The sequence below is a fragment of the Bolinopsis microptera genome, chromosome 5 (genome assembly GCF_026151205.1).
Source record: "Bolinopsis microptera isolate Bmic1 chromosome 5, MBARI_Bmic_1.0, whole genome shotgun sequence".
Lineage (NCBI taxonomy): Eukaryota > Metazoa > Ctenophora > Tentaculata > Lobata > Bolinopsidae > Bolinopsis > Bolinopsis microptera.
The window spans coordinates 7925501-8063339 of record NC_087076.1 but is presented as its reverse complement, the minus strand read 5'-3'; the positions used below and the strand labels follow the sequence as shown (position 1 = coordinate 8063339).

The 137839-nt window shown below is 38.3% G+C and overlaps 13 protein-coding genes and 1 long non-coding RNA gene across 15 annotated transcripts; 7 read left to right on the top strand and 7 right to left on the bottom strand.

The window, feature by feature from the left end:
• Positions 1-18986: 18986 nt before the first annotated feature.
• LOC134815412 (rRNA N6-adenosine-methyltransferase METTL5-like) lies at positions 18987-19954 on the bottom strand. Its single transcript, XM_063823947.1, has 3 exons — positions 19756-19954; positions 19436-19577; positions 18987-19008 (listed from the first exon to the last, which is right to left on the bottom strand). The coding sequence occupies exons 1-3, from the start codon at positions 19946-19948 to the stop codon at positions 18987-18989; spliced, it is 357 nt and encodes a 118-aa protein (XP_063680017.1). The 5' UTR covers positions 19949-19954.
• A 296-nt stretch (positions 19955-20250) lies between these two features.
• On the bottom strand, positions 20251-23271 carry LOC134815411 (nucleolar protein 6-like). The gene has a single exon (XM_063823946.1). It carries the CDS (start codon positions 23269-23271, stop codon positions 20251-20253), a length of 3021 nt encoding a protein of 1006 aa, XP_063680016.1.
• Positions 23272-25441: 2170 nt separating this feature from the next.
• LOC134815187 (probable E3 ubiquitin-protein ligase bre1) lies at positions 25442-61020 on the bottom strand. The gene is made up of 9 exons (XM_063823699.1): positions 61001-61020; positions 28726-28779; positions 28353-28608; positions 27941-28056; positions 27651-27822; positions 27007-27145; positions 26571-26685; positions 26073-26276; positions 25442-25958 (listed from the first exon to the last, which is right to left on the bottom strand). Exons 2-9 carry the CDS (start codon positions 28762-28764, stop codon positions 25800-25802), a joined length of 1200 nt encoding a protein of 399 aa, XP_063679769.1. The 5' UTR covers positions 28765-28779; positions 61001-61020; the 3' UTR covers positions 25442-25799.
• Positions 29124-30187, bottom strand: LOC134815699 (WD repeat domain-containing protein 83-like). The gene has a single exon (XM_063824278.1). It carries the CDS (start codon positions 30181-30183, stop codon positions 29230-29232), a length of 954 nt encoding a protein of 317 aa, XP_063680348.1. The 5' UTR covers positions 30184-30187; the 3' UTR covers positions 29124-29229.
• LOC134815999 (uncharacterized) lies at positions 46748-47869 on the bottom strand. 2 transcript variants are annotated; one of them, XR_010160336.1, is made up of 4 exons: positions 47706-47869; positions 47374-47541; positions 47165-47249; positions 46748-46989 (listed from the first exon to the last, which is right to left on the bottom strand). It is a non-coding gene; the product is annotated as an uncharacterized LOC134815999 (long non-coding RNA). The 2 variants fall into 2 exon arrangements; XR_010160337.1 differs by having other exon boundaries at positions 47809-47862.
• On the top strand, positions 53895-55092 carry LOC134815647 (WD repeat domain-containing protein 83-like). Its single transcript, XM_063824201.1, has one exon. It carries the CDS (start codon positions 53897-53899, stop codon positions 54848-54850), a length of 954 nt encoding a protein of 317 aa, XP_063680271.1. The 5' UTR covers positions 53895-53896; the 3' UTR covers positions 54851-55092.
• LOC134815188 (probable E3 ubiquitin-protein ligase bre1) lies at positions 55212-60332 on the top strand. Its single transcript, XM_063823700.1, has 8 exons — positions 55212-55259; positions 55370-55625; positions 55857-55972; positions 56091-56262; positions 58612-58750; positions 59072-59186; positions 59495-59698; positions 59874-60332. Exons 1-8 carry the CDS (start codon positions 55221-55223, stop codon positions 60030-60032), a joined length of 1200 nt encoding a protein of 399 aa, XP_063679770.1. The 5' UTR covers positions 55212-55220; the 3' UTR covers positions 60033-60332.
• LOC134815189 (transmembrane protein 170A-like) lies at positions 60372-62391 on the top strand. The gene is made up of 3 exons (XM_063823702.1): positions 60372-60444; positions 61689-61859; positions 61990-62391. Exons 1-3 carry the CDS (start codon positions 60375-60377, stop codon positions 62118-62120), a joined length of 372 nt encoding a protein of 123 aa, XP_063679772.1. The 5' UTR covers positions 60372-60374; the 3' UTR covers positions 62121-62391.
• Positions 62392-62812: 421 nt separating this feature from the next.
• On the top strand, positions 62813-65946 carry LOC134814678 (nucleolar protein 6-like). Its single transcript, XM_063822845.1, has one exon. The coding sequence runs from the start codon at positions 62813-62815 to the stop codon at positions 65831-65833; it is 3021 nt and encodes a 1006-aa protein (XP_063678915.1). The 3' UTR covers positions 65834-65946.
• A 186-nt stretch (positions 65947-66132) lies between these two features.
• LOC134815186 (rRNA N6-adenosine-methyltransferase METTL5-like) lies at positions 66133-74400 on the top strand. The gene is given in 4 exon segments (XM_063823698.1): positions 66133-66326; positions 66506-66647; positions 73894-74000; positions 74003-74400. Coding segments are annotated over 4 exon segments (645 nt in total). The 5' UTR covers position 66133; the 3' UTR covers positions 74206-74400.
• Positions 74401-78928: 4528 nt separating this feature from the next.
• LOC134815372 (NF-X1-type zinc finger protein NFXL1-like) lies at positions 78929-105979 on the top strand. Its single transcript, XM_063823903.1, has 18 exons — positions 78929-79080; positions 79895-80000; positions 80143-80225; positions 80552-80662; positions 80776-80969; positions 82351-82510; positions 82670-82805; positions 83017-83234; positions 83469-83636; positions 83829-83984; positions 87115-87333; positions 87463-87594; positions 88363-88508; positions 94857-95017; positions 95276-95403; positions 95662-95766; positions 95980-96049; positions 104489-105979. The coding sequence occupies exons 1-18, from the start codon at positions 79012-79014 to the stop codon at positions 104632-104634; spliced, it is 2508 nt and encodes an 835-aa protein (XP_063679973.1). The 5' UTR covers positions 78929-79011; the 3' UTR covers positions 104635-105979.
• LOC134815373 (putative transporter svop-1) lies at positions 84712-86256 on the bottom strand. Its single transcript, XM_063823904.1, has one exon. It carries the CDS (start codon positions 86254-86256, stop codon positions 84820-84822), a length of 1437 nt encoding a protein of 478 aa, XP_063679974.1. The 3' UTR covers positions 84712-84819.
• Positions 105980-114239: 8260 nt separating the features above from the next.
• LOC134815020 (uncharacterized) lies at positions 114240-119623 on the top strand. The gene is made up of 8 exons (XM_063823457.1): positions 114240-114415; positions 115483-115697; positions 115917-116001; positions 116118-116210; positions 116859-116903; positions 117231-117452; positions 117774-118460; positions 118779-119623. Exons 1-8 carry the CDS (start codon positions 114388-114390, stop codon positions 119051-119053), a joined length of 1650 nt encoding a protein of 549 aa, XP_063679527.1. The 5' UTR covers positions 114240-114387; the 3' UTR covers positions 119054-119623.
• Positions 119624-129023: 9400 nt separating this feature from the next.
• Positions 129024-136354, bottom strand: LOC134816004 (23 kDa integral membrane protein-like). The gene is made up of 6 exons (XM_063824660.1): positions 136258-136354; positions 135950-136138; positions 135647-135721; positions 131122-131214; positions 130743-130913; positions 129024-129909 (listed from the first exon to the last, which is right to left on the bottom strand). The coding sequence occupies exons 1-6, from the start codon at positions 136315-136317 to the stop codon at positions 129757-129759; spliced, it is 741 nt and encodes a 246-aa protein (XP_063680730.1). The 5' UTR covers positions 136318-136354; the 3' UTR covers positions 129024-129756.
• Positions 136355-137839: the final 1485 nt, after the last annotated feature.

Sequence of the window (137839 nt, the reverse complement as noted above, 5' to 3'; positions counted from 1 at the left end):
TTGATTGGAACCAAACCTGCAATTTAAACTTAAAGTTCAAGTGAAATGGATTAAGATTTTAATTTTCTGATCAAATATGGCTAAACTGTACTTAAACGCATTTTAGATTTATTACTATTAGGCAGTCTATGAGTATGTGGGCTTTATTAAAACTTTAATCAGACCATTCATAGATGGGAAGAAGATTATCTTAAAATTTATTCCGCTTTTATTTTTATTCCCAATCTCGATTCCTTGCTAGCAGTCCGGTTAATTTAGTACCTTTAGTGGGTCTCATTTAATCTTTAGTTCTAATTAAAGAACCTCTCACCCTCTCAGAAAACTCTGTTTGGAGATATTCCTTATTACGCTCTAAGTTATTAATTTTCCTTGTGTTTGAATCTTGTCACTTTTTAACTGTTTTTAGTCTTTGTTATTTTCGGCCGATTTCTGCACTTTTACACTGGGTCATCATTCATAATTTCTGGGATTGAGACGACTTATATCAGCATTTAAGGAAGAGTTTTCTTCATTAGACACTTCTGGTCAAGAACTGAACAAGAACCACATTAAAAAACTGGAACATCTGAATGACTCCGCAACCCAGGAATCAACTACTCAGTTATTATCGCTCAATAATCGGTTTGGTATCGACGTTACATACTTTATTATTTTTTTTTTAAAAGCTGATTTTAGAAACCAGGGAATTAAACCCTCCTAACATTAAATCGCTGATTTTATTTATATATATAATTTTTGTTGTTCTTTCTTTTCCTTCAAAACATTCCAGTACATTGTGCAGAAAGTTGGAGATGAAGCCGTAGTACGTACACGTAGCATTGCACTGGATCGAACTTGCAGAGTGTGGTTTCCTCCAGTCTGCGCCGCGCGCTTATATAAACATACGCGGCGCAGATCGACTGGAGGAGATTGCACTGTGTAGGCTCCGGTGTAATATGATATGTATGTACTACGGCTTTACAAATTTTGGAAGCATGTAGGGATATAAATCTGATACCAATCGTATATACTAAAAATACTCTAGCACAATTGTAACTGCAGTTTTACAGAACTCTAAATGCTTAATGAACACTCTTGCAGGTACCACCCGTATTCACACTCGGACCTGAGTTTAGTCATTTTCCGATACGAGATTGGGGACGGGTTCTATAAACAAACAAACAAACAACAGATGGGAAGAAACAGATTCTAAATTTCTGCCGATAAAGATAAGTATGAACGAATAACCATCTAATAGTAATATTTACTCACCACTTTGAGTTTGCAATGTCGGCACCAATGTCAAAAATACAATAAGAAACATTTTCTTGTTAGCTGTAGAACTAGAAGGATAGATTAAATATAATGGTTTTATATATTAGTCTTATTGTTCAAAATATTGTAACATATTTTGGAACCCGAACATGTGGATCGTCCTTTTGAACGATCTCTGTTACTTTTAGAGCTAGTTATAGATAATGGATAAGCAGGCAAAGACTTTTATCTTACAATCGGGTTTTTTTGGCTGATCACCAAGATTTAAAAAAAAATTGCTAACGATATCAAACGAGTAAAGTGGTATGACACTTGACAGGACAAACACATCTTGACCTCTTTACCGTTTAATTAATTTTTGTATATTTTTATGTAATATTGCATTTTATGTAATATTGCATTCATATTAAAGACAATTCACCACTTCATATTAAAGACAATTCACCACTCTCAAACGTTGCAAATAAGTGTATGTCACCGAAATTGTAATTCCTGAGCTACGGTCAAGCCGTCAAACATCACAATTCATTTAATACTGATAACCCTGATAGTACTATCTAGTGTCTATTCGCCGAATATTTGAATATTTGAATATTCAGTTATTCAGAATAACTCTCTGTAGATCTCCATATCAATTATCAATCCGTAGAGATCGAAAACAAATATTCATGTCGTGGATCCAAACTGGCTCTTTTGTATGGCGGTTCCTCATTATAGTCGGAGGAAGCTCACAGCAGAAATCTTAACAAAACGAAAAGTTGTATTTTCAAAACTCTGTCCCATTTTCAGATATGAAAATTTCTGAACGCACATTTGACAGATTGGATGAAATTTTTGCCCACAAACCAATTAGTCAGTTAATTGATGATGGTATGAAACCAAATTGGGGTACTGAAAATCAAAATCTCGAAAAAAATTGGAAAATCATACTGTCCCATACTCTGTCCCATTTTCAGTTTTTGGAGCTGAAATTTCCAGGGCCGAAATTTTACAGTTCCGGCCGAATTTCTGACCTGCAACCAATTAGTCAGTCAACTATAGATGCCAAATGACACGATTGAGGTGCTGGAAGTTTGATTAGGGTCAGACGAAGCTAACAGCAGAAATCTTAACAAAACGAAAAGTTGTATTTTCAAAACTCTGTCCCATTTCAGATATGAAAATTTCTGAACGCACATTTGATAGATTGGATGAAATTTTTGCCCACAAACCAATTAGTCAGTTAATTGATGATGGTATGAAACCAAATTGGGGTACTGAAAATCAAAATCTCGAAAAAAATTGGAAAATCATACTGTCCCATACTCTGTCCCATTTTCAGTTTTTCGAGCTGAAATTTCCAGGGCCGAAATTTTACAGTTCCGGCCGAATTTCTGACCTGCAACCAATTAGTCAGTCAACTATATATAACAAATGACACGATTGAGGTGCTGGAAGTTTGATTCGGGTCGGAGGAAGCTCACAGCAGAAATCTTAACGAAACGAAAAGTTGTATTTTCAAAACTCTGTCCCATTTTCAGATATGAAAATTTCTGAACGCACATTTGACAGATTGGATGAAATTTTTGCCCACAAACCAATTAGTCAGTTAATTGATGATGGTATGAAACCAAATTGGGGTACTGGAAATCAAAATCTCGAAAAAAATTGGAAAATCATACTGTCCCATACTCTGTCCCATTTTCAGTTTTTGGGCTGAAATTTGCAGGGCCGAAATTTTACAGTTTCGGCCGAATTTCTGACCTGCAACCAATTAGTCAGTCAACTATGATGCCAAATGACACGATTGAGGTGCTGGAAGTTTGATTCGGGTCGGAGGAAGCTAACAGCAGAAATCTTAACAAAACGAAAAGTTGTATTTTCAAAACTCTGTCCTATTTTCAGATATGAAAATTTCTGAACGCACATTTGACAGATTGGATGAAATTTTTGCCCACAAACCAATTAGTCAGTTAATTGATGATGGTATGAAACCAAATTGGGGTACTGAAATCAAAATCTCGAAAAAAATTGGAAAATCATACTGTCCCATACTCTGTCCCATTTTCAGTTTTTGGAGCTGAAATTTCCAGGGCCGAAATTTTACAGTTCGGCCGAATTTCTGACCTGCAACCAATTAGTCAGTCAACTATAGATGCCAAATGACACGATTGAGGTGCTGGAAGTTTGATTAGGGTCAGACGAAGCTAACAGCAGAAATCTTAACAAAACGAAAAGTTGTATTTTCAAAACTCTGTCCCATTTCAGATATGAAAATTTCTGAACGCACATTTGATAGATTGGATGAAATTTTTGCCCACAAACCAATTAGTCAGTTAATTGATGATGGTATGAAACCAAATTGGGGTACTGAAAATCAAAATCTCGAAAAAAATTGGAAAATCATACTGTCCCATACTCTGTCCCATTTTCAGTTTTTCGAGCTGAAATTTCCAGGGCCGAAATTTTACAGTTCCGGCCGAATTTCTGACCTGCAACCAATTAGTCAGTCAACTATAGATAACAAATGACACGATTGAGGTGCTGGAAGTTTGATTCGGGTCGGAGGAAGCTCACAGCAGAAATCTTAACAAAACGAAAAGTTGTATTTTCAAAACTCTGTCCCATTTTCAGATTTGAAAATTTCTGAACGCACATTTGACAGATTGGATGAAATTTTTGCCCACAAACCAATTAGTCAGTTAATTGATGATGGTATGAAACCAAATTGGGGTACTGGAAATCAAAATCTCGAAAAAAATTGGAAAATCATACTGTCCCATACTCTGTCCCATTTTCAGTTTTTGGAGCTGAAATTTCCAGGGCCGAAATTTTACAGTTTCGGCCAAATTTCTGACCTGCAACCAATTAGTCAGTCAACTATGATGCCAAATGACACGATTGAGGTGCTGGAAGTTTGATTCGGGTCGGAGGAAGCTAACAGCAGAAATCTTAACGAAACGAAAAGTTGTATTTTCAAAACTCTGTCCCATTTTCAGATATGAAAATTTCTGAACGCACATTTGATAGATTGGATGAAATTTTTGCCCACAAACCAATTAGTCAGTTAATTGATGATGGTATGAAACCAAATTGGGGTACTGAAATCAAAATCTCGAAAAAAATTGGAAAATCATACTGTCCCATACTCTGTCCCATTTTCAGTTTTTCGAGCTGAAATTTCCAGGGCCGAAATTTTACAGTTCCGGCCGAATTTCTGACCTGCAACCAATTAGTCAGTCAACTATAGATAACAAATGACACGATTGAGGTGCTGGAAGTTTGATTCGGGTCGGAGGAAGCTCACAGCAGAAATCTTAACAAAACGAAAAGTTGTATTTTCAAAACTCTGTCCCATTTTCAGATTTGAAAATTTCTGAACGCACATTTGACATATTGGATGAAATTTTTGCCCACAAACCAATTAGTCAGTTAATTGATGATGGTATGAAACCAAATTGGGGTACTGGAAGTCAAAATCTCGAAAAAAATTGGAAAATCATACTGTCCCATACTCTGTCCCATTTTCAGTTTTTGGAGCTGAAATTTCCAGGGCCGAAATTTTACAGTTTCGGCCAAATTTCTGACCTGCAACCAATTAGTCAGTCAACTATAGATGCCAAATGACACGATTGAGGTGCTGGAAGTTTGATTCGGGTCGGAGGAAGCTAACAGCAGAAATCTTAACGAAACGAAAAGTTGTATTTTCAAAACTCTGTCCCATTTTCAGATATGAAAATTTCTGAACGCACATTTGACAGCTTGGATGAAATTTTTGCCCACAAACCAATTAGTCAGTTAATTGATGATGGTATGAAACCAAATTGGGGTACTGAAAATCAAAATCTCGAAAAAAATTGGAAAATCATACTGTCCCATACTCTGTCCAATTTTCAGTTTTTCGAGCTGAAATTTCCAGGGCCGAAATTTTACAGTTCGGCCGAATTTCTGACCTGCAACCAAGTAGTCAGTCAACTATAGATAACAAATGACACGATTGAGGTGTTGGAAGTTTGATTCGGGTCGGAGGAAGCTCACAGCAGAAATCTTAACAAAACGAAAAGTTGTATTTTCAAAACTCTGTCCCATTTTCAGATATGAAAATTTCTGAACGCACATTTGACAGATTGGATGAAATTTTTGCCCACAAACCAATTAGTCAGTTAATTGATGATGGTATGAAACCAAATTGGGGTACTGGAAATCAAAATCTCGAAAAAAATTGGAAAATCATACTGTCCCATACTCTGTCCCATTTTCAGTTTTTGGAGCTGAAATTTCCAGGGCCGAAATTTTACAGTTTCGGCCAAATTTCTGACCTGCAACCAATTAGTCAGTCAACTATGATGCCAAATGACACGATTGAGGTGCTGGAAGTTTGATTCGGGTCGGAGGAAGCTAACAGCAGAAATCTTAACGAAACGAAAAGTTGTATTTTCAAAACTCTGTCCCATTTTCAGATATGAAAATTTCTGAACGCACATTTGACAGCTTGGATGAAATTTTTGCCCACAAACCAATTAGTCAGTTAATTGATGATGGTATGAAACCAAATTGGGGTACTGAAATCAAAATCTCGAAAAAAATTGGAAAATCATACTGTCCCATACTCTGTCCAATTTTCAGTTTTTCGAGCTGAAATTTCCAGGGCCGAAATTTTACAGTTCCGGCCGAATTTCTGACCTGCAACCAATTAGTCAGTCAACTATAGATAACAAATGACACGATTGAGGTGTTGGAAGTTTGATTCGGGTCGGAGGAAGCTCACAGCAGAAATCTTAACAAAACGAAAAGTTGTATTTTCAAAACTCTGTCCCATTTTCAGATATGAAAATTTCTGAACGCACATTTGACAGATTGGATGAAATTTTTGCCCACAAACCAATTAGTCAGTTAATTGATGATGGTATGAAACCAAATTGGGGTACTGGAAATCAAAATCTCGAAAAAAATTGGAAAATCATACTGTCCCATACTCTGTCCCATTTTCAGTTTTTGGGCTGAAATTTGCAGGGCCGAAATTTTACAGTTTCGGCCGAATTTCTGACCTGCAACCAATTAGTCAGTCAACTATAGATGCCAAATGACACGATTGAGGTGCTGGAAGTTTGATTCGGGTCGGAGGAAGCTAACAGCAGAAATCTTAACAAAACGAAAAGTTGTATTTTCAAAACTCTGTCCCATTTTCAGATTTGAAAATTTCTGAACGCACATTTGATAGATTGGATGAAATTTTTGCCCACAAACCAATTAGTCAGTTAATTGATGATGGTATGAAACCAAATTGGGGTACTGGAAATCAAAATCTCGAAAAAAATTGGAAAATCATACTGTCCCATACTCTGTCCCATTTTCAGTTTTTGGAGCTGAAATTTCCAGGGCCGAAATTTTACAGTTTCGGCCAAATTTCTGACCTGCAACCAATTAGTCAGTCAACTATGATGCCAAATGACACGATTGAGGTGCTGGAAGTTTGATTCGGGTCGGAGGAAGCTAACAGCAGAAATCTTAACGAAACGAAAAGTTGTATTTTCAAAACTCTGTCCCATTTTCAGATATGAAAATTTCTGAACGCACATTTGACAGCTTGGATGAAATTTTTGCCCACAAACCAATTAGTCAGTTAATTGATGATGGTATGAAACCAAATTGGGGTACTGAAAATCAAAATCTCGAAAAAAATTGGAAAATCATACTGTCCCATACTCTGTCCAATTTTCAGTTTTTCGAGCTGAAATTTCCAGGGCCGAAATTTTACAGTTCGGCCGAATTTCTGACCTGCAACCAATTAGTCAGTCAACTATAGATAACAAATGACACGATTGAGGTGCTGGAAGTTTGATTCGGGTCGGAGGAAGCTCACAGCAGAAATCTTAACAAAACGAAAAGTTGTATTTTCAAAACTCTGTCCCATTTTCAGATATGAAAATTTCTGAACGCACATTTGACAGATTGGATGAAATTTTTGCCCACAAACCAATTAGTCAGTTAATTGATGATGGTATGAAACCAAATTGGGGTACTGGAAATCAAAATCTCGAAAAAAATTGGAAAATCATACTGTCCCATACTCTGTCCCATTTTCAGTTTTTGGAGCTGAAATTTGCAGGGCCGAAATTTTACAGTTTCGGCCGAATTTCTGACCTGCAACCAATTAGTCAGTCAACTATAGATGCCAAATGACACGATTGAGGTGCTGGAAGTTTGATTCGGGTCGGAGGAAGCTCACAGCAGAAATCTTAACAAAACGAAAAGTTGTATTTTCAAAACTCTGTCCCATTTTCAGATATGAAAATTTCTGAACGCACATTTGATAGATTGGATGAAATTTTTGCCCACAAACCAATTAGTCAGTTAATTGATGATGGTATGAAACCAAATTGGGGTACTGAAATCAAAATCTCGAAAAAAATTGGAAAATCATACTGTCCCATACTCTGTCCCATTTTCAGTTTTTGGGCTGAAATTTGCAGGGCCGAAATTTTACAGTTTCGGCCGAATTTCTGACCTGCAACCAATTAGTCAGTCAACTATAGATGCCAAATGACACGATTGAGGTGCTGGAAGTTTGATTCGGGTCGGAGGAAGCTCACAGCAGAAATCTTAACAAAACGAAAAGTTGTATTTTCAAAACTCTGTCCCATTTTCAGATATGAAAATTTCTGAACGCACATTTGACTGATAGATTGGATGAAATTTTTGCCCACAAACCAATTAGTCAGTTAATTGATGATGGTATGAAACCAAATTGGGGTACTGAAAGTCAAAATCTCGAAAAAAATTGGAAAATCATACTGTCCCATACTCTGTCCCATTTTCAGTTTTTCGAGCTGAAATTTCCAGGGCCGAAATTTTACAGTTCGGCCGAATTTCTGACCTGCAACCAATTAGTCAGTCAACTATAGATACCAAATGACACGATTGAGGTGTTGGAAGTTTGATTCGGGTCGGAGGAAGCTCACAGCAGAAATCTTAACAAAACGAAAAGTTGTATTTTCAAAACTCTGTCCCATTTTCAGATTTGAAAATTTCTGAACGCACATTTGACAGATTGGATGAAATTTTTGCCCACAAACCAATTAGTCAGTTAATTGATGATGGTATGAAACCAAATTGGGGTACTGGAAATCAAAATCTCGAAAAAAATTGGAAAATCATACTGTCCCATACTCTGTCCCATTTTCAGTTTTTGGAGCTGAAATTTCCAGGGCCGAAATTTTACAGTTTCGGCCGAATTTCTGACCTGCAACCAATTAGTCAGTCAACTATAGATGCCAAATGACACGATTGAGGTACTGGAAGTTTGATTAGGGTCAGACGAAGCTAACAGCAGAAATCTTAACAAAACGAAAAGTTGTATTTTCAAAACTCTGTCCCATTTTCAGATATGAAAATTTCTGAACGCACATTTGATAGATTGGATGAAATTTTTGCCCACAAACCAATTAGTCAGTTAATTGATGATGGTATGAAACCAAATTGGGGTACTGAAATCAAAATCTCGAAAAAAATTGGAAAAACATACTGTCCCATACTCTGTCCCATTTTCAGTTTTTGGAGCTGAAATTTCCAGGGCCGAAATTTTACAGTTCCGGCCGAATTTCTGACCTGCAACCAATTAGTCAGTCAACTATAGATGCCAAATGACACGATTGAGGTGCTGGAAGTTTGATTAGGGTCAGACGAAGCTAACAGCAGAAATCTTAACAAAACGAAAAGTTGTATTTTCAAAACTCTGTCCCATTTCAGATATGAAAATTTCTGAACGCACATTTGATAGATTGGATGAAATTTTTGCCCACAAACCAATTAGTCAGTTAATTGAGGATGGTATAAAACCAAATTGGGGTACTGGAAATCAAAATCTCGAAAAAAATTGGAAAATCATACTGTCCCATACTCTGTCCCATTTTCAGTTTTTGGAGCTGAAATTTCCAGGGCCGAAATTTTACAGTTTCGGCCGAATTTCTGACCTGCAACCAATTAGTCAGTCAACTATGATGCCAAATGACACGATTGAGGTGCTGGAAGTTTGATTCGGGTCGGAGGAAGCTCACAGCAGAAATCTTAACAAAACGAAAAGTTGTATTTTCAAAACTCTGTCCCATTTTCAGATATGAAAATTTCTGAACGCACATTTGACAGATTGGATGAAATTTTTGCCCACAAACCAATTAGTCAGTTAATTGATGATGGTATGAAACCAAATTGCGGGGTACTGGAAATCAAAATCTCGAAAAAAATTGGAAAAATCATACTGTCCCATACTCTGTCCCATTTTCAGTTTTTGGAGCTGAAATTTCCAGACCGAAATTTTACAGTTTCGGCCGGATTTCTGACATGCAACCAATTAGTCAGTCAACTATAGATGCCAAATGACACGATTGAGGTGCTGGAAGTTTGATTCGGGTCGGAGGAAGCTAACAGCAGAAATCTTAACAAAACGAAAAGTTGTATTTTCAAAACTCTGTCCCATTTTCAGATATGAAAATTTCTGAACGCACATTTGATACTGATAGATTGGATGAAATTTTTGCCCACAAACCAATTAGTCAGTTAATTGATGATGGTATGAAACCAAATTGGGGTACTGAAATCAAAATCTCGAAAAAAATTGGAAAATCATACTGTCCCATACTCTGTCCCATTTTCAGTTTTTCGAGCTGAAATTTCCAGGGCCGAAATTTTACAGTTCCGGCCGAATTTCTGACCTGCAACCAATTAGTCAGTCAACTATAGATAACAAATGACACGATTGAGGTGTTGGAAGTTTGATTCGGGTCGGAGGAAGCTCACAGCAGAAATCTTAACAAAACGAAAAGTTGTATTTTCAAAACTCTGTCCCATTTTCAGATTTGAAAATTTCTGAACGCACATTTGACAGATTGGATGAAATTTTTGCCCACAAACCAATTAGTCAGTTAATTGATGATGGTATGAAACCAAATTGGGGTACTGGAAATCAAAATCTCGAAAAAAATTGGAAAATCATACTGTCCCATACTCTGTCCCATTTTCAGTTTTTGGAGCTGAAATTTCCAGGGCCGAAATTTTACAGTTTCGGCCGAATTTCTGACCTGCAACCAATTAGTCAGTCAACTATAGATGCCAAATGACACGATTGAGGTGCTGGAAGTTTGATTAGGGTCAGACGAAGCTAACAGCAGAAATCTTAACAAAACGAAAAGTTGTATTTTCAAAACTCTGTCCCATTTTCAGATATGAAAATTTCTGAACGCACATTTGATAGATTGGATGAAATTTTTGCCCACAAACCAATTAGTCAGTTAATTGATGATGGTATGAAACCAAATTGGGGTACTGAAAATCAAAATCTCGAAAAAAATTGGAAAAACATACTGTCCCATACTCTGTCCCATTTTCAGTTTTTGGAGCTGAAATTTCCAGGGCCGAAATTTTACAGTTCCGGCCGAATTTCTGACCTGCAACCAATTAGTCAGTCAACTATAGATGCCAAATGACACGATTGAGGTGCTGGAAGTTTGATTAGGGTCAGACGAAGCTAACAGCAGAAATCTTAACAAAACGAAAAGTTGTATTTTCAAAACTCTGTCCCATTTCAGATATGAAAATTTCTGAACGCACATTTGATAGATTGGATGAAATTTTTGCCCACAAACCAATTAGTCAGTTAATTGAGGATGGTATAAAACCAAATTGGGGTACTGGAAATCAAAATCTCGAAAAAAATTGGAAAATCATACTGTCCCATACTCTGTCCCATTTTCAGTTTTTGGAGCTGAAATTTCCAGGGCCGAAATTTTACAGTTTCGGCCGAATTTCTGACCTGCAACCAATTAGTCAGTCAACTATGATGCCAAATGACACGATTGAGGTGCTGGAAGTTTGATTCGGGTCGGAGGAAGCTCACAGCAGAAATCTTAACAAAACGAAAAGTTGTATTTTCAAAACTCTGTCCCATTTTCAGATATGAAAATTTCTGAACGCACATTTGACAGATTGGATGAAATTTTTGCCCACAAACCAATTAGTCAGTTAATTGATGATGGTATGAAACCAAATTGGGGTACTGGAAATCAAAATCTCGAAAAAAATTGGAAAAATCATACTGTCCCATACTCTGTCCCATTTTCAGTTTTTGGAGCTGAAATTTCCAGAACCGAAATTTTACAGTTTCGGCCGGATTTCTGACCTGCAACCAATTAGTCAGTCAACTATAGATGCCAAATGACACGATTGAGGTGCTGGAAGTTTGATTCGGGTCGGAGGAACCTAACAGCAGAAATCTTAACAAAACGAAAAGTTGTATTTTCAAAACTCTGTCCCATTTTCAGATATGAAAATTTCTGAACGCACATTTGACAGATTGGATGAAATTTTTGCCCACAAACCAATTAGTCAGTTAATTGATGATGGTATGAAACCAAATTGGGGTACTGGAAATCAAAATCTCGAAAAAAATTGGAAAATCATACTGTCCCATACTCTGTCCCATTTTCAGTTTTTGGAGCTGAAATTTCCAGGGCCGAAATTTTACAGTTTCGGCCGAATTTCTGACCTGCAACCAATTAGTCAGTCAACTATAGATGCCAAATGACACGATTGAGGTGCTGGAAGTTTGATTAGGGTCAGACGAAGCTAACAGCAGAAATCTTAACAAAACGAAAAGTTGTATTTTCAAAACTCTGTCCCATTTTCAGATATGAAAATTTCTGAACGCACATTTGATAGATTGGATGAAATTTTTGCCCACAAACCAATTAGTCAGTTAATTGATGATGGTATGAAACCAAATTGGGGTACTGAAAATCAAAATCTCGAAAAAAATTGGAAAAACATACTGTCCCATACTCTGTCCCATTTTCAGTTTTTGGAGCTGAAATTTCCAGGGCCGAAATTTTACAGTTCCGGCCGAATTTCTGACCTGCAACCAATTAGTCAGTCAACTATAGATGCCAAATGACACGATTGAGGTGCTGGAAGTTTGATTAGGGTCAGACGAAGCTAACAGCAGAAATCTTAACAAAACGAAAAGTTGTATTTTCAAAACTCTGTCCCATTTCAGATATGAAAATTTCTGAACGCACATTTGATAGATTGGATGAAATTTTTGCCCACAAACCAATTAGTCAGTTAATTGAGGATGGTATAAAACCAAATTGGGGTACTGGAAATCAAAATCTCGAAAAAAATTGGAAAATCATACTGTCCCATACTCTGTCCCATTTTCAGTTTTTGGAGCTGAAATTTCCAGGGCCGAAATTTTACAGTTTCGGCCGAATTTCTGACCTGCAACCAATTAGTCAGTCAACTGATTTTTTTGATTTGAAACTTTACAAAATAGCAAATATACAAATGTACAGCAAGTCGAACAAACATAAAAAATGGGCCGAGATGTATAAATGCTATAAAGCGTGGGTCAGTGAAACAAGTACAGAGGACAACTTTCAAAACAGGAGTTTTATGGCCGCCCAAAGTCTCAATAACATCACCTCCACCTAGTAATAAAATTATGAGATATGAAAAGTGTGAAACAATCAAATAATAAAATATTCAAAATATATAGTTGTCTCTTAAATACAGATAACGTCTGAAAATTCTTAAAATAATCATCACTCCTTCATATATACTGATCAGTGTCCGAGAGTGTAACTCATGATGACTTCTTATCACGGCTACATACCTTCCCGTACCGGATGTAGTGGTCGAGATGAGTCTGTTCCGCCCTCTTCTTCTTCAGGTCAGTGACCAGATGCTTCCTTGTTGCTCGTTCTTCGCTGGATCTGTCTGGACATATCCATACATCTTTGTGCTTCTCCCTCAGTCTCCCTGTTTTCATCAGAATCTGATGAACCGCTGTTGAGCTTGGGACGGTGATCTTGACTGGTCGGATAGCCGTACTACCTGGCCTCTTCCAACCGACTCTAGTCGCTTCGAAGTGAGGTTTCTCCCCGATCTCCTCCAAAACTGCGGTAACTAGCGCTGGAAGCTGTTCTTCCTCCTCTTCTTTCAGCCCAAACACGATCAGGTTCTTGCTCCTGTCCTCCTCTGCAGCCACACTCTTCATCACCTTCTTCAGGATTTTACTGTTGCAGACCGTACTATACCACTTGCACTGTTCTGTTGAACAGCTGCACTATAGTTCTGAATCCCTGACTCCACCGTTGTTTGGACTGTCTCCTCAACAGACGTCTTAAGCAACTGTAGTTGTTCGTCCTTCTGCATCAGCAGCTGGCCCTGCAGTCTGATCACCTTTTCTTTGTCTGCTAGTGCTTCCGTCTTGAAGCACCGTATCTCCCTTTAAGGATACATCGATTTTCTGCCGACGAACAAGGCCACTGACCCAATCCACCAGAAGCATCATAGCTGTATGAAAGAGTTCACTGAATTGCAGATTAATCCCTCTTGTAAAGGCCCGGTAAGAACGGGAAAACCTGGTGTAATGACAATTGGAAATCGGGGAGATATTTTTTTTTTTTTTTTTTACGCAGAATCATGGAAAAAAGTCAGTTATCTAATGTCTTTCTCAAACTGTAACACTATGCTGCTGGCCCACTGCAGACCTGTGCAGGGGCTCAACTCCGGAATAGGGCTTCAGTCTAGCCAATGAGACTGATCTGGGAAGACTGTGACACTGAAGCAATTACTACAGGTGACGCTTGATAATGCGTTTCAATCGTCTTAATAGAGAAGCAGCCCTTCACAAATGTTTCATGAGGAATCTGTCCTCCGCTATATCCAGTACTCTCTAAAGAACCACTACCAAAAGCCAGCAGACAGATCATTAATACTAGGGACCAACCAACATTTAGTCTGAGGAGGTTCAACTCAGGGGATGTAGCAGCAATGGCATTCTATGCGTTAGGATAAAGCCTCTAGTAGATGCCTAGCCACAGCCTCCAACCCCGTGTTTGCAACAGTCAAGTATGCAGACGACTGTTAGTGCTGGTGGCAAGATTGAAGCGCTATTAGATATGGGGGATACGCTGTTGGAGCAAGGACCAAAGTATGGATTACCCCCCAAAGCCAGTAAGACCGTCTGATGTGAAGAATACGCGTAGGACCTAGATCTTGCGCAGAAAGTATTTCAGGCAAAGGTATTAAAATTGAAGTCTGAAGGAGACCGCCTTTGGGATGCAGCCAATTGGCAGCGAAGCTTTTACGAAACTAATCATGGTCTCAGATTAAAGTCCATAAATGGTTTGTCAGGGACATCAAGCTGTGTCATCAATTGTGTTGAGGAAGCCCAAAGTGCCATCTTGAACTGCATATTACTAAGGGAATTTCGTCACCGGTGGACGTTCATTCCAGAGGGACCATCCCGGGTATAAGTCACTTGTTTCAACCATTGGAGGATTGCATCAGAACAGATTTTATTACAGCAATCTTGGGTAAGAACGTATCAGAACTTGGACGCTCCGATTTAGCATTGCAGGTCAGGACTTGGTGGGCCCAGGTATCTCCAACCCAGTTGAAAAACTGCAATAGGAATTCACAGCCTCAGTCACCATCACAAAAAAGACCTCACAGGACCCTGATTATCAACCAGCAAAACACCCTTGAAACATTACAACATGTCAATTCAAAATGCATTTATAATAAAGTCTCAAGGGCAATCAAGGAGAAAACACTTATTACGGTTAGCAAATCCAATAGAGGACAGTGTAAAGAGATCCCATCCTAAAGAGATCCTCTCCAGTTCATCAAAGAGAATGGTTCAGGATGTGCTTACTGCACTCTCCATGAAGAGATTTGGCTACTCCCAGAACAACGATTGAGTCCGTGATGCTCCTGTACTTGCGTTATGGTTGGGAGATCCCTTAACACCCCTTTCACTGTGCTTGTGGAGGAGAAAAATAATGTGAATCACTCACTTATATGCAAGAACGGTGGCTATGTTCTATGAGACACAAACAACATCGCGTTTCTAAATGCAGGCTGGCGCGTGAAGTATGCAGAGATGTAGTGACTGAAGCCAGCATTGATACCCCTTGATAATGAGTAATTGTTGGTCCCCAAAAAAATAAAATAAATTTTTTTTTTTTTGCCTTGGGGATAGGGGGGGGGTAGGGGGGGGGGGGCTTTTTTTTTTTGCACCTGATGTATCCTCCGAGGTCTCTGGAGCACATTTGTAACAAAAATTCTTTGTTGTCTGTGTTACCCCACCCCAATTCACACATTTCGTAAAAAAAAGATATGGATCAGTCTATAAAGCTCAGAAATGAGGAAAATGAAAAGTACAACAAACAGAATCATCAGGTGGAACAAGGCACCTTTTACCCATTATATACTCAAAACAAATGCGGATGGGGTCCACAAAGCCACCACAAGTACCCACAAGAAGAGACTGCTGAAAAACTATCACAGAGAGAGGAGAAGACTACTGCGGCTATAATGTGTTACATGCGCACAAGGTTTAGATTCTCAATCCTCAGGACGCACCCTGATAGCGGTCTGGGGTGAGATGAGGAGTGACAGGGCAATCGTTATACATTGCCATCAGTGTAAACTTCGTTTAAATTGATACCTGCCACCATGGACTATGATTGTTTCTAGACACTATCCTTTTGAGATTGAGATATTGGTATCTCAGATCACGTGTACATCGTTCCTGTTTTTATGACATTCAGTAATTTATTGGACACTCTACAGCTATAATTGTAATCATTTGAATTCAGTATTTTTATCTACTTATCTTATTACATATTTGTGCTTGCTTTTTGCAGCACTTGACTATTAAAGTTAGGCCATGACCTTATAGTCAGCCAATTGGGCCATTCGCTATATTATGTGTACTATTTTTGAAATATTCTTTTCACCTGATCGTTTCACTGAGTAAAGCGATGTACTTGTTGACCAATATAATTTTGGCAGAGGTTTACAAAAAAACCTACTACTGACGGAGGGATGGTCTGAAAATTCAAGAGTCTTCTGCAACCCCCTTCCTATCACCTTTGGAGTGTGCCGCGCAGTGGAAGTATTGGTTATGAGTCTCATGTACAAGGAACATCTACTGAAACTCGCTTTCTCTTAGTTTGGTCGATCTAGCAGCTGTTCAGGGGCTCCATATACTGAAATGTTTCAAGTGACGAATTGTTTAGTGTAGAAAAATGTGTAGAAATTGTAGAAAAGGGGAGGGGCTAAATTCTTCAAGCGAAAAGATTAAAATTTTCTTTCGAATAAAGATATAGGATTTATTATAGCATTTAATTTTTGCTCATCATGCTACTATATTGTAAAAACTTGTAGGATGTCCACACAGTTTGATCAATTATGGAGTTATTCAACAATTGAGAGCGTCATAGACAGATGATATTTTTTCCGCGACAGATGTTAACATAGTTTTTGTAATTGCCTTTACTAAATTTGATTTAACTACAAGATTCCATTATATTTTTACCTTTTAGGCCTCTTATAATTAAGGCCGATGTGTAGAATGCTCATATTTCACAATGCACACATGCTCTACCATGTTTTATAATTTTAATTTTTCTAAATGTACCAATTATTAAAGAATTGGTAAAGGAGTAGACAGATAAATATGTTAGCTTTTGTCTCATTTAATCCGCGATCAAACATGAAAACTAAGTGAATATGTCTTTTTACTGCTTTGCTCAACGATTTTTCACTGTTCTCACAAGATACCCATTTATTGCAGTATCCATAGATTTAAGGGCGACCTTGCCTTACCAAGTTTCCTTTTTGCAATTATTTTGAAGATTTATTTTGATATTGAATCTAAAAAGTTTTAAATTGTGAGTTGAATGGCATTGTCAGTTGTAATGCGCGTAATAAATTTTTTGGATGATGTGTGGCATGGTTTTGGATCTTTGATAGATGGTTTACTAGGAGCTATTTTTGCCCTTGTTACATTTCCAAGTAGTTGCACATCAATGAAAAATTACTTTATTTCAGGTGATGGGCATTATCAAAACAAGGAGTGGATCAAATCCTACACATTCATCAGTGGTGAGACGTCCCTCTGTAGCAACCTTGATGCCATCGCTCTCTCATTTCACAAGGACTTCAACAGATCTGAACATTTCAAAGGGTAGGAGGGCTGTAATTACACTTTTAACAGAACAAAGATTTGCTTGAGCGTCCTAGCTGAGAGAATTGATGCATTGTATTTCTCTTGAAATGTTATCTGATCTGTATCTTTTAGCGTTAATCCATTTGCGCCTTTGTTTCACAGTTGAGTCCAAGCGGCCAATAATAAACTCCACTACAAAAGTTTCTACTGAAGTATATTTTTCATCAGTCTTATTACTTCGCCCTCTGCCAGGGTATTTTTATAAGGAATCCAAATCGATTATCTTAGCTGCTCCAAGATGTACAAAACCCAAACCAGATTTTAGGCACTTCCGATTCACTCTCACTGAACAGGAAAATGTAACGCTAGATTAACATTCAGGAAAATCAGCCATTTATTATGGGATAGTGAGAGTGAGATAAGCGTGCCACTGAGCCTAAAAGATGTTGTTTCAAGTTTAGTATCAGGTTCGCATGCACCATCCTTGTCCCACCTTTGAACCTGCATTTGTTCGCCCACCACCTCATTACATGAGGACTCTAATGAAACATGCTGTGGTTGAATCACTAACGGCTGTGAGTATACATGCGGAATGGGAAACCTCTTTTGTCCCAGCAACAACACTACTGAGTTGGAGATAGAAAAGTTGATCGGGAAAGCTCTAAAAGTTCACATTCCACAGCTGCAACAGAATTTCATCAGAGAAGAGATTAACAAGAATCCTAAGATGAAATGATCCCACATAGGTCTATCTCCCTCTAAACTGCCCTTGTAGTTGAGAATAACTGTAATATTGCGTGGAGGTTCTCCTTCACCTGTCCCAGAGCATTTCAACTGACGGAATATTTACAGTTGTTTAGTTAATATGGAGCTATCGGTACACTCAATGGAGGTGATGAACGAACTTCTTGGAAGAGTGGTTCCTACCCCCAGGAAGAAGACATCCACCATTTACATCACCAAGTGTATTACACATTGTGCAAAAACTGCAAGGACAGGTCATCAACATAGGTTTGTAAGGCTTGTTTTGTGTTTTTCCTCAGCTCCCTCATAAGGAACAATATCATTGATTTCAGGACCTTTTCATATGAATGTTCAGGCGTTTTGCTTGATTTTAGCAGAATCCGATGAAGAGAAGCAGCCGGACTGTTCGCGTACTCAAACCGATGGACAATGGTCGGAACTGAATTTAGCATCTTGATTATGCTAGTGCTACCTGTAAGCTTAATGTGCACTGTGCGCCATGAAAAGCCACTTGTTTTGGAGCTAATTTTTAAAGCCTAATGTCTTGATGTTGTAATGCAGATGGTATTTTAATATCTCGCTCATTTTTAAAAAAGCAGATGATTGAAGTATGATAGTCTAACTTCCTATTCTTTCGGAACTTCACGAGACTATCTGAATGCACTTCATTTTCTCCAGAGAGTAATATATGGGAAACTATCACTCTCGGAACAAAAATAAATTGAGACACCACTCAAAGCCATTTTCATTTAAAACCGTTAAACTGCTGCAGTTTTACCCGTTTTAAACTGCATGACAAAAATATCATGACAGTGTTTTTATGTCACACAAGCAGATGGATTATCGTCACCAATTTTTAACAATTACAAGTGTAGTAAAATCCAATTTCACTTGAATCAATATAGCAGTTACAGTAGCTAACGCAATGGGAATTTTAAGAATACTAAATACCAATTAAGATAGAATAATAAGGTTGATGAATTAATTCCTCGACTTAAATTTCTGTTGAATGTTTCCTGCATGGATTCAGGTTTAGGTTTGTTAGGTCAATAAATTCTATTATCTCCGAAAAATTGAGTGGACTTTAACCGGAACATAAATGTTCAAAAAAAATGTTTGATCAGGGAACAAACCGTGTCATAAACTCGATAATTCCAATATATTCTAGATAGTATCTAATTTCGTCAGTTCAACGATGTACTCTATTGTCGCTTCTTTGCACTTATTATAACCTTGTTTTTACCGAGGACTATTTTTAGGGGTATTGGTTTTTTTTGTTTCTTTACTTTAATTAGTTTCTTGGTTGATTTTTTGTCATTATCTCTGCTTTTTCGTCTTTTATCTTTTAATGGGGTTGTGTCCTATTACAATAACAACTCTCCAACTTTTTAAAAAGAGACTGCGTTTGTCCGAGTCAAATGATTACCAACAAAAAAGACAAACCTGACAAGGTCGGTGGTAACATCACACTGGATAATATCAATGTTATCTATCTCAAACTCAGTGATATTATCCTGTAAATCCTGGATAGCATCGGAGTCCAGCTCTAATGACGTCACACTTCCTGCTCCCAACATTACACTTCCTGGAAAGAGAGGGTATCATATTCCGTGTAGTTCCCGGGTCGGAAAACTACTAATCAGCCACATTTATACTGATCAGTCATATTACTGATGATCATCACAGATTTATAATGATAACGTGAAGATGAAAACAAGCTGTTTTCAGGCAAGGAATTCAGGAACACTAAATAACTCACCCACCAATACTGAGAATACCGCACCCAGCCCCCATATCTAACACAGCCTTGTCCTCGATATCCCCGAAGCTGGTCTGAGCAGTGTACAGGACACTTGCAGCTAGATGTGGGTCTGTGGGGTACTGTTCCAACTCCAACTTGGGGTGGGAGAACTGGGCAACATCCTGCAGGTAACTCTCTAGTTGCTTCCTTTTCATTGCACCTGTTATATGGTAGAAGGTGTTACAGGTAGTGTTAGGTGTTACAAGCAGTGTTTAGGGGAGTCACGTGATCAGGCAATGTGTCACGTGATCAAGTAACTCTTGTAACTCTCTTGTAAGTAGAGTTTGTCATTTCACATGTACTACTAATTTGTAAATAGAAGCGAGTTAGACGACGTATATAAAACTGATAAAATAATAAGTTAGAAGTTAAAAGAAATTACAGCACTGTCACGATAACAAACACTCTGCTCTTTTAGGGTGTAATTAAATATCCCGCAAAACATATCTACTCATTCTCAAATTTCAAGATCAAGTACTTCAATGTTCTGAACCAAACCCTTCCCCATCAGATCAAAGTCTGACAACATAGCATCCAGATTATTCTTCACCATACCTCCCTCAGTTCTTACTTTTGCCATAGAGCCATTAACAGTGAACTTCACCTCACCGTTCCCAGCTCGCTTCATCACAACACCCACCACACTGGGGGCGTATCTGTTGTACAGGAAGAGACACAGCTGGCCGTATGCGCGGCTCAGCTCCTCCACGTACAGCCGCGCTGGTTCGTACTCCACCACTGGGAAGTGAGAGCTCTTCGCGTGGTGTTGTGAAGGGTTGTCTGTTGGGAACCTCCCTGTTTGGCTGCGTTTCAAGTGGATGATGACGTTGTAGGATGTGGTGTTCGGTTTGAAAACAGAATCTAGGGAGTTGGTATTGGAGAGGGATTTCTCTGCCAGCCGTTTAAGGATGTTGAGAGAGGATTTTGTTGGAGAATCTCGGGTCAGATCAGACAGTTCGTTTTGAGGGCACGCTATACAGGCGTCAGGGTAAGAACTTCGTGTGTTCATGAAGTTCGTGTACAACTCTAAAGTTTCAGATATGAGCTCATGGTTGAAGTTGATGAGAAGCGGGTACAGGTTCCAGTCGAATGAAGAGAGGAAGGAGAGAACTCTAAGGAACCCAGCTGTAGCGGTTTGGGGGGTGGAGTGAGCTGTAGCACTGAGGAATATGTGGGCCACTATTAGTTCACAGAATATGTCAGGAATGTAGTTTGAGAGGCAGTGAATTGAGACCCAGTGTTTTAGGAATCTAACTGTTAGAGGGTAGGCAGAGTGCTGGAGACTCAAACTACTGAGGTGAGATGACACATAAGGTAGGATGACTGTTTGCACTTTCAGCTCTGCACCAGAACAAGGCACCCAGAAGGAAATGTTGCCCGCTCTTAGTTTCTCTTCTTTCGGGACATGAAATCTCAACCTGAACACAAACCCGTTCCGGGCAATGTCGAGGAAGTTAATGTTTACTTTAGCAGTTATATGCATGCTTTCTAGCTCCTCTTTGAGGGCCAGGTAAAAGGCAGCCTTCAATCGGAGGATTCCCTGGACATCCTCTGGCCACTTGCCACTCAACTCAAAGTGGCACACCATCTCGTGAGCTTGTACGAAAGGGGGAACTGCTTCACTTGTATTGAGAGCAGCTTGCTTCTTTGAGCGGCTTACTTGATACTCGGCTTGAGGGAACAGATCAGTGTTTCTGAGCACTGGAGATACGGCTAACACTGAGTTTATAGTAAGTGGTATCTTGGAGCACTTTCTCAAGATCTTACTCAGCTCGGAGAAAGTTTTGATGATTTTCTGTGCCTGCTCCTCACCATCTCCCTCGTAGTAGGTTCTGCCCACTATTTCCTGGCTCTCCAACTTGAGCTCTTGTACCTTGTCCGGTGCGATCCCGGCGTGACGTCCCAACACATGCTCTGTGATTTGGGTGAGAATACTGCGACGTGCCTGCGCAGTTTTACCGTCCCACACTACTGCTTGAACAATGGAACCATCCTGGAACCTCCTTATAGCACTCTTTTCCCCCCAAAACTCTTTGAACGTTTTAGATTGGACGGTATCTGCTGAGGGGCCTCTGTCGACGAGTCTTGTCCAGTTATCTTTGTCGATGGTGAGAGCAATCATTACGGAGCTAGGGAGACCTGGAGGAGATTTCCTTGACCAGGGTTCACTTAAAATGTACTCTATCTTGATTTCCTTCACTCTGTCTCCATAAGATTTCAGGAGGATGAACCTGACATGGTCTATAAAACCTCGGAATTGCACCCCACAATATTGTAAAGAACTTTCTGGTAGAGGTGCTTCTGGGATCTCGACTTTGTAAACAACATCGTAGATATCATAAAGAGAGGAAACTCTCTCAGTCATGACAGATACGAGAGTATTGTACTCCCTCGACTCCAACATTTCCAACATCACCCCGCTGTGTCGAGATAACTCCTTCAAGGCTACCAGGTCTGTGTTGTAGCACACGTTAGCAAGAGTATCTATATATAAGCCTGGGTAACCCATGGTCTTTGTGCTGTCTCCAACAATGATCCCTGTAGAGAATGCGGGAACGAGGATGGTTGATAAAAAGGACCAAACTTGTCTGCAGATTGTTAGGACGTCCATTTCTGTAGCAATAGATCCTGACTCGTATAGATGTAGGAACAATGTTGTTAATATATGTCCGGACATTTTGACACCTTTTCTTGCACGCCAGAACTTGAGAATGGTCAATGCCTGTTTGAAGTTTTCTGAATCTTCAATGACTGACATAAAACTTACGTATTGAGGGGAATGAATGTCAGTGAGAATGGAGTTGTTGTAATACGGAGTGCTGATCTCTGAACATTCCTCTTCACCATCGTACACTTTATCAGGTCTGACGGCATTTCTGTCAAAATTAAGTAAAGATAACTTGAAGGTGCAGCCAGAAGGTATGAGATTGAACGAATCACCTGTTTTACATTGAACGTGAAGGACTGGTTTGAGCACGTCCCTTTCAAAATATTTGAACCTTATATTTGACACAAAATCGCAACTCCGGAGTTTTGGGATCAAGTGCATCAGGAACAAAGTTCTTTTGACGATATATCTTCCGTTCAAATAATCTTTTGGTTCGCAAAATTTTTCTGAGAGCAGAAGCAGTAAGTCGGATGATTTTGATGCTTTCAAATGAGTCGATGTCCTAACTCCACCAACATCAACTACTTCTTTTGCTGGGAAGAATTTAAATGTACCATTTGGAATAGTGAGATCTGATGGTAGGGGCCAGACAGATTTCTTATTTTTCAAGGCGATGACGGCTTCTTCGATTGTCTTCTTCTTGGTTGGTTTTAAGTTCAACAACAAGTCTTTGATCTGGTTAGAGACTGGGTTTGTGGACTGCTTCAATCCAGAATACAGTTCTTCAAGTTGACTCCTGATGAAATTGTCAGTGGTGTAGCCGAGAAGAACATTCTCGTCAACCTTCTGTTTTTTCTTCTTTGGTTGCATCCTGCTGAGGTATTATTATAATAACTTTTAAGATTTATTTTGTTTCATTCAAACAAGTTATATAATAAATGTAAAATCAAATGAGTATAGTAGATCAACTGCAGACACGAGTCAGATGATAGCGCGGTGTGCGCGCGGTTAAGACGCGCATTAGAAGTGTGAGTTACTACATACTACTAAGCATATTGGTGTTCGGCAACAGCGCCCGCCGTAACCGATAATCGAATGTAGCGTCTTTCAAGTCGTGTATTGAGGCTTGACTGGCAAGTCCAGGACACACGGACTTAGTGCAGCTCTATTTAAAACACGCCCCTTTTATTAAGTTGCCGGGAATTTGCTACTATCCCTGAACCCTGCAAGTAACGATGGCAGGTCCACAACGCCAAAAGGAGTCAAATTATAGCTGATAGCAGTAACATACAATAAGATAATATAAAGAAAATCATTTACACAAATAAAAAATCAAACAAATTATCTGTCATTGACTAACTAAGGCAAATTTTGGTTCCCAATTTCAACATACTGTCAGGCAAGACGGACTATTAACAACTTTCTCGACAAAAATATTTAACGAAATATATCAATTAATTAAGAAAAGATCTAATACTTCTCAAGATTCAAAATTGAATACATCAGAACCATGCAAGCCGATTAACAAACTTCGTCATGATATGAAAAAAAACTGAACTTCAAAGAGTAACATAAATTCTAGAAACAGCTACTAGTGTATACACGATTGTCTGTCCCACACCCCACAGAAAAGCGTCTAAAGATGACATTGTAAATTGCGCTGATTTATAAACAAATACTATAACTGCACCTGAAACGAAGTGGGGTTATAATCGGTGGTAGCAGGAAATCTTTAAATTGTAAAGCAAATTACTCATTGGCTAAAGATAGAAGGGCGTAAAAACATTAAAAAACAGGATTAAAAAACAGGATTATAAAACAAAGTAAGCCTTACTTGTAATAGTTCCCGCAAAGAGAGGGGTAAAGAATCCAGCTATGATGAAGGAAGGAAGAGCGTAGACAGCGATGGGATGACCTCCCAAACTGTACCAAGCAAGTAGTCCCGACACGAAGTGAATAACTAGACTCGACACCAAACACCACACAAATATCTCTCTCCACATATCTGCGGGATATAGTTTCACTTTCATTTTCATATTCAAAAAGTATTTTCATTTGAAGTCATCTGAATATAAATGCCTCAGGCTGATTATTTACTGCTTGATAATGATAAGAATAACGCTGCTTCACTTTAACACAATATAGAAATTGATAAATAAATTGTATCAAACGCAAAGAAAGTTCAGCAATATCATGAGGCAATGCAGACTAAAAGTTGACAGTAATTGATTGTAAACCGTAAGATTAATTACAGTAATTGATTGTAAACCGTAAGACTAATTACAGTAATTGATTGTAAACCGTAAGTAGTGTCGAATGTTTCCCCGCCGCCAGTTAACCGAATGTTGATGTCTGTCCAACCCATTCTCACAGTTTCTTAAACTTTATAAGATTTCGATCGAACTTTATCAGTGTTGTAAATGAAGAAAGAGATAAGGTTGTATTACATCACTGTGCCTACTAGAATTAAAAGTAATCAGAAATAATGATGGGGTTATTTTCATTGTTGTGATAATATCTTATTACACTACTTAATAATTGCTAGGTTAACACTGTAATCCAGCTGCAGACCTCTTACATTTCATAACCAATCCCTCCTAATAGCATTTTACACTATTCGTCGTTGTAGCCATCCACGGTCCACCACCTTAAGGCTATATCAATCACTAAATTCACTGTTTAGGTTGCAAGTTATGTCAATCCTAGGTATTGTGACAAAGGCTTCACTCCAGAAAATCTAAAATGCGCAATGATGTGTATCAAGAAGAGATAAGAAACACAAGATCACACCAAAGTTGCACGTGCACAACACGTGGTAACACGTGGTAACACGTGCACAACACGTGATAACACACTAACTCATCACCATACCGCGTGCCATTAACACAGTAGTTGTCAAACTGAAGGCAAAAGAGCAACAACACTCACCCTTCTCATAACTATTAGAACAATTCAATGTTCCGTTCATTTTGCAGTCCGACGGAGGTACGGTATTCATGACAGTGCTACATTGCAGGGATCAATGATTTCAGCTGATATTGAATGAAACAAATAAGAAGGTTAATTATATATGTTATTACATAGAAAACATATTTTAATGATTTCATTTTAAAATACACTATCAATTGATAGGGTAAAAATAATAAAAATTATGATAAGAATTATACATTTATTTTAACAAATAACTTGATTAATAATGTATAAAACTCAGCATTCTCTTCTTGCTTATCAAATTAAACATATTTTCAACCGATTAATATACGGCAATGTCCACAAAATGAGTGAGTATTACAAATTGCTTGTTCCAGTTCTCAGTATTAGTCCAGTGTTGGTCCAGTATTGGTCCAGTTCTCAGTACTGGTCCAGTATTGGTCCAGTTCTCAGTATTGGTCCAGTTCTCAGTACTGGTCTAGTTGTCTGATGATTTGCTCTGTGGACCAGCGGAGTTGTTTGAGGTGCTGGTTGTACTGACGCGGTGTAATCTGACTTCTAGTTGAATCTATGTGTTCTATAAGTTTGGTAAGTTCTCTGAACACTGTCTCACTGTTACTCGCAATCTGGAGAGTTAAAGGTTTGTTAGAATACTCCAGTAATTGTGAGTCATATTAATGTCTAATTAATACTAATTGAGATAAGCGGTAGTGTGAGCGGCCCTCCCCTATACTACTCACAACTTGGTCAGCCAGGTCCAGCGCCAGGACAGTCTCCACCAGATAACTACTCTTAATCTCCAGGTCTTGTTGTAAGTTGTAGGGGAGCTGGTTAAGTAATGCTAGTAAGATGGGTTGTTCTGGGAGTACATCACCGAACACATCGTCTACAGACATCTTATTACAGGTAGACATTAACAACTCCAGATCCATCGCTACTAACGCCTGAAATGGTAGACATTAACAACTCCAGATCCATCGCTACTAACGCCTGAAATGGTAGACATTAACAACTCCAGATCCATAGCTACTAGCGCCTGAAATGGAGACGTAAATTATGTCAGGCTACATCAATACTCTGTACTCATTACTGACCATTACTGATCATGTAAAATCTGCCTTTGATGAATATGAGATTGTTCTTTATATGATATTGTTCTATTTATAGACATGATATTGTTCTATGTATAGAACTGTACAAGCAGACTACTTAACACTAGGGACACTAGCTGTACTCACATTGTTGAGGGCTTGTTGAAAGTCTTGTCTGCCCAGACATTCCGCGACTATCTGTTCGTGTGAAGGAGCCACTTCTCTAACTTCCACTGTCAGTTGTCCTATATCCTGCGTTATCCTGACCAATACACATAACTTTTACATGTCTACTGTACAAGTGTAGCTACAACTAAAATAGGAGTGTGAAATATCAATTGTACCTCACAGTTACTGAGATACCCTGACCTGGGAATATAAGCTCTCAGCCGACTAATTCGAAATTAATCAGTTTACCAAAAACTTGAGTTTCAATTGTTATTAAAATTGTACTGTATCAACTTCTGACAAAAAGTTTCAAATTAAATCCTACTTGATCAGATATCTACTTAGTTTCGAATAAGGTGGTAAAATTAGGTGGTAAAATAAGGTAAAAAGTTGTGAACAATACAAGCAGACAGACCTCTGGAGAGTTTGATCAATCTTTCTTTCCACTGTAGAACCGTTCTGAGCGTTCTGTGTCAGCTGATCCAATCTTCGCTGAATATTGTTCATTCTCTCACTTATTGCGGGGGACACCTTGTGTGTGTCTTTTAGCGCCCCTACGGAAATAATTGTTAATCATTTTACGGTTCCGAATTAGTTCTTAAATTTAATTTTGATTTTGAGGATATTGCACACAATCAAGTTATCAAAGTTGGAGTTACTTCCCCGTCATGGAGATCATAATTAACATTCAAGATTCCTTATCTCAGAGGTCCCTTGCAGTCATGTTAAACTTATTGCATTCACAAATATGATCTCTATAATTCCAATTTCAATACCAGCCACGTGTTATACATTGTCCAACTAATCTGGTGTATTTACCTGTGTTGTACTGACTGACCCAGTATTTACCTGTGTTGTACTGACTGACCCAGTATTTACCTGTGTTGTACTGACTGACCCAGTATTTACCTGTGTTGTACTGACTGACCCAGTATTTACCTGTGTTGTACTGACTGACCCAGTATTTACCTGTGTTGTACTGACTGACCCAGTATTTACCTGTGTTGTACTGACTGACCCAGTATTTACCTGTGTTGTACTGACTGACCCAGTATTTACCTGTGTTGTACTGACTGACCCACTCTTTCATAGCACCCTCCATTTTGTGACAGTGTGTTTTGTACATCTTCTCCATTTCCGGGAGGAGCTGTCTCTTGAGACACTCTCTGTAAGTCTTTACTAGCTCTTCACACGCGTACTGCTCCACCGGCAGGGAATTGTTCAGAGATGTCTGAATAGTAACTTTTAAAGCGGATAATATTCATCATAGTCAGAATTATGAATAGTGATAAGAGGTAATGTTGTTATAATGGAAAGTAGAATATAATGGGTAGAGTAAGGAATCCAACCTTGTTCTGGAAACTTTTCAGAAGTTCACTCTCGTAACACTCTTTCAACACAGACGCACCCGCCTCAAAATTCTTCTTTAGAGCTTTCTTTGAATCATTCTGTCTCTTCTGTATATCTGATAATAAAAAATTATATTATTAAGGATTCCGGATCGTCCACATATTACTTAAGTGCCTCAGGGGAAAGGGTTTGGAAAAGCTTTCAATCGCTTAAATAAGGGGGGATCAAATTTTATCTTCTTCCAGCAAGTAACTTCTTCATTATTCGATTCCAACAATTACACTACAAAATATTTAAAACAATAGTACTAGAAGTACTCCAATTTGATAATGTTAGATTAAATATCTAAATTATGTTACGTAATATAATACATTGTAACAATTTGTTAAAAAAACTTTCATCAACCGTTACCTTTCATATTTTTCTTTAACGTCTTAGTACAGTCGCTCTTGACATCCTCTATTTTCGATTTTAAACGGGAATTTTTACAAGCACTGTCAAATTTAGCAATCAGATCTTCTTTTTCTCTTATAGCGTAACCCCGTGAACTGCTGCTGATGATATCATTGATTGCATTCTCCCGATCTCGGTTATTGTTGAAACTTGATATAGTTTTCACTAAATTTTGAAGGCTTTGTAAATCAGTCTTTTTAGTGAGAACATAACCCTGAAATAGACGAAATAATAGAACAGCATTTAAATAAGGTCATAACTCATATCCAAGAAACCTGCCACAGTCCCACAAGGCACGACCAATTGCAGATTATTAATAATTAGAAATTACCTCAGGGACAGAAACAGAAACTCTACCACTTCCTGACATTGACACTACTCTCCTGCATTGCAATAGATTAGTAACAATTCAATACTCTAAAAATAGGAAAGCTTGTATCATAAATATCTGGGTCGTTGCCTTCCTAAAACCAACATCAAATAAACCTATTATCAATGGTAACCTTCCTGACATGTGAATTGTACAAGATTCATGTTATGGAAAACCTATGAAAGTATAAAAATCATAAATTTCAAGTTATGCCTATTTTTCAAGGCTTATAATAAAATCATTTTTTAAAGTGCTAATTTGCTCAAAAAACGATTGACCATGTGCATTTGAAATCCAAATGTGAAAATAGAATATTAAATATTTTAATAGTTATATCAATGATAACTTCAAACCAAATATCATAAATTGGATTGTTCAACCAAAAATTAAAAATTCAAGTATAGTAGTATTCATTTTAAAGAACACTGCACTGTCATTCAGCCTGACAGCAGATCAAAATAATATTCACCGAGGAGGCAATGCCCACATTGACATACTTTTTTCTCCCTCATGTTTCTCTGGGTTTTTCTCCCCCTTAGTTATCCACAAATTAATTTGTCCAGATATATCACCAGTAAGAAGTTGGTACCTAGAAGGATGCACTGACAGAGTTTGAGATAGTGCAGGAAGCTCTAATGTCTGCTTCACTTCTCCTCCGATTAAGTCCCAGATAAAAACTTTAGATTTTTCACAGACACTGAGTATAGCACTGTCATCATACCATGAAACAGCTTGGAGTTGCAGTTTGGTGTGAACATGTCCAGTGTAATCATTCAACAGTTGACCACTTGTTTTATCAATTAATCTGACAGTATTGTCAGTTGAATTTACTATGACTGATTGGTTATCATTGGAAAAACAAACATTTGTTATTGATTCACCTACAAAATCCTCATGAAGTTTTCCCATTCGAATATCATATATTCTTATACGGCCATCAACTGAGCCAACTGTTATTTCGTCATCTGTGATATCAATACTTGTGATAGAATCTTTTGCATCATCTAATATTTGAACAGCTTCATAAGATCTTGATTTAAGGTCCATGATCCTAACTGTGGAATCATTTCCACCAGATAACAGCATGTTTGATGATTTGTTAAACTTGACACAATTCACAACTGAGTCATGCCCTCGGAACCTTCTTAGTATAGTACCACTGGCCACATCCCAATAGAAAGCGCACCTATCTGCGCTGGCTGAACCAAGATTACAGTTATCATGGGAAGAAACGACATCACGAACACTTTGTCCATGGCCATTGTACACCTTCAACTTGACCCCATCTAGGGGATTCCATAAAATGATAGTCTTGTCATCTCCAGCAGACGAGCAATATTCACCATTTGAATTGTAGTTAACCTGATTTACTGGACCTTGGTGGCCTTTTAATGTCGCTGCAGGCTTGTTCTTTAACATCCCTAAAAAACAATGATTAATTAATCAACGGCTAGAGCTCGAATTATTCGAAACCAAAGATAAAGGTATTTAATCAAATATTTTCTTGTCCCAGGGAGCCACCACACATTTAATACACAATTTACATCATGAATTACATCATGAACTCTGAAAGTTGGGGGGGGGGGGGGTGTAACCCAAAAAAACCAAAAAAAACCCAATCCCAGTATTACCTTTTTCAGGGTAGGAGTTGGGTTTTTTTGGTTTTTTTACAAATTTTTCATTTGAAGGAAATAAAATCATGTAAGCACCTAGTAAAACAATTATCAGTACAACATCACTGTTTTGGTTCATCACTACAACATCACAATAGATATAATCGCTTAAATATCACCCAAAAGCAGTATTTTATTCACTGATGTGCTCAGAAGAAGTTGGCCATCCAGATATGATATCAGCCATATGTAATGCTCACTTCGATGGCCATGGCAAATTGAGTTAGTAGGGACGCAACTCACTGATGACCCCAACCCTGACCGCAACCGGTACGAGAGGAATAAAGCCTTTCTTCTCACCTTCACGATCTCTGTTTCCGTTTTCATGATCATCCGCTTAACGAGAAACCATGCTCTATTTCCAACTGAAAGAATCTTGCAGTTACCATCAGCTGCATGATCACATGTGATATTAAGTGATATCTTCGATTGTTTATGGCCCTGGAGTTGCTCAAATCTTGACTGGGATGGCATTCGACCTCGCCCTCCATTGAGGCAAACCTCAACAGCCGTATCATGATGCAGAGCATCACCATGTACACAGTTACTATTTTCGCCCATTCCTCTGATGAGTCAGTATCCTCCACTTCCTCTTCTTCATCATCTGTTTCCGCTTCATCACCCCTATCAAGATTCTAAAAAAAGTGCGATGAGATTGGATTTTGACACTAGAAGTGCGATTTTCACGAAATGTACTCCCAACCCCCCCCCCCCCCCCCCCCCCTCCAGCCTGCAAGATTTCTTGCCCCACAAATTATTTTCTATTTAAAAAGATTTCGCGAGTCCCTTTGTAAGCGAAAAGTATGTCACTGTTATTGGATCCATAAATAACGAAAAATTTACGTGCGTATTTTCATGAATTATATAATGTTACATATTGTAATTTTGGTAAGCCTCACGTAGCACGATGGTTGAGGGCGCGCTCGTCAAGCAGTTGACTCGGGTTCGAGTCTCGTCAGCGGTCATTCTTTTGGCAATTATTAATTATTTTACTAAAATTATCATCAGAGCACCTTGTAATATACGTTATCCGATAGATTATACTGTTCGTACTTCATCTAGAGAACTAAGAGACTGAGAAGACCGGCATTTAAGGATTTGTCCGGGGAAGGCCTCGTTCACACTGGAACATGTCAAATTATTGTAAACGGAGTTATCTGGTAATGTTTGTTTTGTTTATGGCTAGAATTTAGAATGGAATCAATGTGATGAGGATCCAGAGTTAATTACCTGCTAGGATTAATAAGTCAGTTCTCCAGTTGAAGAGACCCTTTCTCAAACTTTTAATGAAGAAATATTCACTATGCCTATGGCAGTATCAAGTATATTCTGAGAAAGAATATAGCCAGGAATAGTACCTCCTTTAATGGTAACCATGGTAACTATAGTAACCACTGTGAATCTTGATCTTATAACAACTAGTATCCTTTAAGACTTAGACAGTACAGTGAATAAACACGCTGAAAAGCGATGAAAATGCAAGCGCGCGACCGAATATGTAGTGCTGAAAGAGGGTGCCGAAATCTCGCGGAGAATCTCACGATATTGTGAGCCTAGCTATGAGATTTAAACGAAACTCGCAAAAATCTGGCAAAAATCTCGCGCGCGTTACGTCGAAGTTTTCACGCTATAAACAAGTGATAAAATACACGTTAAGAGTATAAAATACATGTTAAGTTCCTAATTCCCTCAACTTTTAAGTTAAACTTTTTCTGTTTCCTCATTTATTTACAAATTTTGTGCGATGAGTCCGGCTCGCAATCTCGCATAAATCTTGAGCTGGGCTTCATCACTCTCTGCTCCGTCTAAATCTATCTTCTCCTACATTTTTTGAGCAATCACCCTGAAAACAATCACCCTACATGTCACGATATATTATTACTGGGCCGCGCTCAGCCTGTCATTCCGCCAAATCTTTATTCGTTAATGAACATAATAGCCTGGGGTCCTCAGGTAAGATATATTATTAATTATCAGAGAATTTTCGAAGCAAAATAATTATTGCATATTCAATATTGTATAAAAAGTCGAAAGTTGATGATAGACTTTTCTCAAGCCATGCACCGGTTGTAATGAACTCTTGATCTTCTGCTGATGTTGAGATGCATTACTGATACCAACTGTTTCAAGCGAATTCCTGTCCTTTGATCGGCTGAATTGTGTCACATGCAGCTTGGACAATTGTAGCGCGATGTGTTACTGGACCGCGCCGCGCATCCAATAACAAATAATGCTTTGTAGGTTTACAATCTACCAGGACGCGCGCCGAGTATGGAACAGATATTTAACGAGTATCACCCGTTCATAATTTCATTGTTGCTCTAACCAGAGCCCTCTCGCTTGCAGTAGCGCGCGACCGCCGGAGGCGGCAAAATATCCTACTTGTGAAACAAGCGCGGCAAAGTATCCTACTTGTGAAACAAGCGCGTCACGCAGTACGCGTAGGCACATGGCTATGTGAAATTTCATTGGTCACCTTCATAACGCGCATGTTTAATTGTCACAACACAGGTGTTTAAACACAATTTGTCTACCGCGCGCGTGCAATAAACTCAATTTAAGCTCTGATTTGTGACCGAAATGGGCAATAATATGTTTCATGCAACGTGCATGTTAATTAGCTAATTGAATTTCCGGCACACCATACCAGGTTGCATATTATTTATAGTTATATCATATATACTCGACTACTCGAGTGTCACATATTTTATGTCAATTAATTATATTAATTATGTCACAAAAATGTTATCTGGTCCGGTTCTTGTACCATGCATACTTGATTGACGCGATGTCAATCCTTCGCATCTCGCCGATCGACGCGATCTGCTTAAGATCTGTGGTTGCGAGAAGCATTATTGGATGAGCGCGCGACCCAGTAGTGCATCGCGCTACAAGTACCATACCAGCATGTTTGAAAAATTAAAACACAATTTTATGACAATGAGCTGTTTTATAAATAAAATTAACAAAATGTAAAGATATTTTTGATTGCATATGCCCCACAGTTGTTAACGGGTGATACTCGTTAAATATCTGTTCCATATATTGGACAGGACCGTCGACGAGTCCAACTCAGCGCGCGTCCTGGTAGGTTGTAAACCTACAATACAGTTGATGAAATAAATACAAAATAAAGGCCAAACAAAGCCATTAACAAAATATCGCTGATCGCCTTAAAAGTGATGAAATGACTGCAGTTTTTAAATAAAACTCAAAAAGTCTTTAAATACAATTAACAATATTGGAAGCAATTAACTGACCAATACCATTAATCATTATATTTTGATACCTCAGATCCTGTAATTATACGATTTTTCTCAAACCTATCACAATGCTAGCAAGCATGACCGTTGCTCTTATATTCACAATATTATTTACCCCCTATACTATTATACCCCCTTTATTATTTTTCAGGCATTAAGACTCATCGAAAGTAGTTTAGCAGGTATATTTAAGTTCAAAATATTCTAATTCAATGTTAAAGATGACAGGAATAAAAAATAGTTATGTGGAGGTTTTTAAGAAATTTGTGCAAAATACGCGCCAGTATGTTAATGTTATACGAAATTCGGTAAAAAACCCGAAATCACCATATAATATTCAGGTGCTTTAAAAACCGTGTTAAAATTGAGTTAGAGATCTGAAACTTTGACCAAATTGTAGCCTTATTTTTCTCTATTGATGTATAGTCAAGACGTGAGTGTTAGGGCTCTCATTGACAAATTTATGTTTAATCCTGTTTAATCCTGTTTAATCATTATATCAAAAAATAATTTAACGTCATCATCACCACTTGATCAAATTGAGTGTTTTTAAAACTTGATTTTTTACAAAATAAAAACTTTTCAAATCGATTTTATACCATTAAGGGGCAATTTTAATCAAAATCTGACGACATTTTTAGATTAGATAATTGTTCAAGCATTCTAAAAAAAGTAAGTGCTTTTTTTAAGAATAATTTTATAAAAACACAAAAGTTGTGAATTAGTATTCTTTAGTGTTGGGCCATCCCTTGAGTTGTGGAGCTCAATTTTGCTTCCTAAAGGTCTAAATTGTGTTATACTTATAGGCTAGTTTTAAAGTTGAAAATCGAAAAGTTGCACACGTGGGGACACGCCCAAATTGATTTAAAATTGCTAAAATCACTGAAAATTGTTATTTTCACGATTTTTATCAACTTTGGAGTCCCGTTGTGATCCAAGTTCTTTTTGAAATCCTCTGAAACTTTGCATGCTTATCAAACTATACATAAAATACCACTATGCAAAAATTTCGGTGATTCAATATTTTATGCGCACGCAACCAGCAACGTCCGCTCAAAGTTTGCACGTGCGAAAGGTGAGAATTTTGTTCATTCGTGATTTCGAATAAATTCTGCTTTCCCACGATATTTAAATGGCATTATATATGAATTTAATGCCAACTTGAATGAGTAAAAAGTGCCATATTCAGTCAGTTATCGACAGATATGCCTACCTAAACACAAGGAAATGTTTTCAAAGGTAAAATTTCGAAATCGTTGAAATTACCTCCTTATTAATATTAATATTAATGAAGTTACGAGTTTACATTTCGACTTTGTAAATTATCCTGACATTATAATCAAAAAGAGATGATATTTGACCAAAACCCATAATCATGGGTAGAGTGGACCGCTGCCAGTGTCTCTCTTTTCCAAACAAAAGGAAATGGTATTAATTTGAATAACCGTCCGCAAATGCAAATTGATACCGAGAATGAAATCGGTCGCTCGCTTTTCCCATTCAATAAGCTTTATTACAATTTGTAAGCCGTGAATGAAAAAAAAATGGAGTGCGAATGTGTTTTAGTTGGCTTCGGAGTTGTGGCTAACCTAGGACGAGAACTCTAGAGGTGGCCCAGGAAAGTCCTCCGTCATTTGTAGCCACGCAGATGTACTGACCACTGTAACCAGCTGTAACCTGACGGGAATTATGTAAAAATGTTAACGTTCTTTCCCGGTTTTCAGAAAATATCAAATAAATTTGTAACTTCCATTAAGTTGGGTGTTAGCATGAAGTGGAAATACTCACATCTCGGGCGTAAAGATGGCCCTTGCCCCTTCTCCGTGACCAGGAAGTTGCCGCCGGCGTAGTTCCGTATTTCCTCTTTGGTTAAATCGTCAGAAATCACTTCTAAATTCATGAGCTGACCTCTCCCTGGAGATAGTCGTCAAAAGATTTTAACTGTTGTAAGTGCAATTTACTGTTTGGTCACAAAGTTTATATTTCTGTGCAAACAACATCGTATGAGTTCACTTACACCTCGTATCCAATATCAAGACTTTAAAAATAAAATGTTCCCACAAAAAACGAGTAACTAATATAACGTATAGAGGTAGATACACAGTATAGCTGTGTTGAATAATATAAAGTCGTATAACGGTTAACATACCAATAAACCACGCGATAGTAGGTTTCGGATCGCCCTGTGCTTCACAAGGTAAGTGTATCAGAGCTCCTGCGTGCACTGTAACGTCACTTGGGGAGATTGTGATCGTCGGGCGGGCACTGACTATGTCTTGGGGCAGGGCCCCAGCCAGCAGCAGGCTGAAGAGAAGGAGCACGACCATGCACTAATCTGCTTAAAATATAGGGTGGAAATTTGCTAGATTTGTGTAATAATGTAAAAATAACGAATTTGAATGGTGGGCTACTTGCTAGGAGTAGGATTGTTAACATGTTAGAGGTATTAGAGGTGTTGCAACTTTGCAAGATGGCATATAAGCCAGCTATAAATATATGTTCAGCTTTCTGTAGTGTGCAAATGTACTGGCTGCAAGGAGCTCCCACGTATGTACGTGATACATAGTTCTATCTAACAGGTCTAAACATAGAAACACAGCAACCTTATCAAAAACTTTCGAGCATGGAAAATCCAGACTGTATTTGCTGTCTTGATGTCAGCAATAACTTAATATCAATGCATGAAATGTTTAAACTGGAACGAGAAAGGGGTCATCTACTTAGGACGTCCGGCAAATAGGGGGGGGTGGTTTTGCAATTTCGGACAAATCCGGACAGGGGGAGGGGGGGTTTCTGAAAATCCGGACGTCCGGAAATTTTGGCAGAATTATCGAAAAAGCCCCATTTATTTCAACTCTTTGACAATGAATTTGAGTTGGTTTTATTTGTACTCTTAAAAAAGTAGTTGGAAATCCGGACGTCCGGAAGAGGGGGTGGTTTTGAAAATTCGGACAAACCCGGACAGGGGGAGGGGGGTGGTCTGAAAATCTACGATTTTGGCGGACGTCATAAGTAGATGGCCCCAAAGCAGGGGTGTAGGAATGATTTTCTTCATGAGGGGGCCAAAATCTTAGAGTTTTTCTAATTTAGCACGCGCTTTGGGCTTGGCCACAGCCTGAATTTCAAAAACAGCAAAACGTGTAAAAGGCCTAGCTGAGCAATTTGGCAATAGAGATCATTTTCAAACACAGTTTCAAGAACGATTAAAATAATACGATTTTAAATGCATATTAGGGCCTGCAAGCAGCTCTTGCGAAATAAGTGTAGTTCGAAAAAGGGATGCATATTGCATTCTCTCGAAAAGAATTTCAGGAAATTTGCTTCCAGAATTGAAATCTAGCAATGTGAAATGATAAATCCAGAAAGATTTTGTTGTGCCAATTTAATTAAGGGTCAAAGGAAAAATCCTGCAAATTTTGAAAAATATTCGTACAGTAATAGGTCTCACTCTAAAAGACGGTACAACATGCAAGGAGGGAGAAACTGGAACAATTCTTGGAAAATTTGTTTTAAGGAATGAATTCTAGCAATGAGGTAATGAAAATTTGGACTACAAGGGGCAAACTGTGTCCTGCTAATTTACTCCCACGGCATAAAAGAGTAATCCATAATGTTATCTGAATTTTATAATTGCTAGGCTTCTGAACTTCTTATGAATCCTGACATGTAATATTTTTTGTTTTAAAGACATTTAATTCACACACCAAAACTTTAAATTTTATCAAATTACAAATGTCCTAATATTATTATTATATACGTCTCTTATTAAGTTAAAAAGTCAGGGGTGCAGCCGTTGTACTTCAATTAAAATAATTGATCACGCCGGATCACGATGTTATTTTATTTTTTATCAAAATCAGCTACCCGTTTAATATCAGAATGTGTAATATAAATTAACAGATTTCTGGTTCATTGATAGATTCTGGTATTGAAAATACTGAACACGGCATAGAAGAGTAACCAGCAATGTTATCTGAATTTTATGATCGCTACGTTCCTGAACTTCTGATGAATCCTGACATGTAATATCGGAATATGTAATATAAATTATCAGATTTCTGGTTCATGCCAGCTCACAGCTGGAATATTGTATCCTGCTAATTTACTTGAGAAAGTTGGCCCCTTTTCGCCCCTTTTCCAGATTTTATGGGGGGGCGGTCCCATAAAATCTGGAAGATCTCTTTTCGAAAAGACGAAAGAAATTGTTGCGAATATTTGCTTAAGTTGATCATGAGTACGGATATAAACAAATATTGAAAAGGACTACATAAGGTTGTATCTGGACTTCTAAAAGCGGTATTTTAAGTCTTCATATCGCTGCAACATCGTCAATTTCTCTGACTGAGTCGTCAGTATCACGGTTTCTTACATGGCATGAACCAGAAATCTGATAATTTATATTACATATTTTACCAAAACCCATAATCATGGGTAGAGTGGACCGCTGCCAGTGTCTCTCTTTCCCAAACAAAAGGAAATGATATTAATTTGATTGACCGTTCTCAAATGCAAAATGATACCGAGAATGAAATCGGTCGCTCGCTTTTCCCATTCATTCACGGCTTACGAATTGTATAAATAAGTTTCGATTGATTACATCAATCAGATGCTGTAAAAATATCTTGGGGTTGCGTTCGGGTAGATACCTAGTATTTCGGGGTAAGGGACAAGGGTGGTAGTTATTACTTATTGAACAAGCTGAAGTTTATTGAATCTTTATTGCCGAGTACAGCTGCCTTTGGGTAGTTCTTCTTAATCTATTACAATTGTAAATGAATGGGAAAAGCGAGCGACCGATTTCATTCTCGGTATCATTTTGCATTTGAGAACGGTCAATCAAATTAATATCATTTCCTTTTGTTTGGGAAAGAGAGACACTGGCAGCGGTCCACTCTACCCATGATTATGGGTTTTGGTCAAATATCATCTCTTTTTTATTATAATGTCAGGGTACTTTATAAAGTCGAAATATAAACTGATATCTTCATTAATAAGGAGGAAGTTTCAACGATTTCGAAATTTTTCCTTTAAAAACATTTCCTTGTGTTTAGGGAAGCATATCGGTCGATCACTGACTGAATATGCCACTTAATACTCATTCAAGTTGGCATTAAATTCATATATAATGACATTAAACTGTCGTGGCAAAGCAGAATTTGTTGGAAATCACGAATGAGCAAAATTCTCACCTTTCGCACGTGCAAACTTTGAGCGGACGTTGCGTGCGCATCCAATATTGAATCGCCGTAAATTTTTGCATGTAATTGTTTTATATATAGCTTGATAAGCATGCAAAGTTTCAAAGTATTTCAAGAAGAACTGTAATCACAACGGCACTCTAAAGTTGACAGAAAATGACGAAAACAGCAATTTTCAGTGATTTTAGCAATTTTCTATCAATTTGGGCGTGTCCCCACGTGTGCAACTTTTCGATTTTCAACTTTAAAACTAGCCTAATGCACAATTTATACCTATAGGAAGCAGAACTGAGCTCCACAACCCAAGGCATGGCCCAACACCAGAGAATACTAAATCGCAAAATTGACGTTTTTATAAAATAATTCTTCAAAAAAGCACAAACTTCAATGACGAATATCTTTATGAAGGAGCAAGCTAGAAAAACTTTCCGGTAGATTTTCAGAATGCTTGAACAATTATCTAAGGTGAAAATTTCCTCAGATTTTGAATAAAATTACTCCTTAATGGTTTAAAATTAATTTTAAAAGTTATTACTTTGTCAAAAATCAAGTTTTAAAAACGGCTAACTTGATGACGTCATCAAGGGGTTTTTATGACGTCAAATAATTTTTTTATACAATGTAAACTAAAGTGTAAACAATTATTTGCAAGACCTGTGGTCGGAAATGGCTGTATCTTTTATACTTTTGAATCTATGGACACTTAAATACAGGCTACAATTGACTTGCAAAGCGTCTATCCCTGAATATATATGTATATCTGTATTTTACCAAAACCCATAATCATGGGTAGAGTGGACCGCTGTCAGTGTCTCTCTTTCCCAAACAAAAGGAAATGATATTAATTTGATTGACCGTTCTCAAATGCAAAATGATACCGAGAATGAAATCGGTCGCTCGCTTTTCCCATTCATTCACGGCTTACGAATTGTATAATTAAGTTTCGATTGATTACATCAATCAGATGCTGTAAAAATCTCTTTGGGTTGCGTTCGGGTCGATACCTAGTATTTCGGGGTAAGGGACAAGGGTGGTAGTTATTACTTATTGAACAAGCTGAAGTTTATTGAATCTTCATTGCCGAGTACAGCTGCCTTTGGATAGTTCTTCTTAATCTATTACAATTGTAAATGAATGGGAAAAGCGAGCGACCGATTTCATTCTCGGTATCATTTTGCATTTGAGAACGGTCAATCAAATTAATATCATTTCCTTTTGTTTGGGAAAGAGAGACACTGACAGCGGTCCACTCTACCCATGATTATGGGTTTTGGTAAAATATCATCTCTTTTTGATTATAATGTCAGGGTACTTTATAAAGTCGAAATATAAACTGATATCTTCATTAATAAGGAGGAAGTTTCAACGATTTCGAAATTTTTCCTTTAAAAACATTTCCTTGTGTTTAGGGAAGCATATCGGTCGATCACTGACTGAATATGCCACTTAATACTCATTCAAGTTGGCATTAAATTCATATATAATGACATTAAACTGTCGTGGCAAAGCAGAATTTGTTGGAAATCACGAATGAGCAAAATTCTCACCTTTCGCACGTGCAAACTTTGAGCGGACGTTGCGTGCGCATCCAATATTGAATCGCCGTAAATTTTTGCATGTAATTGTTTTATATATAGCTTGATAAGCACGCAAAGTTTCAAAGTATTTCAAGAAGAACTGTAATCACAACGGCACTCTAAAGTTGACAGAAAATGACGAAAACAGCAATTTTCAGTGATTTTAGCGATTTTCTATCAATTTGGGCGTGTCCCCACGTGTGCAACTTTTCGATTTTCAACTTTAAAACTAGCCTAATACACAATTAATACCTATAGGAAGCAGAACTGAGCTCCACAACCCAAGGCATGGGCCAACACCAGAGAATACTAAATCGCAAAATTGACGTTTTTATAAAATAATTTTTCAAAAAAGCACAAACTTCAATGACGAATATCTTTATGAAGGAGCAAGCTCAGAATGCTTGAACAATTATCTAAGATGAAAATTTCCTCAGATTTTGAATAAAATTACTCCTTAATGGTTTAAAATTAATTTTAAAAGTTAATACTTTGTCAAAAATCAAGTTTTAAAAACGGTTAACTTGATGACGTCATCAAGGGGTGTTTATGACGTCAAATAATTTTTTTACACAATGTAAACTAAAGTATAAACAATTATTTGCTAGACATGTGGTCGGAAATGGCTGTATCTTTTATACTTTTGAATCTATGGACACTTAAATACAGGCTACAATTGACTGGCAAAGCGTCTATCCCTGAATATATATATATATATATGTATGTATATATCACGACAATCTATCGTAAAACAGGGGTTCTAGAAAACCCATTTCCCGATGCTCCTGAAACCTGAAACTTTTTTTGCAGTCGATTTGGTCAACGTCTAGACGCCCTGAAAAATTTCAGATCTCTAACTCAATTTTAACATGGTTTTTAAGGCACCTGAATATGGCGATTTTGGGTTTTTTACCGAATTTCGTATAACAGTGCTGGCGAGTATTTTATGCAAATTTCTTAAAAATCTCAACATAACTATTTTTTATTCCTGTCATCTTTGACATCAAATTAGAATGTTTTGAACTAAAAATAAATCTGCTGAACGACTTCCGATGAGTCTTAATGCCTGAAAAATTCCTGCCGGAGGCGGCGGCCTTCGGCCGCCGCCTCCGGCCGGAGTGCACGCTTCGCGTGCACGAAAGAGGCTTCCGACGAGTACCAAAGGGGTTATAATAGTAAAGGGGGTATAATAGTAAAGGGGGTACAATAGTAAAGGGGGTACATAGTATACCCCCAATAAAGACACCGCTCGTGCTTGCCAGCACTGTGATGTATGTCCCGACAATCTGTCGTAAAACAGGGGTTCTAGAAAACCCATTTCCCGATGCTCCTGAAACCTGAAATTTTTTTTGCAGTCGATTTGGTCAACGTCTAGACGCCCTGAAAAATTTCACATCTCTAACTCAATTTTAACATGGTTTTTAAGGCACCTGAATATGGCGATTTTGGGTTTTTTACCGAATTTCGTATAACAGTGCTGGCGAGTATTTTATGCAAATTTCTTAAAAATCTCAACATAACTATTTTTTATTCCTGTCATCTTTGACATCAAATTAGAATGTTTTGAACTAAAAACACTACCAAAGGGGGTATAATAGTAAAGGGGGTATAATAGTAAAGGGGGTATAATAGTAAAGGGGGTATAATAGTAAATGGGGAACATAGTATACCCACAATAAATGCAACGGTCGTGCTTAATTTTAATTGAAGTACAACGGCTGCACCCCTGACTTTTTAACTTAATAAGAGACGTATATAATAATAATATTAGGACATTTGTAATTTGATAAAATTTAAAGTTTTGGTGTGTGAATTAAAGGTCTTTAAAACAAAACATATTACATGTCAGGATTCATCAGAAGTTCAGAAGCCTAGCAATTATAAAATTCAGATAACATCACTGATTACTCTTTTATGCCGTGGGAGTAAATTAGAAGGACAAAGTTTGCCCCTTGCAGTCCAAATTTACATTACCTCATTGCTAGAATTCATTCCTTAAAACAAACTTTCCAAGAATTGTTCCAGTTTCTCCCTCCTTGCATGTTGTACCCTTTTTGAGAGTGAGACCTATTACTGTAAGAATATTTTTCAAAATTTGAAGGACTTTTCCTTTGACCCTTAATTAAATTGGCACAACAAAATCTTTCTGGATTTATCATTTCACATTGCTAGATTTCAATTCTGGAAGCAAATTTCCTGAAATTCTTTTCGAGAGAATGAAATATGCATCCCTTTTTCGAACTACACTTATTTCGCAAGAGCTGCTTTCAGGCCCTAATATGCATTTAAAATCGTATTATTTTAATCGTTCTTGAAACTGTGTTTGAAAATGATCTCTATTGCCAAATTGCTCAGCTAGGCCTTTTACACGTTTTGCTGTTTTTGAAATTCAGGCTGTGGCCAAGCCCAAAGCGCGTGCTAAATTAGAAAAACTCTAAGATTTTGGCCCCCTCATAAAGAAAATCATTCCTACACCCCTTCTTTGGGGCCATCTACTTATGACGTCCGCCAAAATCGTAGATTTTCAGACCACCCCCCTCCCCCTGTCCGGGTTTGTCCGAATTTTCAAAACCACCCCCTCCCCCGGACGTCCGGATTTCCAACTACTTTTTTAAGAGTACAAATAAAACCAACTCAAATTCATTGTCAAAGAGTTGAAATAAATGAGACTTTTTCGTTAATTCTGCCAAAATTTCCGGACGTCCGGATTTTCAGAAACCCCCCCCCCCCTCCCCCTGTCCGGATTTGTCCGAAATTCCAAAACCAACCCCCTATTTGCTGGACGTCCTAAGTAGATGGCCCCTTTCTCGTTCCAGTTTCAACATTTCATGCATTGATATTAAGTTATTGCTGACATCAAGACAGCAAATACAATCTGGATTTTCAATGCTCGAAAGTTTTTGATAAGGTTGCTGTGTTTCTATGTTTAGACCTGTTAGTTAGAACTATGTATCACGTACATACGTGGGAGCTCCTTGCAGCCAGTACATTTGCACACTACAGAAAGCTGAACATATATTTATAGCTGGCTTATATGCCATCTTGCAAAGTTGCAACACCTCTAATACCTCTAACATGTTAACAATCCTAGCAAGTAGCCCACCATTCAAATTCGTTATTTTTACATTATTACACAAATCTAGCAAATTTCCACCCTATATTTTAAGCAGATTAGTGCATGGTCGTGCTCCTTCTCTTCAGCCTGCTGCTGGCTGGGGCCCTGCCCCAAGACATAGTCAGTGCCCGCCCGACGATCACAATCTCCCCAAGTGACGTTACAGTGCACGCAGGAGCTCTGATACACTTACCTTGTGAAGCACAGGGCGATCCGAAACCTACTATCGCGTGGTTTATTGGTATGTTAACCGTTATACGACTTTATATTATTCAACACAGCTATACTGTGTATCTACCTCTATACGTTATATTAGTTACTCGTTTTTTGTGGGAACATTTTATTTTTAAAGTCTTGATATTGGATACGAGGTGTGAGTGAACTCATACGATGTTGTTTGCACAGAAATATAAACTTTGTGACCAAACAGTAAATTGCACTTACAACAGTTAAAATATTTTGACGACTATCTCCAGGGAGAGGTCAGCTCATGAATGTAGAAGTGATTTCTGACGATTTAACCTAAGAGGAAATACGGAACTACGCCGGCGGCAACTTCCTGGTCACGGAGAAGGGCCATCTTTACGCCCGAGATGTGAGTATTTCCACTTCATGCTAACACCCAACTTAATGGAAGTTACAAATTTATTTGATATTTTCTGAAAACCGGGAAAGAATGTTAACATTTTTACATAATTCCCGTCAGGTTACAGCTGGTTACAGTGGTCAGTACATCTGCGTGGCTACAAATGACGGAGGACTTTCCTGGGCCACCTCTAGAGTTCTCGTCCTAAGTTAGCCACAACTCTGAAGTTCTGCCAACTAAAACACATTCGCACTCCACTTTTTTTTCATTCACGGCTTACAAATTGTAATAAAGCTTATCGAATGGGAAAAGCGAGCGACCGATTTCATTCTCGGTATCAATTTGCATTTGCGGACGGTTATTCAAATTAATATCATTTCCTTTTGTTTGGAAAAGAGAGACACTGGCAGCGGTCCACTCTACCCATGATTATGGGTTTTAGTCAAATATCATCTCTTTTTGATTATAATGTCAGGATAATTTACAAAGTCGAAATGTAAACTCGTAACTTCATTAATATTAATATTAATAAGGAGGTAATTTCAACGATTTCGAAATTTTACCTTTGAAAACATTTCCTTGTGTTTAGGTAGGCATATCTGTCGATAACTGACTGAATATGGCACTTTTTACTCATTCAAGTTGGCATTAAATTCATATATAATGCCATTTAAATATCGTGGGAAAGCAGAATTTATTCGAAATCACGAATGAACAAAATTCTCACATTTCGCACGTGCAAACTTTGAGCGGACGTTGCGTGCGCATAAAATATTGAATCACCGACAATTTTTGCATAGTGGTATTTTATGTATAGTTTGATAAGCATGCAAAGTTTCAGAGGATTTCAAAAAGAACTTGGATCACAACGGGACTCCAAAGTTGATAAAAATCGTGAAAATAACAATTTTCAGTGATTTTAGCAATTTTAAATCAATTTGGGCGTGTCCCCACGTGTGCAACTTTTCGATTTTCAACTTTAAAACTAGCCTATAACACAATTTAGACCTTTAGGAAGCAAAATTGAGCTCCACAACTCAAGGGATGGCCCAACACTAAAGAATACTAATTCACAATTTTTGTGTTTTTATAAAATTATTCTTAAAAAAAGCACTTACTTTTTTTAGAATGCTTGAACAATTATCTAACCTAAAAATGTCGTCAGATTTTGATTAAAATTGCCCCTTAATGGTATAAAATCGATTTGAAAAGTTTTTATTTTGTAAAAAATCAAGTTTTAAAAACACTCAATTTGATCAAGTGGTGATGATGACGTTAAATTATTTTTTGATATAATGATTAAACAGGATTAAACAGGATTAAACATAAATTTGTCAATGAGAGCCCTAACACTCACGTCTTGACTATACATCAATAGAGAAAAATAAGGCTACAATTTGGTCAAAGTTTCAGATCTCTAAGTCTAACTCAATTTTAACACGGTTTTTAAAGCACCTGAATATGGTGATTTCGGGTTTTTTACCGAATTTCGTATAACATTAACATGCTGACGCGTATTTTGCGCAAATTTCTTAAAAACCTCCACATAACTATTTTTTATTCCTGTCATCTTTAACATTGAATTAGAATGTTTTGAACTTAAATATACCTGCTAAACTACTTTCGATGAGTCTTAATGCCTGAAAAATAATAAAGGGGGTATAATAGTATAGGGGGTAAATAATATTGTGAATATAAGAGCAACGGTCATGCTTGCTAGCATTGTGATAGGTTTGAGAAAAATCGAATAATTACAGGATCTGAGGTATCAAAATATAATGATTAATGGTATTGGTCAGTTAATTGCTTCCGATATTTTTTATATATAATTGTATTTAAAGACTTTTTGAGTTTTATTTAAAAACTGCAGTTATTTCATCACTTTTAAGGCGATCAGCGATATTTTGTTAATGGTTTTGTTTGGTCTTTATTTTGTATTTATTTCATCAACTGTAGGGCATATATTAAAAATGACCGACTTAACTCATTTATTGTTATTTTGCAATCAAAAATATCTTTACATTTTGTTAATTTTATTATAACAGCTCATTGTCATAAAATTGTGTTTTAATTCTTCAAACATGCTGGTATGGTACAAGAACCGGTCTGAACCGGACCAGATAACATTTTTGTGACATAATTAATATAATTAATTGACATAAAATATGTGACTGTTATTAACCACGGTACCAATTTAGTCAGATGTTAGTTGAAAGTACCGGGTAATAATCACCTCTCCCATGTCCATGATATGTAGTACTTTATTTCCTCCAAGAAATTATTTATTTAGAGCTCCTTTTGACTTGGCTAGAACTATACATGGGAGGCCCCGGTTATATCAAGAGAGTCCGTCTCGGAAGGTTCTGAACCCACGATTGAGCGTCTTAAAACTTTTTTTTAATGGAAATTATAGTTTTGCTAGAATTCAGAGTTTCATGTTACTTCTTATTTAATTTAGTGCGGTTAGTGATTATAATTCAGACTTTCAATTTTGGTGGATTGACACAAATTGAAACGACAATATAGAACAAAATTTAGAACGACTAATGGTAATATAATTAATGAGCGAAAACCTTCCTAAATTGAAAGATGTTTATATAACAATGGAAGTAACCTTTTTGTGCTATACTAATTAATTGACACGGTAGAACCTCTTCTCATAACCTATTTAAAGGAACTATCTTGGTCTCTAAGTCTATGTGGGTGCAATCACCTTTTGATAAGTCTCTCTCTAAGAAATAGTGTAGGAGGGCTGGAATATCACGCGTCTTTGACTGAGTCTCACCGTCAACAGTTTGACTGTCACGAATGGTCTGAAAGCAATATCTTTTAACTATGGCAATAGAAACAATTTATTACGTAACCAACAGGAAATCTACTTTTAAACCTGCACACGTCTTACTCGATAAACAATAATATAATACTTAATAAATTTACTATTTAAGACAACTACTTATTTTATGCGGACGTTATAACTGAACTAATTACCTCGGTTGACGACGGAGAATCAATTAATCTAGCAGGTATCGGCAAAGGCAGCACGTTCTGAGTAGGAAGATTCGGGTCTATTGACCTGGGAACGGAAACGGAAGTTTGTACAATGTATATAATTTTGAGAGCACGAAACTACAATTACCAACTATATTCTTAAACCTACTTAATAATAATATGTAAAAACTAATGGAAAAGGATTTTACCTCAAGAACAACTTCAATCCATATATAATGGTCCTTCAAGTGAGAGGGAGATCGGGAATCTTATCGTCGCGTTAGCTTACTTCTACCCGGAAACTTAGTCACGGTTCTTTAGATTATGGAATGGAAGACTTGCCCGGTAAACTACACGATGTGTCGGTTCAGAGCAACCTGAATAGAATTAATCTTCAGTGTGTCGTATAGAATTTAAATGGATATTGGAAACGGGAATAGACACTATAAACAATATAGATATAAAAATCACGTCAAACTCTTTTATACGAAACAAAATACTAATATGAAAGGCTCACATTAAATCAAGGCAAGGAACTTACTGGAATACTTATGACTGGAAAGATTAAAGCATCCGGATGGAACCGGCATTCTGGACTCTGTTATAAGCACTGCTCTGAAACAAACTTATAAGACTGCACTGACCCGAGAAAGACATCGGTCCTTCGATCGTTCTCCGTTATATCTCCCTGAATTTCCCAGAGTCTGCCGTTCCAGCCTTTTTTAAGGAACGCCAGTATTGTTCATCAAGATCGAGATTGCTCATCATGATCGGTATTGCTCCTCATTGTTTAAACTCCGCTGCTAATCATTCCTCGTCACGCGAGGATTAACCCCTCCATTAGTCCGTGGTAACTCATCAGCCGTGTCGAATGATTTGATAGTTTTATCACAGAAAGTATCCTTTTGTTAATTAAACGTCACAGTATATTCCATTTCTGGTATACTTCTATTGTTAACAAATTTACTATCTATCTTCTATGGAAATGGTTATTAACTATAAGCCTAAGTCATTTAACTCTTTTAAAGGAAGATTGAAATTAATATAGAATTTCGAGGTTCCTTACAGTGACACTCGAGTAGTCGAGTATATAAATCAAGAGGCTTGCATATTATGAACATATTGACACGGGTGCAGAGTTGAGTCTGTACGGAACCTAGTAGTTTCAGATCCTTGTTTAACTTGCCGTACAGCAAGGTCATCCACTACTTTAGCCCGGCGAGGCACATAACTCCCTCTACAACTCCATGCCATATCAAATGTTTCATATATACTAGCCAAGTTCACAAAATATATCCTTGTGTTTGAGAAGATTGGGAAGATTTATATAACTATAAATAATATGCAACCTGGTGCCGAAAATTCAATTAGCTAATTAACATGCGTTGCGTAAAACATATCATTGCCCATTTCGGTCACAAATCAAAGCTTAAATTGAGTTTATTGCACGCGCGCGGTAGACAAATTGTGTTTAAACAACTGTGTTGTGACAATTAAACATGCGCGTTATGAAGGTGACCAATGAAATTACGGCATTAAAGTCATGTCACGTATAATAGCGCGCTGGCGAGTGCGAATTAATAAAATCTCTTTTCAAGCTTCACGCATTGTATTGAGAGAATTAAATAGAATTAAATAGAATTAAATAGAATTAAATAGATTAGCAAGCTAATTCATAATTAACTTTTTTTTAAAATATGGCCGGCCGGAGGCCAAATGCTGAAACGAAAAATAGCGCGCGCGCCGGGTTTTATCGGACTTTGCTCATTAGTAGAGGCTCTTACGGGCAAAAAGACGTGTTTTCTGCTACAAGTTTAGAGACCTAACCGCTAATTGGACACAATAGTATGATGCTTAAGGATCAATAATGTGTTAAGAAGTATAAATTTGGCCTTATTAGTCACGTGCTATACCAATGCGCGTTTTAAACTTTGACAGTCTATTACTCTAAGGCAAATAAAGTAATTATATTCATATTTTGTCAGGAATAAGATCACATTATTTTCTATTTGGTGTGAAAATATGAGCTAGAACGGACATAATCTCGCTGAGTTAAAGCTGTTTGAAATTTATGATGAACGCGCAGGTGCCAATTGATAACAACTAAATGCTTTTGCGCGTAGTGCGCGTCGAAAATTTGGCAAAACGCTTGCGGAGTGACAATATTCAAACTTCGATAAAGTATATGAAGTGGGTACTTCTCGGAAAGGAAAAATTTAGGCAAACACGATGTGACTATTTTTGGGTTGATTTAATACAACTGCAAAAAATTATTTAAACTTCAAGCAAAAAAGTCAAAATTTTCACCACTTTTTTGGATTTTTACCCCCAAAAAAAAGAGGGATTTTTCAAATTTTTATATCATCTTGTGCGGCTGTGTTTTAGCTATCTCCATGCAAGTTTTGCCGACATGCCAACAAAATTGACTTGTTCAAAATATCAAAAAACATGGTTTTTTGGCCTATTTTTTGCCCAAAGATCGGTTTTTTGCAATTTTACCCCCAAAAAGTCAGTCCAATCATCTTTAAACTACTTTTAATCGATTCTACGGTCAAAAATACGTCTAGTAAGGTGTATCTGGGGTCCCTAGCGTATCGAGCAGACAATGCCCGTAAGAGCCTCTATACTACTACATTGCCGCTTCAAATTAAATGCACCGATTAGATGTGCCGCGCGATCGAAATATCAATAATAATTCTACCTTTGTAGTTTGCAAAACATTGTTCTGCCTTTTCAAAGGATCAAAATCGTCAATCAAGCCGGGTCAGCCCATTAGTAATACACATTGTATACTTCTTTGCTCTTCATTTGACTTTTTCGTGCGTGAAGCACCCAGAAAACCTTACCGGCTGGCAGGCTTATTACTTTATTATTTATTATAGCTCGCTATAAAGGCTTTTTAACAGCCTGTTTGAGCTCGCGCGCGACATTATATTAAGTACACTGGTTGTACGCGCCTGACGCATTCCATTGGCCGGATGTCCAAGTTAATTGACAATGTGAATTATTCGCATCTCGCCGATCTAACGAAGGTTGCGAGAAGCATTATTTGTTATTGGATGCGCGGCGCGGCCCAGTAACGCATCGCGCTACAATTGTCCAAGCTGCATGTGACACAATTCAGCCGATCAAAGGACAGGAATTCGTTTGAAACAGTTGGTATCAGTAATGCATCTCAACATCAGCAGAAGATCGAAAGTTCATTGCAACCGGTGCATGGCTTGAGAAAAGTATATCATCAACTTTCCACTTTTTATTCTTTGCGGTATCTTGAGCATGAAATGGTCATCCTGTCTCTTCGACCTGGTCACGGTGTTTTAAAGTTCTGTATCCACTACATCCACATCCAGTAATGCTTTGAGGTAACCAGGTGCAGTACCGTGAACTGATTTGTGTAGTAAAATCACTGTTGTTCTTAGGATTTCGAAACGAAGGCGCTTCCTTATGTATCCTAAGAACAGCAGTGATTTCTCTACGGGGGGACAGAGGTGCGAGAAAGAACTTTATTGATATAAATAGTTTAGATTTGAATTTGGAGCCACAAGGCCAAGGTTAATATTCAAATGTTTCTCCCAATACCTTAATTCCCAAAAATTTGGGCGACAAAAAATTTGAGCGGGCCTCTCGCCCAAATTTTTTGCAGACCAAATTAATTGCATAAATCTTTTCCGTCCGCTAAATTTTTGCTAACCAAACTTTTGGCATTTGGCCTGTGGCCCTGAAATCTATAGAAAGATGGCTTTTTCTTCATATCCAAGTGAAATAATATTTGAAATTTTAGTTTTCTAATTCTGCTTAAAATTGAAAGCAAAATGACTGGAACAATAAGGAATAATAATGAACTAAGGCAAATATCTAACTGAAATTTTAGTGGAAAATCGTTAATTTTTCGAAGAATTTGTGCCCAAATTTTCGGTCGCCCAAATGAGTTCAAATTTTCTGCCCAAATTTTTCGGGCTCAAATAAATTGTGCTCAATATAATGGCACACAAATTTTTGGGAACTAAGGTATTTGAGATAGGGAATATATTGATTTTTTGAAGGGTTGTTTTTATATAGGGTCATTGTGACAATTATAATTATGTGTATATTGTTTGAATAATTTTATATTTTACACTTTTACTACTACTACTGATTTGTGTAGTATGTAAGCCTTCTCATAGAAGGGAACCAAGTCCGTGGTTCTGTCTTTTATGTTATAGATGAAACAAACTGTCCCATTAAGGATGGATCTAAGTTCGTTTAATCTGGTCTTGGGTAGATTCATGTACAGAGAATTACAGTAATCTAACTTAAATATAACCAGTTGTTTCACCGACATCACTTTAATGCCTTCGTCCAGGTAACGACCAATAGTTCTTGGTCACCCACATATGACAAAAAAGATATGGAACAGATCTATAAAGCTCATGAAATGAGGAAAATGAAAAAGTACAACAACAGAATCATCCAGGTGGAAAAAGGCACCTTTACTCCACTTATATACTCAACAAATGGCGGATGGGGTCCACAAGCCACAAGATACCACAAGAGACTCGCTGAAAAACTATCCCAGAAGAGAGGAGAAGACTATGCGGCTATTATGTGTTACATGCGCACCAGGATTAGATTCTCAATCCTCAGGAGCACCCTGATAGCGGTCAGGGGTGAGAGAGGGAGACGGCAATCGTATACATTGCCAGTCAGTGTAACTTCGTTTAACTTGATACCTGCCACCATGGACTATGAATGTTTCTAGACACTATCCTTTTGATATTGAGATATTGGTATCTCAGATCACGTGTGCATCGTTCCTTTTTTTACGACACAGTAATTTATTGACACTCACAGCTATAATTTTAATCATTGAATCAGTATTTTTATCTGTGCTCTGCGAATGCATCACATGAATCAGTTTTTTAATCTATTAACTTATTACACATTTGTGCTCTGCTTTAGCATCACTTGACTATTTAAAAAAAATTGTTTGTTCAGGCCATGACCTTATAGTCAGCCAATTGGCCATTGCTATATTATGTGTATATTGTTTGAATATTCTTTTCCATAATAAAAAAAAAAAAAATAGTTCTTAGGTTCATCATTGTCCAGCTACATTTCCTTTTCACATTATTGATCTGTATTTCCATATTTAAAGTTTCATCAAATTTAACACTTAGACTCTTCCAGCTGTCTCCTTTGCACTCCGTAGGTAGAATTTCGGTGCTTTCAAATTGCAGTCTGACACTGAGTTCACACTTCCTTCTAACATGGCTCTTTCCTAACACCATTAGTTCTGTCTTTGTTTCGTTCAGTTTCATGAAATTGTTCACTATCCATGCTTTTATCTCTGCAAGACATTTGTTGGTTCTGTCTCGGACATCAGTGAACTGTACCACATGGTTTTGTTGAAATGAGATGTACAGTTGGGATTTATCTGCATAGAGCTGTATATCAAGACCATATTTAGCCGCAATTTTCTGGAGAGCTTTGATATAGAGGATGAAAAGAATAGGCCCTAAGGCCCTGGGGAACTCCAAACAAAAGCTCCAAGAAAGAAGAAAGATTATCATCAATCTTCACACAAAAGTGTCTTTTCTCAAGGTAGGACTTTATCCATTGCCTTACCTTAGTGCACTTCCAGTAATTCCATAGTCTTTCATTAGCTTTTCCAGTAAGACTGCATGGTCAATGGGTTTAATAACTATTAAAAACCGTAATCCCAACCCCTAACTGAAGCTTATTAGGCGGTGCTCAGCCTGTTATTAGCTTCAATTATAAACACTATTGGCCTGGGATCACAAAGTAAACTGATCAAACATATGCTATTATACTTGTAGCGCAATGCACCACTGGGCCACGCCGAGCTGCAAAGGACTGACATCGTCGGTCAACATATGCTTAAAACCCTAATTCTAACGAGAAATTATACCAACTTCCTTATATTATGGTCATATCACGTGATCGAGACAATTATTCGCCGATATCTTTCCAGGGGAGTATTTTAATCCTATGTAATGTGGGGTGATTCGGAATCAGTGATAAGCATTCAATAATACATCGATTCAAGTTGGTTTTATTTTAGAAAAATTGCTGAAATTATCTGTATATTATTCTTACAATAAATACATTGGGAGTGTTTGTTGGGAAATGTATTCCTTGTTTGGCGCATTTAATGAGTATTTTTGAGAGTCCTGACGAAAATGGCTAAATTCTCATTCTCAAAAATTATTTTTGAATATTTTTGAGAAAAATTTCCAGGAGAGGCGAAAAAATCATTCTCAAAAATTGATTCTTAACTCAATTGGATCACATTGCCTTGATATGAAGAATGATTTGGTTTATCACTATTTTTGAGTGGACAATTTTTGAGAAAATGAAAAATCCGTGCTGAATTTCTATTTTTGAGAATTTTTGAATCTGAGAAGTCTCAAAAATACTCATGATTCCCCTGTTAATTAGCATTTCCACACTATCAATATGAAACTTCAAATAATTGAATCCATAGTAAACATCTAACTTAAATGTTTGGGTGTGTGACTAAAAATCCCTTGTTCTCAGATTTATGCTTTGATATCATATCAGGTATGCTGGATCATTAACTTTCAGAGTTCATGATGTAATTCATGATGTAAATTGTGTATTAAAGGTGTGGTGGCTCCCTGGGACAAGAAAATATTTGATTAAATACCTTTATCTTTGGTTTCGAATAATTCGAGCTCTAGCTGTTGATTAATTAATCATTGTTTTTTAGGGATGTTAAAGAACAAGCCTGCAGCGACAATAAAAGGTCACCAAGGTCCAGTAAATCAGGTTAACTACAATTCAAATGGTGAATATTGCTCGTCTGCTGGAGATGACAAGACTATCATTTTATGGAATCCCCTAGATGGGGTCAAGTTGAAGGTGTACAATGGCCATGGACAAAGTGTTCGTGATGTCGTTTCTTCCCATGATAACTGTAATCTTGGTTCAGCCAGCGCAGATAGGTGCGCTTTCTATTGGGATGTGGCCAGTGGTACTATACTAAGAAGGTTCCGAGGGCATGACTCAGTTGTGAATTGTGTCAAGTTTAACAAATCATCAAACATGCTGTTATCTGGTGGAAATGATTCCACAGTTAGGATCATGGACCTTAAATCAAGATCTTATGAAGCTGTTCAAATATTAGATGATGCAAAAGATTCTATCACAAGTATTGATATCACAGATGACGAAATAACAGTTGGCTCAGTTGATGGCCGTATAAGAATATATGATATTCGAATGGGAAAACTTCATGAGGATTTTGTAGGTGAATCAATAACAAATGTTTGTTTTTCCAATGATAACCAATCAGTCATAGTAAATTCAACTGACAATACTGTCAGATTAATTGATAAAACAAGTGGTCAACTGTTGAATGATTACACTGGACATGTTCACACCAAACTGCAACTCCAAGCTGTTTCATGGTATGATGACAGTGCTATACTCAGTGTCTGTGAAAAATCTAAAGTTTTTATCTGGGACTTAATCGGAGGAGAAGTGAAACAGACATTAGAGCTTCCTGCACTATCTCAAACTCTGTCAGTGCATCCTTCTAGGTACCAACTTCTTACTGGTGATATATCTGGACAAATTAATTTGTGGATAACTAAGGGGGAGAAAAACCCAGAGAAACATGAGGGAGAAAAAAGTATGTCAATGTGGGCATTGCCTCCTCGGTGAATATTATTTTGATCTGCTGTCAGGCTGAATGACAGTGCAGTGTTCTTTTAAATGAATACTACTTGAATTTTTAATTTTTGGTTGAACAATACAATTTATGATATTTGATTTGAAGTTATCATGATATAACTATTAAAATATTTAATATTCTATTTTCACATTTGGATTGCAAATCCACATGGTCAATCGTTTTTTGAGCAAATTAGCACTTTAAAAAATGATTTTATTATAAGCCTTGAAAAATAGGCACTAATTTTTATAATATGTTGGTTTTAGGAAGGCAACGATCCAGATATTTATAATACAAGCTTTCCTATTTTTAGAGTATTGAATTGTTACTAATCTATTGCAATGCAGGAGAATAGTGTCAATGTCAGGAAGTGGTAGAGTTTCTGTTTCTGTCCCTGAGGTAATTTCTAATTATTAATAATCTGCAATTGGTCGTGCTTTGTGGGACTGTGGCAGGTTTTTTGAATATGACCTAATTTGAATGCTGTTCTATTATTTCGTCTATTTCAGGGTTATGTTCTCACCAAAAAGACTGATTTACAAAGCCTTCAAAATTTAGTGAAAACTATATCAAGTTTCAACAATAACCGAGATCGGGAGAATGCAATCAATGATATCATCAGCAGCAGTTCACGGGGTTACGCTATAAGAGAAAAAGAAGATCTGATTGCTAAATTTGACAGTGCTTGTAAAAATTCCCGTTTAAAATCGAAAATAGAGGATGTCAAGAGCGACTGTACTAAGACGTTAAAGAAAAATATGAAAGGTAACGGTTGATGAAAGTTTTTTTAACAAATTGTTACAACGTATATTACGTAACATGATTTAGATATTTAATCTAACATTATCAAATTGGAGTACTTCTAGTACTATTGTTTTAAATATTTTGTAGTGTAATTTCAAGCAATTGAAAGCTTTTCCAAACCCTTTCCCCTGAGGCACTTACGTAATATGTGGACAATCCGGAATCCTTAATAATATAATTTTTTATTATCAGATATTCAGAAGAGACAGAATGATTCAAAGAAAGCTCTAAAGAAGAATTTTGAGGCGGGTGCGTCTGTGTTGAAAGAGTGTTACGAGAGTGAACTTCTGAAAAGTTTCCAGAACAAGGTTGGATTCCTTACTCTACCCATTATATTCTACTTTCCATTATAACAACATTACCTCTTATCGCTGTTCATAATTCTGACTATGATGAATATTACCCGCTTTAAAAGTTACTATTCAGACATCTCTGAACAATTCCCTGCCGGTGGAGCAATACGCGTGTGAAGAGCTAGTAAAGACTTACAGAGAGTGTCTCAAGAGACAGCTCCTCCCGGAAATGGAGAAGATGTACAAAACACACTGTCACAAGATGGAGGGTGCTATGAAGGAGTGGGTCAGTCAGTACAACACAGGTAAATACTGGGTCAGTCAGTACAACACAGGTAAATACTGGGTCAGTCAGTACAACACAGGTAAATACTGGGTCAGTCAGTACAACACAGGTAAATACTGGGTCAGTCAGTACAACACAGGTAAATACTGGGTCAGTCAGTACAACACAGGTAAATACTGGGTCAGTCAGTACAACACAGGTAAATACTGGGTCAGTCAGTACAACACAGGTAAATACTGGGTCAGTCAGTACAACACAGGTAAATACTGGGTCAGTCAGTACAACACAGGTAAATACTGGGTCAGTCAGTACAACACAGGTAAATACTGGGTCAGTCAGTACAACACAGGTAAATACTGGGTCAGTCAGTACAACACAGGTAAATACTGGGTCAGTCAGTACAACACAGGTAAATACTGGGTCAGTCAGTACAACACAGGTAAATACTGGGTCAGTCAGTACAACACAGGTAAATACTGGGTCAGTCAGTACAACACAGGTAAATACTGGGTCAGTCAGTACAACACAGGTAAATACTGGGTCAGTCAGTACAACACAGGTAAATACTGGGTCAGTCAGTACAACACAGGTAAATACTGGGTCAGTCAGTACAACTCAGGTAAATACTGGGTCAGTCAGTACAACACAGGTAAATACTGGGTCAGTCAGTACAACACAGGTAAATACTGGGTCAGTCAGTACAACACAGGTAAATACTGGGTCAGTCAGTACAACACAGGTAAATACTGGGTCAGTCAGTACAACACAGGTAAATACTAAATACTGGGTCAGTCAGTGCAACACAGGTAAATACTGGGTCAGTCAGTACAACACAGGTAAATACTGGGTCAGTCAGTACAACACAGGTAAATACTGGGTCAGTCAGTACAACACAGGTAAATACTGGGTCAGTCAGTACAACTCAGGTAAATACTGGGTCAGTCAGTACAACACAGGTAAATACTGGGTCAGTCAGTACAACACAGGTAAATACTAAATACTGGGTCAGTCAGTGCAACACAGGTAAATACTGGGTCAGTCAGTACAACACAGGTAAATACTGGGTCAGTCAGTACAACACAGGTAAATACTGGGTCAGTCAGTACAACACAGGTAAATACTGGGTCAGTCAGTACAACACAGGTAAATACTGGGTCAGTCAGTACAACACAGGTAAATACTGGGTCAGTCAGTACAACACAGGTAAATACTGGGTCAGTCAGTACAACACAGGTAAATACTGGGTCAGTCAGTACAACACAGGTAAATACTGGGTCAGTCAGTACAACACAGGTAAATACTAAATACTGGGTCAGTCAGTGCAACACAGGTAAATACTGGGTCAGTCAGTACAACACAGGTAAATACTGGGTCAGTCAGTACAACACAGGTAAATACTGGGTCAGTCAGTACAATACAGGTAAATACTGGGTTAGTCAGTACAACACAGGTAAATACTGGGTCAGTCAGTACAACACAGGTAAATACTGGGTCAGTCAGTACAACACAGGTAAATACTGGGTCAGTCAGTACAACACAGGTAAATACTAAATACTGGGTCAGTCAGTGCAACACAGGTAAATACTGGGTCAGTCAGTACAACACAGGTAAATACTGGGTCAGTCAGTACAATACAGGTAAATACTGGGTCAGTCAGTACAACACAGGTAAATACTGAGTCAGTCAGTACAACACAGGTAAATACTGGGTCAGTCAGTACAACACAGGTAAATACTGGGTCAGTCAGTACAACACAGGTAAATACTGGGTCAGTCAGTACAACACAGGTAAATACTAGGTCAGTCAGTACAACACAGGTAAATACTGGGTCAGTCAGTACAACACAGGTAAATACTGGGTCAGTCAGTACAACACAGGTAAATACTGGGTCAGTCAGTACAACACAGGTAAATACTGGGTCAGTCAGTACAACACAGGTAAATACTGGGTCAGTCAGTACAACACAGGTAAATACTGGGTCAGTCAGTACAACACAGGTAAATACTGGGTCAGTCAGTACAACACAGGTGAATACTGGGTCAGTCAGTACAACACAGGTAAATACTGGGTCAGTCAGTACAACACAGGTAAATACACCAGATTAGTTGGACAATGTATTACACATGGCTGGTATTGAAATTGGAACTAGAATTATAGAGATCATTATATTTGTGAATGCAATAAGTTTAACATGACTGCAAGGGACCTCTGAGATAACGAATCTTGAATGTTAATTATGATCTCCATCATCCATGACGGAGAAGTAACTCTAACCTTGATAACTTGATTGTGTGCAATATCCACAAAATCAAAATTAAATTTAAGAATTAATTCGGAACCGTAAAATGATTAACAATTATTTCCGTAGTGGCGCTGAAAGACACACACAAGGTGTCCCCCGCAATAAGTGAGAGAATGAACAATATTCAGCGAAGATTGGATCAGCTGACGCAGAACGCTCAGAACGGTTCTACAGTGGAAAGGAAGATTGATCAAACTCTCCAGAGGTCTGTCTGCTTGTATTGTTCACAACTTTTTACCTTATTTTACCACCTAAGTTTACCACCTTATTCGAAACTAAGTAGATATCTGATCAAGTAGGATTTTATTTGAAACTTTCTGTCAGAAGTTGATACAGTACAATTTTAATAACAATTGAGACTCAAGTTTTTGGTAAACTGATTAATTTCGAATTAGTTGGCTGAGAGGTCAGCTTATATTCCCAGGCCAGGGTATCTCAGTAACTGTGAGGTACAATTAATATTTCACACTCCTATTTTAGTTGTAGCTACACTTGTACACATGTTAAAGTAATGTGTATTGGTCAGGATAACACAGGATATAGGACAACTGACAGTAGAAGTTAGAGAAGTGGCTCCTTCACACGAACAGATAGTCGCGGAATGTCTGGGCAGACAAGACTTTCAACAAGCCCTCAACAATGTGAGTACAGCTAGTGTTAAGTAGTCTGCTTGTACAGTTCTATACATAGAACAATGTCATGTCTATAAATAGAACAATATCATATAAAGAACAATCTCATATTCATCAATGGCAGATTTTACATGATCAGTAATGGTATTGATGTAGCCTGACATAACTCTCTATTCCAGGCGCTTGTAGCATTGGATCTGGAGTTGTTAATGTCTACCATTTCAGGCACTAGTAGCAATGGATCTGGAGTTGTTAATGTCTACCATTTCAGGCACTAGTAGCAATGGATCTGGAGTTGTTAATGTCTACCATTTCAGGCGCTAGTAGCTATGGATCTGGAGTTGTTAATGTCTACCTGTAATAAGATGTCAGTAGATGATGTGTTCGGTGACGTACTCCCAGAACAACCCATCTTACTAGCATTACTTAACCAGCTCCCTTACAACCTCCAACAAGACCTGGAGATTAAGAGTAGTTATCTGGTGGAGACTGTCCTGGCGCTGGACCTGGCCGACCAAGTTGTGAGTAGAGGAGGGCTAGGGGGGCCGGGCCAGGGGGGGGGGGGCCGGGGGCCGGGGGGCTACCACTCACACTACCGCTTATCTCAACAATCTATCGATGAAACTCAATTATACAATTGAATACTCGTATTACTCACAATTACTTAGGTATTCTAACAAAGCTCTAATTCTACAGATTGCCAGTAACAGTGAGACAGTGTTTAGAGAACTTACCAAACTTATAGAACACATAGATTCAACTAGAAGTCAGATCACACCGCGTCAGTACAACCAGCACCTCAAACAACTCCGCTGGTCCACAGAGCAAATCATCAGACAACTAGACCAGTACTGAGAACTGGACCAATACTGGACCAATACTGAGAACTGGAACAAGCAATTTGTAATACTCACTCATTTTGTGGACATTTCCGTATATTAATCGGTTGAAAATATGTTTAATTTAATAAGCAAGAAGAGAATGCTGAGTTTTATACATTATTAATCAAGTTATTTGTTAAAATAAATGTATAATTCTTATCATAATTTTTATTATTTTTACCCTATCAATTGATAGTGTATTTTAAAATGAAATCATTAAAATATGTTTTCTATGTAATAACATATATAATTAACCTTCTTATTTGTTTCATTCAATATCAGCTGAAATTATTGATCCCTGCAATGTAGCACAGTCATGAATACCTTACCTCCGTCGGACTGCAAAATGAACGGAACATTGAATTGTTCTAACAGTTATGAGAAGGGTGAGTGGTGTTGCTCTTTTGCTACTCAGTGCTGTGTTAATGGCACATGGTGATGAGTTAGTGTGTTATCACGTGTTGTGCACGTGTTGTGCACGTGCAACTTTGGTGTGATCTTGTGTTTCTTATCTCTTCTTGATCCACATCATTGCCCATTTTAGATTTTCTGGAGTGAAGCCTTTGTCACAATACCTAGGATTGACATAACTTGCAACCTAAACAGTGAATTTAGTGATTGATAAAGCCCTAAGGTGGTGGACCGTGGATGGCTGCAACGACGACTAGTGTAAAATGCAATTAAGAGGGATTAATTATGAAATGTAAGAGATCTGCAGCTGGATGTGTCAACCTAGAGATTATTGTAATTAGATATTATCACAACAATGAAAATAATTAGTTCAAGGGGGCTATATTTATGAGTCGCATTTGAACTTGATTTCTCTTGGAGAATTTCTCTTTAGACTCTTAACTTGCGAACAAATTGAAGCAGCAAACTTTAGGCTAGAAACTTTATTGAATTGAAATAATCATTCCACGTAACAACGTCTTCTTCAGTTCTCAAATTATTTGTTATATAGTAGTGTTGTTTTAATACTTTCAACACTACTATATAACAAATAATTTGAGAACTGAAGAAGACGTTGTTACGTGGAATGATTATTTCAATTCAATAAAGTTTCTAGCCTAAAGTTTGCTGCTTCAATTTGTTCGCAAGTTAAGAGTCTAAAGAGAAATTCTCCAAGAGAAATCAATGAAAATAATCCCATCATTATTTCTGATTACTTTTAATCCTAGGCATAGTGATGTAATAAAACCTTATCTCTTTCTTCATTTACAACAAGAAACTGTGAGAATGGGTTGGACAGACATCAACATTCGGTTAACTGGCGGCGGGGAAACATTCGACACTACTTACGGTTTACAATAAATAACTGTAATTAATCTTACGGTTTACAGTCAATTACTGTAATTAATCTTACGGTTTACAATCAATTACTGTCAACTTTTAGTCTGCATTGCCTCATGATATTGCTGAACTTTCTTTGCGTTTGATACAATTTATTTATCAATTTCTATATTGTGCTAAAGTGAAGCAGCGTTATTCTAGTATATATACTGCTTGATAATGACTATATATATAGTCATTATCAAGCAGTAAATAATCAACCTGAGGCATCTGAATTCAGATGACTTCAAATGAAAATACTTTTTGAATATGAAAGTGAAAGTGAAACTATATCCCGCAGATATGTGGAGAGAGATATTTGTGTGGTGTTTGGTGTCGAGTCTAGTAATTCACTTCGTGTCGGGACTACTTGCTTGGTACAGTTTGGGAGGTCATCCCATCGCTGTGTACGCTCTTCCTTCTTTCATCATAGCTGGATTCTTTACCCCTCTCTTTGCGGGAACTATTACAAGTTAGGCTTACTTTGTTTTTTATCCTGTTTTTTAATGTTTTTACGCCCTTCTATCTTTAGCCAATGAAAAATTTGCTTTACAATTTAAAGATTTCCTGCTACCACCAATTATAACCCCACTTCATTTCAGGTGCAGTTATAGTATTTGTTTATAAATCAGCGCAATTTACAATGTCATCTTTAGACGCTTTTCTGTGGGGTGTGGGACAGACAATCGTGTATACACTAGTTGCTGTTTCTAGAATTTATGTCACTCTTTGAAGTTCAGTTTTTGTTCATATCATGACGAAGTTTGTTAATCAGCTTGCATGGTTCTGATGTACTCAATTTTGAATCTTGAGAAGTATTAGATCTTTTCTTAATTAATTGATATATTTCGTTAAATATTTTTGTCGAGAAAGTTGTTTATAGTCCGTCTTGCTTGACAGTATGTTGAAATTGGGAACCAAAACTTGCCTTAGTTAGTGAATGACAGATAATTTGTTTGATTTTTTATTTGTGTAAATGATTTTCTTTATATTATCTTATTGTATGTTACTGCTATCAGCTATAATTTGACTCCTTTTGGCGTTGTGGACCTGCCATCGTTACTTGCAGGGTTCAGGGATAGTAGCAAATTCCCGGCAACTTGATAAAAGGGGCGTGTTTTAAATAGAGCTGCACCTAGTCCGTGTGTCCTGGACTTGCCAGTTAAGCCTCAATACACGACTTGAAAGACGACGCTACATTCGATTATCGGTTACGGCGGGCGCTGTTGCCGAACACCAATATGCTTAGTAGTATGTAGCAACTCACACTTCTAATGCGCGTCTTAACCGCGCGCACACCGCGCTATCATCTGACTCGTGTCTGCAGTTGATCTACTATACTCATTTGATTTTACATTTATTATATAACTTGTTTGAATGAAACAAAATAAATCTTAAAAGTTATTATAATAATACCTCAGCAGGATGCAACCAAAGAAGAAAAAACAGAAGGTTGACGAGAATGTTCTTCTCGGCTACACCACAGACAATTTCATCAGAAGTCAACTTGAAGAACTGTATTCTGGATTGAAGCAGTCCACAAACCCAGTCTCTGACCAGATAAAAGAGTTGTTGTTGAACTTAAGACCAACCAAGAAGAAGACAATCGAAGAAGCCGTCATCGCCTTGAAAAATAAGAAATCTGTCTGGCCCCTACCGTCTGATCTCACAATTCCAAATGGTACATTTAAATTCTTCCCACCAAAAGAAGTAGTTGATGTTGGTGGTGTTAGGACATCGACTCATTTGAAAGCATCAAAATCATCCGACTTACTGCTTCTGCTCTCAGAAAAATTTTGCGAACCAAAAGATTATTTGAACGGAAGATATATCGTCAAAAGAACTTTGTTCCTGATGCACTTGATCCCAAAACTCCGGAGTTGCGATTTTGTGTCAAATATAAGGTTCAAATATTTTGAAAGGGACGTGCTCAAACCAGTCCTTCACGTTCAATGTAAAACAGGTGGTTCTTTCAATCTCATACCTTCTGGCTGCACCTTCAAACTATCTTTACTTAATTTTGACAGAAATGCCGTCAGACCTGATAAAGTGTACGATGGTGAAGAGGAATGTTCAGAGATCAGCACTCCGTATTACAACAACTCCATTCTCACTGACATTCATTCCCCTCAATACGTAAGTTTTATGTCAGTCATTGAAGATTCAGAAAACTTCAAACAGGCATTGACCATTCTCAAGTTCTGGCGTGCAAGAAAAGGTGTACAAATTTCCGGACATATATTGACAACATTGTTCCTACATCTATACGAGTCAGGATCTATTGCTACAGAAATGGACGTCCTAACAATCTGCAGACAAGTTTGGTCCTTTTTATCAACCAGCCTCGTTCCCGCATTCTCTACAGGGATCATTGTTGGAGACACCACAAAGACCATGGGTTACCCAGGCTTATATATAGATACTCTTGCTAACGTGTGCTACAACACTGACCTAGTAGCCTTGAAGGAGTTATCTCGACACAGCGGGGTTATGTTGGAAATGTTGGAGTCGAGGGAGTACAATACTCTCGTATCTGTCATGACTGAGAGAGTTTCCTCTCTTTATGATATCTACGATGTTGTTTACAAAGTCGAGATCCCAGAAGCACCTCTACGAGAGAGTTCTTTACAATATTGTGGGGTGCAATTCCGAGGTTTTATAGACCATGTCAGGTCCATCCTCCTGAAATCTTATGGAGACAGGGTGATGGAAATCAAGATGGAGTACATTTTAAGTGAACCCTGGTCAAGGAAATCTCCTCCAGGTCTCCCTAGCTCCGTAATGATTGCTCTCACCATCGACAAAGATAACTGGACAAGACTTGTCGACAGAGGCCCCTCAGCAGATACCGTCCAATCTAAAACGTTCAAAGAGTTTTGGGGGGAAAAGAGTGCTATAAGGAGGTTCCAGGATGGTTCCATTGTTCAAGCAGTAGTGTGGGACGGTAAAACTGCGCAGGCACGTCGCAGTATTCTCACCCAAATCACAGAGCATGTGTTGGGACGTCACGCCGGGATCGCACCGGACAAGGTACAAGAGCTCAAGTTGGAGAGCCAGGAAATAGTGGGCAGAACCTACTACGAGGGAGATGGTGAGGAGCAGGCACAGAAAATCATCAAAACTTTCTCCGAGCTGAGTAAGATCTTGAGAAAGTGCTCCAAGATACCACTTACTATAAACTCAGTGTTAGCCGTATCTCCAGTGCTCAGAAACACTGATCTGTTCCCACAAGCCGAGTATCAAGTAAGCCGCTCAAAGAAGCAAGCTGCTCTCAATACAAGTGAAGCAGTTCCCCCTTTCGTACAAGCTCACGAGATGGTGTGTCACTTTGAGTTGAGTGGCAAGTGGCCAGAGGATGTCCAGGGAATCCTCCGATTGAAGGCTGCCTTTTACCTGGCCCTCAAAGAGGAGCTAGAAAGCATGCATATAACTGCTAAAGTAAACATTAAATTCCTCGACATTGCCCGGAACGGGTTTGTGTTCAGGTTGAGATTTCATGTCCCGAAAGAAGAGAAACTAAGAGCGGGCAACATTTCCTTCTGGGTGCCTTGTTCTGGTGCAGAGCTGAAAGTGCAAACAGTCATCCTACCTTATGTGTCATCTCACCTCAGTAGTTTGAGTCTCCAGCACTCTGCCTACCCTCTAACAGTTAGATTCCTAAAACACTGGGTCTCAATTCACTGCCTCTCAAACTACATTCCTGACATATTCTGTGAACTGGTAGTGGCCCACATATTCCTCAGTGCTACAGCTCACTCCACCCCCCAAACCGCTACAGCTGGGTTCCTTAGAGTTCTCTCCTTCCTCTCTTCATTCGACTGGAACCTGTACCCGCTTCTCATCAACTTCAACCATGAGCTCATATCTGAAACTTTAGAGTTGTACACGAACTTCATGAACACACGAAGTTCTTACCCTGACGCCTGTATAGCGTGCCCTCAAAACGAACTGTCTGATCTGACCCGAGATTCTCCAACAAAATCCTCTCTCAACATCCTTAAACGGCTGGCAGAGAAATCCCTCTCCAATACCAACTCCCTAGATTCTGTCTTCAAACCGAACACCACATCCTACAACGTGATCATCCACTTGAAACGCAGCCAAACAGGGAGGTTCCCAACAGACAACCCTTCACAACACCACGCGAAGAGCTCTCACTTCCCAGTGGTGGAGTACGAACCAGCGCGGCTGTACGTGGAGGAGCTGAGCCGCGCATACGGCCAGCTGTGTCTCTTCCTGTACAACAGATACGCCCCCAGTGTGGTGGGTGTTGTGATGAAGCGAGCTGGGAACGGTGAGGTGAAGTTCACTGTTAATGGCTCTATGGCAAAAGTAAGAACTGAGGGAGGTATGGTGAAGAATAATCTGGATGCTATGTTGTCAGACTTTGATCTGATGGGGAAGGGTTTGGTTCAGAACATTGAAGTACTTGATCTTGAAATTTGAGAATGAGTAGATATGTTTTGCGGGATATTTAATTACACCCTAAAAGAGCAGAGTGTTTGTTATCGTGACAGTGCTGTAATTTCTTTTAACTTCTAACTTATTATTTTATCAGTTTTATATACGTCGTCTAACTCGCTTCTATTTACAAATTAGTAGTACATGTGAAATGACAAACTCTACTTTTAAGAGTTACAAGAGTTACTTGATCACGTGACACATTGCCTGATCACGTGACTCCCCTAAACACTGCTTGTAACACCTAACACTACCTGTAACACCCTCCATGATATAACAGGTGCAATGAAAAGGAAGCAACTAGAGAGTTACCTGCAGGATGTATCCCAGTTCTCCCACCCCAAGTTGGAGCTGGAACAGTACCCCACAGACCCACATCTAGCTGCAAGTGTCCTGTACACTGCTCAGAGCAGCTTCGGGGATATCGAGGACAAGGCTGTGCTGGATATGGGGGCTGGGTGCGGTATTCTCAGTATTGGTAGGTGAGTTATTTAGTGTTCCTGAATTCCTTGCCTGAAAACAGCTTGTTTTCATCTTCACGTTATCATTATAAATCTGTGACGGATCACTAATATGGCTGATCACTAATATGACTGTGGCTGATCAGTAGTGTTCCGACCCGGGAACTACACGGAATATGATACCCTCTCTTTCCAGGAAGTGTAATGTTGGGAGCAGGAAGTGTGACGTCATTAGAGCTGGACTCCGATGCTATCCAGGATTTACAGGATAATATCACTGAGTTTGAGATAGATAACATTGATATTATCCAGTGTTATGTTACCACCGACCTTGTCAGGTTTGTCTTTTTTGTTGGTAATCATTTGACTAGGACAAACGCTATGTCTCTTCTCATTTAAGGGGGTGGGGGGGGGGGGGCCAATGGGTATTTTTTTGTGAAACTTGATTTCGAGATAGCAGTTGACCAACAAACTAGGACCAGTGACCGAACTTTTGAGGGGGTCCCGGACCCCAACCGCCAAACGGTGTGCGCAGGGCAGCCACGCCCATATTTGGTCCAAATTAGGCCCAATTTAGCCAAATACCCTGAACATGCCCAAAACCCAGGTTAATGATGCTCTACTTGTAGCTAGTGGTCTCCTGAACTTATGAATGGAATTTCATCAAGATTGGACAAAAAATGACTGAGTTATGAGCCAAAAACCATATGCCCATATTTAGTCATATGCACCAAATTTGTTATATTTTGTCCCATAAATTGGTCAAATATCAATATTTTTGAATGGGGGGGGGGGGGGGGGGGGGGGTCAACCTCATTTTACCTCATGAGGCCAGCCAAAAAAGGCAAAATTGGGATGAGGTAAAATGAGGTAAAATGAGGTAAATAAATCTAGTTTTCTAAGCCTTTTTTTAGAGACAAAAAAGGTTTATTCGAAGTCATTATACTATAATTCGAGGCTGTGCATGGTCTCCCATGATATTTAATGGTTTATTAGGAGTGATGTGGTCCCTGGGAAGGGGCATTCCCAGTTTAACCTACTTACTCTCCAAACTTGGGGTAAATAAAACTTCGCATTATAATTATTATTTATGAAAAGAAAATTGAACATTTCAATTTCCATGATCCATTAGGAAATTGTTAATAGCACTTGCTAAGTTTTGTAAAGGAATTAGCAATAACTTTAGTGTCACCTTGGCAGTTGCCAATTTATGGGGATATTTCCGCATTGCATGACATGGACCATTTAAATAATATCTTAGTTTGATATTGCGATTATCGAGTCACTCTGAAACAAATTGTGTCTAACTAGACCAAATGTAAACAACAGTTGTGCATGGTACTGGATTGGATATCTACATGAATTTAGTCGAAATTGCATAGTGAAAGGTCATTTCATAATAAATTACTCATATAAACTCATACTTCATACAATTCTAAGTTCTTATGTACATGTTCAATGTTCATGATTCGCTGTAGAATAAAGGGCGGTTCACAAAACCACTTTTCGTTCAAATAATTAGATATCACCTCTAATTAGTTGCTCTATAGGATCAGGAACAACCAAACAATTTTTTGTGTCTACGGTTTCGTATAATCCAATGAAACAAGAAATTTCCAATGAAACAAGAAATTTAATTTTAGCACATTTTACAGAATAAAAAGATGTAAAACAATTCATAAAATATAATGCCCATTTGGTGTATGACTTTTTGTCCTTGAATGCGAGTTTGGTTTTGGAAGGACAGGTAACTAACGGGGCAAGGAATGCGCGTGCCTGATCAAAGCTTTGCACTCACCGAAACGCTAGTTCAGTTAGGTTTTTAGAGACAAGGCTCATATTAGGACTAGAGGACATTTTTTAGTAGACATTAGGGGTTCTGTTTATAGTTGTTACTATAGGTTGCAGCCTTGTTGTGACAAAAAGTCTACACTAAAACATGCTTTAGTTTATATTGTGTAGTTCAAGGATATAAAATGTAGCTTCAAGGACCAAGGTGGATATTAAAGAGCTGGCGAAAGATTATGGCCTTTGTATCAATGGTTATAATAAGCTAAAAATATCTTAAACTATACAGTGCTAATTAAAACTTTCTTTATACTTCATTCTCAGATTAGATTTAGAAAATTCAAAAAATATACATTTATTTTATTAATACTTTCTCACACATTCTTTACTCACAGGACAAGACTTGGAAAACAGTAGCCTAGGGGAATTTAATTGAGATGTGTGTGACCAGCCAGTTATAATGTTTGGAAAATAATATTTGTACAGTCAAAATCTTTTACGGTCCAATCAAGCAGGGCGTGGTTATGCTGATTGGCTAATAGAGCACGTTTAAGTTTTCCTCGCAAGCACATTACACTAGTAGTAAAGTCAGTCATTCTGAACTTTGGGGTTAAAATGTTAAAAATTTTGGTTGATCTAGTGTTGTGGTTGTCAGGTGGGTGATCTACCTGACAGATTAGAAGGCAGGGTTTCCTCGACGAACATGTGTAACCCTCATATAGTGATATTGGAGCACAGAATTTCATATATTTCATATATAATACTGACTTGGGCCACGCCCATATTTTTCACCAATTTTTAACAGGTAAAATTATCTAAATCGTCAATTTAGTCACGAAGGAGTTCTAAATGCAATGTGTGCTCCTCTAATATAAACAGTAGGAAATGGTTAACTTTAGTCGAGGTTTCAGGTCTCTACAATGTCGGAAAGTTCCTGCAGGAATTTGCGCATTGCCATGCGCTGAAGCGCAAGATTCACTGCGCCAAAAGCGAAGGTCGTAGAGACATGAGACCTTGACTAAAGTTAACCGTTTCATACCATTGCTATCAGAGTATGCCACTTTCAGAGTCCTGAACACACTCCTACAGCTCTTAATCGTCAATTATATGAATTTTACCTGTTAAAATATATCATCTTTAACTGATATCAATTTAGTTTAAAACACTGTTAGTTTTAAAAAAGAACATTCATCACACCAAACTAACGCACAATATGATAATATAAAAAAGGAAGGTTTTCCTTGGATTCCGAATTCAACTTTGATTATATCCTGGCACTGATTATCATTTCTCGATTGTTCTCCATTTTCCAATGCAGTCAGCAAGTTCCAATTTAGGTAGACTAGGTTTTCGAATCTTCATATTATGTTCAGAAGCAGGCCAGAAGGGGTTGTTACCAGAGGAATATCTTCTTGGAACAAGGAATTAATGAGGTCTTCATTTATTTCTTCATAACTCGTCACTGACAGTCCGGACAGGATGAGCATTGACGAGATCCACTGATTACTTCATAGCTCGTCATTGATAGGATCAGTATTAATTATTAAATGAGGTCGAATGATTACTTCATAGCTCGTCACTAACTGGATCAGCATAACATGACTAACAACTAACGAGGTCCAGTGATCTCTTGCTGATACGTCAAAACAAGATCAGTAAATAGCTATAAATATCGAAAAAAATTAGCTTAGAAATTACAGAGTACAAATGCCTTCTTCACAACTAACTCTTTGGCCTCATCTTTTTAAATCACTCATTCCCTCTGAAACAAGATAATGCTTAGGACTAGGAGGAACTTAGTTAACTTCTTGTATAATTCGGTAAGAGGAAAATTCCTTAGTAAGCTAACATTCTTTTGTAGGATGTTATCACTTATCATATTATATTGTATATTATATATATCTGTTATCCAGCATAATCCCACAACTAGACCCTCTTATTCTGGAGTCTTGACAATGACAGCAGCACTGTACACTATTTTGATGGTCCAGGTCTCCAAGAAAACCTTCCTCTTTATATTATCATATTGTGTGTTAGTTTGGTGTGAAGTATTATTTTCTTTTTTAAAACTAACAGTGTTAAACTAAATTGATATCAGTAAAAGATGATATATTTTAACAGGTAAAATTCATATAATTGACGATTAAGAGATATGGGAGTGTGTTCAGGACTCTGAAAGTGGCATACTCTTACAGCAATGATATGAAATGGTTAACTTTAGTCAAGGTCTCATGTATCTACGACCTTCGCTTTTGGCGCAGTGAATCTTGCGCTTCAAGCGCAATGCGCAAATTCCTGCAGGAACTTCCCGACATTGTAGAGACCTGAGACCTCGACTTAAGTTAACCATTTCCTACTGTTTATATTAGAGGAGCACACATTTAGAATTCCTTCCATACTCCTTCGTGACTAAATTGACGATTTAGAGAAGTTTACCTGTTAAAAATTTTTGCCGAAATTTACCTCATTTTACCTCATGAGGCCAGCCAAAAAAGGCAAAATTGGGATGAGGTAAAATGAGGTAAAATGAGGTTGACCCCCCCCCCCCCCTGAATGAGACTTACTTTTGATGAAAGGTAAGCCTAAACTACATATTCTCTGTAAGTTATAGCTTTATATCTGTTTAAATGTGGATACTAAGGCGAAAAAAAAACCACAACATTTTTTTTTTTTTTTGGAAAACAAATAGAATAATATATAACAATATAATTTACAACAATGTATATCGACCAGATTTGAACCAACAATTAATTGAGTCCATAGGACTCATAATTAGCTAAGCTTTGATACAAAGCATGCGAACTCAAAGTCGCTTTCACAACTTTTGTCAACTGAATTGACAGAAGATCTGGTTCCTCTTATACACAGGAGAACCAGCTTCCTGATAATAAATGATAATTTGCATCTTAAAAAATTGACAACATCTGAATAATTTTGTTGAGTCTTATAAGATATTTTCTCATACAATGATCTAAAAAATGTTCTCGCTTCTGGCCCGCTGCCACCCGTGACAGAGTACACCAGTGGACAGAAACTCCCATGTTCGACGTTCAATATTCTCTCGTTGTATAACCTCCGCTTCTGAGTCTCAGCTCTCTCGTATATTTTTTCTGTTGATGATGAGAGATAAGACTCAGAATTGGGATTGAGAACTTTATGTCGAAATAGGAGTTCTGTCCCGGACGATAGAATCCCCTGGCACGGACGTCAGGGTGGGTACTGTCTCCTGTTAGTGTGGTACTTGTTGAGAAAGTCTCCCCGTCTAAAGTCTGTAGGTGGGGCTCACATTGTACGTCTTTGCAAACAGTTGATAGTTGTTTGGCTATGAAATCCCTAACTGAGTTGTGGCGGATGATGATGTAGCCCCCTCTTGGACAGTTTAGAGCATGGTTGATGTCCATTTTGGCCCCACAAACACAGGATTGAGGTAATCGTGGAAGGTCTTTGTTATATCGAAGAAGTAGACTATCCCTGAATTCCCCTTTGTTCAATGTGAACCCATAAGACTTAAGAGGTAGGACAGTCAACCAACTTGAGCTTCCTTTTTCTCTTGCCTGATTAATTGCACGTGTAGATCTATCACTGCTTTCATTGCAGATTAACGTGTATTCTAATTCATGCTTTTCTGCCCTCACTTTTAGAATCTCTTTCAGCGACTCGGAATCATGATCTATATCCGTTTCAATTCCGGCCATGGCCTTTACTAAGGACTTAGTCACTTCCATGGATGTTTTATACTCCTCTGATGCCAACTTTGATAAAACTGGTATGCCTAGTCCCCCACATCGTATGGGTACCGCAACCGTTCTTCTCTCTAATGGTGTAATAGGGCATCCAAATAAAGCCGGTAAAGCCTTCTCATGAAGTATGTCATTTTGTGCCTAACCCCATGAGTGAATGCTGCATATGCTGCTTGTGGCTGGGATTGACCAAAATCTGATAATTTGTTGATCATTTTGGTCCATTCTTCAACTAAATTATTGATGTAAAGTCGTTTAGATTCCTGTGACTTAATAACCGCTCCAAGATGTCTCTGTCCAGTTATTTTTATCTCGATCCCGCTTTCTCCAAATATTTCCATAGCCCTCTCCATGCTCGAATTTTGTGAGAAAATTTTGGAATTTGACCGCCAAATTTTTTTGGAGGCCTAAATCAAAAATCCGTTCTCAAAATAAGGTCGAAATGCGATTTCGAGTCGATTCTGAAAATTTGATGCAAAAATTCTGAAAACTGATTGAGCTGTTACAATTTTAATGAGATCAATTCCGCGAATATCGCGAACCAAGATATAGGCAATTTAGTTCATTTTTTGTGGTTTTTTTCGCCTTAGTATCCACATTTAAACAGATATAAAGCTATAACTTACAGAGAATATGTAGTTTAGGCTTACCTTTCATAAAAAGTAAGTCTCATTCAAAAATATTGAGATTTGACCAATTAATGGGACGAAATCTACCAAATTTGGTGCGTATGCCCAAATATGGGCATATTGTTTTTGGCTCATAACTCAGTCATTTTTGTCCAATCTTGATGAAATTGTATATACAAGTTCAGGAGACCACTAGCTACAAGTAGAGCACCATAAACTTGGGTTTTGGGCATGTTCAGGGTATTTGGCTAAATTGGGCCTAATTTGGACCAAATATAGGCGTGGCTGGGACCCCCTCAAAAGTTCGGTCACTAGTCCTAGTTTGTTGGTCAACTGCTATCTCGAAATCAAGTTTCACAAAAAAATACCCATTGGCTTGACATTTTGTGGAACGACTTTTGCTCAAATATATAATTAAATTTTAAATTTTAAACAGCACTGTCTCAATTTATAATTTACTTCTATTAAATATGGTTTGATTATTTTGCAGATGCCCACATGCACAGTATGTTCCTCTATATTTACATAAATATCAAAACTGTCAGTATCAAACTAAAAACTAAATCGAAAGGGAGCCTGCTAACCAAAATGTCGGGTGTAGCACGCCTTGGGAAAAGTTTAGTGTGCAGACAGCTACAGCATACAATTTTGTGCAGATAGAATTCATATCAGTTTGTTCACAAAAATTGTAGACATGCAGTTAGAATTTCTCTTGTAGTTGAGCAATACACCAATATTGATACATAAGAGCAACGACCAGTCATTTTACCATAACTTAGTTCTTTTGTTCTCTAATCTCTCAGCTTACAATTGTTCCCTATTGTGCGTTTTGTTTCAAAATGAATTGTTTTAACTGTAACGTGAGACCCCCCTGTAAAGATGCCACTGATGAATATAATAAAACCTGCGCAGGGCAGGGACAAAAGGATTTCGCGATTATTTTGGCCAAATTTCGCGGTACCGCGAAATTTAACAGGTTATACATTAAACTACACATAAAATTTGTCGCGGAGAATGGGAAATTCCGCGATTTCGTACATGCCGCGAAATCCTTTTGTCCCTGGCGCAGGGGAAGACAAAGTAGCCTCACTACCTGCAAATTTAACAATGAACAAATCTAACTAATGTAATTGAGTAATGATCAAAGTGATAAAACCTACATCTTATTTCCTGTGTCTCAGGTAGTGATTGTTTTGTTCGGCAGGCCACACCTTTACTATGGCCACACCTTTTCTATGGCATATTCATATGAATTATGAACTGTAAGAAAGATGTAGTCAGTTTCTTACCGTATCTTACTGTATCTATTAGATATCTTTTATGATCTAAGTGTAGTGTACCACTGTACCCCCCCCCCCCCCCCCCCCCGATATCTTTTCTCTATCCACTAAATCTGTGACCCATTCTCTCCACTCCCACTCTCCCAGGCCAGACTTCAAGTTCGACACAGTAGTGATGAACCCTCCCTTTGGCACAAAGAACAACTCTGGTATTGACATGACTTTCCTAGAAGTAGCACTGTCAGCCATCACTCCTTCGGAGCTGTGTACTCTTTTCATAAGACCTCCACCAGAGACTATATCCTCAACAAATTTGAGAGTAAAGGGCTCAATATAGAGGTGCTAGCTGAGATGAAGTTTAAAATACCTCACATGTATAAGCAACATCGGAAGAAGGAGGTACTGGTTGATGTTGATTTTATTAGGATATGCGGCAAGTCAGCAGCTAAAGGAAGCTGAGAAAGTAACCAATGTTACTACCGTATTTTAATTAAGTCAATCTTTCGTTTACCTGACGGTATAATTGTTATTTAATTTGTACTGCAGTTAGTGCAGTAGTGTATCGCAATTTAGATGTCTTTGAACACAAATACAAAATATAGAAATTCAGACAACACTCAACAGTTGCGACTTTGAAATGAGAAGATTATTCTCTTTTGTTCTTTATCTTTCTCGAGTTTCTTCTCAATTTTTCGGGAGGAGGTGGTCGTGACTGACCGTTGGTGATTTAAGTACTGTCTTATTGATAATTTACTGATATTATAAAATCTAGTTTCAAGTAAATTAAGGCTACCACTTAGATACCAAATAAATCTTCCTGAAATCCATAACATTGTAAAAAATTTGTTAAATAATTCAAAATAATACCTAGATAACTTAACCCAGAATATTACAGGATATGTACCACTGAGATGATGTGTGACGTTAACCATGTTAACCATGTTAACCATGTTAACCATGTTAACAATCAGTTCGGTCTACAGTTTCCAGGATTCACTCAGGTCAGCTCCAATTTAGAAAACATGCTACCTGGCGTCAATCCCAATCCTGCCGCTCAACCTTTCAACAACACTCAAACTATCAACAATAACTCGCCCAACAATCCGCTGGGATTGTTGTATGGGATGTCTGATGCGGTGCCTTGTCAGTACTTCTCATAACAATGTTCCGCATTCCATGAGCAATGTTCCTGTTTCGCATTCCATTAGCAATGTTTCGCAATCCGTTAGCAATGTTCCTGTTTCGGGTTTGTACCCTCCTCAAACAATTTACTCCTCAGTATCCCCAAGTCCATCTCAGCAGTCCCATCACAGTCTTGTCACGTTACCAAGTTCCCACTCAACCTTACCTAACAACCTACATCGTTACCAAGTAACCACTCTACCCTACCTAACAACCAAAAGTATCCCAGTTTACCAGTCAACTCCCCAGATATCAGCACCCTTGGTGAAACTGGACCTCTTTACACTAGTTATCACTCAGTCAAGAGACACCACGAAACAGAGAAAGGGAGGGAGCTTGCTAAACACGCCACTCAACTGGAAGCAATGGTCTTCACCATGAGAGAGCAATATGAGCATGACATAAACCACTACAAAACACAACTATGTCAACAAATGGAGAGCTACTCCAGGTTGAAATCTAAAGCAAAGCAGCTGAAAGAGGATTATAAAGAAAGGCATAGTATGTTGTCTGAGCAGAGCAAGCTAAAAGAGGAGTACAACATGCTGGTGGTTCAGATGGAGGAAGAGAGAAAACAGAGAATCAATGACAGGACAACAAAATCAATAGAGTCTAAGAAACTGATCATGGCGATAAGGGCGGAGCTGGAACAACAGAAACAAGCGAATATAGATTCAAAGAGTCTGATAATCGCACGAACACGGGAAAAGGAAGAGATAACCGAGAAACTTGCTAAAGTTGAACATGATCTGTCCAAGAGAGATGATAGTGTGGTCAACCTCAAAAAGGATGTCATTGATGTGACACAGAAATACAAACTCGCCCAACAGGATCTCGTTCAGAAGAGATTCGACTCTGCCAACTTGAAGTTAAAAATAGCGGCTGCAAACTGCGAGGCTCAGATAAGAGAACGGTCTAAGTTACCTAATCCTGAACGTTACAGCCTGGTGGCATGGAAGGAATGCCAGGAAGATGTGAGGAAGAAGTTGGAAGATAACAAAAAGAAGCACGATCAGTACACTGCCTCGCTCCACGAGGATCCAGACCTGGTGTGGTTTGCAGAGGAGCCACGTGGACCTCCTATTGACATATCCGTACCTCCTCTTCCTCTACAGAGGTTTGATGATATTTTATTGGGGAGGGTTGCTCCTGATCTCCCTCTATCATCTCCACCCCCTCTTCCTACTGTTAACAACGAGCTGAATACTGCCAGGATCAACTCTGAGCTAGAGAAGATTGCTAATATGCTGGATGGACCCATTACATTGGTCGATGACAATGTAGTGGTACCTCCCAATGACGTGGTACCTCCCGCTCTTGCAGCGATGGTTGAGTCTGCTCTCCCCACTGTCACTAACATAAATTCTCCTGCTTTGAATGTTGTACCTCCGGTTCTTATGGTTACGTCCCCTCGTGCAAGAGGAAGAGGAATTATACCGTCTATCAGTGCTCCAGACACTCTCTCTGTGGGTAGAGGGAGAGGTAAAGGCCGCAGTAGAACTCTACCTTCTAGAGGTGGGAGTCTAGATACTTCCCCTATTGCACCCTATAACCCTCCCAGAGCACTCAATCCTGCGACTGCTAGCTCAGATATTCCAATAAGAATGTCGAGGATGCCCAGTGATGAAGTTACTACAGGGGTATCCAGGGTACCCAGAATTGTTCAAAGTCATGTTATTGACAATACCATCCCGACATGGCCCATAGGTGATCAAAGTAATAAAACTGACAACCCCACCTGGTCTAGTTCCATCCCGACCTGGTCGGATTCTGATGTTCCACACTTGCAGCTGCACAGCCAGGGACTAGAACATGAACTCTCAGGACTAAATCTAAGATCCTATCAGGAAGAGTATAACTCTGGTTCTGATCAAGAGTCCAACAATTGCTCACCAGCAGAGGCTGAGAAACTGATACGCCAATTGCAAGAAATTTACCCAATTTTGTCGGATAATGACGTAAGGAATTATTTGACGAAACTTCAGAAGCAAAAGCCATATCGGCTGAAAACAAAGCATCAGCCACTATTTGAGAGGTTGGTTGACTTTGTAGCTGCTGATTTAGTGTCCAGTAATCATGGTAACCATGGTAACACGCTACAACCAGACCGGCGACCCTCCCTTTCCCCAGATAACACGTGCGTTATCTGTCTAGAAACCCTCCTAATTGGAAAAGTGCACGTGTCAGACTGCGCACACAGATTCCACAAGGCATGTGTCGAGCTCTGGTTTGCAACCCGCAACTTTACCTGTCCAACATGCCGTACGTTACAACATGCCGAAAACATGCCGCCAACATGCCACGCATTCCAGCCCAACATCTCCTCCTCCAGCGCTTCCACTCTCTCGGAGGAGGATCACGGAGGAAATGAATTCTCAGAATTCCCGAGAGAGTTATATGCTCAAAGGGATAGGCACGGTTATTATGATAGACAAATTTAACAGATAACTGATTAAACTGTGTGTTTGAAAATGTTGTCTTTTCTTGCTGTCAAATTTATTATTATTAACAGACTTTGATTGATCATACTTTTAATTATCTTAATATATAATATAATAACAATAATAATATATTATAATAATATATTTAATAAGCTTTTTGCGTTCACTCAGTTAATCTTCGATAGTTCATGATATACTTTACCATATTGTTTACAACTGTAATGCTTCAAAATGAAGCAGTGACAATTTGATTATTAGTGGTTAACTTTAGCCTCGAGAGATGCCAAATATTAATATAAAAGTTTTCGATAACTTTATGGATTATTAATTTATTAACATGATATGACTGTCTTATTTACATTTTTTCATCTCACAAATTTGACAGTTTGCGAGATACTACAGGGTGGGCCAAAAGTCAGTGTGCAAACGTTGGGTCTTATACCTCCGCCGTGTTTTATATTTAAGAGCTGTTGCTTTGCAGATGGCATACTGTACTTACTGGTTCGAGGATTCCGTCGTCAAAATTTGAAAATTCGAATATTTTAGACCACGCCCATTCAATATTAAAACACCTATATTGTTTTCTCTGAAGATGCTGAACGCCTAATTTTTTCAGAGACGGTAGATTATCAAATTTTGCATATGATCTGAAAACATGAGGCAAAACGGATTAGAAATGACGAAGTTATTAAGCATTTTGTGTATCTCGTTAACAAAATTGACTGGGTGATTATGTGACACCGTGACACGACACCTTAATTGGGCACCCTTAACAATTCCCATAATGTTTAACGGGGTAGTTAACGGGGTCACCTTATCACGTGATTAGGTAAACCAATCACCTGATCACACGTAATGAATAAACTCGTTATGCTTCATATCTCGGTCATCTGAGAAGCTACAGTTCTAATTCTTTCAGGACTAACGTAATTCGAATTGCCAAACACAATTCAATAAGATTTAGCTTGATCCGACTAGCCAAACTATCAAATAAATGTGAAAATGAACCTCCATTTGAAAAAATGAACGCGAATATTTTTCGAGTTGACAAATTCCTCGAACCAGTGGTGGTACTAAGTCATACCAGAAGGAAGTATTTCAATTGGGCACTCAGTGACTGAGCTATTAAGGCCAACGTTTGCACACTGACTTTTGGCCCACCCTGTATTATTGCTATAACTTCACTTTTTAATATTGTTCAGTGTGTCTAAAAATAGCGTTACTTGATGTAACACTTAATATAATAGTTCAATCAGTTGGAACGTGTGCATAAATTATATTTATGATAACATAAAATTTAATTGTTTCAAACTACATTTAATTTATTTTATCGTTAAATAACAAATCATATTCTTAAATTCTTCTGCATTGGTCATTTCTTTCCAGTCAATCGCTATTTCACCTTAAAATGTAGCGGCAAATTTACTGGTCTTGATAAAATATATGAAAATATTCCATTCCAATAAATACTTTATATTTGCAAAGATAACTAAATACCTAAATGAACTTGTCTAGTTTTGCCTAGTACAATTAAGAAAATAAATTGTAACCTAAATAACAGCTCGATGGAAGGAGTAAGAAGATGTGGGTTCTAGAACTGGTGGGAGATTAGGAAAAGAGGAGAAAAGAGGAGATTCACTAAATGAGCAACTTGTCTCACCTCAGTGGGAAGAGAGCTAGAGGAAGGGGTCGTGGTGCAGTCACTCAACAAGTAAGAGCCTAGCTGGGGGGGGGGGGGGGTCGTGGTGCAGTTACTCAACAAGTAAGAGCCTAGCTGGGGGGGGGGGGGGGTCGTGGTGCAGTCACTCAACAAGTAAGAGCCTAGCTGGGGGGGGGGGGTCGTGGTGCAGTCACTCAACAAGTAAGAGCCTAGCTGGGGGGGGGGGGGGGGGGGGGGTCGTGGTGCAGTCACTCAACAAGTAAGAGCCTAGCTTGGGGGGGGGGGGGGGTCGTGGTGCAGTCACTCAACGAGTAAGAGCCTAGCTGGGGGGGAAGGGGTCGTGGTGCAGTCACTCAACAAGTAAGAGCCTAGCTGGGGGGGGGGGGTCGTGGTACAGTCACTCAACAAGTAAGAACTAAGAGCCTAGCTGGGGGGGGGGGGGGTCGTGGTGCAGTCAATCAACAAGTCAGAGCCTAGCTGAGGGGGGGGGGGTCGTGGTGCAGTCACTTAACAAGTAAGAGCCTAGCTGGGGGGAGGGGTCGTGGTGCAGTCACTCAACAAGTAAGAGCCTAGCCGGGGGGGGGGGGGGGGTCGTGGTACAGTCACTCAATAAGTAAGAGCCTAGCTGGGGGGGGGGGGGGGTCGTGGTGCAGTCACTCAACAAGTAAGAGCCTAGCTGGGGGGGGGGGGTCGTGGTACAGACACCCAACAATTAAGAGCCTCTGCATTTCTGGGGGTTATGTTATAATTGTGGCTATTAAGGGGTGTTATACTACCCTATACTACAATCTACAGGGAGGGTTAATGTAGGACCTTGAAATCCCCGGTTTATTGTTCGGGTTTGTTTGACATTTAAACTCCCCAGCCTCGGTCCCAGTTATTGTCAGTACCAGGGAGAGGCGTGGCTCCAACACCCAGAGTTGCCGTTCCTGTCACTCCTACATGGGGCCCTACTAAACACAACGGGCATGGTTCGTATACAATTAGTTTTAAATTAGTATTTTACAGAACAATAGTAGTTGAAATTTACGAAATGTACGTTTGCAAATATAGGTGGGTTGAAGATGATACTGAATAATCGGATTCCACGTTTAATGAATATATGTTGTTCAGCGAAAGAAGAGAAGAAATTGCCACAATATGTGATACCGGAGAACTTCCTTAGTTCTGATGAGGAAGAAGAAGTTGACCAGCAAGTGAGAATCTAGTGAAATTTAAAAAAGGATATGAAAATTAAAGTGAAAGTGAAAATGGCGCAAAGTTTGTTTTCCCGTGCTGCAAGATTGAGAATCTCTGTCACTGTTCGTAAATCTGCAATTTTGTTTTTATCGTAGAAATACCTCAAAGTGAGACTAAATGTGACCAATAGTGACCAATAGTGACCAATAGTGACTAATAGTGACCAATAGTGACCAATAGTGACCAATAGTGACCAATAGTGACTAATAGTGACCAATAGTGACCAATAGTGACCAATAGTGACCAATAGTGTAACATGTTGTTATGAAGACCTTCTCTCCAGGTGTTGGTTAAAGTGCTAGGATCGTACGGAGAGGACAGAGAGGGACTCCAGAGCAAACTGGCCGATCTCTACAACACTTCCTCTAGCAGCTGTCTAGTCTGCATATCAACCGTTAGTTAGTGTTTTACTCTTCTATCGGTTTATGTCACAAATTAAACAATTTATCACAATAGCAGCTGCCTTCACAGTACATTTAGTTTAGTCTAGAAAATAACTTGGTACAGGTGCGGCACGCTGAGCCAGTGTGGTCCTGTCCCCAGTGTAGCGACTCCTTCCACCTGGTGTGTATCCAGAAGTGGGCTAGGGACGGTATCAAGGCTCCCTCTGTCCTCTCAGCTGAGCTGTTCCCTAACAAAGACGTTCCCTGGTTCTGTCCTAAATGCAGGGAGGAGTTCTCCAGGAAACAGATACCAACCAGGTTTATATTCTCTAGTTATTTGGGAATATATTGGGAATTGTTTTTCTGGTTTTATTTTAATTTGAAATTGAGGAAACGAATCAGGGAATCAGGGAATTCAAATGGGTTTATAGAAAATGACATCAGAGTTGGTACTAGAAATAGAGATTTATCTCTTGTTTCAAAGTTTCCAATTTGTTCTAATCAGTACGATTTCAACAGAGCTGTAGTGACTGACAAATATATGTTTTATTTGTCAACTTCGCCGCGGTTACACCACTCACGGTCAATGAAAAATCCATTTATAGCAATCCTTGCCCTAACTATTAGAGTAATTCATCTAGAGATTTGACAAACTGAAATGGAATTGCAGAAGAATATTTATAATGTTTAGTGTGCAGTTGCTGAGATGATGACGAGTAATACAAATAAATGTGATATTTTTGACTAAAACATCCCAAATATTCCAGATACTACTGTTACTGCACTAATAAAGTAGACCCAGTGTACGACCCCACCACTAACCCCACCCCTTGCACCAGATACTACTGTTACTGCACTAAGAAAGTAGACCCAGTGTACGACCCCACCACTAACCCCACCCCTTGCACCAGATACTACTGTCACTGCACTAAGAAAGTTGTCCCAGTGTACGACCCCACCACTAACCCCGCCCCTTGCACCAGATACTACTGTCACTGACTAAGAAAGTAGACCCAGTGTACGACCCCACCACTAACCCCACCCCTTGCACCAGATACTACTGTTACTGCACTAAGAAAGTAGACCCAGTGTACGACCCCACCACTAACCCCACCCCTTGCACCAGATACTACTGTCACTGACTAAGAAAGTTGTCCCAGTGTACGACCCCACCACTAACCCCACCCCTTGCACCAGATACTACTGTCACTGACTAAGAAAGTAGACCCAGTGTACGACCCCACCACTAACCCCACCCCTTGCCCCAGATACTACTGTTACTGCACTAAGAAAGTAGACCCAGTGTACGACCCCACCACTAACCCCACCCCTTGCACCAGATACTACTGTCACTGACTAAGAAAGTTGTCCCAGTGTACGACCCCACCACTAACCCCACCCCTTGCACCAGATACTACTGTTACTGCACTAAGAAAGTAGACCCAGTGTACGACCCCACCACTAACCCCACCCCTTGCCCCAGATACTACTGTTACTGCACTAAGAAAGTAGACCCAGTGTACGACCCCACCACTTACCCCACCCCTTGCCCCAGATACTACTGTTACTGCACTAAGAAAGTAGACCCAGTGTACGACCCCACTACTAACCCCACCCCTTGCCCCAGATACTACTGTTACTGCACTAAGAAAGTAGACCCAGTGTACGACCCCACCACTAACCCCACCCCTTGCCCCAGATACTACTGTTACTGCACTAAGAAAGTAGACCCAGTGTACGACCCCTGGATAGCACCACATTCCTGCGGAGAAGTGTGTGATAAGCCCCTAACTTCTAACTGTGGGCACTCCTGTCTTCTTCTCTGCCATCCCGGACGCTGTCCTCCTTGTCCTAAACAGGTTTTTTTATCTTTTACAGGGTGATATTTTATTATTTCTTAAAGTCCCAACATTCTTTTTAATCATCCTGTAATATCGTGTCCTGAATTTTAGCTATTTTAAACATTTATCTGAGAAATTCCCCAAACATGTCTGAAATACTGACTTGAAATGTTTCAGGTGTTAAGTTCATGTTATTGTGGTGGAAGACGGAACGAAACGAGGAGGTGTGGTCAGGCTCGGTGGTCTTGCGGAGGAGTGTGCAACAAACCCCTCCAGTGTGGGCAACATGCCTGTTATAAAACCTGTCATGAGGGTACAACTATTTCTTTTAACTTATTGTCAGTTTAGTAGTAGCAGTTAAATCGAATTCTTCGTTAAGAAAGTCTCAAAATTTCAATTAAAATACACAAAAGGAATAGGTTGTCATCCTCAAAGATTACACCTAAAACCATAACTTTGTGCAGCACACACTACAACTACTAACTAGTAGTTAGTAGTTGTAGAGTAACTAGTAGCCTCTCTAGGAGAGTGCGCGCCGTGTGAACGAGAGTCCCTGCAGTCGTGCAGGTGCAGTAAGGAGTCAGCACTGAGACAGTGCCTCAAATACGACTGGCAATGTGCCAGAGTGTGCAGCAAGCCTCTACCCTGTGGGAACCACAAGTGTATGGAGACGTGTCACTCAGGACGCTGTGAACCTTGTCCACCTTCTCTCAGAGCCACCTGTCCTTGTGGCAAAACACCCGTCAGTAACACTTCTTACTTGTACCCATGCATTTTTTATTGTCATTTTTTAATTTCAAAATTCAAATACATTTTACATCAATGTATTACTATCAAATTTACACAAATAAAGACCAAAAGATCTACAATGAGTCAAAGACATGATTCATGAAGGTTAGAGAACCTTTACAGTCTCCATTTAGTGTATCAGATTGTTTTAGTTTAAACCAGGTCACTAACATTCATACCCCGGCAGCTTTCAAAACACTACCCATGTGACGCGCCAGCGCCCACGTGTGAGTTATCATGTGACAAGTCTCTGCCATGTGGACAACATTCCTGTTTTAGAGTGTGTCACCTGGGACCTTGTGATACCTGCCTCCAAGTTAGAGACAAACCCTGTAGATGTGGCAAGACTCACAAGGTATCTGCAGTGGGTCCCTTGTTATAACCAATAAAACTGTTATCTTATCACATAATTAACATATTAAATATTACGTAATTAATTATTATTTATGCGATTAATCATCGTAACTAAATATGCTAATACACCAGGAAGTGACGTGTGGTCAGGAAGTATTACCTAATTAACCTGCTAATTATGCTAATACACCAGGAAGTGACGTGTGCTCAGGAACTAACATGCGAGATAAAGTGTAACAAAGAGAAGGAGTGCGGGAGACACACTTGTAAGCGGAAGTGTTGTCCGGGAAGAGAGTGTGGCGAGTGTGACAAGAGGTGTGACAAGACATTACCCTGTAGAAACCACAAGGTTAGCTTTATAATAACTGCCCACACACAACCCTTCAATGATCTCTTAATCAGCTATTTTTACTGCTTACGACCAACAACAACTGCAAACGTTAGTCAATAACTCAAAATCAAATTTCCAATGTTTATAACTAACCTGAAGAGTCACGTGTTCATTGAACTTCAAAAAAAAGTCTCCTATCTTACCAAGAAATGAGACATGTTGTTACTCAGAAGACCATTACTCGGTAATCATTGCTATCATATACTGGTACTCTAGTGGGATAGAGGATGTCGTACAATGCAATTGTAAACCGCACCCCACGGAGGGTGCAGCCTGCAGGCGAACCGGAGGATATATTGTAGTGTCTTCTAACCGTGGTTTGTTTCTGCATTAGGGGTCGTTCACATATTACGTTATCACTTTTTGGACAATCTTTAGAAGTTAGAGAGTAGCTAATTGGTCAAAAAATAAGTATTGTGACATGATACCATATATAATAATAAAGAATACTGTGTATCTAATGTCAAACTCAATATCTATAATCAATAACTTTTACTCAAACAATTGCAATGGTTGGGGTTGGAAATTGCAACCGAATATTGAATATCATTTGTTAAAACCACAACCAATAGCATATTAAATAAAGATTTTTTGAATGTTGAGCCAAGAATATAGTTTTTTACCTACAAGTACAAACACGGAACGACCAAGGCTTTGACAAAATTTAACATCGCTTTTGAAATTTAACATCTGGATACCCGAATTGGAACTTTTTGCAGTAGTTGAAACACAACATTTTTATAATTTTTCAAGTAAGATCTCGCTACATCTGCAATCTCTAAAAGGTTTTATTTCACTTCTCTTGGAGAATCTCATACTTAGTCTCCCTATCGTACACCATTGTCCCTACAAATCCAACGAAAGAAAAGAACAGAAAGATACCAACCACAGAATAGGGGCTTACATAGAACAATAAATAGACACACGCCGTCCCAAAAACGCCTCCTATTTTTCCACAACTGTTGATGATACCAGTTGCTGTAGATCGGATGCAAGTGGGGAAACTTTCTGGTATCATGATCCAAAGTGTGGTATTCACAAAGGTCCCGACAATTTTAGCGATTATCGTTGTTGCAAAAGTGAACGATTCATTAACACACACAAATAGTGTTGCTATCAATAGCGACATAATCAAACTTGCCACTCTTATTGGTATGAGCCGGCCTATGCACTGTGCTAAAATCACAGCCGCTATTGCACCCAAAATACTTCCTCCACTGGCGATCGTCAACTTCAACAGATCATCTTGTGTCAAGCTTTGGCATTTATGCTTTGGTGATTGAGCTGCTCCACACATATTAGCACTGTACATCAGGGGTAGCCACACTATCAGGCCATACCCAATGAAAATATTGCAGAAGTACATGACGGAGAGGGCAATGGTTGACTTTCTGTTGTCCTTGTTCAAGATCTTAGAGTATGACCCCAGTTCCTCGTCAACAAAACAGGCCATTTTTATTTTTTCTTGTAATTTTCTTCTGTTAAGCTTGGCCATGGTCCTGACAGCTTTCATTGCTTTGTCCTGTTGTCCACTGACACAAAGAAATCGAGGGGATTCAGGAAGTGCAAGAATCAAGATTAAAGCAGGGACAGCAGGAAGTGAGACAATGATGATTAACCAATGCCATCCAACATTTTTTAGGACTAGAAATGCCGCTCCGCTGACTGCTCCTATGCCACCAGATGCACCAAAAGAAAAAACTAGGACTCCAAAGACTCGATACTTGCTTTCAGCAAACTCAGCGGTGTAGCACACTATGCAGCTGAGATTAATACCAATGCATGCACCAGTCACCAACCTAGTTGCAAGAAAGACCCATTTATTTGGTGATAAGGCGCCACAAATTGCTGCCAATAACAACAAAAGTGTCGACCATTGAATCACAGTTTTCCTTCCGTATTTGTCTGCAACTTTTCCAAACATTATCGCAAACACTGCATAAGAGCCATACATTGATACTGTGATAGCTGCTTCAAAACCTGCAGTTAGTCCCCAATCACATCTCAAAGAAGGAAGAATAACTGCTATAACAGTCAATTCAGCAAAGTCAGAATACGCCACCAGAGCAACTAAGGTCCAGTAAAGATATTGTGCAGGACCAAGTCCTATCATTTCATAGATCTCGTTCAGTTCAAGCAGATTTTCATCCGTAGCTTGTGAGGTTGACCCATATTTGGTGATGGTGGTGTCTCCATCGGTTGTGATTTCCTTTATTTCATCTTCATCCATGTTTCTTGTGGTGGATCATAAAATAAAGGAATAGGGACAAAATATCAAGGAACAGACTCGGGGAGACTTAATATAAACGTACAATGAGCGTAAACGTAATTTACCAGTACCACATGATGAACCAGCATGTGTTTTCTATGAAAGAAAGCTAAGTTTCTCAATAGAGGTTACACTGTTTTACTTATAAATGAATTTACGCATAAAAACTTTACACTTTGTCGCACTATCGGTCGATATTCGTTCTATCAGATATGTGCACTTCAACTTGGTATCGCTGCGTACAACGAGATAAGAACGACATGCCCAATAACTATGGTTAGGGTCAAACGTATTAATTAAGTATACCATTATAACAAGGTTGCCCAGAAGTAACTGCCCACACGCAACCCTTTAATAATCTCTTAATCAGCCATTTTTACTGCTTACGACCAACAACAACTGCAAACGTTAGTCGATAACTCAAAATCAGATTGTCAATGTTTATAACTAACCTGAAGAGTCACCTGTTCATTGAATTTCAAAAAAGTCTTACCAAGAAATATATATTATATTGAGTTAATTTTTAATGCTATATATCCAAGCACCTGTTTTAACTTGTAGTCTCCGCAAATCCCTGCAAGTCACAATTATATTTGAGATTTAACCCTCCCCCGCAATACCCAAATAGTAGCCAGATAACCCTCCCCCGCAGTGTCACCTCCATCTTTTAGATGGGTGTTGGTGAGTCTGGTGGTAGAACTATTATATCTCCAGAAATTGTACCACTTAACCATGCATTCGGTATTTATAATTCTTTATTTTATATCATTACTGATAATACTATTTTAATACTATATGAGATAACCCCCCTCCCTGCAGTGCGTGAGTGACTGTCATCCGGGACGCTGCTACCCGTGTCCGGGGAAGGTGGATGTGAAGTGCGCGTGCGCGCACACCAAGGTGGTGGTAGCGTGCGGGAGGGAGCGCAGCACGCGCCCTCCCCGGTGTAACAAATCCTGTAATGCTGCCCCGGACTGTCACCACGAGACTAGGGAGCCACACAGGTGCCACTTTAAGGCCTGTCCAACGTGTAAACAGGTTGGGAGATCTTATCTTGTAGATAGTTGTTATTTATAGCCATGTTTTATAATGTCATTAATAATGTTATCATGGTATTTCTGTTACCTCTACTTTCTCCTGTAAAAGTAACCCAATGTCCCCCTGTAGATCTGCGGGATGAAGTTGTCTGGTTGCGCCCACGTGTGCGCGGCTCCTTGCCACGACCAAGTTGTGGTACCCAGCAAAGGACCTGGTGAACCTACAATAGTCAAGAAGAGCTGCCCTCCTTGTTCTGTCCTGGTGAGTCTTATTTAAATATATTATTGCATAACATTTCAGTTGAGCTTGGAATGAGTTTTTAATATCGCAAGTTATTCCCTGGCCACTTCCTCCCTGATTTTCTCACGAAATGAGTTTTGCAATCTTGATAATACCAGCTTCCACTTCCGAGATGATGTTAGTGGGCTCTTTAACAGCGGCAATATTGGGAGCTAAACATTTACCTCACAACTTTAGTTTAATGAGTCTAGACATACTTTACGCAGAATTTGATGCTCAGATGTGAAGGGTATCAGCTAGCATACTGTTATAATACCATCAGCAGTCAGCACGTCAAACTACGTTTTTCTGGAGTAATTAATTAATCAGCTCGGTGGTAGGTTGTCCTGACATTTGGTGCCAGTAATTAAAATACCCCGCTTATTATGTGTCTAGTATGTTACGTCATGTCTGGTGGGTAAGTGGGTTAAATTCGCGAGAATTAATATTATACCACCTGACAAACTAACCACTACCAGGTGACAATACTCCTTAATTTCAGGAGCAAGTGGAGTGTTTGTTGACATTACTCCTTAATTTCAGGAGCAAGTGGAGTGTTTTTTGACATTACTCCTTAATTTCAGGAGCAAGTGGAGTGTTTGGTGACATTACTCCTTAATTTCAGGAGCAATTGGATTGTTTGTAAACATAACTCCTTAATTTCAGGAGCAAGTGGAGTGTTTTTTTGACATAACTCCTTAATTTCAGGAGCAAGTGGAGTGTTTTTTTGACATAACTCCTTAATTTCAGGAGCAGCTGGAATGTAAGGGAGGTCACGAGATCAGCACGGTGAAGTGCAGTGAGGCTGCTCCTTACTCCTGTTTAAGACCGTGTGGTAGACTCTTACCGTGTGGTAATCATACTTGTGATAAAGAGTGCCACGATCCGGGCGACGGGTACGTTATTTTAACTATTACTAGTATGCACATTTTAACTGTAATTGTGTAGAGTACAGGTTATACTGAAACACGAACTGAAAAGTCCCAATTTAATAGCATAACTGAAAACATTCCTGAATCGTAGATTTTTTTGATATTTTGGGCAGCAACTTTAGCACTAGTGATGAGTGTGATTAGAAGAAAGAAACTTGTATAATTCGTAAACTATTCAAAGTATGAAATTCAAGGGGTGAAATTTAAAGAAAAAATTGATACAATTCACAATATTGTTAAAAGCTTTGCAAAAAAATTTAAATTAATCATCCTGACTTCCAGTCAAAAAACAAAAAAATAATATAATAAATTAAAGACGGATAAAAACTAAGTACAAACAGTAGCATTGCTACAGGTCAAAGAAGTTCCACTTTCTTCAGAAACGACAGGTAACTGTTTCAGACTGAAGTCCGCACTGTGGGACCTAGTTATCCTGGTCTGAAGAGATCTACTTTTTCTCGTCACCTTCCTCTTCATAACACAGTTGGTATCCACAACCTCCTGGCACAGGCCACTAAGCTGCATGCTGGAAGCTGCCAGGAACTGTAGAGTAAGTCTGTCTGGTCCATCTGCTTTAGCCAGTTCTCGTCTGCTGGATATGGTCTTCAAAGCTCTCTGGAGGTTCTCCCTGTGGACCTTCTTCAGCTGGGACCCCCTGACGGAGAGGATGATGGGTGTTACAGCCGCATCCAGGAAGCTCATCACACTGCCCAGGATATAAGCAGCCCAGGCGTACTCCAGCTTGCTGCTCAGGGTTGTCTTCATCTCTGCTTGGGTTGATGTAGCAGACATGTAGATCAGGAATGTGGGGAAGCCCATGTTGCAGAGCAGGAATATGAAGCCTATTAGACGGATTGTTGCTGTCATCTCCTGTCTTACTTTACTTTCTCTCTTCTGGTTTCTGTACCTGTTCTTCTTTATATTTAACTTCCAGGTGGCTATGATAATGGAGGCTAGTATAACTAGTCCAGCGATAAGGAATGGCATAACGTAGAATATGTAAAAGAAACTGATATTGTCCGGTGCCAGTATGAAAATGTTGGTAGCCAGGCTTTCTCTGGAGCCAGCGTCGAAGGTGCCCCCAAAGAGTTGGAGCACAACAATAATAACCCCGTAGATAGCGCAAGCAGCGTAGATCTTGCAGCTGGCTATCTTCCTGAAGGGCACCAGAATGGTAACTGTTCTCATGAAACTAAGAGTCATGCTGACGAAGACAGTGAGTCTCTGGAGGAGTATCAGGAACATGTGGTGGGTAAACATGAAATTGTCAGTAGTGTGATGTTTGCCGAAGACTGTTCCCAGTTTGCAGTAGTAGGTGAAGAAGCTCACGCAGTTGAAGAGAGCTGTTATACTGATGAGACCGTGCAGGAAACTGCGGATGATGAAGATTCTGGAGACAAACTTGAAACGGGTGGTCCAGTAAAACCTGAGGTAGTGATAGGTTAATATCTTCAAAATGAAAAAATAAAATAAAATAAAATAAAATATAACTTCAAAATTGAAAATAATTTTGCCATCCCAGCCAGTCAACCATAAAGCAAATCAAATAAGCGGAAAGGTTAAAAATTACGTTAGTTTAATTAGACAATTATTTAACAAAACAATTATTATCATTATTTACCTAATAACGAATGCGTTAGTGATGATTCCCAAGATTGCTAGTATCATCAGCACTGCAATTACCATGACTAGTTCAACAGGTTGTGCTGCTGCTCCCAATAACTTTGACATATTTGTTATTGTAGTTCTTGCTAGAAGGAATTAGTGGTTAATATAATAGTTCTCAATATAATTAGTTGTTAATATGATAAAATGCTGGGGAAAACAAATGAGTTAGTTGTGTAAACTATTGGTCTATAATCATCAAGCGTTGAACTAACTTCTGAAATCATAGTTTAGTGTTCGAGCTAGAAGATTCAGGAAACGAAATTAAGTTAACTAAATCGCATTAATACCCAGATATTGAGATATCGGATGATTGAATTTCGTAACGCAATAATATATTTATTAAGGTATACTGGCGATACGTATTTGTCCTTTAAACGAAAGCAAATTTACAATTTTGGGGTTGATTTGTTATTCTGTTAATGAAGCTTCCAATCAAATTAAATTATCAAATTGACCGAATACCGATGAGAAAAAAGGCGATGTAAAGAAAACTTAACAAACTGATGGAATATTCCGTAAAATAAAGTTCCGACTAACAACTGCAACAATAACAGAAACCATATTCGACAAACTGCAAGTAATTTACTACAGGCATTAACAGCAAGAACCGTTTTGCAACTTTAGTTAAATCATTTAGTGGTTTACTGGGGAGCCAATGAGAGGACTGCTCACCAGAACCTTCTCAAGAGAGTCTTTAAAAATTCGAGCAATTTGCACGAAGGTCTCGATACAAGCTGGTACAAGAAGTTTCTAGCCGTTCGCTCTTTAAAACTTATTCTTAACTGAGTAATTAAAATCAATTTGTCTGAAATTTTAAATGGTTTCTTTCAAGAAGGATCAAGCCGGAAACAATTTATGTTTTTATATCAACTACTTAAAAAATATTGCCATTTAACTCTAATTTGAATTATGTTTTTATACCAACTACTTAAAAAATATTGCCATTTAACTCTAATTTGAATAATGTTTTTGTACCAACTTCTTAAAAAATATTACCATTTAACTCTAAAATCTGAAGAGTGGACGGCGGTTATCAGCTTGATTTAAACCTCCAGGACAAAATTATGATTTTGCAAGCTCAAATATTTTTCAGATATATAATTATATATATTATAATAGTTTTAATACTCACTTATATAAATTACTAACAAGTCGAGAAATTAAAATGGATTCAAATGTTTTCCAACCAAGTTAACATTTAGATTTTGCGTTTTGTGTGCCCCAACTTAGCTTACTAAAAGTAAAAGTATGCGGTAAACGTGGGATGTCAAATATTCTCAAATTTTCAGTCTAAAGTTCAGTTAAAGCTACACTAGGATCGTCAATAAGCAGTACATTATATAATCGGGATTAAATGAGTAAAATGGTCAAACAAATGTATTTTTCACAACATTTATTGTGTCTGCTTAAAGCTGTGTTTGTAAACGGCCCTTGAAATCAGAGAAATACACTAAAATTGAATCTTTCACCAGAAAAAAAAGAAGGTTTGTCCAGTACAAACAGTAAATAAGCTCTAAATCTCTACCCCCCTTAATTAATGCTATGATTCCGAACATTTTCATGCCCAGGTTGAGCTCCATTTTCCAATCGGAGGCCGAAATGTAACAACTCGTAGGGGTGTGGACTAATAACTTCCTGGACAACCATATAAATTAATATGGTAAAGACTTCCTGAACAACCATATAAATTATCTGTCAATTTATGTAAATGATCGCCCACCTAGTAACTATAGAGCTGTTGCTTGGACAAGTGTTTCTTATTGGCCAAATTTTGATATAATGAAGGGAGATGCAAACCAAAAATAAGCCAAATTAAAATAATCAATAAAAGTTAATAAAAGATTCAATTAAGGTTTCTTATATATGATAGGTTATAGATAATAGGTCATTTAAAACTTTAAAACTATCCGGCTAGCCGCTCTCTTTAAAATATTCTTCCGACTAATTGGATTCAAATTAAATTGTTTGAAATTTTAAACATTTCAAGATCAAAACAATTTAAATGGATGCTTTACTGACCATCTCCTAAAGGCAAACTGTAGATATGAGACTGAAATAATAAGAAATTCCTTAAATACTGATTTCAGCGCGATATCTCATAATTTTAAGGGCATATCGATTAACTTAAAATTTAAAAATAGGAGAGTAATTGGTTAATATTCGTTCCAGTCTATATTCCGTTTGACATATATGGTTGCTATAAAAACAATATGCTCGGCAAATTTGATTGCTATGATCGTAAACTGTCAAAAAAAGCAAAGCTTTAATTAGTTCATCACTATTTGACTGATACTACCTCATATGTCGCTAAATAAGACCTGCGAAAGTCTCTACAAGTGATCCTGCTCAAAAATCAGAGGCTCTCTTATATATCTGAGATAATCAAAACGCTGTGGGTATGCCAAACGTTGTTAAAGTTAACTTTAACCAGTCATGGGTTAAATAACAGCAACATTATAAAGCTTTGCAAATTGTCATCATCAATACTATAATTCAGAGAATTCTTTATGTCTGTCTGTCTGTCTGTACGACCGCCCACGTGCAAATTAGATGAAAAATAAGAAGTTGCAAAGTAACCAATAACCATTACATAGTAACGAGGGTTGTAACACGCACGTGCACGTGCAAAGATTGAGTTGTGTGGAGAGTGTTTTACAAATTATCGGCTGTATCTTCGGTTGTGCATGTGATGGATATTTTTTGATGCGATAAAATCTGACTTCCAAAGAATAGTAGCTTCCTGTGACCACGGGCTTTCTAGTACATTATAAACTCGTTCTGATTCTTATTATACACAGGAGTCCAAAAAGGAAACCAATCGGTTTTTATTAATATTAACAATACACTTCATCTTTCACTTAACGACTTCACGCGTCGCAGGTCATAAGCAATGATGTTCCGAAATGTGCGATAACTTTGTTATCTTTTATCGGAACACCCTGTAATGTCGAGAGGAAGGAACACAATTATAAAGAAGAATATTAGCACTGACATAACTAAAGAATGCTAACTATGAGTAATGAGTATGACAAGCTGCACTAAACACACTATGTGATAAGCAGCTAGTTGCAGATTGGTGACATGACACTACAGACCCTGCTCGTTATTGAGACCTTGAGCTCGTTCATGACCCATCCTGTTCCTCGCTTACTCCTCAACAATCAGACCCTGATACAAGCTTAACGATCCTGTATCATTCATACCATGGCGTTAAATGTTTAAAAGGCTGTAGCCAGGATTTGTTCATAGGGGGATCAGGCTGCAGCCAGCTCTTGTAATACAGATTCAAAGAAGTTATTAAGACAAATATTATCGGATGATATTCCCCTTTAAGAATGAAATTTGTTGAAAAGAAATAAAAATAATCAATAATATGCACATTTAGGCGGCGAATCAGCGACTGGCGCTGGGTCCCACGTTACATGCCGTCTAACTCTAACTGGGTCTTATATTAATGTATAGACTCCAGGCACATGATGATGGCCATATATGGTCGAAATAGAGCCACTAAGCTGCTACCAAGCTGCTACCACTGTTACGTAGTGCTACATTAGCCCTTAACCAGCCAAGCTAATAGTGGCTTGTAGACTCCACCTGGATCACGTGCTGTGAGTTCTGGTGAAGTGTCCTGAAATAACGCAACAAATTTCCCGCTATTATATTATCAAGTAACACTGTAAAGAGTTCAGATAAACATCTTGTCGCGCCCCATTGTATTAGTGCGCCTAATTTCAAGTTATCAAATCTACACTGTAGATTTGATAACTTATAGTTCTGTCTGGCGCATCTGAGAGAGCGGCTGATCTAGAGCACCCAAACCGTCTCAATAGCTTGCCCCTTGAGTCAGAGAACTCTGATAAGGTAGACTTCCTTGACTACGGGCTCAAGCAGATTATGTTCAATAAACGAGTAGAAATACTAAGTCCGCGTGTGCCATCGATCAATTTATTCTATGTTGAAAAATGTGCTTAAAATGAGGATCTAGCAAACTTTCAGGCACCAAAGATACTGCACAAGACAAATATTTAGGATGCGCTGGAGGTATTGCCACCTGACTACTGCCGCCTATTTAATCTAATCAGTAATCAGGCATTAAGATCTGCATGGTACTTTAGAAAGAGCTCCGTTCCCAGCGATTAAATCTGTTATCACGTGATCTACTATCGTTGTCTCGCCAGTACAGAGTTAAACAGAGTACCAAGTAGTATCCAGACTGGGGTGTCGACTACTAGTTCCAGTTCTCAGGAAACAAGTTCACGTAATCAATATCAGAGCTGCTTTTATCATGGGAGAGACGAGATGTCACATATATGTGAACACACACACCCTGTATGTTCTCTTGTAGACTTAGCTTCTTTCCGGCTGTATAGCTCTGTCAATTGTAGGCAGTTTGTGGTGAGAGCTCCTATCAAGTGCTTTAACAATACTAAAGATCAATCTTTCTAATAGTAACCAAATAATTCGGAAAATGTACTGCCTCAACAATAAATAGAATTTCAATAAATGTGCAACAAATGCAGCAAAAATAAACATAAATTGAAATGTGACTTTTTTCTTATTGAAGAGACAACCGATCTGGCGAGCTAGTTATCCATTATTTATAGGCCAGTTTAACATTAAGATAGACTCATAACGTAACCGCAGATGCAGCACGTGCGAGGAGATGTGCGCGCGCACGTGGGACTGCCCGCACCAGTGTACACGTGCGTGTCACCCCGGTTCCTGTCCCCCGTGCAGACAGTACCTCAGATTACCTTGTCACTGTGGCATTCTACATCTCTCTGTTAAATGCACCCTCTTCTCTGGTCAGCTTTTTATCTTATTACCACTATATTATATTCTCTTAAGTCTTATATCACTGAATAATAAAACTCAGCCAATTCAAGTCCGGTCTCAGAATCCATAAACACTGTCTTTATAGTCTTACTCTTTTTCAGTATTTGGGAATTCTATATTTATTATTTCTGGTGCTTTAAATTGGAAAACTCAATACTCGATTGTCAGGAATAACTGGGCCTATGTTACAAACTGGGCTATCTTACACTAAACTTGTAATTCCGCAGAGAAGAAGGATTTAGAGACTCTGCTGGGTTGTGGAAGTCAGTGTAGTAAACTAATCTCCTGTCAGCACACCTGCAGGAAAACCTGTCATCTGGGCAGCTGCTCCAAACCAACGGAGTGCAAGAAAAAGGTGAAGCTACAGGGGTAACAGGGCACTACAGGGTTAAATATATGGATTTTTCGAAGGGGCGTTTATGTCCGAATTCAGATATGTTCAAACAAGTTCAAATTGAAATAATATGATTTCGCCAGTTATATTATTATTAGTCTTCGCCTTAAATCCACTTTCCCCCCGTTTTCCATTTAATAATCTCTAAGTTGGTTCCAACTTTCAACTATAGAAGTTTTGTTAAAATTAATCAATTATTATTATCTTATTTTCTTTTAGGTATCACTCTACTGTGCGTGCCGTAAAGTTAAGAAGGATTACAAATGTGGGGAGGCGTGTGGGAAAGAGGACGAACTGTCACCCAAGTGTGGAGAGGAGTGTAAGGTGAGGAGTAGTTTCTCTTTCACTTTCACTTTCTATAACACTTTTCTAACTTTTAAAAATTTGAAATTGTTATGACTGTGTGAAAGTAGAACAAGCATGCCGGACATCCCACGGTCAGGCACACCGATCTTTCATAAATTAATATAATTAACTTACATTTAACCGATGATTAATGTTAATTACATTGGTCATGATATTACGTTTTCTGCCCAGATTCCAAAGCAGCCGATAAAGCATAGCGATGTTGAGAAATATGTATCTAACAAAGAGGAACCCGAACAAGGTTTGTAGAGAGCTGAATTGACAGACAAATCTCAGACCCCTCCTTTTTATGTAGTGTTTGTTCGATCTCATATCAGATCCTATAATCATAATGGTTATTATATGTAGTCATACCTTACGAGACATATTTATGTTCGACATAATTCTGGTGACCTAAATGATTTGGGAACGAAAATATGGGAATCTTTTCCGAAAACCGCCACATTTCGTACCCCAAATTAAATCATGGTATAAATCAAGAGGCTTGCATATAATGAACATATTGACACGGGTGCAGAGTTGAGTCTGTACGGAACCTAGTAGTTTCAGATCCTTGTTTAACTTGCCGTACAGCAAGGTCATCCACTACTTTAGCCCGGCGAGGCACATAACTCCCTCTACAACTCCAATGTTGTATGTGGGGATTTTTCATCTCCTTATTTTACAAAAATGAAACCCAATATGTGAGAAAATTGAATACAAAGATCTTCTCTGATCAGCTGTTTCATCTTGTAAACAATTTCTCCGGAGCCTTTGAAAGTTGGCCTCAACTTAACTTATAATCCTCCAGAGGGTATAGGAGACCGACAGTGTTTGTTATCTTCCACTACTCCAGAAAATCATTTTTTAAAGCAATTCATGATCGAATAATAGTGTTCATTAATTGTTTGATGAATCATATTTAAAACTTACTATATTGATAAGTTGATAGTAAATCGATAAAGTCATAATTTAGGAAAATACGTGATATATATTATAATAATAAGAAATCGAAGTTTATTAACACCACTTTTAAGATAAAACTGATAAAACTGATAAAACTCAGCAGTGTTCAATCTAAACATCCCAGAAAAGTACTTGAATAAGATAAGGACTGGTAACGTATGCTTGAAAATATATCGCTAAGTCTAATGACAGAAAATGATACTTATATGTAAAAATCTAACACCAATATTGACCAAAATAAATTATCGATAAAGTTTTTCAAGTTCATGAAGGGCAGTTTAAACAGAAAAGTTTTTAGAAATGCTTTAAAGGATTCCAGTGATTGAGCCGATGAAATAGTACCAGGCAGACGATTGTAGATATTTAGAGAGAGCCACTACAGAGAAGCTACGCTCACCAAACTTAGAGTTAAAAGATGGTACAATTAGTTCCAATGTGTGACCATGATGTGAGTACCTAAACAATAAACATGTCTTACAGATAAGTTGGTGTCAATCCTAGCAATGCCTTGTGAGACAGCAGTAAGATTATGTTTATCATTTACTATATTTTATATGAACTTATTCTCGTGCACAATTTGTTAAAGGACCCATTTGAAGACATCATCTATCCGTATAGGGACAGTTTCATCACGTCAAATCAGAATTCTATGATTGAATTCTATGATTGAATCCCAATATGTCGAGCTATGGGCATTATTCTTGACAAGATCAAAACCAATATATCCCGCAATCAGTCAACGAATGAGTATTATACTTCAAATAAAATCTTTATAAAAGTGGTAGAACTCTAATTCTTGAAACAATTTGACGAGTATTATCGAATTTCGGCCCTGTCAATTAGTATTAAATCTATTGGCAACAAGGCCACACGCGAAGAATACAAGACAATCTGAGTAAGGGATCGTTCACATATTACGTAATCAGCTGAGAGGGGGGGGGTTTCTGAATGATAACGCTAGTGTAATTTTGACACAATAGCTACGTGTAAAACTGATTACGGAGGGGAGGGGGGGGGGGGTAAAATGTTCCAAAAAATGATTACGCAATAATATGTGAACGACCCCTAACTGATGAGACAGGAACTGTCAACTGAATAAGAACCCCCCGACCGGACACCTCTAATAGCTCTGTCGAGACACAAAGATACTGAGATTCCTGTCGAGACATATCGAAATACTTTCTAATACCTTGTAACATACCTGTCTAAAGTTAAATACTGCACCAATAAATCATCCGATAAACCTGTCGATATTTGTAATGAATTTTGATAGTATTGAATTAAACTAAATCCAAGTCAAGTCAAATCAGAATTCTATGATTGAATTCTATGATTGAATGATGAATCCCAATATGTCTAACTATGGTGAATCCCAATATGTCGAACTATGTTTGAATTAAACTTAACCCAATCCAAGCAAAGTTATTCTCCCCTCTTGTGTTCATTGTCTTATTAGTTCTTGCGACTGGGGACGTTAGATTCCAGTCGAAAGCCTAGGCCACTTAACAAGCTTTTGCTTCATTACAAGAGATTAAGGACTGAATTTGAACTACAAAAGAAATTACTTATTTATTATTAATGAAATATAAAAACATAACCCTGCTCACTAATCACCCACTAAACTAACTACCTTAGTTGGTAATATTATGAGGGGTCTAATTTGGTCCTTTTCGGGCCAAAGAACTATATTTATAACAGTCCATATTTTTACCCCCCATAATTTAACCCCCCGAGTCAAATTTTGGTGTTCCTTTTGGTATATCAGTCATAATATGATTAACGTTTCTTTCATTTACGTCCAGAAGTATGCTTACGTTATTGTTTGCTGAATTGAAGCTAGTTCTGGTTCAAAAAGTCCGATTTGTCTACTATTCCCACCATCCTTTCAATTTGAGGGGTTAACTAGGAACAATTTAAATTTAAATTTCAGATCAGCAACTTCAGATGAATAATACAAGTTCAGCAGCAGCTGTTTCGTTGCAGTGTACAATTCGATTTGAGATTTTTTCACGAAAGGAAAGTCGCAGTTAAAATTGTGGGGGGTCGAATTTGGTTCTTTTTGGGCCAAAGAACCATATTGGCATATTTATAACAGTCCATATTTTTAGCTCCCATAATCCCCCCCCCCCCCCCCCCCCAATAATATTACCGACTAAGGTAATCACTTTCAATGGTTATATCTATAAACCAGTTAAAGGGCTCGTGATCCTGCAGTTCTTACTCTGCTAAAGAAACGGCCAAATAGAATATGAGTTAACAGCCGTAAATTACGTCATGCCTTGCGAAACGTTCAATATTGATTACCTTACTCGGGATTATTATGACCGGGATAAAGTGGCGGGTTTAGGGTAATTTCGCCATATTTTTCCCGAACCACATTTTCACCGGTCGTTAATAAACCCGCCGACTCAGCTTTTAGGGTTCCCAAGGGGTATGGGTGCTCATATTTTAATGGTTGTCTTGTATTCACTAAAGAAGACTATTGGGACACTTGTTGTAGGTTTTTCGACTTCATTTGGCTAAAATTGCAAAAAATTCACCTTTTTGCCCAATTCTTGTCATATATCCTTATTGTCAAAGTTGATTTAAATAGGCCAATTTTTAATTTCTTAGGTAGTGAATATCTTTACATAATGAAATAGGACTCAAAGTAAAAGTAACAGTTAAATTAAAACTCGAATTAATTAAAACGGTCAATAACATGAATCAGTTTCATCAGTCATTTATTCATAATTCTAAACAATGTGAACGATGCATTCTTTCGAAGATTTTCTACAAATTGAGTCATAATGGTTATTTGATACACGTAAATTTGACCAAAACCCATAATCATGGGTAGAGTGGACCGCTGCCAGTGTCTCTCTTTCCCAAACAAAAGGAAATGATATTAATTTGATTGACCGTTCTCAAATGCAAAATGATACCGAGAATGAAATCGGTCGCTCGCTTTTCCCATTCATTCACGGCTTACGAATTGTAATAAGTTTCGATTGATTACATCAATCGGATGCTGTAAAAATCTCTTTGGGTTGCGTTCGGGTCGATACCTTGTATTTCGGGGTAAGGGTGGTAGTTATTACTTATTGAATTAGCTGAAGTTTATTGAATCTTTATTGCCAAGTACAGCTGCCTTTGGGTAGTTCTTCTTAATCTATTACAATTGTAAATGAATGGGAAAAGCGAGCGACCGATTTCATTCTCGGTATCATTTTGCATTTGAGAACGGTCAATCAAATTAATATCATTTCCTTTTGTTTGGGAAAGAGAGACACTGGCAGCGGTCCACTCTACCCATGATTATGGGTTTTGGTCAAATATCATCTCTTTTTGATTATAATGTCAGGGTACTTTATAAAGTCGAAATATAAAGTTCTGATATCTTCATTAATAAGGAGGAAGTTTCAACGATTTCGAAATTTTTCCTTTAAAAACATTTCCTTGTGTTTAGGTAAGCATATCGGTCGATCACTGACTGAATATGCCACTTAATACTCATTCAAGTTGGCATTAAATTCATATGTAATGACATTAAACTGTCGTGGCAAAGCAGAATTTGTTGGAAATCACGAATGAGCAAAATTCTCACCTTTCGCACGTGCAAACTTTGAGCGGACGTTTCGTGCGCATCTAATATTGAATCGCCGTAAATATTTGCATGTAATTGTTTTATATATAGTTTAATAAGCATGCAAAGTTTGAAAGTATTTCAAGAAGAACTGTAATCACAACGGCACTCTAAAGTTGACAGAAAATGACGAAAACAGCAATTTTCAGTGATTTTAGCAATTTTCTATCAATTTGGGCGTGTCCCCACGTGTGCAACTTTTTGACTTTCAACTTTAAAACTAGCCTAATGCACAATTAATACCTATAGAAAGCAGAACTGAGCTCCACAACCCAAGGCATGGCCCAACACCAGAGAATACTAAATCGCAAAATTGACGTTTTTATAAAATAATTCTTCAAAAAAGCACAAACTTCAATGACGAATATCTTTATGAAGGAGCAAGCTAGAAAAACTTTCTGGTAGATTTTCAGAATGCTTGAACAATTATCTGAGGTGAAAATTTCCTCAGATTTTGAATACAATTACTTTTTAATGATGTAAAATCATTTTTAAAAGTTATTACTTTTTCAAAATTCAAGTTTTAAAAACAGTTAACTTGATGACGTCATCAAGGGGTGTTCATGACGTCAAATAATTTGTTTATACAATGTAAACTAAAGTGTAAACAATTATCTTCAAGACCTGTGGTCGGAAATGGCTGTATCTTTTATACTTTTGAATCTATAGACAATTAAATACAGGCTACAATTGACTGGCAAAGCGTCTATCCCTGAATATATGTATGTATGTATGTATCACGACAATCTGTCGTAAAACAGGGGTTCCAGAAAACCCATTTCCCGATGCTCCTGAAACACGAAATTTTTTTTACAGTCGATTTGGTCAACGTCTAGACGCCCTGCAAAGTTTCAAATCTCTAACTCAATTTTAACATGGTTTTTAAGGCACCTGAATATGGCGATTTTGGGTTTTTTACCGAATTTCGTATAACAGTGCTGACGAGTATTTTATGCAAATTTCTTAAAAATCTCAACTTAACTATTTTATTTTTTATTCCTGTCATCTTTGACATCAAATTAGTATGTTTTGAACTAAAAATAAATCTGCTGAACGACTTCCGATGAGTCTTAATGCCTGAAAAACTTTTGCCGGAGGCGGCGGCCTTCGGCCGCCGCCTCCCACCGGAGTGCACGCTTCGCGTGCACGAAAGAGGCTAGTAACGTGTACCAAAGGGGGTATAATAGTAAAGGGGGTATATTAGTAAAGGGGGTATAATAGTAAAGGGGGTATAATAGTAAATGGGGTACATAGTATACCCACAATAAATGCAACGGTCGTGCTTGCCAGCACTGTGACATGTAATGCTAATTCAAAACAACGAATTTGCTAGAGTCTACTTTCAACAATTATTGATAATTCGACTTGTTTCACAAGTTTTAGCAATGCGAAAATTTCTGAACCTGCTTATCTCTAATAAGGAAATTTACATCTCAGACAAAATTTTTGAATCTAAAATTGAAAGGTTGGACACCGGTAAAATGGCGACCGGGAAAATGTGGTGGGTTTTGAGCAATTTCGCCATATTTTTCCCGAACCATATTTTAACCGGTCGTTAATAAACCCGTCGTAATAATCCCGAGTAAGGTAGTTGATTGGTTTTGTCACGTGACCAGCCAGACAGTTAAAGAGGTTCTCATAGTGCATTATATGTACATTATATGTGCATTATATGTGCATTATATTTGCATTATATGTGCATTATGTGTGCATTATATGTGCATTATATGTGCATATTACATAATACACACTATTATTATTATGTCGCAAAAATATAGCCATTAACAGTCTAGTAGGCTCCAACGCAGATAAATAAATAAAATTTCAAAATGCGATAACATCAATAAATAATAACGTTCGAAGTTATACTTAAAACATTTTGAGCTGTTTCCAGTCTGTTTATCCATAATTTCTTTCTTTCTTAATTACGTCTTCTTTGATGAGCCTTTCTCTGCTTTGGTCGCCTTCCTATTCTTCTTGTATCCCGTCCGTCCGTCCTTTTTACCAGTTCCCTTCTTCTGCTACTCACCTTCTCTCTGTTGCGGCTCTGCTCCTTGTTAATACCAGTATAATTAATCCAGCACGCCTTTTTGCACTCCTTTACGCACTCATTGGTGCAACATTCGGTGAACTGTAAACAGTTTTTCATACATTTTTTAACATTTCTTGATTTTTCAATCCTGTCACCCGTGATGCATCTAGCGTTACATTCAGTGACCTGCGTACAATTCTTCATACAGATTCTACTTTTGTCTGATATTTGAACCATCTCACCTACCCCCGTAGTACATCTAGCTGTACACCGCTCATCACACATCTCCCCTATACAGACCCCCTCTGACATGCACAACTCCAGGCAACTTCCTCCAGTTTCTCCAACTAAAGCAGTTGCACTGTGGTTCAGCTCCTCAGTTGAACTGGTGCAGGTGATACAGAAAGCTGCGAGAACTGCAGAGAGAGCAATCATTATTTCAACAACGAGCCGGATACATTCAAAGATGAAGAATGTGAATAAAATGAACATAAATCTGCAGACTGGCTCCTGTTAGAGTGCTTCTTAACAATAACAGACTTAAGAGTGTTGCTCCTTCAAATAACATGTTTCTTCCGCGGTCGTCATGACGCTCTGACGAGTGACGTCACGCTCTGACGTATCTTGTTGTATTATGTTGTTCAAGTACGAGGTATCCATTTAATATGTAGTTTATCATTTACTGTATTTTATATGAACTTATTCGCGTGCACAATTTGATACAGGACCTGAGGACCCATTATTGACATTGTGACGGTTTTTTTAATGAGAGGCTGAGCTTGGATAGCCCACGAGAGGATAGCATGAGGATGCTCTGCCCGCCTCTGGGGTATTATATATATGGCAACCCTGGGGAAGGTTACACCATGCATAAAAAAGGCAAAACTGTAGTGTAAAAAAGTGTAGTGTAAAATAGCCTAAAATAGCCTTAAAAATGCTAAAAAGTGACATTTTTTTCTAACCAAAGCAATGGTATGTTTTACCTTTGGAAATGCACTTAATGTAAAGACTGATTGGAAAATAATAGGAAAAAAAGAAGATTTTTAGAAGATAATTTTGTTAAGTGTAATTAAAAGTGTTAAAAAGTGTACCTTTTTTACTACACTCTTTACTCTTTACTCTTTAAAAAACCCACAAAAACCCAAAAAAAACCCAACTTTACGTGAAATTTCCATTTTGGGAAAGGTTTTTTGGGTTTTTTTGGGTTGGTCACCCCCCTACTTGAGCAATAGCCGGGCAAGAAAGTGTGAGAAAGTCTCCTCTCAGTTAAATGACACTCAGTTAAAACCCATCTTTAAAAATTCACATTCGGGATGCCATTCCAAGTCTAGTAGGCTCTAATTTTGATCTCCAGACTCCAACGCTGATAAATCGATTAAATTTAAAAATGCGATAACATCAATAAATAATAACGTTCGAAGTTATATCTAAAACATTTTGAGTTGTTTCAAGTCTGTTTAAATCCATAATTTCTTTCTTTTCTTATTAAGTCTTCTTGGGTGACCTGTTGGTTGTCGAATATGTCATTGATGGTGAGGTAATAGTCCTGGAAATATTGCCCTCTCATTTGGGCAATAGCCGGGCACTGTCCAAGAAGGTGGGAGACAGTCTCCTCTTCGTCGCCGGTATTGTGAAGGTTTCATCACGTCAAATCAGAATTCTATGATTGAAATAATAACGTTCGAAGTTATATCTTCAACATTTTGAGCTGTTTCAAGTCTGTTTAACTCCATAATTTCTTTCTTTTCCTATTAAGTCTTCTTGGGTGACCAGAATTCTATGATTGAATTATATGATTGAATCCCAATATTATGTCGAACTATGGGACAAGATCAAGAACCAATATTTCCCGCTATGAGTCAACGAATGAGTATTAAACTTCGAATAAAATCTTTATAAAATTGATAGAACTCTAATTCACAAAAGGATGAAAAGCACTCGGAAATCATCACTACTATATTATTTCCGAAAGAAATAAATGTGTATATATATATATATATACACATTTATTTATTTCGGGAACTTAAATTCTTGACAAGATGTTTAAACTTTAAACACTAACTTGTCTCCTCCCCCAGGACCCAAGAGGAGATGGAGAGGACGGAAGAAGACGGAGGAGCCCTCTCAACCCTCCTTCATTTCCAATCACGGTGCTAAGATATCAGCACTCTTAGCATTGTGTGTTGCGCTCGCTGGAATCTACTTCTGCACTCTGGAACCCTAGCGAACACTATCCCAATTCCCACATGACGCGGGCATCTTTTATCATAATCATAACCTAAATTTTACCATTTATAGTTTATAAGTTATGAGTTTTATGGGGATAATAATTAATATGCTGTTTAAAAGCAACCAGTAGGGAATTATTTAGTTAGTTTAAGTTTGATAAATCATGTATCAACTAGCAGCAGCCACCGATTTTCTGAAGTTTTAATTCTACAACAGGAAGTAATCCAAATATAGTCAAGATTTTCGGAAATTAAAGAATAATCAAATGATTGCAAACCATTGCCGCGTTAATAAAATGAAGCAGTTTAATGAGAAATCACAGTAGCTCTGATATCTTTACCGAATGCAGAAGCGAATTAAAGTTTGGCGTCACTTCCATATTCTAAACACATTAACTTTAAGGGTGTGTTTTCAAGTTAAGCTGCGTTTCAAAGTATGGGACCCTGATCTTATAATTAACCTTTAAGTTCGGGAATATTCTTCCGCGAAAGTTTTATAATTAACGTTTCATTATGTATGCACACATTGCATTACATCATCGATTATTGGTATTTATGGAAAACTTACCCTGAATATTGTCTAGCCGAGAGCCAAATTAAAAAAATTTGTCGCTGTATTCTGCCTCAAAAATTGTCAAGTTTGGGAAATCTCGATAAATATTTTTAAAATCTTTGGGTGTCTACGTGGCGTAATGGCATTCTCGTAGACATTTCCGGAATACTTCATACATGTCAAAACAAGCAGGAACATATTATGAACTCAGTTAACCTCTATGTATATATGAACGAAATAGCAACTGTGTGGTTTCCTACTAATACACGCTACATGACAAGCTGTCACAAAGAGTCCATTGTATAAATCTCAGCCCTGTCACTAAGAAGATTGGTCATTAGTGACCAGTCTGCTTAGTTTCATAGTTAAAGTTTAGTAATGATACTGTTAGAACCAGTTTTCAGATGTGTTTTATTATGAAGGGGGTTGTTGAATCTTTACACCAATATTCAGGGTGCTTCTATCATCTATAGAATGATTGGTTGTATACCATAGTATATTTAGTATATAAGTATTAGCACAAGTGTTGACAGTTTGAGCATGTGTGGTTGTTAACATATATATAGATTTATATATAAATATATTGATTGGGGATGAATGTTTGCGAGCTTTTCTTTGTGATGATCGTAGCTATAGTTTTCGTAAGATTGGTTTTTAAATACGTTTGATTATTTTCATTTCATGATATTGGCAACAAATTGAAATACTAGTACGTTTGATTAAATGGTTTTGAGACTGATCAGAAATTTTGTAATAATTAAGTTGAATATAAAAATTTCTGAATTTATAAGATGTTTCCGTTGTCACTACTGTAATTAATAGTAAGTATCGAGCCGTAAGGTTGAAATAATGAAAAACTCCTTATATTATTAGGCCCTGCTGTAGAAATGCTTGATAGATTTCAGCCGTGAACTTCCTCCCGTCCTCCAACTGAAACCAAACTCCCAGTACCTCAATTTGGTTTCATACGATCATCAATTAACTTACTAATTTTGTGAGCAAAGATTTCACCCAATCTGTCAAATTTGTGTTCAGAAATTTTGATATTTGAAAATGGGACAGAGTTTGAAATATACAAATTTTTGTTTTGTTAAGTTTTCTGCTGTGGGCTTCCTCCGACCGAAATCAAAGTTCCAGCACCTCAATCGTGTCATATGCCACCTATAGTTGACTGACTAATTGGTTGCGGGCGATAAATTCAGTCAAAACTGTAAAATTTCGATCCTGGAAATTTCATCTTCGAAAACTGAAAATGGGACAGAAAAAAGGACAATATGATTTTGCGATTTTCTTCGAAATTTTGAGTTCCGGTATCTCAATTTGGTTTCATACCATCATCAATTTACTAACTAATTGGTTTCTGAGCAAAAAGGTCACCCAATCTGTCAAATTTGTGTTCAGAAATTTTGATATTTGAAAATGGGACAGAGTTTGGAAAATACAAATTTTCGTTTCGTTAAGTTTTCTGCTGTGAGCTTTCTCCGACCGAAATCAAAGTTCCAGCACCTCAATCGTGTCATATGCTACCTATAGTAAACTGACTAATTGGTTGCGGGCGATAAATTCAGTCAAAGCTGTAAAATTTCGATCCTGGAAATTTCATCTTCGAAAACTGAAAATGGGACAGAAAATTCAAAATAGGTCAATATGATTTTGCATTTTTTTCGAAATTTTGAGTTCCAGTATCTCAATTTGGTTTCATACCATCATCAATTAACTCACTAATTGGTTTCTGAGGGGGGATCATGTTTTTTGTCCGTTTTTGTCCGTTTGGCAGCTATATTTTCAAAACGGACAAAAAATAAAGCGGACAAAAACGGACAAAAACGGACAAAAAATAACAAAAATGGAATAACATTTAGATACTTCCTCCTCCTCCTCCTCCTCTTCCTCCTCTTCCTCCTCCTCCTCCTCCTCCTCCTCCTCCTCCTCTTCCACCTCCTCATGAGTCCTCCTCCTGGGTCTTCCTCCTCCTGAGTCCTCCTCCTCCTCTTCATCCTCCTCTTCATCCTCCTCCTCAGTCCTTCTCCTGAGTCCTCCTCCTCATCCTTCTCCTCAGTCCTCTTCAATCCTCCTCCTCCTCAGTCCTCCCCAGTCCCCCTCCTCCTCCTATTCAGTCCTCCTCCTCAGTTCTCCTCAGTCCTCCTCCTTCTCACTTCTCAGTCCTCCTCAGTTCTCCTCCTCAGTCCTCCTCCTGAGTCCTCCTCCTCCTCCTCCCCCTCTCTCTCTCTGTCATCCTCCTCAGCCATCCTCCTCAGCCATCCTCCTCTGTCCTCCTCAGTCCTCCTCAGTCCTCCTCCTCCTCCTCAGTCCTCATCCTCCTCCTCAGTCCTCCTCCTCCTGGGTCCTCCTCCTCCTCTTCATCCTCCTCCTCTTGCTCCTCAGTCCTCCTCCTCAGTCCTCCTCTTCATCCTTCTCGTCAGTCCTCCTCCTCCTCAGTCCTCCCCAGTCCCCCTCCTTTTCCTATTCAGTCCTCCTCCTCCTCCTCAGTTCTCCTCCTTCTCATTTCTCCTTCTGAGTCCTCCTCCTCCTCTTTCTCCTGAGTCCTCCTCCTCCTCCTCCTCCTCCTCCTCCTCCTCCTCCTCCTCCTCCTCCTCCTCCTCCTCCTCCTCTTCCTCCTGAGTCCTCCTCCTCCTCCCTCTCAGTTATCCTCCTCAGTCATCCTCCTCAGCCATCCTCCTCAGCCATCCTCCTCAGCCATCCTCTTCAGCCATCCTCCTCAGCCATCCTCCTCAGTTTTCCTCAGTCCTCCTCAGTCCTCCTCAGTCCTCCTCCTCCTCAGTCCTCATCCTCTTCCTCAATCCTCCTCTTCCTGGGTTCTCCTCCTCCTCTTCATCCTCTTCATCCTCCTCCTCTTCCTCCTCAGTCCTCAGTCCTCCTCCTCAGTCCTCCTCCTCAGTCCTCCTCCTCATCCTTCTCGTCAGTCCTCCTCCTCTTCAGTCCTCCTCCTCCTCCTCCTCCTCCTCCTCCTCTTCCATCTCCTCCTCAGTCATCCTCCTCAGTCATCCTCCTCAGTCCTCCTCCTCCTCATGAGTCCTCCTCCTGGGTCCTCCTCCTCCTGAGTCCTCCTCCTCCTCCTCTTCATCCTCCTCCTCTTCATCCTCCTCCTCTTCCTCCTCAGTCTGCAGTTCTGCTCCTCAGTCCTCCTCCTTAGTCCTCCACCTCATCCTTCTCCTCAGCCCTCTTCAGTCCTCCTTCAGTTCTTCAGTCCTCTTCAGTCCCAACCCTATATTTTCAAAACGGACAAAAAAAACGAGCGGACAAAAACGGACAAAAACGGACAAAAAATAACAAAAATGGAAATAACATTTAGATGCTTCCTCCTCAGTCCTCATCCTCATCCTCCTCCTTAGTCCTCCTCCTATCCTTCTCCTTAGTCCTCCTCCTCCTCAGTCCTCCCCAGTGCTCCTCCTCCTATTCACTCCTCCTCCTCCTCATGTTTCCTCAGTCCTCCTCCTTATCAGTCCTCCTCCTCCTCCTCAGTCCTCCTCCTCCTCATCATCTTCATCCACTTCCTTCTCCTCCTCATCAGTCCTCCTCCTCCTGGGGCCTTTTCCTGGGTCCTCCTCCTCCTGGGTCCTCCTCCTCAATCCTCCTCCTCTTCTTTCTCCTCAGTCCTTCTCCTCCTCAGTCCTTCTCCTCTTCCTCCTCCTCAGTCCTCCTCCTCCTCCTCAATCCTCCCCCAGTCACCCTCCTCCTCATCCTCATCCTCATCCTCCTAGCCTCATCAGTCCTCCTTCTCCTTCTCAGTCCTCCTTCTCAGTCCTCCTTCTCAGTCCTCCTCCTCCTCCTCTTCTTCCTGGTTCCTCCTCCTGGGTCCTCTTTCTCCTCCTCAGTCCTCCTCCTCAGTCCTCCTCCTCTTCCTCATCCTCCTGGGTCCTCCTGATCCTCCTCAGTCCTCGTCCTCCTTCTACTCCTCAGTCCTCCTCCTCCTCAATCCTCCTCTTTATCCTAAGTCCTCCCCTCCCCAGTCCTCCTCCTACTCCTACTTCTCAGTCCTCCTCCTCATAAGTCCTCTTCATCAGTCCTCCTCCTCAGTCCTCCTTCTCCTCATCCTCCATCTCCTTTCTCCTCCTCATCCTCCTCAAACACCTCCTTCTCCTCATCAGTCCTCCTCCTCACTCCTCAGTCCTTCTCCTCCTCCTCCTCCTCCTTGTCCTTAGTCCTCTTTATCAGTCCTCATCAGTCCTCATCAGTCCTCCTCCTCCCCAGTCCTCCCCAGTCCTCCTCATGGGGAATTTTTCTGGGTCCTCCTCCTGGGTCCTCCTCCTCTTGGGTCCTCCTCCTCTTGGGTCCTCATCCTTCTCCTTAGTCCTCCTCCTCCTCAGTCCTCCTCCTGTTGAGTCCTTCTTCTCCTCCTCCTCCTCCTATTCATTCCTCCTTCTCAGTTCTCCTTCTCAGTCTCACTCCTCCTCAGTCCCCCTCCTCTTCCTCCTCAGTCCCCCTCCTCAGTCCCCCTCCTCCTCTTCCTCTATTTCATCTCTCAATAATTTGTTCAATTTATAATTATTGTTGGTGTTATTGTTTACATAATTTATTGTTATATACTAAAACGTTTTTAAACGCATTTGAGTCTGACTCAAAATGTGCTCAAGAATCTTTGTGTTTAACAAAGTTTTACTCTCCAGTAATAAAACTCCTCCTCAATCCTCCTCCTCTTCTTTCTCCTCAGTCCTTCTCCTCCTCAGTCCTTCTCCTCTTCCTCCTCCTCAGTCCTCCTCCTCCTCCTCAATCCTCCCCCCAGTCACCCTCCTCCTCATCCTCATCCTCCTAGCCTCATCAGTCCTCCTTCTTCTTATAATTATTGTTGGTGTTATTGTTTACATAATTTATTGTTATATACTAAAACGTTTTTAAACGCATTTGAGTCTGACTCAAAATGTGCTCAAGAATCTTTGTGTTTAACAAAGTTTTACTCTCCAGTAATAAAACTTTTCATCCCTTTAGCTTTTTATGTTATTAAAAAATGTTTAGACTATTCTTTGCCTAATTGAGGATTAAAAGAGAAAGGACCATGGTCGTTAACCGGGCTACCCATTTCTGCAGATAGCCTATTACAAATTGTGGACAAAAATTTAAATAAAAAGTTACAATTTTTGTCCGTTTTTGTCCGTTTTTGTCCGTTTTTGTCCGTTTGGCAGCTATATTTTCAAAACGGACAAAAATTAACGGACAAAAACGGACAAAAAATAACATAATCCCCCCCCCCCCCCCCCCCCCCCCCTTTCTGAGCAAAAAGTTCACCCAATCTGTCAAATTTGTGTTCAGAAATTTTGATATTTGAAAATGGGACAGAGTTTAGAAAATACAAATTTTCCTTTCGTTAAGTTTTCTGCTGTGGGCTTCCTCCGACCGAAATCAAAGTTCCAACACCTCAAACGTGTCATATGCCACCTATGGTTGACTGACTAATTGGTTGCGGGCGATAAACTCAGTCAAAGCTGTAAAATTTCGATTCTGGAAATTTCATCTTCGAAAACTGAAAATGGGACAGAAAAAAGGACAATATGATTTTGCAATTTTCTTCGAAATTTTGAGTTCCGGTATCTCAATTTGGTTTCATACCATCATCAATTAACTCACTAATTGGTTTCTGAGCAAAAAGGTCACCCAATCTGTCAAATTTGTTTTCAGAAATTTTTATATTTGAAAATGGGACAGAGTTTGGAAAATACAAATTTTCGTTTTGTTAAGTTTTCTGCTGTGGGCTTCCTCCGACCGAAATCGAAGTTCAAACACCTCAATCGTGTCATATGCCACCTATGGTTGACTGACTAATTGGTTGCGGGCGATAAATTCAGTCAAAGCTGTAAAATTTCGATCCTGGAAATTTCATCTTCGAAAACTGAAAATGGGACAGAAAATAGGACAATATGATTTTGCAATTTTCTTCGAAATTTTGAGTTCCGGTATCTCAATTTGGTTTCATACCATCATCAATTAACTCACTAATTGGTTTCTGAGCAAAACGTTCACCCAATCTGTCAAATTTGTGTTCAGAAATTTTGATATTTGAAAATGGGACAGAGTTTGGAAAATACAAATTTTCGTTTTGTTAAGTTTTCTGCTGTGGGCTTCTTCCGATCGAAATCAAAGTTCCAGCACCTTAATCGTGTCATATGCCACCTATGGTTGACTGACTAATTGGTTGCGGGCGATAAATTCAGTCAAAACTGTAAAATTTCGATCCTGGAAATTTCATCTTCGAAAACTGAAAATGGGACAGAAAAAAGGACAATATGATTTTGCGATTTTCTTCGAAATTTTGAGTTCCGGTATCTCAATTTGGTTTCATACCATCATCAATTAACTCACTAATTGGTTTCTGAGCAAAAAGTTCACCCAATCTGTCAAATTTGTTTTCAGAAATTTTGATATTTGCAAATGGGACAAAGTTTGGAAAATACAAATTTTCGTTTTGTTAAGTTTTCTGCTGTGGGCTTCCTCCGACCGAAATCAAAGTTCCAGCACCTCAATCGTGTCATATGCCACCTATAGTTGACTGACTAATTGGTTGCGGGCGATAAATTCAGTCAAAACTGTAAAATTTCGATCCTGGAAATTTCATCTTCGAAAACTAAAAATGGGACAGAAAAAAGGACAATATGATTTTGCAATTTCCTTCGCGATTTTGAGTTGCAGTACCTCAATTTGGTTTCATACCATCATCAATTAACTCACTAATTGGTTTCTGAGCAAAAAGTTCACCCAATCTGTCAAATTTGTGTTCAGAAATTTTGATATTTGAAAATGGGACAGAGTTTGGAAAATACAAATTTTCGTTTTGTTAAGTTTTCTGCTGTGGGCTTCCTCCGACCGAAATCAAAGTTCCAACACCTCAATCGTGTCATATGCCACCTATAGTTAACTGACTTATTGGTTGCGGGCGATAAATTCAGTCAAAGCTGTAAAATTTCGATCCTGGAAATTTCATCTTCGAAAACTGAAAATGGGACAGAAAATATAATAGGACAATATGATTTTGCAATTTTCTTCGAAATTTTGAGTTCCGGTATCTCAATTTGGTTTCATACCATCATCAATTAACTCATTAATTGGTTTCTGAGCAAAAAGTTCACCCAATCTGTCAAATTTGTGTTCAGAAATTTTGATATTTGAAAATGGGACAGAGTTTGGAAAATACAAATTTTCGTTTTGTTAAGTTTTCTGCTGTGGGCTTCCTCCGACCGAAATCAAAGTTCCAGCACCTCAATCGTGTCACATGCTACCTATAGTTAACTGACTTATTGGTTGCGGGCGATAAATTCAGTCAAAACTGTAAAATATTTGAAAATGGGACAGAGTTTGGAAAATACAAATTTTCGTTTTGTTAAGTTTTCTGCTGTGGGGTTCCTCCGACCGAAATCAAAGTTCCAGCACCTCAATCGTGTCATATGCTACCTATAGTTAACTGACTTATTGGTTGCGGGCGATAAATTCAGTCAAAACTGTAAAATTTCTGTCTTGGAAATTCATCTTTGAAAACTGAAAATGGGACAGAAAATAGGACAATATGATTTTGCAATTTCCTTCGGGATTTTGAGTTCCAGTATCTCAACTTGGTTTCATACCATCATCAATCAACTCACTAATTAGTTTCTGAGCAAAAAGTTCACCCAATCTGTCAAATTGTGTTCACCCCAATTGTGTTCACCCAATCTGTCAAAATGTGTTCAGAAATTTTGATATTTGAAAATGGGACAGAGTTTGGAAAATACAAATTTTCGTTTCGTTAAGTTTTCTGCTGTGAGCTTCCTCCGACCGAAATCAAAGTTCCAGCACCTCAATCGTGTCATATGCCACCTATGGTTGACTAACTAATTGGTAATGGTTGCGGGTGATAAATTCAGTCAAAGCTGTAAAATTTCGATCCTGGAAATTTCATCTTCGAAAACTGAAAATGGGACAGAAAATAGGACAATATGATTTTGCAATTTTCTTCGGGATTTGAGTTTCAGTACCTCAATTCGGTTCCATACCATCATCAATTAACTGACTAATTGGTTTTTGAGCAAGAATACATATTTTCGTTTTGTTGCTGCGGGCTTCCTCCGACCGAAAATGAAGATCCAGTACATTAATCGTGTCATATGCCACCTATAGTTGAAAGAAATATAAGTGATGATTTAAAAATGGTCTTATCGGAACAGAAGGATTCGGACCCTCGCGACGAATCTTTGAATAAGTATAACGAAAGAAGGGTTCTAATCCTTCAAAACGGAATGAATCATGAGCATATTGATCGATGCTGTGCTTTCACTAAATCTTAAGAATACATTTAACTTGATAATACGGTAACTGCTTAACTGGTAACCACTATTTTACTTTTAATTTATAGCACGTTTCACGTTTGCTTACAAATCAGTTGGTGAGACTAGGTGGTCGTTTGAAATCGTGTAATAAATATAAAGATCAATTACTCCCTGCTACTAGAGTATAAAGAATACCTAATTAAAGATCAACGCATTTTTCTGATTCTTCGAATATAACATGATATAAGGGAGAGGCGCTTTGCCTTTATGCAGCCATTATCCAGTAAAACTTCAAATATAAACTCCAACTTGATTTGGGTATATAGGGTGTATTATATAGCCATAGGATGAGGACTTCGAATGGGAAAATATATTAAGAGTTAACGTTACGGCCGTTTTTGTTTGGCTGACATATCCGTATCGTAAACTGTCCTTTGTTCACGTTATAATGCTCAATGTAGGCGGTATGGGATTTCTCATGATAATATTGAATTTACAGATCACCAAAAGTTAAACGATTGTGTTATATGTAACAGTACTGAGAACTGTTGATCAGATCTCAGCAGGTGTCATGTGGGAATGGTCCAACCGCCCACGTGTATATCCAGAGGAGCGCGTTAGCTGGGAATCATTCCTCTTCCCACATGACCAGAGACATGACTCAGACGTGACAATCGCACAGCTCAAAGCAACTACTATTGTATAATCGTACTATTGTAGATGACTTTATAATGAGGATTGAGTGGAACTATTTGGCTATGCATTGTCTGTTTCTGTATCCAGGTATCCGTCAATCAGTCAGACAATGACATTCCTTAAACCCCAACATTCTTGTCAGCTATTTGACCATCTCTTGGGATTTATCAGAAAGGGTGTAATCCGCGCCACATTCAACAACAGTCTATGCTTTTTGTTGTCGTTGTAATCTTCGCAAAATACTTATAATGTCATCCCGCCTCATCAAACTATTAGGTGAGATTTTATATTATCCTTGTTTAGTGTTTACAAGATGTTGTAACTTTTGGCACCACTACTTTCAATTATTGGGACCGTTTCATTAAATTCGGCACATCTTCTATAAGTTTAGTATACCTTAGTTCCCAAAAATTTGTGTGCCATTATATTGAGCACAATTTATTTGAGCCCGAAAAATTTGGGCAGAAAATTTGAACTCATTTGGGCGACCGAAAATTTGGGCACAAATTCTTCGAAAAATGAACGATTTTCCACTAAAATGTCAGTTAGATATTTGCCTTAGTTCATTATTATTCCTTATTATTCCAGTCATTTTGCTTTCAATATTAAGCATGTAGGTGGTAGTCTGAGTTGTTTCACATTATGAAATTTACGATCTGCCCAGTAACTACTAAAAATACAGTGATGATGGCACCAGGCACAGTACAAAATGATAGATATACAATAGTGATATTTAGTCTCTCAATCAGATAGTTTAGTCTACTTACACTCAGCATATCTTATCATACCCCTTTCACATACAATTATCATTATGACGCCTCAACAGATGGTCGAAAGGTTTGGAAGAAAATTAGAAGGTTTACATCATGATCTATCAAACTAAGCGGCACATACGCTTAGCTTTGGGGGAAACAAAGGTGTACATAATTGTGTGTAGCGAACTACTGTAAACCCGGACCAAAGGTCTTGAAGTCTAATTCCAGTTATTTCTAATCATTTAAAATATAAGCCTTTTTACTTGGTCAAGCCATGAATGACAGATTAGAAAACTAAAATTTCAAATATTATTTCACTTGGATATGAAGAAAAAGCCATCTTTCTATAGATTTCAGGGCCACAGGCCAAATGCCAAAAGTTTGGTTAGCAAAAAATTTAGCAGACGGAAAAGATTTATGCAATTAATTTGGTCTGCAAAAAATTTGGGCGAGAGGCCCGCTCAAATTTTTGGTCGCCCAAATTTTTGGGAACTAAGGTAGTCAATCGCTCAAATAATTTACAGCATGTTTGTGTCGCTCAAAGCAAGCAAAGCTGCTCGTAGTGTTCATAAACAGTTTGTTTTGCAGAGTTTGTGGTGATAATTTTATCGCTCGTACAAGCAAAAGGAAAAGCCAAAGGAAAAGCCAAAGGGAAACACCATCATGGAAAATTGTCGTCCAGAAATGTAGACAGCGAATTGTGTCCAACGAATTGTGTCTGGGATCAGGAGCTGGGAACTACGGTGAGAGAGGTAGCCCCAGGAAAGTTTGCGGAGGAGACGCGCATGGCGAAACATTGCGACGTAAGTAAATTTGAATATAATTATAACTGATAACTATATTATTTATTTATATTATATGTTGATTTGCGAGTTTTTTCTCCGTTCTTAATTAAAAATGTCATAGTTTATTTGTTATTGTGCAGTGATGATTATATTAATTGTAAAAGTGCAGGTTTTATTTATCAATATTTATTATATTTTGCATACCAAGATAGTGTTTTGTAACGCTTATTTCTTCAGACGAACTGTCACAGACCCGATAATTGCTTGCGGAGTCAGGATCCGGACAACACTAAACACACATCCTATATATGTGCTCCAATTAGTAAGTAACAACTATTTAAAATGCGTAGAAAGTTAGTCTGTATAGCAACGGGTAGTTTGAGGAACTATAGCAACTAAACTACAAATAGTTTGTGTAACTATAGCAACAAATTGCAGGTAGTTTGTGTAACCTCAACGAAAACAGCGGTTGTGAACGACATGTTATTCATGGCTACGAAGGAACTCTTCTGCCTTGGCCTTACGTAAGAGGTTTGACAATACAATTTGTTTTATTAAAATGTATTTGTAAAATAATCCAGTTGGTGAACCGAATCCCTATAGCTTACCCTAGTATATAGATTATAGGCTTAACCCTAGGCTTAACCCAGCCGTAACTGTCACCCCACCCCTATTCCTACTGGTAATAGGTATTGCTATTAAGTATTAAGGGGACATACACCAAAACCTTTTTTGCCGGGACCCGGGATTTGACTTCATATTATGAAAGTATAGATTATATTATAACTGTAAGATTTAAGGCATTGAACAAATTTTTTGAGAGTACGCACATGATTCGAAAAAAATTATTTTCTTTTCCGAAAGTTTTGGAAATTTTGAGAAGTCTGTCATTGTAATACCGATATTTCAGTCATTTTAAACGTTTTTTAGCTAAGTTTTTGTCCCGGCAAAAAAGGTTTTGGTGTATGTCCCCTTAAGCGGTAGGATTCGGTCAGCTAAAACATAAAACCAAATAATCATTTTATTTATTATATAACTTTATTCAAATCAAAAATAGAACATAAATGAACATCTTAAAGATCTGATAAGTAACCTAAACCATTATTTTGTTGCACTGACTTTTGAAATTTAAAATTGATTAACAACCTTAGTTTAGCAATTTTACCACCGTTTATTTAGGTGATATGAATTCAGTGGAAAAGAAGACGGAACCTCCCCTATCAGGTACATATAATTAGTGACCATGGCAATAATTAGTAATAATAAGTAATTATGAGTAACCATGGCAACCATCAAACAACAGATAAGGGCCTTAAGGGGTTTATTTAGATGAGAGTATACCAAGTAAGCAATAGTTGTCATTAACAAGGAATGCTTGGCGGACGAAGAAATACCAAATATAAACCGTTTAAGCAATCCATTATTAGTACATAACAACCTCCCTTACATGTGAACAATTTTCAGACGAACTCAATATGAAATTTAAATAATTTCGCTTATAAAATGCAAAATTCTAAAAACAGGGTACTAAGGGTTCCACATAATTCTCAGATTACAACAGAGAAAACTGTCCTGTTTGCATGAGGCCGGATCTGAGTAAGCTGACGTGTATAGATGACATATATAAAACAGAGAGGTGTGTGGAGGGTGACTCCTGCTGGTTGTTTGAACTGAGCGGCTCTGTTCATGTACACTTAACCAACACTCGTCCCCGCATTACCTTCGATAACATCATCAAATGTGAACAAAATGAACTTGTGGAAAGGCAAAGAGGTAAGCGAAACTACGTTCTGCTTCTAGACGTGAAGACCATTTATTCCCCGTCACTTGGCCTACAAGTCCACTGTCCACCTTTGCCACCTTTGCCACTTTTGACGTGACATAATTCGTGAACATTCACGTGAAACTTTCATTTTACTTTTAGTGCAGGTTTGGTTTGTTTTTTGGTTTGGTTCGCTTGCGTGGCTCCAAGTATACACTACACAATTAAAATACAAATAATGAGCCGCGCAAGCGAACCAAACCAAAAACATCAACTATGCTTATAAAGTTATAAAGTTATAACTGTACTGTTTAAATACGACGACTTTACAGGGTGCAGTCACAGTAAATGTACTGGTAAATTCCGTGTGATGGGGGAAACGGAAAGTACCGCACCGAGTGAACTTCCATCAACAGAAACGATTGTAGAGGTGATCACTACAAACAAACCGGAGATCACTACAAATAAACCGGAGATCACTACAAACAAACCGGAGATCACTACAAACAAACCGGAGATCACTACAAACAAACCGGAGATCACTACAAACAAACCGGAGATCACTACAAATAAACCGGAGATCACTACAAACAAACCGGAGATCACTACAAACAAACCGGAGATCACTACAAACAAACCGGAGATCACTACAGACAGCGAGGTGGTCATTACAAAAATGGCGGCGATCACTACTGCTACTGAATTCAGTGGAGTGCCAACCAAGCCTCCGACAACCAAGCCTCCAGCCACCAAACCTCCAGCCACCAAGCCTCCAACAACCAAGCCTCCAACAACCAAGCCTCAAACAACCAAGCCTCTAACAAACAAAACCTTAGTTTTTGATGTGGAGGCAACCACCACGTCGGCGCAGGAGGTTGACAACTTAGAAATAGAACAAGGAGAATGTAGCGCCGATGTTCAGAATTGTGGCGAGCAAGGTGATTGCTTTAAGATCACGTACAGTGACGAAACAGTGGAAACAGTGGAGTATCGGTGTTCTGATTCTGAAAACGGTCCAGGCAAGTTCTCATTAATTCAGTGGTTACTAGTGGTTCAGGTTACTAGTGGTACACATTTATCAGTTAGCTTGATTTATGGCAGTTTGTGCAATTATAAATCTGTAATCTGTATTATTAGTGATTTTCATTTAGGTTGTTTTTAATTCGGTCGCAAGCGAAACAATCCTCGACACCCAGAAACCACTTTTGAAACCCATAAAATTAAAACTTTGAATTCTTTAATTAAGCACATTGGTCAGAAAACAGCAGTAACAACTGCTGTAGGATGATTAAATAAATTAATTTAATAAAATGAGTAATGTAATATTTTATCATCAGAGTGTTCTATAGATGCAGGTTGTGTTCAAACCTGTTTAGTTATGGTAACCTGTGTGAACGGAGATGATCCCACCACACAGGGGCTTACTACCACCTCCCCTGCCACTACCACTCCGGGCCCAATACCTCCACGAGTAAAGGCTACTGATGATACATTGGAAGAAGTAATCATGGAGATGAGCAAGAATACAACATCAGCATGTTTGCAAACCAGTTTCACCGTGCTCACCACCTTCTTACTACCCTTCTTTACTTCACTTCTTCTTAGCCACTAACTATCGTCAGTATGGATCAAACACCAAAGTTAAATTCGGAAACTGGGGACCTACTTCAACTACTACAACCTACTACAACATTCTACAACATTCTACAACCTACTAGAACTTCAGGCATAACTATTTTTATAGAAACATATTACACAGACCTACTCTTTTAAGCTAATAGTATGAAAAGTAAAGATTAAGAGAAAGTTTAATATTCTTCGGGGCGAGACCATATTTGATATTTTAATTCTTATTGGCTGCTCACCAGAAGATTTTTGGGAGTTCTTTCACAATTCAGCTCCAGTTTGATGTTTTCAAATTATTTATTATTTATCAAAAATGCAGATTAGCTTAGATATTCTAAAGAGGAATGTATCAGTGTGTGATGTACGAAATGTAGCGCTTTATTCAATCTGCTGAACAATCAAACTGACCTGTTTGTATTTGTGGTGACAGTTGTGGTGATTTCTAATTCTATTTTTTCTAACTGATATAAGATTTTGATATTCTGTTTTTTATCATACCCGCTCACACTTTATTTCAATTTCTTACCTCTCTTTAACTAAGAAAATTTGTGAAAGTAACAAACTCACTTTCATTTTCACTTTGAAACTTAAACTTGAAAGTAACAACAACAACTTAATGAAAAGATCTGGCAGGATCAGGGAAAAAAAGCTCCTAAAAGATCTCGATCATAAGAAAGAAAAGTAACTTTTTATTTATAAATAAAAAACTATAAATAGTAAAATATGATTAACGTTATAAACAGTAAACGTTATAAAGTAGTAAACGATGCCGAAGAAAAGCTCGATAATTAATCAAAAAGAAGGCAACCAAATTATCACAATGTCTGGTCGGAGGAGAAGTCTGAATATTAATGTTAAGAAAAGATACGATAAGCAAGAACAGAAATGATGATATTATTATTATATATTATATTATTGTATTATTATACATATTATCAATAATCAATATATATTATATATAGATATGATTATTATTATTTCGAACAATTGAAACAATCAAATTGACGGGCATACGATCCGTTCCATGGTATAGTAATAAAAAACAATACCAATCCTTACTTCCAAATTAGAATAATGAATGTTGGTAAATTGATATAGGGCCTGTCGTGATATCATGGATCGCTTAGGTTCCACCAGGATCTGGTAGTCCTCATAATTCTGCGGCCTCTATGTGTCGTCATCTCGCACAACTCCGAAAAACCGTTGTGAGTTTGGCATGTGAAAATTTGCAGCCCTCCAGACATCGATTGGGTTAACGAGTTGTCGTACGTCACCTCAAGATCGGGTGACAGGGGGCTGAACAGGCCAGAACCCAATTGATTGGGTCTGAGGTCACGTGATTATGAGCCTGAGGTCACGTGACTATGACGTCACCAGAGCTCGTTCTCCGTTTCCCGCTCTTTGGACCAGGTGAGCTTGCATGCTTGTGAAAGTGGGTTAAGTACAGCTGTACTGTAGTTACATCCAATTACCCCTAATAGAATGAAGATTTATTTTCTGACAGAAAGCTAGAAATTTACCAAAATATCGACTTTGTTCAAAATGTATTTTGATGATCACTCTTAACCTAAAATTGCACGAGAAAACGATTAAACTTGGTTTCAGAACTCAACAATGCTTCCTTATGCCTTAAGGGGGGGGGGATAGCAGTTAACCAACAAACTAGGACCGATGTCAACCGAACTTTTGAGGGGTCCCGGACCCCAACCGCCAAACGGTGCCCGCGGGGCAGCCACGCCCATATTTGGTCCAAATCAGGCCCAATTTAGCCAAATACCCTGAACATGCCCAAAACCCTTTTTTTGTAGCTAGTGGTCCCCTGAACTCGTATATGAATTTTCATCAAGATTGGACAAAAAATGACTGAGTTATGAGCCAAAAACCATATGACCATATTTGGGCATACGCACCAAATTTGATCGATTTTGGCCCATAAATTGGTCCAATATCAATATTTTTGAATGAAACCAACTTTATATGGAAGGTAAGCTTATACTACACATTATCTATGATTATCAGCTCAATATCTACCTAACTGTGGATTCTGTGTTCAAATAGTTGCAAAAAATGAACAAAATCGCCCATATATCAGTTCGCGATATTTGCAAAACAATAGAACTCAATAGGGTTTCAATATTTTTTCATGAAATTTTCAGAATCGACGTAGAATCGCCTCATGACCTTAAGTTTTGTATTAGAATTTTGAGTTAGGCCTTTAAAAAAATTTGGCGGCCAAATTCTGAAAAATGCCCGATATTCTTCAACGGTTGAAAAATTCCGAATCTTATGGTTAAGTAAGAATTTTCATTGTGTCTTATCGAAAGTGAATGAGAGAAACACTTGTGACAATTTTATTTACTGGTCCTCTTATTTGTAAAGCTATCCTGAAGCTCTGCGCTCTTTTCCTTCTCTCATCCTGCCAGCTCTTCTACACAGCAGTTATTGGGAGAATTACGACGTGGCTGCGTTTGTTGTCCAGCAAGTAAGTTTAAAGTTATGGTTGTTAAATTTCCTTGAACTTCTATGTCCTATGATCTTGCCAAAGGCGTAGATATAGCGCGCATATGCCTACCGTATGATCAGCTGTTTGTCGAGACCTCAAAAAGAAATAACAGTCAACCAAATCTGACTGAGAAAAACTCGACTACATAGAGCAACTGCAAGGGTGGTGTCTAATTGGTGCGCGTTGGTAGTAATGAAGTTATGACACATGTCCCTAAAGCGATTTCATTTAATGAAGTTTTGATCGAAAGCAAGTCGACCACAAAGAATTACTTAACTCAGGCATGAAGGAATTCGTAACTCAAACTGAGAAATATGCCCGCACGTGCCACGTTTGTATACTGACCAGTCCACCACAAATGAACACATAAAAGGTGATCTGAAATTGAAACTAGTTTGATTTGCAATCTCTCGGTTCAACAGAAATGGCGGTCTCGTGATATAAGTTGTTCCGTGCAAAGCACAATTGAACTACTTCCCGAATCCAACTATAATGAAGTATTTAAACTTGGTCCGTAGTCTTCGTGGAATTTAGATAGATCTTTATAATTCAATTCGTGGTGGTCCCGAGACCTGTCAAAATGGGTTAGACGGGTTCCTGCTAGTAGACTTGAACCTGTCGACAATATTTCAGGAATTATTCCCGCAAGAAATTATATTCCTTATATTCCTTACATTTTATAAAATTCCGATATTCTTCAAAGGTTGAAAAATTCCGAATCTTATGGTTAAGTAAGAATTTTCATTGTGTCTTATCGAAAGTGAATGAGAGAAACATTTGTGACAATTTTAATTACTGGTCCTCTTATTTGTAAAGCTATCCTCAATACATTCAATGACAAAGTGTGATAACCGTTAAAACAGGGGTCGAATTCACAAAAATAACGTAAACCGTTGATTTAAAGCAATCGCCGCTCCTGTCTCTTGATTGCTGATGATGATCAGGAACGCATGACGTATAAATATCATCACGACGATTATTGGTCACTCGAAATCGACCCGTTAAGAATGCAATGTAAGTGCGATGGTTTTTTTTGTGCATTTGTTACCTGTTATACTAATTAATCCACAGGATCAAAATGTTTATTGTATCGATAAAAATGGATTTTAAGGCATAAGGGAGCATTGTTTAGTTCTGAAACCAAGTTTAATCGATTTCTCGTGCAATTTTTGGTCAGGAGTGGTCATCAAAATAAATTTTGAACTAAGTCGATATTTTGGTAAATTTCTATATAGCTTTCTGTCAGAAAATAAATCTTCATTCTATTAGGGGTAATTGGATGTAACTACAGTACAGCTGTACTTACGTCTTACACCCACTTTCACAAGCATGCAAGCTCACCTGGTCCAAAGAGCGGGAAACGGAGAACGAGCTCTGGTGACGTCATAGTCACGTGACCTCAGGCTCATAATCACGTGACCTCAGACCCAATAAATTGGGTTCTGGCCTGTTCAGCCCCCTGTCACCCGATCTCGAGGTGACGTACGACAACTCGTTAACCCAATCGATGTCTGGAGGGCTGCAAATTTTCACATGCCAAACTCACAACGGTTTTTCGGAGTTGTGCAAGATGACGACACATAGAGGCCGCAGAATTATGAGGACTACCAGATCCTGGTGGAACCTAAGCGATCCATGATATCACGACAGGCCCTAAAATTGATATGTTGCTATTTTATCTAAATGTTTTTCGATCGTAATTATTAGACAAGTGACGTGATATATGTATAACATTTAAAAATTTACAAAAACTTCTTAAACTTCAAAAACAGTTTATAGTGTTCATTCTTTATTATTCTGATCCAAATTTTAGAGTACTCCTTGCAGTCAAAAATCTTTAGCTTTAAAATTTACTGTGTTGGCCTTTGTGTAGTGACTGAGGAAGATCCTTTACTGAGTTCTGTGAAGCTCCCAGAGTCTTTCCAATGAGTTAAATCGACAAACAATAGCCATGTTTATATATAAACAAGGCTATATATAGTATATACTACTTATGAATCAAAGTTGCCCTAAAACGCTTATCTTTTGAGTTATTCAAGAAACATTGGTTTTTCCCAACAATTTGTTGAGATTTTTGAGTTTTTGGCTATGAGTAGGAAGCTCCCAGAGACTTTTTGATGAGTTTAATCGATCAGCAATAGCCAAGTTAATATACGACTTACGAATCAAAATTTGCCCTAAAACGCTTATCGTTTGAGCTATCCAGGGTCGTATGTAATCTTGTACCGGACCATCACGATAACCATCAGAAAGTCTCTGGGAGCCTCCTAGTGAAAACCAACAAATACCAGCAAACTTGAAACTCGATTATCCTAGACCACCAAATTGCATGTCTCACCTGTAGAATAGTTTGATTTATTTAACCAACAGTATTCCACCGACCTGGCAGGTGCCTGGTGGATAGTTTCTAAAAAACATGGCTATTTATGGCATCAGGAATTGGTTAACAACCGCGGTTAAAATGGTTTTTAGAAATTTCCGTAGAATAAATCATTCATTAAGAATATTTTCATACCTGAAAACGAACAGGTTCTTGATTAAATTACAAATGAATATCTAGATTAACTAACAGTAACACGTGCCAGATTAACTAACACGTGCCAGATTAACTAACACGTGCCAGATTAACTAACACGTGCTAGATGCATGCACTCTACTGAATGTTTTACTCCGCGGCGGCCATTTTCCTACCCACAAATCCAACCTTCATTTTAGCTCTGTAAATTCATCCACTTGCCTTGATGGGGCCCCAAGACGTGTGATAATTAGTAGGCGAGTATGCAATCTCAGTACCGGCCATGGTAGTTTGTAACCAACCAATCTCTGAGCTAAAGATTCTCCTCCATAACAATTACTAAAAATACAGGTGATAGAAAATAGGAAAATACATTATAGTACGGTTTAAAACATATGAGTGAAACGAAGAGTTTGTTTTAGCAGGGGCTTTCAAAATAAATGTGTAAATCATCTTCAGCTCAGGGCGCGAGGGTTGCTTAAATGTATTATGCAATAAGCCCAATTTGTACGTGACACATGTTATAGTATTACACTTACAGGTACTGATGTGTATAACTATAAGACATGAGTATAGTTCAGTTTTTGCTTCCAATTTCTTAAATTACACTTACAATTTCAGATAGAAGTTAAGTTCTACGCGACGGCAATTGAATTGGATCAGTGGATCGCAAGTTGCAAGTGTTTCCCCGTCCCGTATTTAAAATTAAAGTATAATACAATGAAGTTAAAGCTGAGCTTGTAGTGAACGGAAATCCGCCACAACGATAAAAAACGGGCGCAATTCTTGTTAATTTAAGTCCTTGTCCTTACTTAACCGAAGCGATCTATCTAATTTTAGTACAATACACTCAGTTTGCTTTATAAAGACGCCCTTTAATCTTTATAAAGACAAAGCCTTCAAATGAACAAAATTTAAAGACGGCAAGGCTTCAAAATTAAAAAATGAAAGACACCACAACAGGTCTCAAAATAGATCGGATTTCCTTCTGCAGAAAAATTATCGGCTTTAGCCTTTATCTAGACTAGCAGGAACCCGTGAAATATAACCCTAAACGGTGTCAAGACTCAAGATACTGAAATAATTATTACCTATTTAATTGGCGTTTTTGACACCACTTGGGGGTCCAAATTTCCGGCTCTAAAATCATTATTCCTCGGCCAATTTTTTATTTTTTCATGCTGATTTGGAGGATATTAAAGCATTTGACCCAGCCAAAAATGTTTCAGTTGTATATCTTTTACGGTTTTTGTAGAAAGTTGCGTTAAAGTCGATGCCGTGGTGTCAGTAAAATGGCACAGATATATATATATCGTCTCGCTTTATATATAGTAAGATATATCGTTATCGTTATCTTTTCATCTAGATAAAAGATTTCGTACCAATAATGGATACCCTAGTTGAAAAATTGTTGATACATGCCCTGTAATTACATTATAACAGTGATAAAGCATAAAGGAGATAATTTCGCTCCAACATTTTTAATTAACGGTAAACGGTAAATTGTTGACAGTTTCAGTTATACTTAGGAATAATAAGACATGAAAATAGCTTAACAAAACCTTAAAATTAAATGTAATGCTACGCAGGCTCAAAGTTATCCTTTGAGGCTCTGGTTAGACCTATAAAATTAAATCTTCTTGGCGTATGAGCACATTTTACAATTACACAGTTTAATTTTAAAGTACTGGGCATTTTTAATTTTAAGATCTAATGACCCAGATGGGTACACGTACTCAAGTTCGACACACACTCTAGTTCGACACACACTCTAGTTCGACACACACTCTAGTTCGACAAACCCTATACTAAGGTTCGACTCTGTCGAACTAAAGTGCGCTACCTGGACTCAAGTTTGACACGTACTAAAGTTCGACAAGAGAACTTCGACTGTCGAACTATATAGAGTTTTGATATCTCCGATCTCAAGCAACGATCCGCGATCCTTTACAAGCTTGAAATCTATTCGTTTGTTTGTTTTCTACTTGTTCCATGCTGTTGAGCTATGTGTGAATGTAATTTCTTAATTCTTTAATCCATATCGACTATGAACATTTAAGTTGACCTCTGACTCAATTGTTAGTTAGCAGAATTGTAAACTTAGCGGAGAGATAACTTGTACTCCGTTTTATATATATAGATTGCAGAGTACGCTATATGAATATCTACCATAATACCACACTTTATATTATCACAAACGACTAACTTACCGGTATCTAGAGATTTGGCTGCTGAACCGGAAACAGTCAAATATCAAATATCAATCTATTTTCCTGTTTGCTTGACCAGAACTGAGTGGCACACAGGAGAATTAAAACTATACTGAAAGGTTCTGAAATTTCTAACCGCTGGTTGCTAGATGTCAGAAAATTGCTTTATCTGCCATTGAAACAGCTGTGATCCTATAATTAGGACTCAGCAATAACCGTTGGATCACAAGTGCATGGCAGAAACTATTTGTCGAACTAGAGTACGCTACCTGGACTCTAGTTCGACACGTACCGAAGTTCGACAGGGATGATATCTGGCGAAGTTAAGTTGTCGAACTATAGTGCATGTCGAACTAGAGTACGTAAATCACCCAGATTGGTTAGTACCCACATGGTCAGGATGTCTGATGTTAGCTAGATATTGGTATCCCTAGAATCCCCAGTAACAAGGAGGCTTCCGGTTGCATCTCAATCAATATCACTGGATGCCACTAATTTAATTATGTTCAAGACAATGAGTTGACTTGTTGTATGTCGGAAGACAATTACTGACAAGTCTATTAGTCGTCTAGATATATCCTTCAACCCCACAGATTGGAGACTGTGTCCTGTTTGTGGGTCAGATTTCCTCCCTTGGAGTGTGATATGCCTGGCACCGTGGAAGAACTGTATTTAATTTCAACTCTATCAACTAAGGAGTAATGCTGGTTATTTATGACAAAATGAATTACGAAATAGTACAATATATAAACGATTACTGTCAAACTGGTTGCTAACGTTCAAAAAGTTATACTTTCGTCAGATATTTTTTCTTCGCGCGCACTATTATAAATGCGCGCTAATAATATATCACCTACTATTGCAAAATAAGACGTCGTCTTTACCATTTACATACCATTTACCATGCACCTGTTAGCCGCGGGCACCTGTGCTGACTGAAGTTGTACGATACATCGGGTGGTGGTGTAGAGCTTTTACTAGCCAATTGAAGACTGACAGAGTAATTGCTGCAGAACTTTATCACACGGGATTGTGCGACCACATCGAACAGCTACCAGATACAATAATTTTAGGGATGATAGTTCCACGTGGGAATGAGACAGGGCGTGGCACCTTTTTAGCTGTCATTAAAATGGTGACATTGGTTGATGGTGAACAGAGACCAGAGCCTCGTATTAGATCTTCGTAAAAGCAGCCTTGCCATTCTTTAAATTCCATTCAGGACCAGTAGTTACTTGACATTGCGTCAGTAACTATGCGAATGAAAATAGTGAGCCACTGCTTCATTGTCTCCACATTTGTTGGCCACATAACAAATTCCAGTGTGTGTGTAAGGTTTTCTATGAGTATAATGATACGTATCCTTGAGCTTGAGAAGCCTATAATGTGGTTCCAGCTCAGAGGAAACTTAGTTTACAACACTCTGATCTCTAGTATACATTACTTACCTTGGATACATATGTCGCAGCTTTAAAGTACTTCTTCTTACAAGAATAGAGCGTATATTATGTGAAGTAACTTTTTTATTCATTACTTTATAATTATTACTTTGTATTTATAATATTACTTTAACAATACAAAGATTTCTTTTATACTTAGCAATGGAAGTCTAACTCAAAATCTTGGCAAATGTTCCATCTTTATATCCGTGGAACACACGCCACATGACATGTCCATATAAGGGATAATCGGTCAGATCTCGTTATTGCTGGATGAATGTCACGTGACAGAGTGGAGGTCACGTGACCTCTGGGAGCAAGGTGTCAGTACAAGCTGGTCTGGACATCACCTGGAACTCACAATGTACACTCTCAACCTGTATTACTCCTGTCTCCCGGGCAAGCTGCCAAGTGGTCCAGCAACATTCTCTGGGCACACAGTGGTAATATAACAACAAGTTTAACTTTAATAAAACCAATATTAAGATTAGACAGTTTATAGAATGTTTCACTTACTTTCCTAATTCAAGTTTTTCCAAATTATTTAGTTATTACGGTCAATGAGTTGCGGACGCCGGACAGGAGCAGAATTTTGCTTTAGAAAAATTGTTGTCCGTAGTTAAGTTGGAGTACTACCGAGTTCCAGTAAAATCTCAAACAGATTGAAGGAGTACAGCGTACTTTTACCTCAAGGATTTGGGGTGTTCAACATCTTGACTATTGGCAGCGGCTTAATGCACTAAATTTAATGTCGATGCAAAGGAGGAGAGAGCGTTATGGATGAATCATTATGGAACACTATTCTATCAGATCTTCACTCTACGAAGGTCGAAGACCCAGTAGAGGAATCTACAAATCTCTCCTAAGTATCCTAAGTAGGAGGGTAAAGGGATTAGCTGCGATTTAACAAAAAACGGCACAAGATATTTAATGTTAAGTGAGCGCATTTACAGTTGATTATTTGAATTGATCTAACCGAATTTGTAATTTAATTATTTAAAGCCAAAAGAACTACCTGCATATGGTTTGATAACGGTTAATTATGGTTTAATTAACTCGTTTAGAGAGATGCTATGTGGCAGCCTGCAAGATAATCTCATGAGTTTGATACATTCTGCCGCCTTACACTGTAGTTACTACTAAGCTAGGTTACGGAAACTTTATTCACAAATCCATTAAATTATCTGATCAACTCAAGTTTCACCGGTGACAAACGGGCCCATTTAAATTAAGGAATATAACGGACTGAAGCGGTATGTTTTACGTAAAAAAACAAATGAAAAAGCAAATTGAACGAAAAGTTTTTGAAAACAGAAAAATCTGATCACCCGGCACTTAAACTAAATGGACACAGAATACAATGAAATAAACAGCTAGTGATTGTGATTAGCACGTAAAACAATTACAGCACGAATTTGAGATATTTAAATTAACATTTTGAATTACCAAGGTGTCGCGTGGCAAAAAGGATTCTTACAATCGAATATCTAAATCTTCACAAATTATCTTTAAACCTTCTATACAGTTAGCAGTGTACGTTAAATATTCTACAAAATGCGATTCTTTTGATTAAAAGTCTTGTGATTTATTGCAAAGTTGATGGTGAAATAATAAAATCAGTTTCAATATTAACAACAGGCAAGACCGATAAGAAAGTTTTTACAGCATGTGTAAATAAGTGTTATTACTATTTATTGTCAGCTCGCTTTACTTGAGAATCTTGTTAAATTAATCTGGTAATAATATTTTAAAAGATGAAAAACATTGGTTATTTACACAAACTCTCGAGATTTGCAATTTGATTAGTCCAGGGTTCATTTTACTTCCAGTCCAATAAAATAAGACTTAAAACATATAACTAGATAATATCTACAGCTACATTGATAGTTACAGATAATAAAATGTGACGTCACGTGGTGTTGTGTTGACGTCACGTGGTGTTGTGATGACGTCACGTGGTGTTGTGATAACGTCGCGTGGTTTTGTGATGACGTCACGTGGTGTTGTGATGACGTCACGTGTTTAGACCTCCTTGTAACCGTCACGTGCGATACGTTGGCAGAAGACACAGCCCAGACACACCCCAATTATCTGAATGACGATGAAGCCCATTGTGATCCCAATAATAAGACCTGTGTTGTCTTTCAGCGTGTGGGTTGTCAGATCCAGACAGCCCTGAAATATTTCAGTTTTAATTTTCCGAATCTTAAAACAGATGGTTTTTAATTTTCAGAATATTAAAACAGATGGCTTTTAACAAGTTTTCATTTTTCAAGGGTCGCGAACACTTTCGGTCCTAAATTTTCTACTGAGCGGTAAAATATTGTGCAGATGAGATCCTTAATCTCGCTGCTTCAGAATGTTGAAATACTGCAACATCTGGTTACATACCAACGTAACACAAACTTCATTAACTCTATCATTACCTTCTCAACAGTAACTGCTAACTTCAAGCTAACATAATTACTAAAAGCTTCTCTATAGCTAAAAATATGTACATTCTCATTCCACACAATAGATGTTTCTCTTGTATATTTTTTGCCGACCGAAAGTAAGGCTTGAGTAGCTGTGAGTAGCTGTGAGGTACAATGTACAGCTACTCACTCTTACTGAGATACACACTCTTAGTCAGAATTTATTGAACCTATAGGTGTGGGGAGGCAGTGGTTTGACTATGAGGTTAGATAGTACTACGCAAATTGTCATACATTTCCAGGTCTCGATCGACTGATACTCTCAAATATTTCTAAAAACTAGGGTTTCAGAAGTGTACTGTTTGATGTTAATTTCCCTTTAACTTCATTAAAGTATCCGTACAATAAAAATAAATATTCATCGGGCGTCCTGGAATTTATCGACTATAAATTAACATTTTTATAAATTTAGCAAAATAATTTTATAAGGAATAAGTGTACTTACTGCTTACTTATTGACCGGGAGTGTGTCACAGTGACAAAACTCAACAGTGAGTAAAACAGCAGAAAGTGAAAGTGAAAGTGAAAGCTAACCTCAGTGTAGAGCAGGTCGTTGGAGGTTTTGCAGGTGCGTCTTATAGGATCGCGTTCAGTGACCGAACCACAACAACTAGCGGGTACAGTAACGTTACTGTGATTCTTAAGCCACTCTGTGTTATTGGTGTACGTCTCCGGACCGTGAATACCACAGCACTGTAGTGTATCCTGAAATATTATATTTTACAAACAACGTACAAACAAGAAATTAGGATGTTTAGTGAGTTATAATGGTGAAAGTGAAGTGAAAGTGAAGTGAAAGTGAAAGTGAAAGTGAAAGTGAAAGTGAAAGTGAAAGTGAAAGTGAAATTGAAAGTGAAAGGGAAATTGAAAGTGAAAATGAAAGTGAAAGTAAAAGTATTGATATATAGAGCACCTGTATCTTGTCCATGATCTCGATATCGTCAGCTATCCCAGTTACGTATCCCTCAACTTTCAGCTCAAGTCCGTCTTCGACCGACTCTTCGATCTGCAATAAAATCAATCATGTTATAATAACAATAAATAACATTTACAGATATGTATTAGATATTATTGGACCTGACCCAGTTATTTATTTCACATTGCCCAGCTGCTATACAACGCCACATCGCACTTAATTCTCCTGATTATTCAAGGAGTGAAAAGTGGGATATTGTACAGGTGAATATTTTCCGGGTGGACATTATCCAGGTGGATATTGTCCAGGTGGATATTGTCCAGGTGGATATTGTCCAGGTGGATATTGTCCAGGTGGATATTGTCCAGGTGGACATTGTCCAGGTGGATATTGTCCAGGTGGATATTGTCCAGGTGGATATTGTCCAGGTGGGTATTATCCAGGTGGATATTATACAGGTGGATATTGTCCAGGTGGATATTTTCCAGGTGGACATTGTCCAGCTAGATATTGTCCAGGTGGATATTGTCCAGGTGGATATTGTCCAGGTGGATATTGTCCAGGTGGGTATTATCCAGGTGGACATAGTCCAGGTGGGTATTATCCAGGTGTGTATTGTCCAGGTGGGTGTTGTCCAGGTGGATATTGTCCAGGTGGGTATTATCCAGGTGTGTATTGTCCAGGTGGACATTGTCCAGGTGGACATTGTCCAGGTGGATATTATCCAGGTGGACATTGTCCAGGTGGATATTCTTAAGATGGGATATTCCTTAGATGGGATATTCTTAAGGTTAACGTAATAAAGTTAGCAATTAAGCGGAATATTTAAAGAGTGAACCCTCTCTTACCTATCTTACTTTTGTGCAGATAGGTTTCTATCAATATAATATTACCAGGTATCACTTGTGTCACGTGATTCCTGAAAGTGTAGATCTAGAGTTGAGAGGACGCATTTTGTAGTACAAATACCAGCTTATGCCTTATAATCATTACTTCTTGCAAGGAATGATTAATCCATATTTGGGAACGCGAGCAGCTAGAAATTGAGCAGCATATTATATTGAATACCTTTCTTGATAATGTGAGCTAGCTGTGAGTGGAGCCACTACCAGCCACTTCCAGACTAAAGCTACACGAGCATGGCTATTGTTTGTACAACAGAAAGGCCCAGCCTTCAATTCTGTGAATAGTAAAGGTATTGACGCTGAGGCGAGACAATAGACGTGTGTGTGACACGTGACATAGTGTACTAAGTGTAGAGCTAGCTTCTCCAGTCACGTGCCATGTTCAGTAGTACACTGAGCAGGGCCTTTTGTTCTCAGATGCTGAGTTATTGTGTACTATTTAGCGCAAAAAGAAGCTGCTCACGGAATGAACAGTGTATATTGTACATTAGTACTAACTCCGCAGTAAATCGGGGTATACTATACGAGTGTGGGGTGTCAGTACACTTTAACAGGGTAGAACTAAGTATTTGTTATGTAACGTGAGCAATGTTTAGGTATTTAGTGCACCCTAAACGCGCATAACAATACTACATTGCATCACCCGCCTGTATGTACAATAAATCTTAACATTCCTTGAAAAGTTAAAATATTACATCTTCTCGAATGATCCTCGTACAAGTCCTCCTTACAGAAAAGTCTTGTGATAGAGATTATATGAATGAAGAGTAAAAAGAGATTAAACTGAAAAGCAGAGAGAAAAGCTTAAGGTTTAGGGGTAAAGAGAGAAAGCGAGGAAATATGAGAGGGGCGAGGAGGGCAGAATGGGATATTAACCAATAATAACCGTCCGGAGGACGGGCTTTCTGCTAGTTTACACTATTACCCAGTACCTTAAGAACGACAAATTTAGTCTACCATAAATTTAGTCAAACTTTTGACTAAAATTGTTGTAAACCAAATTTCATGTGACTAAATTTTTTGGCGACTAATTTTGAAGTAGACCAAACTTTAAGTATAGCAGAGCATATATGAATTAAATTTCATTGAGCTTACATTCTTTATCATATGTTTATGATGAACAGTTAAATATCGCTAACTGTACACAGGTCCCTACTGCGTGTAATAAGAAACTGTATGCTATCCTTCCTCCTAACCAAAATACGGGCGTATGGTGTAAGTTACAGGATCACGCTCGGTTGATAATTTGTCCACGTGACCGTTTGGCGCGCGGTGTGCACGTGGGCCCATGGGAAATTTCTGATACATGTGTTCCGTTGATTTCTCTTGGAGAATTTCTCTTTACACTCTTAACTTGCGAACAAATTAAAGCAGCAGACTTTAAGCTAGAAACTTTATTGAATAGAAATAATCATTCCACGTAACTACGTCTTCTTCAGTTCTGTAATAAAATTGTTAAACATGTGTAAAATTAACGACGGAAAGAAATTTAAAATAACATTAAAACAAAAACAGAGAAATAAAATTTACGAAATATGACCCAAAAATGTAATTGAAAAAATTCAAAACAACAAAAAATACGACAAGAAGAAATGTAAGCTAATACAACTAAATACTGTACTACTCATCAGTGGCGTAACGTTGCCTGTTGGCGCCCCCCTGCCGAAAAAAGCGCCCCCCTGTTGGCGCCCCCTCCCCTTTTGGTGCCCCTCCCTAAAATTGAACAAATTAGGTGATTTTAAAGAATACGCCGGTAAAATCTCTAAAAAAGTGTGTATCTAGAGCAAAACGCGCAGTTTTGCTAGTACTTTAGTTAAGTTTTCGAAATTGTCCCACATTCAAACGACGATTTGGCGCCCCCCTAAGACGGCGCCCCCCTGCACAGCGGGGTCAGCAGGGCCTTTCGTTACGCCACTGCTACTCATGATACTATACTAATTAGTAAACGTAAAACTGGTTGAACAGAATTCACAATTCATGTGTCAAAACTATTGATAAACTCAGCAGCACTGCGTAGTGCTGTCCAACCCCATTCTCTGGAGTCTGGATGTGCTCTAGGATTCTGAGTTGAGTTATTTGTACAAATATTTAGTCGATATTTAACTAGTAAGTAATGTATTGATAGGACTATCTTGGATAGTAACCATGACAACCGAGTTATCGTTGCTTAAGTGCTGAGTTTATCAATAGTTTTGACACATGAATTGTGAATTCTGTTCAACCAGTTTTACGTTTACTAATTAGTATAGTATCATGAGTAGTACAGTATTTAGTTGTATTAGCTTACATTTCTTCTTGTCGTATTTTTTGTTGTTTTGAATTTTTTCAATTACATTTTTGGAGAAAATTTCGTAAATTTTATTTCTCTGTTTTTGTTTTAATGTTATTTTAAATTTCTTTCCGTCGTTAATTTTACACATGTTTAACAATTTTATTACAGAACTGAAGAAGACGTAGTTACGTGGAATGATTATTTCTATTCAATAAAGTTTCTAGCTTAAAGTCTGCTGCTTCAATTTGTTCGCAAGTTAAGAGTGTAAAGAGAAATTCTCCAAGAGAAATCAAGTTCGAATGCGACTCATAAATATAGCCCCCTTGAACTATGTGTTCCGTTGTCTGTACTTAGTTCACTATAAAGTATGACTTTATATGCGAAATTTAAAAAAAAACTCCTTATAATGGAAAAATCAAATAAATGGAATGGAAAATGGTCTCGAAAAGTCAAAAATTTCGACTAAAATTGTTGTAGACTAAAAATTTGCGAAATTTGTGCCCAAAATTATGGTAACCAAAATTATAACTTAACCAAATTTATTGTGACCCAAATTTGTTGGCCCTAAGGTATATGGATGTAGAATTCAGCCCAATACTAAAGAATGCTAAATACTCTTACAAGAAGGTAAATGGAGCTAGTAAAGGCCCTCTGAAGATCAGAGTGCTTCTTGTAAGCATGGACGAAGAGATGCACAGCTACCAATCCCTGTAAACGAGGATAATAGACAAGAAAGACATATCACATGACATAATTAAATTAAATGATTAAATGATTGAATATATTTCGTTGATCATAATTTTATGATTGCATAATTTATTGTAAATTTCAGTATTATGTAATGGGATGCTTCAACCAGGTGTAGCCAGTCCACATCCTGGTTCCATAATATGAAGGACTTGTTTTAATTCTGAATGAAAAGCTCGGGGGAAAAAATATATATATTTTGTAAGTTAGGATTGAATGTCAATACGGTGTGTTTTAGTTTACAATAATAATTCACGTCCTGTGCATTGTATTGTACTGTATATAAATATAAATTCTATTAACTTATAGTTTATTACATGAGTTGCAAATATTCGTGATATGCTGCGATAAAACGCTATATTTGATGATAAGCTTCATTCAAACAATGAAGATACACTCATAAACTGCGTGATGTTGCAATCACTCAATAAAAGTATTAATTTGTACACATGGACACTCCATGACCTGCTATATTCAATGGATATTATCCATCCTTTCAATAACCATAACAACACCTTAGTGGGTGCACTGCAATCTGCACTCATATGTAATTATAATACAAAAATAATATAATGAAATAATGCATAATTAAACAAACCTTTCCCTTGTAGATCATAGATATAATGATAGCCACAACCTCTCCCATAAGGACCAGGACCAGGAGGATAGTGTACTGAAACATGGTCACGTGGTGTGAGGTTGAATACAATCACTATTATTATATGGTGATTATAAGTCACTCGATATGGGTCAGTCTCCAGACATGCTAATCATTCGGCCAGCTGCGTGTTACACTTATTGTACTAATTCCCTTTCTTTGGACAGTGTAGATCGTTTGTGAAACAATATGCGGATATATTTTAACAAGAAAGATTAAAAATATCACAGTATTACAACTTACGACAATGAGAACAACTCGGTTTTCTCTGAACGATCCAAAACATCCCAAAAATCCGAGAATGAAGACAAGAACCCCGATTATCATTAGCATGGCAGGTATGCTGGTAAAAGCGCTATCAGTTATCGCTAGAACGTCTCCATATTCGTATTTCGAGTAAGCTCCAATTCCAAGTAAAGCAAGACCGATTATCTAGAGGAATATTTTTCATAAGTAAGTTTCTCCTGCATGTTGGGAAGAAATTATGAACCCTAACCAACTTTTAACTGAACGACCAAAGAAATGTCAATAATATTTTAGATGAAACTTACCACAGCAATAACATTGAAAACCACCAAGAGGAGTTTTATAATATTCTTCTTACACCCCATTACAGGACGATTTAGTTCAAATACCCTTGCTAAAGGTATATAACTTATGAATAACCAGAGTTAAGAATAAACATTTTTGAATTAAAAATAAACAATCGATAGGAATTATATTTGGAAAGCATTCAGTCGTTATGGCCTACCATGTAAATACATTCAAATTATACAGACATTCTTTAATGGAACTGTCAGTGCTGTCAGACACAACGGTGAATTGTCAGAATGGTTTGAAGGAAGTTCTGACAGTGTCCAAGGAGACATTCAGGGTCCCCCGCTTTTTAATATCTGCATATTATATTAATGTGGCTCAGAGGTGGCTCGTGGGAGCTGGCTGGCAGTTGTGTTGGGTGTCCAATCGACGGACTCAGGGGCTTGGGCGCGGCCCCCTCCCCCAACTGCCGATGACTGCATATATAATACCACAGTAGAAAGATAATTAATTAATTAATTAAATTATTATAACGTATAAGGCAAGATTTCCAATATTACATCGAAGCTAGAAATTACCATGCATATATACTAGCACACGCCCACATGTTTTACACATTACAGTTACACACAGGGCCGGTATATAATGTGTAACAGGCGATAGCAAAATTAACAAAAACGGAAACTTTTAAAATTAGTGAAATAGGACACCACACGTGAACGATCTCAGCCGCGCAAAATGATAGCAGATACTTATAGTTCAAATTGCAGGGTGTCCTGGACAACCTGATCATATAAATTAACAGTACGTTGATGCGATGATGTGCTTTGTAGCCGTTACATGTTAAAACTGCGTGGCTGAGTCGTCTAAACGAGGATCATGCGTGCGCTTACATTCGAACGTTTGAGTAGGATAAAAAGCTTTATATCGCGATTATGTATTTCCGAATACTATTATCACTTCGAGATGGCCAAGCCTACTCTCATGCTGTCTATATGTGATGATTAATTCTGAAAAACTAGGGACAACTGGGGAATGATCCCAGAACCTCGAGATTTCGCGTCTCTTGCTCTACCAATTGAGCTACTGACCCTGATTCTCAGAGCGAAATCACCACTCATATACAGCACAATTTCATGCTTTGTGTGGAATATCATTTATCAGTTATTTAGAATATATATTCGCATGTATCCACACTATATTTACATTACACGTTCAACGTGATATCATTATCAGTGCAGTGTGTACAACACCAACAACACCGATGATTGCCAATCTGCGAAACATTTAATTATTATTATCACTTCGAGATGGCCAGGCCTACTCTCATGCTGTCTATATGTGATGATTAATTCTGAAAAACTAGGGACAACTGGGGAATGATCCCAGAACCTCGAGATTTCGCGTCTCTTGCTCTACCAATTGAGCTACTGACCCTGATTCTCAGAGCGAAATCACCACTCATATACAGCACAATTTCATGCTTTGTGTGGAATATCATTTATCAGTTATTTAGAATATATATTCGCATGTATCCACACTATATTTACATTACACGTTCAACGTGATATCATTATCAGTGCAGTGTGTACAACA

What these genes read in the sequence shown, in the direction of transcription:
- LOC134815372 (XM_063823903.1), top strand. Translation starts at nt 79,012, where the DNA reads ATGAGCAACTTGTCTCACCTCAGTGGGAAGAGAGCTAGAGGAAGGGGT. An exon ending in TGCCACGATCCGGGCGACGG is followed by an intron (nt 88,509 to 94,856) that starts GTACGTTATTTT and finishes ACGTAACCGCAG; the next exon opens with ATGCAGCACGTGCGAGGAGA. An exon ending in CAACGGAGTGCAAGAAAAAG is followed by an intron (nt 95,404 to 95,661) that starts GTGAAGCTACAG and finishes ATTTTCTTTTAG; the next exon opens with GTATCACTCTACTGTGCGTG.
- LOC134815411 (XM_063823946.1), bottom strand. Translation starts at nt 23,271, where the DNA reads ATGCAACCAAAGAAGAAAAAACAGAAGGTTGACGAGAATGTTCTTCTC.
- LOC134815188 (XM_063823700.1), top strand. Translation starts at nt 55,221, where the DNA reads ATGTCAGGAAGTGGTAGAGTTTCTGTTTCTGTCCCTGAG. An exon ending in TGAAAAGTTTCCAGAACAAG is followed by an intron (nt 55,973 to 56,090) that starts GTTGGATTCCTT and finishes GTTACTATTCAG; the next exon opens with ACATCTCTGAACAATTCCCT. An exon ending in GGTCAGTCAGTACAACACAG is followed by an intron (nt 56,263 to 58,611) that starts GTAAATACTGGG and finishes TTATTTCCGTAG; the next exon opens with TGGCGCTGAAAGACACACAC.
- LOC134815412 (XM_063823947.1), bottom strand. Translation starts at nt 19,948, where the DNA reads ATGAAAAGGAAGCAACTAGAGAGTTACCTGCAGGATGTTGCCCAGTTC. An exon ending in GTGCGGTATTCTCAGTATTG is followed by an intron (nt 19,578 to 19,755) that starts GTGGGTGAGTTA and finishes CTCTCTTTCCAG; the next exon opens with GAAGTGTAATGTTGGGAGCA. An exon ending in GTTACCACCGACCTTGTCAG is followed by an intron (nt 19,009 to 19,435) that starts GTTTGTCTTTTT and finishes GAATCCATGCAG; the next exon opens with GAAACATTCAACAGAAATTT.
- LOC134815647 (XM_063824201.1), top strand. Translation starts at nt 53,897, where the DNA reads ATGTTAAAGAACAAGCCTGCAGCGACAATAAAAGGTCACCAAGGTCCA.
- LOC134815189 (XM_063823702.1), top strand. Translation starts at nt 60,375, where the DNA reads ATGAATACCTTACCTCCGTCGGACTGCAAAATGAACGGAACATTGAAT. An exon ending in TTCTAACAGTTATGAGAAGG is followed by an intron (nt 60,445 to 61,688) that starts GTGAGTGGTGTT and finishes TATATCCCGCAG; the next exon opens with ATATGTGGAGAGAGATATTT. An exon ending in CTTTGCGGGAACTATTACAA is followed by an intron (nt 61,860 to 61,989) that starts GTTAGGCTTACT and finishes ACTTCATTTCAG; the next exon opens with GTGCAGTTATAGTATTTGTT.
- LOC134815699 (XM_063824278.1), bottom strand. Translation starts at nt 30,183, where the DNA reads ATGTTAAAGAACAAGCCTGCAGCGACATTAAAAGGCCACCAAGGTCCA.
- LOC134815373 (XM_063823904.1), bottom strand. Translation starts at nt 86,256, where the DNA reads ATGGATGAAGATGAAATAAAGGAAATCACAACCGATGGAGACACCACC.
- LOC134815020 (XM_063823457.1), top strand. Translation starts at nt 114,388, where the DNA reads ATGTCATCCCGCCTCATCAAACTATTAG. An exon ending in CTATATATGTGCTCCAATTA is followed by an intron (nt 116,002 to 116,117) that starts GTAAGTAACAAC and finishes AACAAATTGCAG; the next exon opens with GTAGTTTGTGTAACCTCAAC. An exon ending in TGATTCTGAAAACGGTCCAG is followed by an intron (nt 118,461 to 118,778) that starts GCAAGTTCTCAT and finishes TTTTATCATCAG; the next exon opens with AGTGTTCTATAGATGCAGGT.
- LOC134815187 (XM_063823699.1), bottom strand. Translation starts at nt 28,764, where the DNA reads ATGTCAGGAAGTGGTAGAGTTTCTGTTTCTGTCCCTGAG. An exon ending in TGAAAAGTTTCCAGAACAAG is followed by an intron (nt 27,823 to 27,940) that starts GTTGGATTCCTT and finishes GTTACTATTCAG; the next exon opens with ACATCTCTGAACAATTCCCT. An exon ending in ATTGATCAAACTCTCCAGAG is followed by an intron (nt 26,686 to 27,006) that starts GTCTGTCTGCTT and finishes TGTATTGGTCAG; the next exon opens with GATAACGCAGGATATAGGAC.
- LOC134814678 (XM_063822845.1), top strand. Translation starts at nt 62,813, where the DNA reads ATGCAACCAAAGAAGAAAAAACAGAAGGTTGACGAGAATGTTCTTCTC.
- LOC134816004 (XM_063824660.1), bottom strand. Translation starts at nt 136,317, where the DNA reads ATGGGGTGTAAGAAGAATATTATAAAACTCCTCTTGGTGGTTTTCAAT. An exon ending in TTTTCAATGTTATTGCTGTG is followed by an intron (nt 136,139 to 136,257) that starts GTAAGTTTCATC and finishes ATATTCCTCTAG; the next exon opens with ATAATCGGTCTTGCTTTACT. An exon ending in AGATCATGGACAAGATACAG is followed by an intron (nt 130,914 to 131,121) that starts GTGCTCTATATA and finishes ATAATATTTCAG; the next exon opens with GATACACTACAGTGCTGTGG.